The following is a 144,179-nucleotide window of genomic DNA, read 5'->3' on the forward strand; positions in this document are numbered from 1 at the left end:
GGCCGCGCGCAAGACTTAGCTAAAGGCTTTCAGCCATACCCCTGGTTCAAACAGCTCTTATTCGCTCCTCCTTCATAGTAGAAGCCGTTTTAAAGACTGTTGACATCTAGTGGAAGCCTTGGGAAGTACAATCTGACCCCATTTACACTGTATATTGGATTGGCAATCACTTTTAAAAAACTACAAACCTCAGATTTCCCACTTCCTGGTTGGATTTTTCTCAGGTTTTTGCCTGCCATATGAGTTCTGTTATACTCACAGACATGATTTGAACAGTTTTGGAGACTTTAGAGTGTTTTCTATCCAAATATACTAATTGTATGCATATTCTAGCTTCTGGGCCTGAGTAGCAGGCAGTTTACTCAGGGAAACTTATTCATCCAAGCTACTCAATACTGCCCCCCGTTCCCAAAGAACTTAACGTGTTTGAGCCAATCAGTTGTGTTGTGACAGGTAGGGGTGATATACAGAAGATAGCCCTATATGGTAAAATGGTAATACGTTAAAATACCAAGTCCATATTATGGCAAGAACAGCTCAAATAAGCAAAGAGAAACGATCATTACTTTAAGGCATGAACGTCAGTCAATACGGAACATTTTAAGAAGTGCAGTCGCAAAAAAAACATCATGCTCTATGATGAAACTGACTCTAAATGGACATTGGACCGGTGGGAATTTGTCCTTTGGTCTGGAGTCCAAATTAGAGATTTTTGGTTCCAAACACTGTGTCTTTGTGAGATGCTATTTTACCAAGAAGGAGAGTGAAGGAGTGCTGCATCAGATGACCTGGCCACCGCAATCCCCTAACCTCAACAAAATTGAAATGGTTTTCAATGACTCTGTTCTATTCTGCTCTAATATACTGTGTTCTGTTTATTCTGCTCTGCTCTACTCTGTTCTGTTCTACTCTGCTCTAATATTCTGTGTTCTGTTCTAATCTACTCTGCTCTTGTTTACCTCTACTCTGCTCTACTCTGCTCTAATATACTGTGTTCTGTTCTACACTACTCTGCTCTGCTCTGCTCTAATATTCTGTGTTCTGTTCTACTCTACTCTGCTCTGTTCTACTCTGCTCTGCTCTACTCTGCTCGAATATTCTCTGTTCTGATGCAGAAAAATTAATCCATGCTTTTGTCACTTCTAGGTTAGACTACTGCAATGCTCTATTTTCCGGCTACCCGGATAAAGCACTAAATAAACTTCAGTTAGTGCTAAATACGGCTGCTAGAATCCTGACTAGAACCAAAAAATTTGATCATATTACTCCAGTGCTAGCCTCTCTACACTGGCTTCCTGTCAAAGCAAGGGCTGATTTCAAGGTTTTACTGCTAACCTACAAAGCATTACATGGGCTTGCTCCTACCTATCTCTCTGATTTGGTCCTGCCGTACATACCTACACGTACGCTACGGTCACAAGACGCAGGCCTCCTAATTGTCCCTAGAATTTCTAAGCAAACAGCTGGAGGCAGGGCTTTCTCCTATAGAGCTCAATTTTTATGGAACGGTCTGCCTACCCATGTCAGAGACGCAAACTCGGTCTCAACCTTTAAGTCTTTACTGAAGACTCATCTCTTCAGTGGGTCATATGATTGAGTGTAGTCTGGCCCAGGAGTGGGAAGGTGAACGGAAAGGCTCTGGAGCAACGAACCGCCCTTGCTGTCTCTGCCTGGCCGGTTCCCCTCTTTCCACTGGGATTCTCTGCCTCTAACCCTATTACAGGGGCTGAGTCACTGGCTTACTGCGGCTCTCTCATGCCGTCCCTGGAGGTGGTGCGTCACCTGAGTGGGTTGATTCACTGTTGTGGTCATCCTGTCTGGGTTGGCGCCCCCCCCTTGGGTTGTGCGGTGGCGGAGATCTTTGTGGGCTATACTCAGCCTTGTCTCAGGATGGTAAATTGGTGGTTGAAGATATCCCTCTAGTGGTGTGGGGGCTGTGCTTTGGCAAAGTGGGTGGGGTTATATCCTTCCTGTTTGGCCCTGTCCGGGGGTGTCCTCGGATGGGGCCACAGTGTCTCCTGACCCCTCCTGTCTCAGCCTCCAGTATTTATGCTGCAGTAGTTTATGTGTCGGGGGGCTGGGGTCAGTTTGTTATATCTGGAGTACTTCTCCTGTCCTATTCGGTGTCCTGTGTGAATCTAAGTGTGCGTTCTCTAATTCTCTCCTTCTCTCTTTCTTTCTTTCTTTCTCTCTCTCGGAGGACCTGAGCCCTAGGACCATGCCCCAGGACTACCTGACATGATGACTCCTTGCTGTCCCCAGTCCACCTGGCCATGCTGCTGTTCCAGTTTCAACTGACCTGAGCCCTAGGACCATGCCCCAGGACTACCTGACATGATGACTCCTTGCTGTCCCCAGTCCACCTGGCCATGCTGCTGCTCCAGTTTCAACTGTTCTGCCTTATTATTATTCGACCATGCTGGTCATTTATGAACATTTGAACATCTTGGCCATGTTCTGTTATAATCTCCACCCGGCACAGCCAGAAGAGGACTGGCCACCCCACATAGCCTGGTTCCTCTCTAGGTTTCTTCCTAGGTTTTGGCCTTTCTAGGGAGTTTTTCCTAGCCACCGTGCTTCTACACCTGCATTGCTTGCTGTTTGGGGTTTTAGGCTGGGTTTCTGTACAGCACTTTGAGATATCAGCTGATGTACGAAGGGCTATATAAATAAATTTGATTTGATTTGATTTGATTTGTTCTACTCTACTCTACTCTGCTCTGCTTTACTCTGCTCTAATATTCTGGGTTCTGTTCTACTCTACTCTGCTCTATTCTGCTGTACTCTACTCTGCTCTACTCCGCTCTACTCTACTCTACTCTAATACTCTGTGTTCTGTTCAACTCTACTCTTTTCTGTTCTACTCTGCTCTAATATACGGTGTTCTGTTCTACTCTACTCTGCTCTGCTCTGCTCCACTCTGCTCTGCTCTACTCTACTCTACTCTGCTCTGTTCTGTTCTGTTCTACTCTGCTCTAATATACGGTGTTCTGTTCTACTCTACTCTGCTCCACTCTGCTCTGCTCTACTCTACTCTACTCTGCTCTGTTCTGTTCTGTTCTACTCTGCTCTAATATACTGTGTTCTGTTCTACTCTGCTCTGCTCTACTCTGCGCTGCTCTACTCTGCTCTAATATTCTGTGTTCTGTTCAACTCTACTCTGTTCTGTTCTACTCTACTCTGCTCTGCTCTACTCTGCTCTAATATACTGTGTTCTGTTCTACTCTACTCTGCTCTGTTCTACTCTGCTCTGCTATAATATTCTGTGTTCTGTTCTACTCTACTCTGCTCTGCTCTACTCTGCTCTAATATTCTGTGTTCTGTTCTACTCTACTCTGCTCTGTTCTACTCTGCTCTGCTTTACTCTGCTCTAATATTCTGTGTTCTGTTCTACTCTACTCTGCTCTACTCTGCTCTGCTCTACTCTGCTCTAATATATTGTGTTCTGTTCTACTCTACTCTGCTCTACTTGCTCTAATATTCTGTGTTCTGTTCTACTCTGCTCTGCTCTACTCTGCCCTGCCTTGCTCTGCTCTACTCTAATACTCTGTGATCTGTTCAACTCTACTCTGTTCTGTTCTACTCTGCTCTAATATACTGTGTTGTGTTCTACTCTACTCTGCTCTGCTCCACTCTGCTCTGCTCTACTCTACTCTACTCTGCTCTGCTCTGCTCTGTTCTGTTCTACTCTGCTCTAATATACTGTGTTCTGTTCTACTCTACTCTGCTCTACTCTGCTCTATTCTGCTCTGCTCTACTCTGCTCTAATATTCTGTGTTCTGTTCTACTCTACTCTACTCTGCTCTACTCTGCTCTGCTCTGCTCTACTCTGCTCTGCTCTAATATACTGTGTTCTGTTCTACTCTACTCTGCTCTACTTGCTCTAATATTCTGTGTTCTGTTCTACTCTGCTCTGCTCTATTCTGCTGTACTCTACATTTAACATTTACATTTAAGTCATTTAGCAGACGCTCTTATCCAGAGCGACTTACAAATTGGTGCATTCACCTTATGACATCCAGTGGAACAGTAGTGCATCTAAATATTTTAAGGGGGGATTACTTTATCCTATCCTAGGTATTCCTTAAAGAGGTGGGGTTTCAGGTGTCTCCGGAAGGTGGTGATTGACTCCGCTGTCCTGGCGTCGTGAGGGAGTTTGTTCCACCATTGGGGGGCCAGAGCAGCGAACAGTTTTGACTGGGCTGAGCGGGAACTGTACTTCCTCAGTGGTAGGGAGGCGAGCAGGCCAGAGGTGGATGAACGCAGTGCCCTTGTTTGGGTGTAGGGCCTGATCAGAGCCTGGAGGTACTGAGGTGCCGTTCCCCTCACAGCTCCGTAGGCAAGCACCATGGTCTTGTAGCGGATGCGAGCTTCAACTGGAAGCCAGTGGAGAGAGCGGAGGAGCGCTCTACTCTACTCTACTCTAATACTCTGTGTTCTGTTCAACTCTACTCTGTTCTGTTCTACTCTGCTCTAATATACGGTGTTCTGTTCTACTCTACTCTGCTCTGCCCACTCTGCTCTGCTCTGCTCCACTCTACTCTACTCTGCTCTGTTCTGTTCTGTTCTACTCTGCTCTAATATACTGTGTTCTGTTCTACTCTGCTCTGCTCTACTCTGCGCTGCTCTACTCTGCTCTAATATTCTGTGTTCTGTTAAACTACTCTGTTCTGTTCTACTCTACTCTGCTCTGCTCTACTCTGCTCTAATATGCTGTGTTCTGTTCTACTCTACTCTGCTCTACTTGTTCTAATATTCTGTGTTCTGTTCTACTCTGCTCTGCCCTATTCTACTGTACTCTACTCTGCTCTACTCTGCTCTAATGTATTGTGTTCTACTCTGCTCTACTCTGTTTTACTGTACTCTGCTCTACTCGGTTCTACTCTACTCGGTTCTACTCTACTCTGCTCTGCTCTACTCTGATCTAATATACTGTGTTCTGTTCTTCTCTACTCTGCTCTGTTCTACTCTGCTCTGCTATAATATTCTGTGTTCTGTTCTACTCTACTCTGCTCTGCTCTACTCTGCTCTAATATTCTGTGTTCTGTTCTACTCTACTCTGCTCTGTTCTACTCTGCTCTGCTTTACTCTGCTCTAATATTCTGTGTTCTGTTCTACTCTGCTCTACTCTGCCCTGCCCTGCTCTGCTCTGCATTGCTCTGCTCTGCTCTAATACTCTGTGATCTGTTCAACTCTGCTCTGTTCTGTTCTACTCTGCTCTAATATACTGTGTTGTGTTCTACTCTACTCTGCTCTGCTCCACTCTACTCTGCTCTGCTCTACTCTACTCTACTCTGCTCTAATCTGCTCTGTTCTGTTCTACTCTGCTCTAATATACTGTGTTCTGTTCTACTCTACTCTGCTCTATTCTGCTCTGCTCTGCTCTAATATTCTGTGTTCTGTTCTACTCTACTCTACTCTGCTCTACTCTACTCTGCTCTACTTGCTCTAATATTCTGTGTTCTGTTCTACTCTGTCTGTTCTGTTCTACTCTGCTCTAATATACGGTGTTCTGTTCTACTCTACTCTGCTCTGCTCTGCTCCACTCTGCTCTGCTCTACTCTACTCTACTCTGCTCTGTTCTGTTCTGTTCTACTCTGCTCTAATATACTGTGTTCTGTTCTACTCTGCTCTGCTCTACTCTGCGCTGCTCTACTCTGCTCTAATATTCTGTGTTCTGTTCAACTCTACTCTGTTCTGTTCTACTCTACTCTGCTCTGTTCTACTCTGCTCTGCTATAATATTCTGTGTTCTGTTCTACTCTACTCTGCTCTGCTCTACTCTGCTCTAATATTCTGTGTTCTGTTCTACTCTACTCTGCTCTGTTCTACTCTGCTCTGCTTTACTCTGCTCTAATATTCTGTGTTCTGTTCTACTCTACTCTGCTCTACTCTGCTCTGCTCTACTCTGCTCTAATATATTGTGTTGTGTTCTACTCTACTCTGCTCTGCTCCACTCTACTCTGCTCTGCTCTGCTCTACTCTACTCTACTCTGCTCTAATCTGCTCTGTTCTGTTCTACTCTGCTCTAATATTCTGTGTTCTGTTCTACTCTACTCTGCTCTGCTCTACTCTACTCTAATATTCTGTGTTCTGTTCTACTCTACTCTGCTCTGTTCTACTCTGCTCTGCTTTACTCTGCTCTAATATTCTGTGTTCTGTTCTACTCTACTCTGCTCTACTCTGCTCTGCTCTACTTGCTCTAATATTCTGTGTTCTTTTCTACTCTGCTCTGCTCTACTCTGCCCTGCCCTGCTCTGCTCTGCTCTACTCTAATACTCTGTGATCTGTTCAACTGTACTCTGTTCTGTTCTACTCTGCTCTAATATACTGTGTTCTGTTCTACTCTACTCTGCTCTATTCTGCTCTGCTCTACTCTGCTCTAATATTCTGTGTTCTGTTCTGTTCTACTCTGCTCTGCTCTGCTCTGCTCTGCTCTAATATACTGTGTTCTGTTCTACTCTACTCTGCTCTACTTGCTCTAATATTCTGTGTTCTGTTCTACTCTGCTCTGCTCTATTCTGCTGTACTCTACTCTGCTCTACTCCGCTCTACTCTACTCTACTCTAATACTCTGTGTTCTGTTCAACTCTACTCTGTTCTGTTCTACTCTGCTCTAATATACGGTGTTCTGTTCTACTCTACTCTGGTCTGCTCCACTCTGCTCTGCTCTGCTCTACTCTACTCTACTCTGCTCTGTTCTGTTCTGTTCTACTCTGCTCTAATATTCTGTGTTCTGTTAAACTCTACTCTGTTCTGTTCTACTCTACTCTGCTCTGCTCTACTCTGCTCTAATATGCTGTGTTCTGTTCTACTCTAATCTGCTCTACTTGTTATAATATTCTGTGTTCTGTTCTACTCTGCTCTGCCCTATTCTACTGTACTCTACTCTGCTCTACTCTGCTCTAATGTATTGTGTTCTACTCTGCTCTACTCTGTTTTACTGTACTCTGCTCTACTCGGTTCTACTCTACTCGGTTCTACTCTACTCTACTCTGCTCTACTCTGCTCTAATATTCTGTGTTCTGTTCTACTCTACTCTCCTCTGTTCTACTCTGCTCTGCTTTACTCTGCTCTAATATTCTGTGTTCTGTTCTACTCTACTCTACTCTACTCTACTCTGCTCTACTTGCTCTAATATTCTGTGTTCTGTTCTACTCTGCTCTGCTCTACTCTGCCCTGCCCTGCTCTGCTCTGCATTGCTCTGCTCTGCTCTACTCTACTCTAATACTCTGTGATCTGTTCAACTCTGCTCTGTTCTGTTCTACTCTGCTCTAATATACTGTGTTGTGTTCTACTCTACTCTGCTCTGCTCCACTCTACTCTGCTCTGCTCTACTCTACTCTACTCTGCTCTGCTCTGCTCTGTTCTACTCTGCTCTAATATACTGTGTTCTGTTCTACTCTACTCTGCTCTATTCTTCTCTGCTCTACTCTGCTCTAATATTCTGTGTTCTGTTCTACTCTACTCTGCTCTACTTGCTCTAATATTCTGTGTTCTGTTCTACTCTGCTCTGCTCTATTCTGCTGTACTCTACTCTGCTCTACTCCGCTCTACTCTACTCTACTCTAATACTCTGTGTTCTGTTCAACTCTACTCTGTTATGTTCTACTCTGCTCTAATATACGGTGTCCTGTTCTACTCTACTCTGCTCTGCTCCACTCTGCTCTGCTCTGCTCTGCTCTACTCTACTCTGCTCTGTTCTGTTCTACTCTGCTCTAATATACTGTGTTCTGTACTACTCTGCTCTGCTCTACTCTGCGCTGCTCTACTCTGCTCTAATATTCTGTGTTATGTTCAACTCTACTCTGTTCTGTTTAATATACTGTGTTCTGTTCTACTCTACTCTGCTCTACTTGCTCTAATATTCTGTGTTCTGTTCTACTCTACTCTACTCTGCTCTACTCTGCTCTGCTCTGCTCTGCTCTGCTCTAATATACTGTGTTCTGTTCTACTCTACTCTGCTCTACTTGCTCTAATATTCTGTGTTCTGTTCTACTCTGCTCTGCTCTATTCTGCTGTACTCTACTCTGCTCTACTCCGCTCTACTCTACTCTACTCTACTCTAATACTCTGTGTTCTGTTCAACTCTACTCTGTTATGTTCTACTCTGCTCTAATATACGGTGTCCTGTTCTACTCTACTCTGCTCTGCTCCACTCTGCTCTGCTCTGCTCTGCTCTACTCTACTCTGCTCTGTTCTGTTCTACTCTGTTCTAATATACTGTGTTCTGTACTACTCTGCTCTGCTCTACTCTGCCCTGCTCTACTCTACTCTGCTCTGCTCTGCTCTGCTCTGTTCTGTTCTACTCTGCTCTAATATACTGTGTTCTGTTCTACTCTACTCTGCTCTACTTGCTCTAATATTCTGTGTTCTGTTCTACTCTGCTCTGATCTATTCTGCTGTACTCTACTCTGCTCTACTCCGCTCTACTCTACTCTACTCTAATACTCTGTGTTCTGTTCAACTCTACTCTGTTATGTTCTACTGCTCTAATATATGGTGTCCTGTTCTACTCTACTCTGCTCTGCTCCACTCTGCTCTGCTCTGCTCTGCTCTACTCTACTCTGCTCTGTTCTGTTCTACTCTGCTCTAATATACTGTGTTCTGTACTACTCTGCTCTGCTCTACTCTGCGCTGCTCTACTCTGCTCTAATATTCTGTGTTATGTTCAACTCTACTCTGTTCTGTTCTATTCTACTCTGCTCTGCTCTATAATATACTGTGTTCTGTTCTACTCTACTCTGCTCTACTTGCTCTAATATTCTGTGTTCTGTTCTACTCTACTCTACTCTGCTCTACTCTGCTCTGCTCTGCTCTGCTCTAATATACTGTGTTCTGTTCTACTCTACTCTGCTCTACTTGCTCTAATATTCTGTGTTCTGTTCTACTCTGCTCTGCTCTATTCTGCTGTACTCTACTCTGCTCTACTCCGCTCTACTCTACTCTACTCTAATATTCTGTGTTATGTTCAACTCTACTCTGTTCTGTTCTATTCTACTCTGCTCTGCTCTACTCTGCTCTAATATACTGTGTTCTGTTCTACTCTACTCTGCTCTACTTGCTCTAATATTCTGTGTTCTGTTCTACTCTACTCTACTCTGCTCTACTCTGCTCTGCTCTGCTCTGCTCTAATATACTGTGTTCTGTTCTACTCTACTCTGCTCTACTTGCTCTAATATTCTGTGTTCTGTTCTACTCTGCTCTGCCCTATTCTGCTGTACTCTACTCTGCTCTACTCTGCTCTACTCTGCTCTAATGTATTGTGTTCTACTCTGCTCTACTCTGTTTTACTGTACTCTGCTCTACTCAGTTCTACTCTACTCGTTCTACTCTAATCTGCTCTGCTCTACTCTACTCTGCTCTGCTCTGTTCTACTCTGCTCTAATATACTGTGTTCTGTTCTACTCTACTCTGTTCTGTTCTACTCGGATCTAATATACTGTGTTCTGTTCTACTCTACTCTACTCTAACCTGCTCTGCTCTACTCAGCTCTATTCTGCTCTGTTCTACTCTGCTCTATTATACAGTGTTCTGCTCTAATATGCTCTGCTCTACTCTGCTCTACTCAGCTCTACTCAGCTCTACTCTGCTCTGTTCTACTCTGCTCTAATATACAGTGTTCTGCTCTACTCTGCTCTACTCTACTCTACTCTACCTTACCATGCTCTGCTCTGCTCTACTCTACTCTGCTCTACTCTGCTCTATTCTTCTCTGCTCTACTCTGCTCTAATATTCTGTGTTCTGTTCTACTCTACTCTGCTCTACTTGCTCTAATATTCTGTGTTCTGTTCTACTCTGCTCTGCTCTATTCTGCTGTACTCTACTCTGCTCTACTCCGCTCTACTCTACTCTACTCTAATACTCTGTGTTCTGTTCAACTCTACTCTGTTATGTTCTACTCTGCTCTAATATACGGTGTCCTGTTCTACTCTACTCTGCTCTGCTCCACTCTGCTCTGCTCTGCTCTGCTCTACTCTACTCTGCTCTGTTCTGTTCTACTCTGCTCTAATATACTGTGTTCTGTACTACTCTGCTCTGCTCTACTCTGCGCTGCTCTACTCTGCTCTAATATTCTGTGTTATGTTCAACTCTACTCTGTTCTGTTTAATATACTGTGTTCTGTTCTACTCTACTCTGCTCTACTTGCTCTAATATTCTGTGTTCTGTTCTACTCTACTCTACTCTGCTCTACTCTGCTCTGCTCTGCTCTGCTCTGCTCTAATATACTGTGTTCTGTTCTACTCTACTCTGCTCTACTTGCTCTAATATTCTGTGTTCTGTTCTACTCTGCTCTGCTCTATTCTGCTGTACTCTACTCTGCTCTACTCCGCTCTACTCTACTCTACTCTACTCTAATACTCTGTGTTCTGTTCAACTCTACTCTGTTATGTTCTACTCTGCTCTAATATACGGTGTCCTGTTCTACTCTACTCTGCTCTGCTCCACTCTGCTCTGCTCTGCTCTGCTCTACTACTCTGCTCTGTTCTGTTCTACTCTGTTCTAATATACTGTGTTCTGTACTACTCTGCTCTGCTCTACTCTGCCCTGCTCTACTCTACTCTGCTCTGCTCTGCTCTGCTCTGTTCTGTTCTACTCTGCTCTAATATACTGTGTTCTGTTCTACTCTACTCTGCTCTACTTGCTCTAATATTCTGTGTTCTGTTCTACTCTGCTCTGATCTATTCTGCTGTACTCTACTCTGCTCTACTCCGCTCTACTCTACTCTACTCTAATACTCTGTGTTCTGTTCAACTCTACTCTGTTATGTTCTACTGCTCTAATATATGGTGTCCTGTTCTACTCTACTCTGCTCTGCTCCACTCTGCTCTGCTCTGCTCTGCTCTACTCTACTCTGCTCTGTTCTGTTCTACTCTGCTCTAATATACTGTGTTCTGTACTACTCTGCTCTGCTCTACTCTGCGCTGCTCTACTCTGCTCTAATATTCTGTGTTATGTTCAACTCTACTCTGTTCTGTTCTATTCTACTCTGCTCTGCTCTACTCTGCTCTAATATACTGTGTTCTGTTCTACTCTACTCTGCTCTACTTGCTCTAATATTCTGTGTTCTGTTCTACTCTACTCTACTCTGCTCTACTCTGCTCTGCTCTGCTCTGCTCTAATATACTGTGTTCTGTTCTACTCTACTCTGCTCTACTTGCTCTAATATTCTGTGTTCTGTTCTACTCTGCTCTGCTCTATTCTGCTGTACTCTACTCTGCTCTACTCCGCTCTACTCTACTCTACTCTAATATTCTGTGTTATGTTCAACTCTACTCTGTTCTGTTCTATTCTACTCTGCTCTGCTCTACTCTGCTCTAATATACTGTGTTCTGTTCTACTCTACTCTGCTCTACTTGCTCTAATATTCTGTGTTCTGTTCTACTCTACTCTACTCTGCTCTACTCTGCTCTGCTCTGCTCTGCTCTAATATACTGTGTTCTGTTCTACTCTACTCTGCTCTACTTGCTCTAATATTCTGTGTTCTGTTCTACTCTGCTCTGCCCTATTCTGCTGTACTCTACTCTGCTCTACTCTGCTCTACTCTGCTCTAATGTATTGTGTTCTACTCTGCTCTACTCTGTTTTACTGTACTCTGCTCTACTCAGTTCTACTCTACTCGGTTCTACTCTAATCTGCTCTGCTCTACTCTACTCTGCTCTGCTCTGTTCTACTCTGCTCTAATATACTGTGTTCTGTTCTACTCTACTCTGTTCTGTTCTACTCGGATCTAATATACTGTGTTCTGTTCTACTCTACTCTACTCTAACCTGCTCTGCTCTACTCAGCTCTATTCTGCTCTGTTCTACTCTGCTCTATTATACAGTGTTCTGCTCTAATATGCTCTGCTCTACTCTGCTCTACTCAGCTCTACTCAGCTCTACTCTGCTCTGTTCTACTCTGCTCTAATATACAGTGTTCTGCTCTACTCTGCTCTACTCTACTCTACTCTACCTTACCATGCTCTGCTCTGCTCTACTCTACTCTGCTCTACTCTGCTCTGCTCTAATGTACTGTGTTCTGTTCTACTCTACTCTGCTCTGCTCTACTCTGCTCTGCTCTACTCTGCTCTAATATACTGTGTTCTGCTCTGCTCTACTCTACTCTGCTCTACTCTACTCTGCTCTACTCTGCTCTGCTCTACTTTGCTCTGCTTTACTCTGCTCTACTCTGTTCTGCTCTAATATACTGTGTCCTGTTCTACTATACTCTGCTCTGTTCTACTCTGCTCTGTTCTACTCTGCTCTAATATACTGTGTTCTGCTCTACTCTGCTCTACTCTACTCTGCTCTACTATACTCTACCATGCTCTGCTCTACTCTACTCTACCATGCTCTGCTCTACTCTACTCTGTTCTACTCTGCTCTAATATACTGTGTTCTGTTCTACTCAGCTCTGCTCTGCTTTACTCTGCTCTGCTCTAATCTACTCTGCTCTAATATACTGTGTTCTGTTCTACTCGGCTCTGCTCTGCTTTACTCTGCTCCGCTCTAATCTACTCTGCTCTAATATACTGTGTTCTGTTCTACTCTACTCTGCTCTGTTCTACTCTGCTCTGTTCTACTCTGCTCTAATATACTGTGTTCTGCTCTACTCTACTCTGCTCAACTCTGCTCTACTCTACTCTACCATGCTCTGCTCTGCTCTGCCCTACTCTACTCTACTCTACTCTACCATGCTCTGCTCTACTCTACTCTGCTCTGTTCTACTCTGCTCTACTCTACCATGCTCTGCTCTGCTCTACTATGTTCTGCTCTACTCTACTCTAATGTACTGTGTTCTGTTCTACTCTACTCTGCTCTACTCTGCTCTGCTCTACTCTGCTCTAATGTACTGTGTTCTGTTCTACTCTGCTCTGCTCTACTCTGCTCTAATATACTCTACTACTCTCTCTCTCGCTCTCTTTCTTTCTCTATCACTCTTGCTCTCACTCACTCTCACATACACACACTCTCTCTCACACACACACACACACACACGCGCGCGCACACACACACACACACACACGCACACACACACGCACACGCACGCACGCACGCACACACACACACACACACACACACACACACACACACACACACACACACACACACACACACACACACACACACACATCTTCTCAGAGGGCAAGGACCTTCTTGAGAGGTTGTAGGCCAGTAGGCATTACTCTAGTGTCAACAGGTTATTGAAATAGAGTTGGGCTGAATTATGAAGTTGCCTAGTAGATCCCGTCAGAACTAGTCAACCTGCCATGTGCCCCTGCAGGCCGGACATGATGGGAAAGACCAATTACAGCTGATCAGCCAAGCTCCTGGGTCGATGGAAACTTGAAGCATGTCTAAATTGGATTGGAGTTTCTAGTTTCCGCCAAGAGTGTGCACATCGAGCTAAGAGCGTGCACGTCGAGCTTAATAAAAGGAAACACGTGTGCCAAACATCCCAAATCAGACAAACCATGACTTGTGTTAGATTTAGAACCATAAAACAACTAGCGCCGCTTCCTGTGAACACACACACTCCGGGCCCTATCCTGTATGGTCGTCAGTCTGTTGACAGCCACATAATGTGATCAGGAGAGTTACGATCTGAACAGCGACACAGCTTTCTGCCCCGAGGACTGACATACACACACACATACACACAACTGCACACATTACAGGACAATTCACCAGTTGTTGGCTGGAAGCTAAGGAATTAAACTAGGAGTTTATTGTGTACTAAATTGATTTTTATCAACAATGGACATTATCCGTGACAGAGTGTAGACCCTGGTTGAAGCCAACAATAAACTCCTAGCTTCCAGGCCTACATAGGAGCAGACAGAATGCCACCACGTTTGTGATGCACTTTGTCACAGTAATTTATGGATTCAAATCACGTTAAATAAGAATATGAAAATGAATAAAAGAGCAAGTCTCCAAAACAGGCTGGAGCCTAGCTGTACCGACAGAGCCCCATCTGAGTCTGGGTCCAAAACAGGCTGGAGCCTAGCTGTACCGACAGAGCCCCATCTGAGTCTGGGTCCAAAACAGGCTGGAGCCTAGCTGTACCGACAGAGCCCCATCTGAGTTTGGGTCATCATCGCTAGTTCTCTGGTTCCCTCCTGTTGTCACACCAAAGTCCCGGGGCCTCCATCAGAACCAAACCAACCATTCACCACATCAGAGTCCCGGGGCCTCCATCAGGCACCAAACCAACCATTCACCACATCAAAGTCCCGGGGCCTCCATCAGGAACCAAACCAACCATTCACCACATTAGAGTTCCTGGGCCTCCATCAGGCACCAAACCAACCATTCACCACATCAGAGTCCCGGGGCCTCCATCAGGCACCAAACCAACCATTCACCACATCAAAGTCCCGGGGCCTCCATCAGGCACCAAACCAACCATTCACCACATCAGAGTCCCGGGGCCTCCATCAGGCACCAAACCAACCATTCACCACATCAAAGTCCCGGGGCCTCCATCAGGAACCAAACCAACCATTCACCACATCAGAGTCCTTGGGCCTCCATCAGGCAACAAACAACGCATTTACCAGACCATCATAAACACAGCATAATTTGTTTTGCCTTCTGACCAATTATTTTCTGTGATTAAAAAACATTCTGTGTTTGTGTTGAATGGGTCTATTTCATGTCAGAAGGTAATGTAATAATCTCCAGCTGTCATTATGGCCCCGTTTTCCCGCATGCCAAACTCCATCTGATCCCTGTTATGAGAACCAGGCAGCTCTCACATAGCACCGCAGACCCTCTCCCACACCGGTGCAGCGCAAGACACAAAACCGTTTTACTTACAGAAAGCCTGCAAATTAATAACGGAAATGTCAGCTTCAACCGAGAAGGAGAGAGAGTTTCAGGGATATATATTAAATAGGCTCTCCAGATGTTCCGAGTTTGTCTCGAGTCAAATATTTGTCCCAGGATTTCCCCCTGTCCTTTAAATAACATTCTATTACCACTCTCAACATGATGTTGCCACGCAGGCTGAAAAAGATAAAATAAATATGGAATATGAAAGACTACAATGGGTTCGCTTAAAAAAATATAGGCGAACTATCTCGTTTATTTTATTGACAAACTAAAATGGCGTTTATTTGATTGACAAACTTTACGTCTCGTTTATTTTATTGACAAACTAAAATGGCGTTTATTTGATTGACAAACTTTACGTCTCGTTTATTTTATTGACAAGCTAAAATGGCGTTTATTTGATTGACAAACTAACATTGAATTTCAGAATCTTTTTTTTATAAACCTGTTATTTCACACGTGTAAATATTCTCTAATAGGCTGTTTTATTATGTATGATCATAGTTAAAACAGAGCATGCCTTTCTATAACGGGAAAACTGTAAATACTGTTGTTCACGTTAAAACAAAATAGTAGTGTATTAAAAACATCCTTCGTTTAGCTTAAATCAATCGTATACTTGGGTGCCTTTTAGGAACGAGTTATTCAACAAATAGATGTTGAATGTATTTCACTATTTTGAATAATTGAAAACTACACATTTAAAAACTGGACGTGGAGAAGAAGTAATTAAACCAAAACACCAAACAAATGGAGCAATAAAAATTCATTATTCACTGTTTTTCACCATTAAAATAATTATTTTCATAACTCCAGATTGACGGGGATGAGCAATATCTTACTCAATGGTGTTTTAACAGTGTACCTAATATGGCTGTCTAAATGTTTGTTTCAGTCAAGAGATGAGCCTAAAAGCTGTCCAAAAACCCAGACAAAAGGAGAATGCAGGAGTATCAGATGCATTAATAAAATAGAATGATGACGCTATTATAAAAATGTAATTACCTAAGAAATACATAATGAGAACTGATAATTGCCGTCTGTCGACGTGAGTGTAATGTTTAGTGTTTATTTACGTTGTTTATTTCCCGTTTTGTTTATGTTCTATTCTATTTGCTTTGGCAATGTAAACACACGTTTCCCATGCCAATAAAACCCTTTGAATTGATTTGAGAGAGAGAGGGGGGGGGGAGAGAGGGAAAGCGAGGAGAGAAACAGAGGAGCGTGAAAAGGAGGAAAGGGAGGAGAGAGGCAAGCGGAAATCGCGGGGCCGTTAACAAGGATTTAGATGCATAGTGCGCGCGCCACGGAGCCATGGGAACTCGCCGGGTCAATTAGCTGCGTCGCATAGCCACATGAACAGAAGACAGATAGACGGACGGGGGCTCGCAGAGGCCCTGGGTGAAGCGGAAAAACGGAACAGCGCACGACAAGAGTGCAGCTTTCAGGACCCCAGAGAAAGGAGACTAACCGCCTCGCGCCAGGATGCAGGGACTGAGCTCACGAGCCCACGCTTTCTCCGTGGAAGCGTTGGTCGGTAAAACGATAAAGAGGATGAAGAAGGAGAACGGGAAGGACCCGAGCTCACCGGGAGACACAGAGACGGAGACAAGCTCTGTTCGACAGGAGACATACGAGCACGGTCGGTCAACTTTAACCCGCGCGCATCTCTCTGTTTTACACAGGCAATATTCTGCGACGAACTTGAATTAAAAAGTATTTTTTTTCATAAGACAGAAAACGTATATAATAATGTAAAAATAAAAACAGTACAGTGTATTGGAGTGATGTCTTTGCTTCTTCTGAGAAGCACTGTCCAAGTAGTAAAATAGAAAACAACAACAGGTTTTGTGGCTTTGTGTTGAGTTTGTAGGACTACACGTTTTTCACTTCAATGGTTTGTCAAATTGATGTGTTTTAATTCAAGGAAACAGCTGAAAGCTTTACACTTAAATGGAATCAAGCCAGCAGCATTCCGCATGTTTAGGATGCAACAGTTCTAATTTATCAACAACATAGAATGTCTTAAACTGTTCCTTTACACAAAAAGATTACCCAAACGACCAGAGGAGGAAGGCTGGTAACACGCCAAGAAGGCTGGGAGAGTGCGACTCTGAGCCGGGGAGAGAAGAAAGGACAAGGACGGGAGATAGTGACTCTAACCCGGGTAGAGAGGAGAGAGAGGTCCGGGTGGAGCTCCAGGGATCGGATCTGTGGACCAGGTTCCATGAGATCGGGACAGAGATGATTATTACCAAAGCCGGCAGGTAAAACTGACCCCCTCACACGCCTACCAAACTGTCAAATTTACAGACCTTTACACAAGCTAGCTAAACTAGGTAAAACTCAGACCTTTACACACTAACATACAGTAGCCAATACACTACACTATGGACTAAACACTAATCAAACTGTTAATTCATCTTATTTACAGTATGAGGATGATACACATTGGTCAGGAAAGAGGGCCGTACAATCGTATAGGCGTATAGGTGTGTTACAACAAGTCACTGATGTTGCACTTGAAAAAACATATTTTCTATACAGGCCTATTGCCTATTATACAGGCCTATAGCCTATTATACAGATTTATAGCCTATTACTCGATTGATGTGTACGAAATCTTTATATAGGCTGTATCTACAGTTAGCTAATTGTATTTCCGTTGTATAAGATGACCGCCAAATTAAATGTACAGTTTGCTGCAGCCTTTGAACTATTGAACGTTTATTTAATTTCACCAATAGAAAAAACGTTTTTACACAGTTAAAACAACAACAGCAGTTTGTGTAGGTGGGGAAAAATGCTAAAGGGCTTGTCGAGTATTTACTTTACAGGGTCAGTACTACCCCGTAAAAACTACATGGGGATGCTATATCATTTTATAAAGGCCATTGGAATTTTTTCAAGTATTTTAGGGTTGTATTTTTCCATAGTATTTTAGGGTTGTATTTTGTCATAGTATTTCTATAACTTTATATTCTTTGACTCTTATCATATAATGAACTATGTACACGCTTTATTCCTCAGGAATTAGAGCTCTGTTATTTTGTAATTACATTTTGGGGTAATTTTGTCATTTTCATTTCTTTGCATATTCTTTCACATTTTCATAACAGTTTCATAAAAGCACATGTTATTCTACATAGCCTAAACATTTCATGACTTGTTGTAAATTCTATTACTTTGTTGCTGCAAAGTTCTTTTTAAACATTTGATAGTCCTTTTTATGAGATGAGTAATGCCCTCGTGGCCTCAGAGATTCACCTTGACTGAGGCCCGCATTCTCTCTTTCACTGGTGTTACATTTCCAACGAATTTAACTGACGCATCAAAACACTGATCTCTGTTCGTTGTATTAGTTCTCCACACTAGCTGATATTTAATAACATTATGGATTGAATTAAATACGCTTATTATATGATGACCATTTTAGCTCATTTGTCCAACTTTAAACTCTTTGTGTGTGTTTTCTACAGGAGGATGTTCCCGTCCTTGCGCGTAAAGGTGCGTAACTTGGACCCGTGCCAGCAGTACTACATCGCCATGGACGTTTTGCCCGTCGACTCCAAACGATACAGGTAGACCCTAAACGTATATGTAGCCTACAATTGTAAATTGCACGAAAGGAAATGCTCTCCTATTTTAGAAACGTACTTTAAAACCAGCGCATTATTGCATCAATAGGTATTTCCTTTGTTTTAACATTTCTCTGAATGAAGCTGCAATTATACTATATTTTTATACTATAAATCAAACATTTTACCCAATATACACACATTTAACGAGCACAGGGTGACAGTAGTGGTGCTTGGGTAAAATCACCGGGGAAGTCAAGCTAGGGGAAAAAGCCATATTACAACCAATGTGTTGTGATAAATGCGTTGTTCGCTCTATAACCTGAGACAATACATTTCAAGTTTTAATGTCACGTGCACAAGTACAGTGAAATGCAAATCTTGCAAACTCAAAACCCATCAATGCAATAAAGAATAACATTATTTTTTTTATACAAAAATAAAGATAATTAAGAATTACAAATATGAAATACACAATAAAGTAAGTAAGTAAGTAAGTAAGCATACTATATCCAGGAAATTTAAAACAATTCCGTTCCAATAGCATATTTACAAGACACAGTGGCAGAATAAAGTCCACCAAACCTTTGTTTTATTACCAAACTGGAGAGCAACATCTGTTGGGTGAAGCCCACAAAGCATATAGCATGTAACAGTTACATGACCATAGCATGGTCAAGCAAGTTCAATATTTCTATCATTCTTCAACTACTGAACAACTATTGATTGAGAACACAGGAGAGTTACCACAAGTGGAAAATAAAACAGGAGCTGCCTCTATTGCAGAACCACATTAACATCATCTAATCACCTCTGCATCGTGTAATACAGCGCCAACTAAAATATTTCAAAAACCATTTAGAAATCAAAGCTCAATACTATGTGCCTGTCCATGGTGCTGCTTGCTGTGTGTGTGTTTAAGTAGAAAAAACATGTTGACCCACCCTACTTGTAGAGAAACGCCACTGCCATCCTCCTGTCTTTCATGTTAGCAAAACGGTCTATCACTCTGTCATACAGTATACCCTTTTAGTTTTTGTTGTCCTAACCTACCTGACTAAAATGCTTGCCTAACTTCCTTTCATGGGCAACGATTAGCCAACTAGTTAACATTAGCCTTCTATGGCATAGCTTTGTAAGAGGAGAACTATGTGGTCACAATTCATTATTAGTCTTTTCATCTGTTGTTAGTGAATCAACTTGTCAACACTAGGTGGACAATAAAGTTGAAGGATATTCTATTCTGATATTCTATTCTGATATTCTGTTCTGATATTCTGTTCTGATATTCTGTTCTGGTATTCTGTTCTGATATTCTGTTCTGATATTCTGTTCTGATGTTCTGGTATTCTGTTCTGATATTCTGTTCTGATCTTCTATTCTGATGTTCTGTTTTGATATTGTCTGATATTCTGTTCTAATGTTCTGTTCTGATGTTCTGATTTTCTGTTATGATGTTCTGATATTCTGTTCTGATATTCTGTTCTGATGTTCTGTTGTGATATTCTGATGTTCTGATATTCTGTTGTGATGTCCTTTTCTGATTTTCTTTTCTGATATTCTGATATTCTGTTGTATTTAGGTATGTGATGTTCTGATGTTCTGTTCTGATATTCTGTTGTATTTAGGTATGTGATGTTCTGATGTTCTGTTCTGATATTCTGTTGTATTTAGGTATGTGATGTTCTGATGTTCTGTTCTGATATTCTGTTCTGATGTTCTGTTCTGATATTCTGTTGTATTTAGGTATGTGATGTTCTGATGTTATGTTCTGATATTCTGTTGTATTTAGGTATGTGATGTTCTGATGTTCTGTTCTGATATTCTGATATTCTGATATTCTGTTCTGCTATTCTGTTTTTACCTATGTAAAAACACTATGTTTACCTACCTATTTACCTATGTGATATTCAGATTTTCTCTTCTGATATTCTGATGTTCTGTTGCATTTAGTTATGTGATATTCTGATATTCTGTTCTGATATTCTGATGTATTTAAGTATGTGATGTTCTGATGTATTTAAGTATGTGATATTCTGATGTATTTAGGTATGTGATGTTCTGATGTATTTAAGTATGTGATGTTCTGATGTATTTAGGTATGTGATATTCTGATGTATTTAAGTATGTGATATTCTGATGTATTTAAGTATGTGATGTTCTGATGTATTTAAGTATGTGATGTTCTGATGTATTTAAGTATGTGATGTTCTGATGTATTTAGGTATGTGATGTTCTGATGTATTTAGGTATGTGATGTTCTGATGTATTTAGGTATGTGATGTTCTGATGTATTTAGGTATGTGATATTCTGATATTCTGTTCTGATGTTCTGTTATTTTTAGGTATGTGATATTCTGTTGTATTTAGGTATGTGATGTTCTGATATTCTGTTCTGATGTTCTGTTATTTTTAGGTATGTGATATTCTGATGTATTTAAGTATGTAATATTCTGTTGTATTTAAGTATGTGATATTCTGATGTATTTAGGTATGTGATGTTCTGATGTTCTGTTCTGATATTCTGATGTATTTAGGTATGTGATGTTCTGATGTTCTGTTCTGATATTCTGATGTATTTACGTATGAGATATTCTGTTGTGTTCAGGTTTGTGATATTCTGATGTTCTGTTCTGATATTCTGTTGTATTTAGGTATGTGATGTTCTGATATTCTGATGTATTTAGGTATGTGATGTTCTGATGTATTTAGGTATGTGATGTTCTGATGTATTTAGGTATGTGATGTTCTGATGTATTTAGGTATGTGATGTTCTGATATTCTGATGTATTTAGGTATGTGATGTTCTGATGTATTTAGGTATGTGATGTTCTGATGTATTTAGGTATGTGATGTTCTGATGTATTTAGGTATGTGATGTTCTGATATTCTGATGTATTTAGGTATGTGATGTTCTGATGTATTTAGGTATGTGATGTTCTGATGTTCTGTTCTGATATTCTGATGTATTTAGGTATGTGATGTTCTGATGTTCTGTTCTGATATTCTGATGTATTTACGTATGAGATATTCTGTTGTGTTCAGGTTTGTGATATTCTGATGTTCTGTTCTGATATTCTGTTGTATTTAGGTATGTGATGTTCTGATATTCTGATGTATTTAGGTATGTGATGTTCTGATGTATTTAGGTATGTGATGTTCTGATGTATTTAGGTATGTGATGTTCTGATGTATTTAGGTATGTGATGTTCTGTTGTATTTAGGTATGTGATGTTCTGATGTATTTAGGTATGTGATGTTCTGATGTATTTAGGTATGTGATGTTCTGATGTATTTAGGTATGTGATGTTCTGATGTATTTAGGTATGTGATGTTGTGATGTTCTGATGTATTTAGGTATGTGATGTTGTGATATTCTGATGTATTTAAGTATGTGATATTCTGATGTATTTAAGTATGTGATATTCTGATGTATTTAAGTATGTGATGTTCTGATGTATTTAAGTATGTGATATTCTGATGTATTTAGGTATGTGATATTCTGATGTATTTAGGTATGTGATGTTCTGATGTATTTAGGTATGTGATATTCTGATGTTCTGTTGTGATGTTTTGTTGTATTTAGGTATGTGATGTTCTGATGTTCTGATGTATTTAAGTATGTGATGTTCTGATGTTCTGTTGTATTTAGATATATGTTATTCTGATGTTCTGTTCTGATATTCTGTTGTATTTATTTTTGTGATGTGATGTTCTGTTGTATTTCATTATGTGATATTCTGATGTTCTGTTCTGATGTTCTGTTCTGATGTTCTGTTTTATTTAGGTATGTGATATTCTGATGTTCTGTTCTGATGTTGTTTTTAGGTATGTGATGTTCTGTTGTGATGTTTTGTTATATTTAGGAATGTGATGTTGTGATGTTCTGTTGTATTTAGGTATGTGATGTTCTGATATTCTGTTCTGATGTTGTTTTTAGGTATGTGATGTTCTGTTGTGATGTTCTGTTATATTTAGGTATGTGTACCACAGCTCTCAGTGGATGGTGGCAGGAAATACGGACCACTCCTGCATCGCGCCGCGCTTGTATATGCACCCGGACTCCCCGTGCGTGGGCGAGACGTGGATGCGTCAGGTGATCAGCTTCGATCGGGTCAAACTGACCAACAACGAGATGGAGGACAAGGGACACGTACGTCACATGTTCTAATACTATCTGACTGCTAATCTATAGGACTTTATTAAACATGGCTGGAATGCTGTTTTAGCCAATCATCATCCAGGATCCAAACTACCAGGTTTAAAACTACTTTTATAATCCGGGTAGTGTAGGTACTGGATGCTGATTGGATGGAAGCCATGGTATATCAAACAAGTCATTCTATTATAAACTGGTTATCAACATTATCAACTGGTTTCCAACATTATTAGAACAGTAAACAAGTCATTATATTATAAACTGGTTACCAACATTATAAACTGGTTACCAACATTATAAACTGGTTACCAACATTATAAACTGGTTACCAACATTATAAACTGGTTTCCAACATTATAAACTGGTTACCAACATTACAAACTGTTACCAACATTATAAGCTGGTTACCAACATTATAAACTGGTTACCAACATTATAAACTGGTTACCAGCATTATAAACTGGTTACCAACATTATAAACTGGTTACCAACATTATAAACTGGTTACCAACATTATTAGAACAGTAAACAAGTAATTCTATTATAAACTGGTTACCAACATTATAAACTGGTTACCAACATTATTCGAACAGTAAACAAGTAATTATATTATAAACTGGTTACCAACATTATAAACTGGTTACCAACATTATAAACTGGTTACCAACATTATAAACTGGTTAACAATATTATAAACTGGTTACCAACATTATTAGAACAGTAAACAAGTCATTATATTATAAACTGGTTACCAACATTATAAACTGGTTTCCAACATTATTAGAACAGGAAACAAGTCATTATATTATAAACTGGTTACCAACATTATAAACTGGTTTCCAACATTATTAGAACAGTAAACAAGTCATTATATTATAAACTGGTTACCAACATTATAAACTGGTTACCAACATTATAAACTGGTTACCAACATTATAAACTGGTTTCCAACATTATCAGAACAGTAAACAAGTATTATATTATAAACTGGTTACCAACATTATAAACTGGTTTCCAACATTATTAGAACAGTAAACAAGTAATTCTATTATAAACTGGATACCAACATTATAAACTGGTTACCAACATTATAAACTGGTTACCAACATTATAAACTGGTTACCAACATTATTAGAACAGTAAACAAGTAATTATATTATAAACTGGTTACCAACATTATAAACTGGTTACCAACATTATTCGAACAGTAAACAAGTCATTATATTATAAACTGGTTACCAACATTATAAACTGGTTACCAACATTATAAACTGGTTACCAACATTATAAACTGGTTAACAATATTATAAACTGGTTACCAACATTATCAGAACAGTAAACAAGTCATTATATTATAAACTGGTTACCAACATTATAAACTGGTTACCAACATTATAAACTGGTTACCAACATTATAAACTGGTTAACAATATTATAAACTGGTTACCAACATTATTAGAACAGTAAACAAGTCATTATATTATAAACTGGTTACCAACATTATAAACTGGTTTCCAACATTATAAACTGGTTACCAACATTATAAACTGGTTACCAACACTATTAACTGGTTTCCAACATTATTAGAACAGTACACAAGTCATTCTATTATAAACTGGTTACCAACATTATAAACTGGTTTCCAACATTATCAGAACAGTAAACAAGTCATTCTATTATAAACTGGTTACCAACATTATAAACTGGTTTCCAACATTATCAGAACAGTAAACAAGTCATTCTATTATAAACTGGTTACCAACATTATAAACTGGTTACCAACATTATTAGAACAGTAAACAAGTCATTCTATTATAAACTGGTTACCAACATTATCAGAACAGTAAACAAGTCATTATATTATAAACTGGTTACCAACATTATAAACTGGTTACCAACATTATTAACTGGTTACCAACATTATAAACTGGTTTCCAACATTATAAACTGGTTACCAACATTATAAACTGGTTTCCAACATTATAAACTGGATACCAACATTATTAACTGGTTACCAACATTATTAACTGGTTACCAACATTATTAGAACAGGAAACAAGTCATTATATTATATACTGGTTACCAACATTATAAACTGGTTACCAACATTATAAACTGGTTACCAACATTATTAGAACAGTAAACAAGTCATTCTATTATAAACTGGTTACCAACATTATAAACTGGTTACCAACATTATTAACTGGATACCAACATTATTAACTGGTTACCAACATTATTAACTGGTTACCAACATTATAAAATTGTTACCAACATTATAAACTGGTTACCAACATTATAAACTGGTTACCAACATTATTAGAACAGTAAACAAGTCATTATATTATAAACTGGTTACCAACATTATAAACTGGTTACCAACATTATTAACTGGATACCAACATTATTAACTGGTTACCAACATTATTAACTGGTTACCAACATTATAAAATTGTTACCAACATTATAAACTGGTTACCAACATTATAAACTGGTTACCAACATTATTAGAACAGTAAACAAGTCATTCTATTATAAACTGGGTACCAACAGTATAAACTGGTTACCAACATTATAAACTGGTTACCAACATTATAAACTGGTTACCAACATTATAAACTGGTTTCCAACATTATAAACTGGTTACCAACATTATAAACTGGTTTCCAACATTATAAACTGGTTAACAACATTATCAACTGGTTACCAACATTATAAACTGGTTACCAACATTATCATAACAGTAAACAAGTAATTATATTATAAATGGTTACCAACCTTATCAGAACAGTAAACAAGTCATTCTAGTATAAACTGGTTACCAACATTATAAACTGGTTACCAACATTATAAACTGGTTACCAACATTATCAACTGGTTACCAACATTATAAACTGGTTACCAAAATTATAAACTGGTTTCCAACATTATAAACTGGTTACCAACATTATCAACTGGTTACCAACATTATAAACTGGTTAACAATATTATTAGAACAGTAAACAAGTCATTATATTATAAACTGGTTTCCAACATTATAAACTGATTACCAACATTATCAACTGGTTAACAACATTATAAACTGGTTACCAACATTATAAACTGGTTACCAGCATTATAAACTGGTTAACAACATTATAAACTGGTTACCAGCATTATAAACTGGTTAACTACATTATAAACTGGTTACCAACATTATAAACTGGTTACCAATATTATTGACTGGTTACCAACATTATAAACTGGTTACCAACATTATAAACTGGTTACCAACATTATAAACTGGTTGGTTACCAACATTATAAACTGGTTACCAACATTATAAACTGGTTACCAACATTATTGACTGGTTACCAACATTATAAACTGGTTACCAACATTATAAACTGGTTACCAACATTATAAACTGGTTACCAATATTATTGACTGGTTACCAACATTATAAACTGGTTACCAACACAACATTATAAACTGGTTACCAACATTATAAACTGGTTACCAACATTATAAACTGGTTTCCAACATTATAAACTGGTTACCAACATTATAAACGTGTTACCAACATTATAAACTGGTTACCAACATTATAAACTGGTTACCAACATTATAAACGTGTTACCAACATTATAAACTGGTTACCAACATTATTGACTGGTTATGAACATTATCAGAACAGTAAACACGTCATAATATTATAAACTGGTTACCAACATTATAAAATGGTTACCAACATTATAAACTGGTTACCAACATTATCAGAACAGTAAACAAGTCATTATATTATAAACTGGTTTCCAACATTATTGACTGGTTACCAACATTATAAACTGGTTACCAAAGTTATAAACTGGTTACCAACATTATAAACTGGTTACCAACATTATAAACTGGTTACCAAAGTTATAAACTGGTTACCAACATTATAAACTGGTTACCAACATTATAAACTGGTTACCAACATTATAAACTGGTTATCAACATTATAAACTGGTTTCCAACATTATAAACGTGTTACCAACATTATAAACTGGTTACCAACATTATAAACTGGTTATCAACATTATAAACTGGTTTCCAACATTATAAACGTGTTACCAACATTATAAACTGGTTACCAACATTATAAACTGGTTACCAGCATTATAAACTGGTTACCAACATTATAAACTGGTTACCAACATTATAAACTGGTTACCAGCATTATAAACTGGTTACCAACATTATAAACTGGTTACCAACATTATAAACTGGTTAACAATATTATAAACTGGTTACCAACATTATAAACTGGTTATCAACATTATCACAACAGAAAACAAGTCATTATATTACAAACTGGTTACCAACATTATAAACGTGTTACCAACATTATAAACTGGTTACCAACATTATAAACGTGTTACCAACATTATAAACTGGTTACCAACATTATAAACTGGTTACCAACATTATAAACTGGTTACCAACATTATAAACTGGATACCAACATTATAAAATTGTTACCAACATTATAAAATTGTTACCAACATTATAAACTGGTTACCAACATTATAAAATTGTTACCAACATTATAAACTGGTTACCAACATTATAAACTGGTTAGCAACATTATCAGAACAGTAAACAAGTCATTATAGTATATACTAGTTAGCAACATTATATACTGGTTACCAACATTATTAACTGGTTACCAACATTATCAGAACAGTAAACAAGTCATTATATTATAAACTGGTTACCAACATTATAAACTGGATACCAACATTATTAACTGGTTACCAACATTATAAACTGGTTACCAACATTATAAACTGGTTACCAACATTATAAAATTGTTACCAACATTATAAACTGGTTATCAACATTATCAGAACAGTAAACAAGTCATTATATTATAAACTGGTTACCAACATTATAAACTGGTTACCAACATTATAAACTGGTTTCCAACATTATTAGAACAGTAAGCAAGTAATTCTATTATAAACTGGTTACCAACATTATAAACTGGTTACCAACATTATAAACTGGTTAACAATATTATAAACTGGTTACCAACATTATAAACGTGTTACCAACATTATAAACTGGTTACCAACATTATAAACTGGTTATCAACATTATCAGAACAGTAAACAATTCATTATATTATAAACTGGTTAGCAACATTATAAACTGGTTACCAACATTATAAACTGGTTACCAACATTATTAACTGGTTACCAACATTATAAAATTGTTACCAACATTATAAACTGGTTATCAACATTATCAGAACAGTAAACAAGTCATTATATTATAAACTGGTTACCAACATTATAAACTGGTTACCAACATTATAAACTGGTTTCCAACATTATTAGAACAGTAAACAAGTAATTCTATTATAAACTGGTTACCAACATTATAAACTGGTTACCAACATTATAAACTGGTTAACAATATTATAAACTGGTTACCAACATTATAAACGTGTTACCAACATTATAAACTGGTTACCAACATTATAAACTGGTTACCAACATTATAAACTGGTTACCAACATTATAAACTGGTTACCAATATTATTGACTGGTTACCAACATTATAAACTGGTTACCAACACAACATTATAAACTGGTTACCAACATTATAAACTGGTTACCAACATTATAAACTGGTTTCCAACATTATAAACTGGTTACCAACATTATAAACGTGTTACCAACATTATAAACTGGTTACCAACATTATAAACTGGTTACCAACATTATAAACGTGTTACCAACATTATAAACTGGTTACCAACATTATTGACTGGTTATGAACATTATCAGAACAGTAAACACGTCATAATATTATAAACTGGTTACCAACATTATAAAATGGTTACCAACATTATAAACTGGTTACCAACATTATCAGAACAGTAAACAAGTCATTATATTATAAACTGGTTTCCAACATTATTGACTGGTTACCAACATTATAAACTGGTTACCAAAGTTATAAACTGGTTACCAACATTATAAACTGGTTACCAACATTATAAACTGGTTACCAAAGTTATAAACTGGTTACCAACATTATAAACTGGTTACCAACATTATAAACTGGTTTCCAACATTATTAGAACAGTAAGCAAGTAATTCTATTATAAACTGGTTACCAACATTATAAACTGGTTACCAACATTATAAACTGGTTAACAATATTATAAACTGGTTACCAACATTATAAACGTGTTACCAACATTATAAACTGGTTACCAACATTATAAACTGGTTATCAACATTATCAGAACAGTAAACAATTCATTATATTATAAACTGGTTAGCAACATTATAAACTGGTTACCAACATTATAAACTGGTTACCAACATTATTAACTGGTTACCAACATTATAAAATTGTTACCAACATTATAAACTGGTTATCAACATTATCAGAACAGTAAACAAGTCATTATATTATAAACTGGTTACCAACATTATAAACTGGTTACCAACATTATAAACTGGTTTCCAACATTATTAGAACAGTAAACAAGTAATTCTATTATAAACTGGTTACCAACATTATAAACTGGTTACCAACATTATAAACTGGTTAACAATATTATAAACTGGTTACCAACATTATAAACGTTGTTACCAACATTATAAAATTTTACCAACATTATAAACTGGTTACCAACATTATAAACTGGTTACCAATATTATAAACTGGTTACCAACATTATAAACTGGTTACCAACACAACATTATAAACTGGTTACCAACATTATAAACTGGTTACCAACATTATAAACTGGTTTCCAACATTATAAACTGTAAACAACATTATAATAAACGTGTTACCAACATTATAAACTGGTTACCAACATTATAAACTGGTTACCAACATTATAAACGTGTTACCAACATTATAAACTGGTTACCAACATTATTGACTGGTTATGAACATTATCAGAACAGTAAACAAACAAGTCATTATATTATAAACTGGTTACCAACATTATAAACTGGTTACCAACATTATAAACTGGTTACCAACATTATAAACTGGTTATCAACAATAAACTGGTTTCCATTATAAACTGTGTTACCAACATTATAAACTGGTTACCAACATTATAAACTGGTTATCAACATTATAAACTGGTTTCCAACATTATAAACGTGTTACCAACATTATAAACTGGTTACCAACATTATAAACTGGTTATCAACATTATAAACAGTTAAACAATATAAACTGGTTATATTATAAACTGGTTACCAACATTATAAACTGGTTACCAACATTATAAACTGGTTACCAACATTATAAACTGGTTAACAATATTATAAAATGGTTACCAACATTATAAACTGGTTATCAACATTATCAGAACAGAAAACAAGTCATTATATTATAAACTGGTTACCAACATTATAAACTGGTTACCAACATTATAAACTGGTTTCCAACATTAAACGTGTTATTATAAACTGAACAGTAAACAAGTTACCAACATTATAAACTGGTTACCAACATTATAAACTGGTTACCAACATTATAAACTGGTTAACAACATTATAAACTGGTTACCAACATTATAAACGTGTTACCAACATTATAAACTGGTTACCAACATTATAAACTGGTTATCAACATTATCAGAACAGTAAACAATTCATTCTATTATAAACTGGTTACCAACATTATAAACTGGTTATCAACATTATCAGAACAGTAAACAAGTCATTATATTATAAACTGGTTACCAACATTATAAACTGGTTTCCAACATTATTAACTGAACAGTAAACAAGTCATTATATTATAAACTGGTTACCAACATTATAAACTGGTTACCAACATTATAAACTGGTTATCAACATTATCAGAACAGTAAACAAGTCATTATATTATAAACTGGATACCAACATTATAAACTGGTTATAAACTGGTTACCAACATTATAAACTGGTTTCCAACATTATTAGAACAGTAAACAAGTCATTATATTATAAACTGGTTACCAACATTATAAACTGGTTACCAACATTATAAACTGGTTAACAATATTATAAACTGGTTTCCAACATTATTAGAACAGTAAACAAGTCATTATATTATATACTGGTTATAAACTGGTTACCAACATTATAAACTGGTTATCAACATTATTAGAACAGTAAACAAGTCATTATATTATAAACTGGTTACCAACATTATAAACTGGTTACCAACATTATAAACTGGTTACCAACATTATAAACTGGTTACCAACAATTCATTAAACAAGTATTAATTATAAACTGGTTACCAACATTATTAGAACAGTAAACAAGTCATTATATTATATACAAACATTATTAGAACAGTAAACAAGTCATTATATTATATACTGGTTACCAACATTATAAACTGGTTACCAACATTATAAACTGGTTTCCAACATTATTAGAACAGTAAACAAGTCATTATATTATAAACTGGTTACCAACATTATAAACTGTTACCAACATTATAAACTGGTTACCAACATTATAAACTGGTTTCAACATTATTAGAACAGTAAACAAGTCATTATATTATAAACTGGTTACCAACATTATAAACTGGTTACCAACATTATTCAGAACAGTAAACAAGTCATTATATTATAAACTGGTTACCAACATTATTAGAACAGTAAACAAGTCATTATATTAATACTGGTTACCAACATTATTAGAACAGTAAACAAGTCATTATATTATATACTGGTTACCAACATTATAAACTGGTTACCAACATTATAAACTGGTTACCAACATTATTAGAACAGTAAACAAGTCATTATATTATAAACTGGTTACCAACATTATAAACTGGTTTCCAACATTATTAGAACAGTACACAAGTCATTATATTATAAACTGGTTACCAACATTATTAGAACAGTAAACAAGTCATTATATTATAAACTGGTTACCAACATTATAAACTGGTTTCCAACATTATTAGAACAGTAAACAAGTCATTATATTATAAACTGGATACCAACATTATAAACTGGTTTCCAACATTATAAACTGGTTTCCAACATTATTAGAACAGTAAACAAGTCATTATATTATATACTGGTTACCAACATTATAAACTGGTTACCAACATTATAAACTGGTTACCAACATTATTAGAACAGTAAACAAGTCATTATATTATATACTGGTTACCAACATTATAAACTGGTTTCCAACATTATTAGAACAGTAAACAAGTCATTATATTATAAACTGGTTACCAACATTATAAACTGGTTACCAACATTATTCGAACAGTAAACAAGTCATTATATTATAAACTGGTTACCAACATTATTAGAACAGTAAACAAGTCATTATATTATATACTGTTACCAACATTATTAGAACAGTAAACAAGTCATTATATTATATACTGGTTACCAACATTATAAACTGGTTACCAACATTATAAACTGGTTACCAACATTATTAGAACAGTAAACAAGTCATTATATTATAAACTGGTTACCAACATTATAAACTGTTACCAACATTATAAACTGGTTACCAACATTATAAACTGGTTTCCAACATTATTAGAACAGTAAACAAGTCATTATATTATAAACTGGTTACCAACATTATAAACTGGTTACCAACATTATTCGAACAGTAAACAAGTCATTATATTATAAACTGGTTACCAACATTATTAGAACAGTAAACAAGTCATTATATTATATACTGGTTACCAACATTATTAGAACAGTAAACAAGTCATTATATTATATACTGGTTACCAACATTATAAACTGGTTACCAACATTATAAACTGGTTACCAACATTATTAGAACAGTAAACAAGTCATTATATTATAAACTGGTTACCAACATTATAAACTGGTTTCCAACATTATTAGAACAGTACACAAGTCATTATATTATAAACTGGTTACCAACATTATTAGAACAGTAAACAAGTCATTATATTATAAACTGGTTACCAACATTATAAACTGGTTTCCAACATTATTAGAACAGTAAACAAGTCATTATATTATAAACTGGTTACCAACATTATAAACTGGTTACCAACATTATAAACTGGATACCAACATTATATACTGGTTACCAACATTATTAGAACAGTAAACAAGTCATTATATTATAAACTGGTTACCAACATTATAAACTGGTTTCCAACATTATTAGAACAGTACACAAGTCATTATATTATAAACTGGTTACCAACATTATTAGAACAGTAAACAAGTCATTATATTATAAACTGGTTACCAACATTATAAACTGGTTTCCAACATTATTAGAACAGTAAACAAGTCATTATATTATAAACTGGTTACCAACATTATAAACTGGTTTCCAACATTATTAGAACAGTACACAAGTCATTATATTATAAACTGGTTACCAACATTATAAACTGGTTACCAACATTATTAGAACAGTAAACAAGTCATTATATTATAAACTGGTTACCAACATTATAAACTGGTTTCCAACATTATTAGAACAGTAAACAAGTCATTATATTATAAACTGGTTACCAACATTATTAACTGGTTAACAACATTATTAGAACAGTAAACAAGTAATTCTATTATAAACTGGTTACCAACATTATAAACTGGTTACCAACATTATAAACTGGTTACCAACATTATTCGAACAGTAAACAAGTCATTATATTATAAACTGGTTACCAACATTATAAACTGGTTACCAACATTATTCGAACAGTAAACAAGTCATTCTATTATAAACTGGTTACCAACATTATAAACTGGTTACCAACATTATAAACTGGTTACCAACATTATAAACGTGTTACCAACATTATAAACGTGTTACCAACATTATAAACTGGTTAACAATATTATAAACTGGTTACCAACATTATAAACTGGTTTCCAACATTATAAACTGGTTAACAATATTATAAACTGGTTACCAACATTATAAACTGGTTATCAACATTATCAGAACAGTAAACAAGTCATTATATTATAAACTGGTTACCAACATTATAAACTGGTTTCCAACATTATAAACTGGTTACCAACATTATCAGAACAGTAAACAAGTCATTACATTATAAACTGGTTTCCAACATTATTAGAACAGTAAACAAGTAATTCTATTATAAACTGGTTACCAACATTATAAACTGGTTACCAACATTATTCGAACAGTAAACAAGTCATTCTATTATAAACTGGTTACCAACATTATAAACTGGTTACCAACATTATAAACTGGTTACCACCATTATAAACTGGTTAACAATATTATAAACTGGTTACCAACATTATAAACGTGTTACCAACATTATAAACTGGTTACCAACATTATAAACTGGTTACCACCATTATAAACTGGTTAACAATATTATAAACTGGTTACCAACATTATAAACGTGTTACCAACATTATAAACTGGTTTCCAACATTATTAGAACAGTAAACAAGTCATTATATTATAAACTGGTTACCAACATTATAAACTGGTTTCCAACATTATAAACTGGTTACCAACATTATAAACTGGTTACCAACATTATTAGAACAGTAAACAAGTCATTATATTATAAAATTGTTACCAACATTATAAACTGGTTTCCAACATTATTAGAACAGTAAACAAGTCATTATATTATAAAATTGTTACCAACATTATAAACTGGTTACCAACATTATCAGAACAGTAAACAAGTCATTATATTATAAACTGGTTACCAACATTATAAACTGGTTTCCAACATTATAAACTGGTTACCAACATTATAAACTGGTTACCAACATTATAAACTGGTTACCAACATTATTAACTGGTTACCAACATTATAAACTGGTTACCAACATTATAAACTGGTTACCAACATTATAAACTGGTTACCAACATTATCAGAACAGTAAACAAGTCATTATATTATAAACTGGTTAGCAACATTATAAACTGGTTTCCAACATTATTAGAACAGTACACAAGTCATTCTATTATAAACTGGTTACCAACATTATAAACTGGTTTCCAACATTATTCGAACAGTAAACAAGTCATTCTATTATAAACTGGTTACCAACATTATAAACTGGTTACCAACATTATAAACTGGTTACCAACATTATAAACTGGTTAACAATATTATAAACTGGTTACCAACATTATAAACGTGTTACCAACATTATAAACTGGTTACCAACATTATAAACTGGTTTCAAACATTATTAGAACAGTAAACAAGTAATTATATTATAAACTGGTTAGCAACATTATTAGAACAGTAAACAAGTCATTATATTATAAACTGGTTACCAACATTATAAACTGGTTTCCAACATTATTAGAACAGTACACAAGTCATTCTATTATAAACTGGTTACCAACATTATAAACTGGTTTCCAACATTATTCGAACAGTAAACAAGTCATTCTATTATAAACTGGTTACCAACATTATAAACTGGTTACCAACATTATAAACTGGTTACCAACATTATAAACTGGTTACCAACATTATCAGAACAGTAAACAAGTCATTATATTATAAACTGGTTACCAACATTATAAACTGGTTACCAACATTATAAACTGGTTACCAACATTATAAACTGGTTACCAACATTATTAGAACAGTAAACAATTCATTATATTATAAACTGGTTACCAACATTATAAACTGGTTTCCAACATTATTAGAACAGTACACAAGTCATTATATTATAAACTGGTTGCCAACATTATAAACTGGTTTCCAACATTATTAGAACAGTTAACAAGTCATTCTATTATAAACTGGTTACCAACATTATAAACTGGTTACCAACATTATTAAAACTGGTTACCAACATTATAAACTGTTACCAACATTATAAACTGGTTACCAACATTATAAACTGGTTATTATCAGAACAACATTATCAGAACATTATTAGAACAGTAAACAAGTCATTATATTATAAACTGGTTACCAACATTATAAACTGGTTACCAACATTATTAGAACAGTAAACAAGTCATTATATTATAAACTGGTTACCAACATTATAAACAGTAAACAAGTCATTATATTATAAACTGGTTACCAACATTATTACCAACATAATTACAACAGTAAACAAGTCATTATATTATAAACTGGTTACCAACATTATAAACTGGTTTCCAACATTATAAACTGGTTTCCAACATTATTAGAACAGTAAACAAGTCATTATAGTATAAACTGGTTACCAACATTATAAACTGGTTTCCAACATTATTAGAACAGTACACAAGTCATTATATTATATACTGGTTACCAACATTATAAACTGGTTTCCAACATTATTAGAACAGTACACAAGTCATTATAGTATATACTAGTTAGCAACATTATAAACTGGTTACCAACATTATAAACTGGTTTCCAACATTATAAACTGGTTTCCAACATTATTAGAACAGTAAACAAGTCATTATAGTATAAACTGGTTAGCAACATTATTAGAACAGTAAACAAGTCATTATATTATATACTGGTTACCAACATTATAAACTGGTTTCCAACATTATTAGAACAGTACACAAGTCATTCTATTATAAACTGGTTACCAACATTATAAACTGGTTTCCAACATTATTCGAACAGTAAACAAGTCATTCTATTATAAACTGGTTACCAACATTATAAACTGGTTACCAACATTATAAACTGGTTAACAATATTATAAACTGGTTACCAACATTATAAACGTGTTACCAACATTATAAACTGGTTACCAACATTATAAACTGGTTACCAACATTATTAACTGGTTACCAACATTATAAACTGGTTACCAACATTATAAACTGGTTACCAACATTATTAGAACAGTAAACAAGTCATTATATTATAAACTGGTTACCAACATTATAAACTGGATACCAACATTATTAACTGGTTACCAACATTATAAACTGGTTACCAACATTATAAACTGGTTACCAACATTATTAGAACAGTAAACAAGTCATTATATTATACACTGGTTTCCAACATTATAAACTGGTTACCAACATTATTAGAACAGTAAACAAGTCATTATATTATAAACTGGTTAGCAACATTATTAGAACAGTAAACAAGTCATTATATTATAAACTGGTTACCAACATTATAAACTGGTTTCCAACATTATAAACTGGTTACCAACATTATTAGAACAGTAAACAAGTCATTATATTATAAACTGGTTACCAACATTATTAGAACAGTAAACAAGTCATTATATTATAAACTGGTTACCAACATTATAAACTGGTTTCCAACATTATTAGAACAGTACACAAGTCATTCTATTATAAACTGGTTACCAACATTATAAACTGGTTACCAACATTATTAGAACAGTAAACAAGTCATTATATTATAAACTGGTTACCAACATTATAAACTGGTTCCCAACATTATTAGAACAGTAAACAAGTCATTATATTATAAACTGGTTACCAACATTATAAACTGGTTACCAACATTATTCAAACAGTAAACAAGTCATTATATTATAAACTGGTTACCAACATTATTAGAACAGTAAACAAGTCATTATATTATAAACTGGTTACCAACATTATTAGAACAGTAAACAAGTCATTATATTATATACTGGTTACCAACATTATAAACTGGTTACCAACATTATAAACTGGTTACCAACATTATTAGAACAGTAAACAAGTCATTATATTATAAACTGGTTACCAACATTATAAACTGGTTTCCAACATTATTAAACAGTACACAAGTCATTATATTATAAACTGGTTACCAACATTATTAGAACAGTAAACAAGTCATTATATTATAAACTGGTTACCAACATTATAAACTGGTTTCCAACATTATTAGAACAGTAAACAAGTCATTATATTATAAACTGGTTACCAACATTATAAACTGGTTACCAACATTATAAACTGGATACCAACATTATATACTGGTTACCAACATTATTAGAACAGTAAACAAGTCATTATATTATAAACTGGTTACCAACATTATAAACTGGTTTCCAACATTATTAGAACAGTATCAATATTATAAACTCATTATAACATTATAAACTGGTTACCAACATTATTAGAACAGTAAACAAGTCATTATATTATAAACTGGTTACCAACATTATAAACTGGTTTCCAACATTATTAGAACAGTAAACAAGTCATTATATTATAAACTGGTTACCAACATTATAAACTGGTTTCCAACATTATTAGAACAGTAAACAAGTCATTATATTATAAACTGGTTACCAACATTATAAACTGGTTTCCAACATTATTAGAACAGTAAACAAGTCATTATATTATAAACTGGTTACCAACATTATTAACTGGTTAACAACATTATAAACAGTTAAACATTATAACTGGTTACCAACATTATAAACTGGTTACCAACATTATAAACTGGTTACCAACATTATTCGAACAGTAAACAAGTCATTCTATTATAAACTGGTTACCAACATTATAAACTGGTTACCAACATTATAAACTGGTTACCAAATAAACGTGTTACCAACATTATAAACTGTTTACCAACATTATAAACTGGTTAACAATATTATAAACTGGTTACCAACATTATAAACTGGTTTCCAACATTATAAACAGTAAACAATCATTATATTATAAACTGGTTACCAACATTATAAACTGGTTATCAACATTATCAGAACAGTAAACAACATTATATTATAAACTGGTTACCAACATTATAACATTATAAACTGGTTACCAACATTATCAGAACAGTAAACAAGTCATTATAAACTGTACATTATAAACTGGTTTCCAACATTATTAGAACAGTAAACAAGTAATTCTATTATAAACTGGTTACCAACATTATAAACTGGTTACCAACATTATTCGAACAGTAAACAAGTCATTCTATTATAAACTGGTTACCAACATTATAAACTGGTTACCAACATTATAAACTGGTTACCAACATTATAAACTGGTTAACAATATTATAAACTGGTTACCAACATTATAAACTGGTTACCAACATTATAAACTGGTTACCAACATTATAAACTGTTACCAAATTATAAACTGGTTAACAATATTATAAACTGGTTACCAACATTATAAACTGTGTTACCAACATTATAAACTGGTTTCCAACATTATTAGAACAGTAAACAAGTCATTATATTATAAACTGGTTACCAACATTATAAACTGGTTTCAACATTATAAACTGGTTACCAACATTATAAACTGGTTACCAACATTATTAGAACAGTAAACAAGTCATTATATTATAAAATTGTTACCAACATTATAAACTGGTTTCCAACATTATTAGAACAGTAAACAAGTCATTATATTATAAAATTGTTACCAACATTATAAACTGGTTACCAACATTATCAGAACAGTAAACAAGTCATTATATTATAAACTGGTTACCAACATTATAAACTGGTTTCCAACATTATAAACTGGTTACCAACATTATAAACTGGTTACCAACATTATAAACTGGTTACCAACATTATTAACTGGTTACCAACATTATAAACTGGTTACCAACATTATAAACTGGTTACCAACATTATAAACTGGTTACCAACATTATCAGAACAGTAAACAAGTCATTATATTATAAACTGGTTACCAACATTATAAACTGGTTTCCAACATTATTAGAACAGTACACAAGTCATTCTATTATAAACTGGTTACCAACATTATAAACTGGTTTCCAACATTATTAGAACAGTAAACAAGTCATTCTATTATAAACTGGTTACCAACATTATAAACTGGTTACCAACATTATAAACTGGTTACCAACATTATAAACTGGTTAACAATATTATAAACTGGTTACCAACATTATAAACGTGTTACCAACATTATAAACTGGTTACCAACATTATAAACTGGTTTCCAACATTATTAGAACAGTAAACAAGTAATTATATTATAAACTGGTTAGCAACATTATTAGAACAGTAAACAAGTCATTATATTATAAACTGGTTACCAACATTATAAACTGGTTTCCAACATTATTAGAACAGTACACAAGTCATTCTATTATAAACTGGTTACCAACATTATAAACTGGTTTCCAACATTATTCGAACAGTAAACAAGTCATTCTATTATAAACTGGTTACCAACATTATAAACTGGTTACCAACATTATAAACTGGTTACCAACATTATAAACTGGTTACCAACATTATCAGAACAGTAAACAAGTCATTATATTATAAACTGGTTACCAACATTATAAACTGGTTACCAACATTATAAACTGGTTACCAACATTATAAACTGTTACCAACATTATTAGAACAGTAAACAATTCATTATATTATAAACTGGTTACCAACATTATAAACTGGTTTCCAACATTATTAGAACAGTAACAAGTCATTATATTATAAACTGGTTACCAACATTATAAACTGGTTTCCAACATTATTAGAACAGTTAACAAGTCATTCTATTATAAACTGGTTACCAACATTATAAACTGGTTACCAACATTATAAACTGGTTACCAACATTATAAACGTGTTACCAACATTATAAACTGGTTACCAACATTATAAACTGGTTATCAACATTATCAGAACAGTAAACATCATTATATTAAAACTGGTTACCAACATTATAAACTGGTTACCAACATTATTAGAACAGTAAACAAGTCATTATATTATAAACTGGTTACCAACATTATAAACTGGTTACCAACATTATTACAACAGTAAACAAGTCATTATATTATAAACTGGTTACCAACATTATAAACTGGTTTCCAACATTATAAACTGGTTTCAACATTATTAGAACAGTAAACAAGTCATTATAGTATAAACTGGTTACCAACATTATAAACTGGTTTCCAACATTATTAGAACAGTACACAAGTCATTATATTATAAACTGGATACCAACATTATAAACTGGTTAGCAACATTATTAGAACAGTAAACAAGTCATTATAGTATATACTAGTTAGCAACATTATAAACTGGTTACCAACATTATAAACTGGTTTCCAACATTATAAACTGGTTTCCAACATTATTAGAACAGTAAACAAGTCATTATAGTATAAACTGGTTATAACATTATTAGAACAGTAAACAAGTCATTATATTATATACTGGTTACCAACATTATAAACTGGTTTCCAACATTATTAGAACAGTACACAAGTCATTCTATTATAAACTGGTTACCAACATTATAAACTGGTTTCCAACATTATTCAACAGTAAACAAGTCATTCTATTATAAACTGGTTACCAACATTATAAACTGGTTACCAACATTAACAATATAAAACTGGTTACCAACATTATAAACGTGTTACCAACATTATAAACTGGTTACAACATTATAAACTGGTTACCAACATTATTAACTGGTTACCAACATTATAAACTGGTTACCAACATTATAAACTGGTTACCAACATTATTAGAACAGTAAACAAGTCATTATATTATAAACTGGTTACCAACATTATAAACTGGATACCAACATTATTAACTGGTTACCAACATTATAAACTGGTTACCAACATTATAAACTGGTTAACAGTAAACAAGTCATTATATTATACACTGGTTACCAACATTATAAACTGGTTACCAACATTATTAGAACAGTAAACAAGTCATTATATTATAAACTGGTTAGCAACATTATTAGAACAGTAAACAAGTCATTATATATAAACTGGTTACCAACATTATAAACTGGTTTCCAACATTATAAACTGGTTACCAACATTATTAGAACAGTAAACAAGTCATTATATTATAAACTGGTTACCAACATTATTAGAACAGTAAACAAGTCATTATATTATAAACTGGTTACCAACATTATAAACTGGTTTCCAACATTATTAGAACAGTACACAAGTCATTCTATTATAAACTGGTTACCAACATTATAAACTGGTTACCAACATTATTAGAACAGTAAACAAGTCATTATATTATAAACTGGTTACCAACATTATAAACTGGTTCACAACATTATTAAACAGTAAACAAGTCATTATATTATAAACTGGTTACCAACATTATAAACTGGTTTCCAACATTATTAGACAGTAAACAAGTATTATTATAAACTGGTTACCAATTCAGTAAACAAGTAATTCTATTAAAACTGGTTCCCAACATTATTAGAACAGTAAACAAGTCATTATATTATAAACTGGTTACCAACATTATAAACTGGTTACCAACATTATAAACTGGTTACCAACATTATAAACTGGATAAACAATTAACTGGTTACCAACATTATAATATTGTTACCAACATTATAAACTGGTTACCAACATTATAAACTGGTTACCAACATTATAAACTGGTTACCAACATTATCAGAACAGTAAACAAGTCATTATATTATAAACTGGTTACCAACATTATAAACTGGTTACCAACATTATAAACTGGTTACCAACATTATAAACTGGTTACCAACATTATAAACTGGTTACCAACATTATAAAATTGTTACCAACATTATAAACTGGTTAGCAACATTATTAGAACAGTAAACAAGTCATTATATTATATACTGGTTACCAACATTATAAACTGGTTTCCAACATTATTAGAACAGTAAACAAGTCATAATATTATAAACTGGTTACCAACATTATAAACTGGTTTCCAACATTATTAGAACAGTACACAAGTCATTCTATTATAAACTGGTTACCAACATTATAAACTGGTTACCAACATTATTAGAACAGTAAACAAGTCATTATATTATAAACTGGTTACCAACATTATAAACTGGTTACCAACATTATAAACTGGTTTCCAACATTATAAACTGGTTACCAACATTACAAACTGTTACCAACATTATAAACTGGTTTCCAACATTATTAGATCAGTAAACAAGTAATTCTATTATAAACTGGTTACCAACATTATTCGAACAGTAAACAAGTCATTATATTATAAACTGGTTAGCAACATTATAAACTGGTTACCAACATTATAAACTGGATACCAACATTATTAACTGGTTACCAACATTATTAGAACAGTAAACAAGTCATTATATTATATACTGGTTACCAACATTATAAACTGGTTTCCAACATTATTAGAACAGGAAACAAGTCATTATATTATAAACTGGTTAGCAACATTATCAGAACAGTAAACAAGTCATTATATTATATACTGGTTACCAACATTATAAACTGGTTTCCAACATTATTAGAACAGTAAACAAGTCATTATATTATAAACTGGTTACCAACATTATAAACTGGTTTCCAACATTATTAGAACAGGAAACAAGTCATTATATTATAAACTGGTTACCAACATTATAAACTGGTATCCAACATTATTAGAACAGTAAACAAGTAATTCTATTATAAACTGGTTACCAACATTATAAACTGGTTTCCAACATTATTAGAACAGTAAACAAGTCATTATATTATAAACTGGTTACCAACATTATTCGAACAGTAAACAAGTAATTCTATTATAAACTGGTTACCAACATTATAAACTGGTTACCAACATTATAAACTGGTTTCCAACATTATAAACTGGTTACCAACATTATTAGAACAGTAAACAAGTCATTATATTATAAACTGGTTACCAACATTATTAGAACAGTAAACAAGTCATTATATTATAAACTGGTTACCAACATTATAAACTGGTTTCCAACATTATTAGAACAGTACACAAGTCATTCTATTATAAACTGGTTACCAACATTATAAACTGGTTACCAACATTATTAGAACAGTAAACAAGTCATTATATTATAAACTGGTTACCAACATTATAAACTGGTTCCCAACATTATTAGAACAGTAAACAAGTCATTATATTATAAACTGGTTACCAACATTATAAACTGGTTACCAACATTATTCAAACAGTAAACAAGTCATTATATTATAAACTGGTTACCAACATTATTAGAACAGTAAACTGGTTACCAACATTATTAGAACAGTAAACAAGTCATTATATTATATACTGGTTACCAACATTATAAACTGGTTACCAACATTATAAACTGGTTACCAACATTATTAGAACAGTAAACAAGTCATTATATTATAAACTGGTTACCAACATTATAAACTGGTTTCCAACATTATTAGAACAGTACACAAGTCATTATATTATAAACTGGTTACCAACATTATTAGAACAGTAAACAAGTCATTATATTATAAACTGGTTACCAACATTATAAACTGGTTTCCAACATTATTAGAACAGTAAACAAGTCATTATATTATAAACTGGTTACCAACATTATAAACTGGTTACCAACATTATAAACTGGTACCAACATTATAAACTGGTTACCAACATTATTAGAACAGTAAACAAGTCATTATATTATAAACTGGTTACCAACATTATAAACTGGTTTCCAACATTATTAGAACAGTACACAAGTCATTATATTATAAACTTTACCAACATTATTAGAACAGTAAACAAGTCATTATATTATAAACTGGTTACCAACATTATAAACTGGTTTCCAACATTATTAGAACAGTAAACAAGTCATTATATTATAAACTGGTTACCAACATTATAAACTGGTTTCCAACATTATTAGAACAGTAACAAGTCATTATATTATAAACTGGTTACCAACATTATAAACTGGTTACCAACATTATTAGAACAGTAAACAAGTCATTATATTATAAACTGGTTACCAACATTATAAACTGGTTTCCAACATTATTAGAACAGTAAACAAGTCATTACTGGTTACAACATTAACTAACTGTTAACAACATTATTAGAACAGTAAACAAGTAATTCTATTATAAACTGGTTACCAACATTATAAACTGGTTACCAACATTATTCGAACAGTAAACAAGTCATTCTATTATAAACTGGTTACCAACATTATAAACTGGTTACCAACATTATAAACTGGTTACCAACATTATAAACGTGTTACCAACATTATAAACGTGTTACCAACATTATAAACTGGTTAACAATATTATAAACTGGTTACCAACATTATAAACTGGTTTCCAACATTATAAACTGGTTAACAATATTATAAACTGGTTACCAACATTATAAACTGGTTATCAACATTATCAGAACAGTAAACAGGTCATTATATTATAAACTGGTTACCAACATTATAAACTGGTTTCCAACATTATAAACTGGTTACCAACATTATCAGAACAGTAAACAAGTCATTACATTATAAACTGGTTTCCAACATTATTAGAACAGTAAACAAGTCATTCTATTATAAACTGGTTACCAACATTATAAACTGGTTACCAACATTATTCGAACAGTAAACAAGTCATTCTATTATAAACTGGTTACCAACATTATAAACTGGTTACCAACATTATAAACTGGTTACCACCATTATAAACTGGTTAACAATATTATAAACTGGTTACCAACATTATAAACGTGTTACCAACATTATAAACTGGTTACCAACATTATAAACTGGTTACCACCATTATAAACTGGTTAACAATATTATAAACTGGTTACCAACATTATAAACGTGTTACCAACATTATAAACTGGTTTCCAACATTATTAGAACAGTAAACAAGTCATTATATTATAAACTGGTTACCAACATTATAAACTGGTTTCCAACATTATAAACTGGTTACCAACATTATAAACTGGTTACCAACATTATTAGAACAGTAAACAAGTCATTATATTATAAAATTGTTACCAACATTATAAACTGGTTTCCAACATTATTAGAACAGTAAACAAGTCATTATATTATAAAATTGTTACCAACATTATAAACTGGTTACCAACATTATCAGAACAGTAAACAAGTCATTATATTATAAACTGGTTACCAACATTATAAACTGGTTTCCAACATTATAAACTGGTTACCAACATTATAAACTGGTTACCAACATTATAAACTGGTTACCAACATTATTAACTGGTTACCAACATTATAAACTGGTTACCAACATTATAAACTGGTTACCAACATTATAAACTGGTTACCAACATTATCAGAACAGTAAACAAGTCATTATATTATAAACTGGTTAGCAACATTATAAACTGGTTTCCAACATTATTAGAACAGTACACAAGTCATTCTATTATAAACTGGTTACCAACATTATAAACTGGTTTCCAACATTATTCGAACAGTAAACAAGTCATTCTATTATAAACTGGTTACCAACATTATAAACTGGTTACCAACATTATAAACTGGTTACCAACATTATAAACTGGTTAACAATATTATAAACTGGTTACCAACATTATAAACGTACCAACATTATAAACTGGTTACCAACATTATAAACTGGTTTCCAACATTATTAGAACAACATTATATTATAAACTGGATACCAACATTATAAACTGGTTAGCAACATTATTAGAACAGTAAACAAGTCATTATAGTATATACTAGTTAGCAACATTATAAACTGTGTTACCAACATTATAAACTGGTTTCCAACATTATAAACTGGTTTCCAACATTATTAGAACAGTAAACAAGTCATTATAGTATAAACTGGTTAGCAACATTATTAGAACAGTAAACAAGTCATTATATTATAAACTGGTTACCAACATTATAAACTGGTTTCCAACATTATTAGAACAGTACACAAGTCATTCTATTATAAACTGGTTACCAACATTATAAACTGGTTTCCAACATTATTCGAACAGTAAACAAGTCATTCTATTATAAACTGGTTACCAACATTATAAACTGGTTACCAACATTATAAACTGGTTAACAATATTATAAACTGGTTACCAACATTATAAACGTGTTACCAACATTATAAACTGGTTACCAACATTATAAACTGGTTACCAACATTATTAACTGGTTACCAACATTATAAACTGGTTACCAACATTATAAACTGGTTACCAACATTATTAGAACAGTAAACAAGTCATTATATTATAAACTGGTTACCAACATTATAAACTGGATACCAACATTATTAACTGGTTACCAACATTATAAACTGGTTACCAACATTATAAACTGGTTACCAACATTATTAGAACAGTAAACAAGTCATTATATTATACACTGGTTTCCAACATTATAAACTGGTTACCAACATTATTAGAACAGTAAACAAGTCATTATATTATAAACTGGTTAGCAACATTATTAGAACAGTAAACAAGTCATTATATTATAAACTGGTTACCAACATTATAAACTGGTTTCCAACATTATAAACTGGTTACCAACATTATTAGAACAGTAAACAAGTCATTATATTATAAACTGGTTACCAACATTATTAGAACAGTAAACAAGTCATTATATTATAAACTGGTTACCAACATTATAAACTGGTTTCCAACATTATTAGAACAGTACACAAGTCATTCTATTATAAACTGGTTACCAACATTATAAACTAAACATTATTAGAACAGTAAACAAGTCATTATATTATAAACTGGTTACCAACATTATAAACTGGTTCCCAACATTATTAGAACAGTAAACAAGTCATTATATTATAAACTGGTTACCAACATTATAAACTGGTTTCCAACATTATTAGATCAGTAAACAAGTAATTCTATTATAAACTGGTTACCAACATTATTCGAACAGTAAACAAGTAATTCTATTATAAACTGGTTCCCAACATTATTAGAACAGTAAACAATTCATTATATTATAAACTGGTTACCAACATTATAAACTGGTTACCAACATTATAAACTGGTTACCAACATTATAAACTGGATACCAACATTATTAACTGGTTACCAACATTATAATATTGTTACCAACATTATAAACTGGTTACCAACATTATAAACTGGTTACCAACATTATAAACTGGTTACCAACATTATCAGAACAGTAAACAAGTCATTATATTATAAACTGGTTACCAACATTATAAACTGGTTACCAACATTATAAACAGTACCAACATTATAAACTGGTTACCAACATTATAAACTGGTTACCAACATTATAAAATGGTTACCAACATTATAAACTGGTTAAACATTATTAGAACAGTAAACAAGTCATTATATTATATACTGGTTACCAACATTATAAACTGGTTTCCAACATTATTAGAACAAAACAAGTCATATATTATAAACTGGTTACCAACATTATAAACTGGTTTCCAACATTATTAGAACAGTACACAAGTCATTCTATTATAAACTGGTTACCAACATTATAAACTGGTTACCAACATTATTAGAACAGTAAACAAGTCATTATATTATAAACTGGTTACCAACATTATAAACTGGTTACCAACATTATAAACTGGTTTCCAACATTATAAACTGGTTACCAACATTATAAACTGTTACCAACATTATAAACTGGTTTCCAACATTATTAGATCAGTAAACAAGTCATTCTATTATAAACTGGTTACCAACATTATTCAACAGTAAACAAGTCATTATATTATAAACTGGTTACCAACATTATAAACTGGTTACCAACATTATAAACTGGATACCAACATTATTAACTGGTTACCAACATTATTAGAACAGTAAACAAGTCATTATATTATAACTGGTTACCAACATTATAAACTGGTTTCCAACATTATTAGAACAGGAAACAAGTCATTATATTATAAACTGGTTAGCAACATTATCAGAACAGTAAACAAGTCATTATATTATATACTGGTTACCAACATTATAAACTGGTTTCCAACATTATTAGAACAGTAAACAAGTCATTATATTATAAACTGGTTACCAACATTATAAACTGGTTTCCAACATTATTAGAACAGGAAACAAGTCATTATATTATAAACTGGTTACCAACATTATAAACTGGTATCCAACATTATTAGAACAGTAAACAAGTAATTCTATTATAAACTGGTTACCAACATTATAAACTGGTTTCCAACATTATTAGAACAGTAAACAAGTCATTATATTATAAACTGGTTACCAACATTATTCGAACAGTAAACAAGTAATTCATTATTATAACATTATAAACTGGTTACCAACATTATAAACTGGTTTCCAACATTATAAACTGGTTACCAACATTATTAGAACAGTAAACAAGTCATTATATTATAAACTGGTTACCAACATTATTAGAACAGTAAACAAGTCATTATATTATAAACTGGTTACCAACATTATAAACTGGTTTCCAACATTATTAGAACAGTACACAAGTCATTCTATTATAAACTGGTTACCAACATTATAAACTGGTTACCAACATTATTAGAACAGTAAACAAGTCATTATATTATAAACTGGTTACCAACATTATAAACTGGTTCCCAACATTATTAGAACAGTAAACAAGTCATTATATTATAAACTGGTTACCAACATTATAAACTGGTTACCAACATTATTCAAACAGTAAACAAGTCATTATATTATAAACTGGTTACCAACATTATTAGAACAGTAAACGAGTCATTATATTATATACTGGTTACCAACATTATTAGAACAGTAAACAAGTCATTATATTATATACTGGTTACCAACATTATAAACTGGTTACCAACATTATAAACTGGTTACCAACATTATTAGAACAGTAAACAAGTCATTATATTATAAACTGGTTACCAACATTATAAACTGGTTTCCAACATTATTAGAACAGTACACAAGTCATTATATTATAAACTGGTTACCAACATTATTAGAACAGTAAACAAGTCATTATATTATAAACTGGTTACCAACATTATAAACTGGTTTCCAACATTATTAGAACAGTAAACAAGTCATTATATTATAAACTGGTTACCAACATTATAAACTGGTTACCAACATTATAAACTGGATACCAACATTATATACTGGTTACCAACATTATTAGAACAGTAAACAAGTCATTATATTATAAACTGGTTACCAACATTATAAACTGGTTTCCAACATTATTAGAACAGTACACAAGTCATTATATTATAAACTGGTTACCAACATTATTAGAACAGTAAACAAGTCATTATATTATAAACTGGTTACCAACATTATAAACTGGTTTCCAACATTATTAGAACAGTAAACAAGTCATTATATTATAAACTGGTTACCAACATTATAAACTGGTTTCCAACATTATTAGAACAGTACACAAGTCATTATATTATAAACTGGTTACCAACATTATAAACTGGTTACCAACATTATTAGAACAGTAAACAAGTCATTATATTATAAACTGGTTACCAACATTATAAACTGGTTTCCAACATTATTAGAACAGTAAACAAGTCATTATATTATAAACTGGTTACCAACATTATTAACTGGTTAACAACATTATTAGAACAGTAAACAAGTAATTCTATTATAAACTGGTTACCAACATTATAAACTGGTTACCAACATTATTCGAACAGTAAACAAGTCATTCTATTATAAACTGGTTACCAACATTATAAACTGGTTACCAACATTATAAACTGGTTACCAACATTATAAACGTGTTACCAACATTATAAACGTGTTACCAACATTATAAACTGGTTAACAATATTATAAACTGGTTACCAACATTATAAACTGGTTTCCAACATTATAAACTGGTTAACAATATTATAAACTGGTTACCAACATTATAAACTGGTTATCAACATTATCAGAACAGTAAACAGGTCATTATATTATAAACTGGTTACCAACATTATAAACTGGTTTCCAACATTATAAACTGGTTACCAACATTATCAGAACAGTAAACAAGTCATTACATTATAAACTGGTTTCCAACATTATTAGAACAGTAAACAAGTAATTCTATTATAAACTGGTTACCAACATTATAAACTGGTTACCAACATTATTCGAACAGTAAACAAGTCATTCTATTATAAACTGGTTACCAACATTATAAACTGGTTACCAACATTATAAACTGGTTACCACCATTATAAACTGGTTAACAATATTATAAACTGGTTACCAACATTATAAACGTGTTACCAACATTATAAACTGGTTACCAACATTATAAACTGGTTACCACCATTATAAACTGGTTAACAATATTATAAACTGGTTACCAACATTATAAACGTGTTACCAACATTATAAACTGGTTTCAACATTATTAGAACAGTAAACAAGTCATTATATTATAAACTGGTTACCAACATTATAAACTGGTTTCCAACATTATAAACTGGTTACCAACATTATAAACTGGTTACCAACATTATTAGAACAGTAAACAAGTCATTATATTATAAAATTGTTACCAACATTATAAACTGGTTTCAACATTATTAGAACAGTAAACAAGTCATTATATTATAAAATTGTTACCAACATTATAAACTGGTTACCAACATTATCAGAACAGTAAACAAGTCATTATATTATAAACTGGTTACCAACATTATAAACTGGTTTCCAACATTATAAACTGGTTACCAACATTATAAACTGGTTACCAACATTATAAACTGGTTACCAACATTATTAACTGGTTACCAACATTATAAACTGGTTACCAACATTATAAACTGGTTACCAACATTATAAACTGGTTACCAACATTATCAGAACAGTAAACAAGTCATTATATTATAAACTGGTTAGCAACATTATAAACTGGTTTCCAACATTATTAGAACAGTACACAAGTCATTCTATTATAAACTGGTTACCAACATTATAAACTGGTTTCCAACATTATTCGAACAGTAAACAAGTCATTCTATTATAAACTGGTTACCAACATTATAAACTGGTTACCAACATTATAAACTGGTTACCAACATTATAAACTGGTTAACAATATTATAAACTGGTTACCAACATTATAAACGTGTTACCAACATTATAAACTGGTTACCAACATTATAAACTGGTTTCCAACATTATTAGAACAGTAAACAAGTAATTATATTATAAACTGGTTAGCAACATTATTAGAACAGTAAACAAGTCATTATATTATAAACTGGTTACCAACATTATAAACTGGTTTCCAACATTATTAGAACAGTACACAAGTCATTCTATTATAAACTGGTTACCAACATTATAAACTGGTTTCCAACATTATTCGAACAGTAAACAAGTCATTCTATTATAAACTGGTTACCAACATTATAAACTGGTTACCAACATTATAAACTGGTTACCAACATTATAAACTGGTTACCAACATTATCAGAACAGTAAACAAGTCATTATATTATAAACTGGTTACCAACATTATAAACTGGTTACCAACATTATAAACTGGTTACCAACATTATAAACTGGTTACCAACATTATTAGAACAGTAAACAATTCATTATATTATAAACTGGTTACCAACATTATAAACTGGTTTCCAACATTATTAGAACAGTACACAAGTCATTATATTATAAACTGGTTACCAACATTATAAACTGGTTTCCAACATTATTAGAACAGTTAACAAGTCATTCTATTATAAACTGGTTACCAACATTATAAACTGGTTACCAACATTATAAACTGGTTACCAACATTATAAACGTGTTACCAACATTATAAACTGGTTACCAACATTATAAACTGGTTATCAACATTATCAGAACAGTAAACAAGTCATTATATTATAAACTGGTTACCAACATTATAAACTGGTTACCAACATTATTAGAACAGTAAACAAGTCATTATATTATAAACTGGTTACCAACATTATAAACTGGTTACCAACATTATTACAACAGTAAACAAGTCATTATATTATAAACTGGTTACCAACATTATAAACTGGTTTCCAACATTATAAACTGGTTTCCAACATTATTAGAACAGTAAACAAGTCATTATAGTATAAACTGGTTACCAACATTATAAACTGGTTTCCAACATTATTAGAACAGTACACAAGTCATTATATTATAAACTGGATACCAACATTATAAACTGGTTAGCAACATTATTAGAACAGTAAACAAGTCATTATAGTATATACTAGTTAGCAACATTATAAACTGGTTACCAACATTATAAACTGGTTTCCAACATTATAAACTGGTTTCCAACATTATTAGAACAGTAAACAAGTCATTATAGTATAAACTGGTTAGCAACATTATTAGAACAGTAAACAAGTCATTATATTATATACTGGTTACCAACATTATAAACTGGTTTCCAACATTATTAGAACAGTACACAAGTCATTCTATTATAAACTGGTTACCAACATTATAAACTGGTTTCCAACATTATTCGAACAGTAAACAAGTCATTCTATTATAAACTGGTTACCAACATTATAAACTGGTTACCAACATTATAAACTGGTTAACAATATTATAAACTGGTTACCAACATTATAAACGTGTTACCAACATTATAAACTGGTTACCAACATTATAAACTGGTTACCAACATTATTAACTGGTTACCAACATTATAAACTGGTTACCAACATTATAAACTGGTTACCAACATTATTAGAACAGTAAACAAGTCATTATATTATAAACTGGTTACCAACATTATAAACTGGATACCAACATTATTAACTGGTTACCAACATTATAAACTGGTTACCAACATTATAAACTGGTTACCAACATTATTAGAACAGTAAACAAGTCATTATATTATACACTGGTTTCCAACATTATAAACTGGTTACCAACATTATTAGAACAGTAAACAAGTCATTATATTATAAACTGGTTAGCAACATTATTAGAACAGTAAACAAGTCATTATATTATAAACTGGTTACCAACATTATAAACTGGTTTCCAACATTATAAACTGGTTACCAACATTATTAGAACAGTAAACAAGTCATTATATTATAAACTGGTTACCAACATTATTAGAACAGTAAACAAGTCATTATATTATAAACTGGTTACCAACATTATAAACTGGTTTCCAACATTATTAGAACAGTACACAAGTCATTCTATTATAAACTGGTTACCAACATTATAAACTGGTTACCAACATTATTAGAACAGTAAACAAGTCATTATATTATAAACTGGTTACCAACATTATAAACTGGTTCCCAACATTATTAGAACAGTAAACAAGTCATTATATTATAAACTGGTTACCAACATTATAAACTGGTTTCCAACATTATTAGATCAGTAAACAAGTAATTCTATTATAAACTGGTTACCAACATTATTCGAACAGTAAACAAGTAATTCTATTATAAACTGGTTCCCAACATTATTAGAACAGTAAACAATTCATTATATTATAAACTGGTTACCAACATTATAAACTGGTTACCAACATTATAAACTGGTTACCAACATTATAAACTGGATACCAACATTATTAACTGGTTACCAACATTATAATATTGTTACCAACATTATAAACTGGTTACCAACATTATAAACTGGTTACCAACATTATAAACTGGTTACCAACATTATCAGAACAGTAAACAAGTCATTATATTATAAACTGGTTACCAACATTATAAACTGGTTACCAACATTATAAACTGGTTACCAACATTATAAACTGGTTACCAACATTATAAACTGGTTACCAATAAACATTATAAAAATTGTTACCAACATTATAAACTGGTTAGCAACATTATTAGAACAGTAAACAAGTCATTATATTATATACTGGTTACCAACATTATAAACTGGTTTCCAACATTATTAGAACAGTAAACAAGTCATAATATTATAAACTGGTTACCAACATTATAAACTGGTTTCCAACATTATTAGAACAGTACACAAGTCATTCTATTATAAACTGGTTACCAACATTATAAACTGGTTACCAACATTATTAGAACAGTAAACAAGTCATTATATTATAAACTGGTTACCAACATTATAAACTGGTTACCAACATTATAAACTGGTTTCCAACATTATAAACTGGTTACCAACATTACAAACTGTTACCAACATTATAAACTGGTTTCCAACATTATTAGATCAGTAAACAAGTAATTCTATTATAAACTGGTTACCAACATTATTCGAACAGTAAACAAGTCATTATATTATAAACTGGTTAGCAACATTATAAACTGGTTACCAACATTATAAACTGGATACCAACATTATTAACTGGTTACCAACATTATTAGAACAGTAAACAAGTCATTATATTATATACTGGTTACCAACATTATAAACTGGTTTCCAACATTATTAGAACAGGAAACAAGTCATTATATTATAAACTGGTTAGCAACATTATCAGAACAGTAAACAAGTCATTATATTATATACTGGTTACCAACATTATAAACTGGTTTCCAACATTATTAGAACAGTAAACAAGTCATTATATTATAAACTGGTTACCAACATTATAAACTGGTTTCCAACATTATTAGAACAGGAAACAAGTCATTATATTATAAACTGGTTACCAACATTATAAACTGGTATCCAACATTATTAGAACAGTAAACAAGTAATTCTATTATAAACTGGTTACCAACATTATAAACTGGTTTCCAACATTATTAGAACAGTAAACAAGTCATTATATTATAAACTGGTTACCAACATTATTCGAACAGTAAACAAGTAATTCTATTATAAACTGGTTACCAACATTATAAACTGGTTACCAACATTATAAACTGGTTACCAACATTATAAACTGGTTACCAACATTATAAACTGGTTACCAACATTATAAACTGGTTACCAACATTATCAGAACAGTAAACAAGTCATTATAAACTGGTTAGCAACATTATAAACTGGTTTCCAACATTATTAGAACAGTAAACAAGTCATTATATTATATACTGGTTACCAACATTATAAACTGGTTTCCAACATTATTAGAACAGTAAACAAGTCATTATATTATAAACTGGTTACCAACATTATAAACTGGTTTCCAACATTATTAGAACAGTACACAAGTCATTATATTATAAACTGGTTACCAACATTATAAACTGGTTCCCAACATTATTAGAACAGTAAACAAGTCATTATATTATAAACTGGTTACCAACATTATAAACTGGTTTCCAACATTATTAGAACAGTAAACAAGTCATTCTATTATAAACTGGTTACCAACATTATTCGAACAGTAAACAAGTCATTCTATTATAAACTGGTTACCAACATTATAAACTGGTTACCAACATTATAAACTGGTTACCAACATTATAAACTGGTTAACAATATTATAAACTGGTTACCAACATTATAAACGTGTTACCAACATTACAAACTGGTTACCAACATTATAAACTGGTTACCAACATTATAAACTGGTTAACAATATTATAAACTGGTTACCAACATTATAAACGTGTTACCAACATTATAAACTGGTTACCAACATTATAAACTGGTTTCCAACATTATAAACTGGTTACCAACATTATCAGAACAGTAAACAAGTCATTATATTATAAACTGGTTAGCAACATTATAAACTGGTTTCCAACATTATAAACTGGTTTCCAACATTATTAGAACAGTAAACAAGTCATTATATTATATACTGGTTACCAACATTATAAACTGGTTTCCAACATTATTAGAACAGTAAACAAGTCATTATATTATAAACTGGTTACCAACATTATAAACTGTTTTCCAACATTATTAGAACAGTAAACAAGTCATTATATTATAAACTGGTTACCAACATTATTAACTGGTTACCAACATTATAAACTGGTTACCAACATTATAAACTGGTTACCAACATTATAAACTGGTTACCAACATTATTAACTGGTTACCAACATTATAAACTTGTTACCAACATTATAAACTGGTTACCAACATTATTAACTGGTTACCAACATTATTAGAACAGTAAACAAGTCATTATATTATAAACTGGTTACCAACATTATATACTGGTTTCCAACATTATAAACTGGTTACCAACATTATCAGCACAGTAAACAGGTCATTATATTATATACTGGTTACCAACATTATAAACTGGTTTCCAATATTATTAGAACAGTAAACAAGTCATTATATTATAAACTGGTTACCAATATTATAAACTGGATACCAACATGATTAACTGGTTACCAACATTATAAACTGGTTACCAACATTATTAACTGGTTACCAACATTATATACTGGATACCAACAGTATTAACTGGTTACCAGCATTATAAACTGGTTACCAACATTATAAACTGGTTACCAACATTATAAACTGGTTACCAACATTATAAACTGGTTTCCAACATTATAAACTGGTTACCAACATTATAAACGTGTTACCAACATTATAAACTGGTTTCCAACATTATAAACTGGTTACCAACATTATAAACTGGTTAGCAACATTATAAACTGGTTTCCAACATTATAAACTGGTTTCCAACATTATTAGAACAGTAAACAAGTCATTATATTATATACTGGTTACCAACATTATAAACTGGTTTCCAACATTATTAGAACAGTAAACAAGTCATTATATTATAAACTGGTTACCAACATTATAAACTGTTTTCCAACATTATTAGAACAGTAAACAAGTCATTATATTATAAACTGGTTACCAACATTATAAACTGGTTACCAACATTATAAACTGGTTACCAACATTATAAACTGGTTACCAACATTATAAACTGGTTACCAACATTATAAACTGGTTACCAACATTATAAACTTGTTACCAACATTATAAACTGGTTACCAACATTATAAACTGGTTACCAACATTATAAACAGTAAACAAGTCATTATATTATAAACTGGTTACCAACATTATAAACTGGTTTCCAACATTATAAACTGGTTACCAACATTATCAGCACAGTAAACAGGTCATTATATTATATACTGGTTACCAACATTATAAACTGGTTTCCAATATTATTAGAACAGTAAACAAGTCATTATATTATAAACTGGTTACCAACATTATAAACTGGTTACCAACATTATAAACTGGTTACCAACATTATAAACTGGTTACCAACATTATTAACTGGTTACCAACATTATATACTGGATACCAACAGTATTAACTGGTTACCAGCATTATAAACTGGTTACCAACATTATAAACTGGTTACCAACATTATAAACTGGTTACCAACATTATAAACTGGTTTCCAACATTATAAACTGGTTACCAACATTATAAACGTGTTACCAACATTATAAACTGGTTTCCAACATTATAAACTGGTTACCAACATTATAAACTGGTTACCAACATTATAAACTGGTTTCCAACATTATAAACTGGTTTCCAACATTATAAACTGGTTACCAACATTATAAACTGGTTTCCAACATTATAAACTGGTTACCAACATTATAAACTGGTTACCAACATTATCAGAACAGTAAACAAGTCATTATATTATAAACTGGTTACCAACATTATAAACTGGTTTCCAACATTATTAGAACCGTAAACAAGTCATTATATTATAAACTGGTTACCAACATTATAAACTGGTTACCAACATTATAAACTGGTTATCAACATTATAAACTGGTTACCAACATTATAAACTGGTTAACAATATTATAAACTGGTTACCAACATTATAAACTGGTTACCAACATTATAAACTGGTTATCAACATTATAAACTGGTTACCAACATTATAAACTGGTTATCAACATTATAAACTGGTTACCAACATTATAAACTGGTTACCAACATTATAAACTGGTTAACAATATTATAAACTGGTTACCAACATTATAAACTGGTTACCAACATTATAAACTGGTTAACAATATTATAAACTGGTTACCAACATTATAAACGTGTTACCAACATTATAAACTGGTTACCAACATTATAAACTGGTTACCAACATTATAAACTGGTTTCAAGTCATTATATTATAAACTGGTTACCAACATTATAAACTGGTTACCAACATTATAAACTGGTTACCAACATTATAAACTGGTTACCAACATTATAAACTGGTTACCAACATTATAAACTGGTTACCAACATTATTAGAACAGTAAACAAGTCATTATATTATAAACCAACATTATAAACTGGTTACCAACATTATAAACCAACATTATAAACTGGTTTCAACATTATAAACTGGTTACCAACATTATAAACTGGTTACCAACATTATCAGAACAGTAAACAAGTCATTATATTATAAACTGGTTACCAACATTATAAACTGGTTTCCAACATTATTAGAACAGTAAACAAGTCATTATATTATAAACTGGTTACCAACATTATAAACTGGTTTCCAACATTATAAACTGGTTAACAATATTATAAACTGGTTACCAACATTATAAACTGGTTACCAACATTATAAACTGGTTATCAACATTATAAACTGGTTACCAACATTATAAACTGGTTATCAACATTATAAACTGGTTACCAACATTATAAACTGGTTACCAACATTATAAACTGGTTACCAACATTATAAACTGGTTACCAACATTATAAACTGGTTACCAACATTATAAACTGGTTACCAACATTATCAGAACAGTAAACAAGTCATTATATTATAAACTGGTTACCAACATTATAAACTGGTTTCCAACATTATAAACTGGTTAGCAACATTATAAACTGGTTACCAACATTATTAGAACAGTAAACAAGTCATTATATTATATACTGGTTACCAACATTATAAACTGGTTTCCAACATTATTAGAACAGTAAACAAGTCATTATATTATAAACTGGTTACCAACATTATAAACTGGTTTCCAACATTATTAGAACAGTAAACAAGTCATTATATTATAAACTGGTTACCAACATTATAAACTGGTTACCAACATTATAAACTGGTTATCAACATTATAAACTGGTTACCAACATTATAAACTGGTTAACAATATTATAAACTGGTTACCAACATTATAAACTGGTTACCAACATTATAAACTGGTTATCAACATTATAAACTGGTTACCAACATTATAAACTGGTTATCAACATTATAAACTGGTTACCAACATTATAAACTGGTTAACAATAAACTGGTTATAATAAACTGGTTACCAACATTATAAACTGGTTACCAACATTATAAACTGGTTAACAATATTATAAACTGGTTACCAACATTATAAACGTGTTACCAACATTATAAACTGGTTACCAACATTATAAACTGGTTACCAACATTATTAACTGGTTACCAACATTATAAACTGGTTACCAACATTATTAACTGGTTACCAACATTACCAGAACAGTAAACAAGTCATTATATTATAAACTGGTTACCAACATTATAAACTGGTTACCAACATTATAAACTGGTTACCAACATTATAAACTGGTTACCAACATTATAAACTGGTTACCAACATTATAAAATTGTTACCAACATTATAAACGTGATACCAACATTATTAGAACAGTAAACAAGTCATTATATTATATACTGGTTACCAACATTATTAACTGGTTACCAACATTATAAACTGGTTTCCAACATTATAAACTGGTTACCAACATTATAAACTGGTTACCAACATTATCAGAACAGTAAACAAGTCATTATATTATAAACTGGTTACCAACATTATAAACTGGTTTCCAACATTATTAGAACAGTAAACAAGTCATTATATTATAAACTGGTTACCAACATTATAAACTGGTTTCCAACATTATAAACTGGTTAGCAACATTATAAACTGGTTACCAACATTATTAGAACAGTAAACAAGTCATTATATTATATACTGGTTACCAACATTATAAACTGGTTTCCAACATTATTAGAACAGTAAACAAGTCATTATATTATAAACTGGTTACCAACATTATAAACTGGTTTCCAACATTATTAGAACAGTAAACAAGTCATTATATTATAAACTGGTTACCAACATTATAAACTGGTTACCAACATTATAAACTGGTTATCAACATTATAAACTGGTTACCAACATTATAAACTGGTTAACAATATTATAAACTGGTTACCAACATTATAAACTGTTTACCAACATTATAAACTGGTTATCAACATTATAAACTGGTTACCAACATTATAAACTGGTTATCAACATTATAAACTGGTTACCAACATTATAAACTGGTTACCAACATTATAAACTGGTTACCAACATTATAAACTGGTTACCAACATTATAAACTGGTTACCAACATTATAAACTGGATACCAACATTATTAACTGGTTACCAACATTATAAACTGGTTACCAACATTATTAGAACAGGAAACAAGTCATTATATTATAAACTGGTTAGCAACATTATAAACTGGTTACCAGCATTATAAACTGGTTTCCAACATTATTAGAACAGGAAACAAGTCATTATATTATAAACTGGTTAGCAACATTATCAGAACAGTAAACAAGTCATTATATTATATACTGGTTACCAACATTATAAACTGGTTTCCAACATTATTAGAACAGTAAACAAGTCATTATATTATAAACTGGTTACCAACATTATAAACTGGTTTCCAACATTATTAGAACAGGAAACAAGTCATTATATTATAAACTGGTTACCAACATTATAAACTGGTATCCAACATTATTAGAACAGTAAACAAGTAATTCTATTATAAACTGGTTACCAACATTATAAACTGGTTTCCAACATTATTAGAACAGTAAACAAGTCATTATATTATAAACTGGTTACCAACATTATTCGAACAGTAAACAAGTAATTCTATTATAAACTGGTTACCAACATTATAAACTGGTTACCAACATTATAAACTGGTTACCAACATTATAAACTGGTTACCAACATTATAAACTGGTTACCAACATTATCAGAACAGTAAACAAGTCATTATAAACTGGTTAGCAACATTATAAACTGGTTTCCAACATTATTAGAACAGTAAACAAGTCATTATATTATATACTGGTTACCAACATTATAAACTGGTTTCCAACATTATTAGAACAGTAAACAAGTCATTATATTATAAACTGGTTACCAACATTATAAACTGGTTTCCAACATTATTAGAACAGTACACAAGTCATTATATTATAAACTGGTTACCAACATTATAAACTGGTTCCCAACATTATTAGAACAGTAAACAAGTCATTATATTATAAACTGGTTACCAACATTATAAACTGGTTTCCAACATTATTAGAACAGTAAACAAGTCATTCTATTATAAACTGGTTACCAACATTATTCGAACAGTAAACAAGTCATTCTATTATAAACTGGTTACCAACATTATAAACTGGTTACCAACATTATAAACTGGTTACCAACATTATAAACTGGTTAACAATATTATAAACTGGTTACCAACATTATAAACGTGTTACCAACATTATAAACTGGTTACCAACATTATAAACTGGTTACCAACATTATAAACTGGTTAACAATATTATAAACTGGTTACCAACATTATAAACGTGTTACCAACATTATAAACTGGTTACCAACATTATAAACTGGTTTCCAACATTATAAACTGGTTACCAACATTATCAGAACAGTAAACAAGTCATTATATTATAAACTGGTTAGCAACATTATAAACTGGTTTCCAACATTATAAACTGGTTTCCAACATTATTAGAACAGTAAACAAGTCATTATATTATATACTGGTTACCAACATTATAAACTGGTTTCCAACATTATTAGAACAGTAAACAAGTCATTATATTATAAACTGGTTACCAACATTATAAACTGTTTTCCAACATTATTAGAACAGTAAACAAGTCATTATATTATAAACTGGTTACCAACATTATTAACTGGTTACCAACATTATAAACTGGTTACCAACATTATTAACTGGTTACCAACATTATAAACTGGTTACCAACATTATAAACTGGTTACCAACATTATTAACTGGTTACCAACATTATTAGAACAGTAAACAAGTCATTATATTATAAACTGGTTACCAACATTATAAACTTGTTACCAACATTATAAACTGGTTACCAACATTATTAACTGGTTACCAACATTATTAGAACAGTAAACAAGTCATTATATTATAAACTGGTTACCAACATTATAAACTGGTTACCAACATTATCAGCACAGTAAACAAGTCATTATATTATATACTGGTTACCAACATTATAAACTGGTTTCCAATATTATTAGAACAGTAAACAAGTCATTATATTATAAACTGGTTACCAACATTATAAACTGGTTACCAACATTATTCGAACAGTACACAAGTCATTCTATTATAAACTGGTTACCAACATTATAAACTGGTTACCAACATTATAAACTGGTTACCAACATTATAAACTGGTTTCCAACATTATCAGAACAGTAAACAAGTCATTATATTATAAACTGGTTACCAACATTATAAACTGGTTACCAACATTATAAACTGGTTACCAACATTATAAACTGGTTAACAACATTATAAACTGGTTTCCAACATTATCAGAACAGTAAACAAGTCATTATATTATAAACTGGTTATCAACATTATAAACTGGTTACCAACATTATAAACTGGTTTCCAACATTATCAGAACAGTAAACAAGTCATTATATTATAAACTGGTTACCAACATTATTAGAACAGTAAACAAGTCATTATATTATATACTGGTTACCAACATTATAAACTGGTTTCCAATATTATTAGAACAGTAAACAAGTCATTATATTATAAACTGGTTACCAACATTATAAACTGGTTACCAACATTATTCGAACAGTACACAAGTCATTCTATTATAAACTGGTTACCAACATTATAAACTGGTTACCAACATTATAAACTGGTTACCAACATTATAAACTGGTTTCCAACATTATAAACTGGTTACCAACATTATAAACTGGTTACCAACATTATAAACTGGTTACCAACATTATAAACTGGTTACCAACATTATAAACTGGTTACCAACATTATAAACTGGTTACCAACATTATAAACTGGTTACCAACATTATAAACTGGTTTCCAACATTATAAACTGGTTACCAACATTATAAACTGGTTACCAACATTATAAACTGGTTACCAACATTATAAACTGGTTACCAACATTATAAACTGGTTACCAACATTATAAACTGGTTACCAACATTATAAACTGGTTACCAGCATTATAAACTGGTTACCAACATTATAAACTGGTTACCAACATTATAAACTGGTTACCAACATTATAAACTGGTTTCCAACATTATAAACTGGTTACCAACATTATTAACTGGTTTCCAACATTATCAGAACAGTAAACAAGTCATTATATTATAAACTGGTTACCAACATTATAAACTGGATACCAACATTATAAACTGGTTACCAACATTATAAACTGGTTTCCAACATTATTAGAACAGTAAACAAGTCATTATATTATAAACTGGTTACCAACATTATAAACTGGTTTCCAACATTATCAGAACAGTAAACAAGTCATTATATTATAAACTGGTTACCAACATTATAAACTGGTTACCAACATTATTAGAACAGTAAACAAGTCATTATATTATAAACTGGTTACCAACATTATAAACTGGTTACCAACATTATCAGCACAGTAAACAAGTCATTGTATTATATACTGGTTACCAACATTATAAACTGGTTTCCAACATTATCAGAACAGTAAACAAGTCATTATATTATAAACTGGTTACCAACATTATAAACTGGTTACCAACATTATTAGAACAGTAAACAAGTCATTATATTATAAACTGGTTACCAACATTATAAACTGGTTACCAACATTATCAGCACAGTAAACAAGTCATTATATTATATACTGGTTACCAACATTATAAACTGGTTTCCAATATTATTAGAACAGTAAACAAGTCATTATATTATAAACTGGTTACCAACATTATAAACTGGTTACCAACATTATTCGAACAGTACACAAGTCATTCTATTATAAACTGGTTTCCAATATTATTAGAACAGTAAACAAGTCATTATATTATAAACTGGTTACCAACATTATAAACTGGATACCAACATTATTAACTGGTTACCAACATTATAAACTGGTTACCAACATTATAAACTGGTTACCAACATTATAAACTGGTTACCAACATTATAAACTGGATACCAACATTATTAACTGGTTACCAACATTATTAACTGGTTACCAACATTATAAACTGGTTACCAACATTATAAACTGGTTACCAACATTATAAACTGGTTTCCAACATTATTAACTGGTTACCAACATTATAAACTGGTTACCAACATTATAAACTGGTTACCAACATTATAAACTGGTTACCAACATTATAAACTGGTTACCAACATTATTAACTGGTTACCAACATTATAAACTGGTTACCAACATTATTAACTGGTTACCAACATTATAAACTGGTTACCAACATTATAAACTGGTTACCAACAATATAAACTGGTTACCAACATTATAAACTGGTTACCAACATTATTAACTGGTTACCAACAATATAAACTGGTTACCAACATTATAAACTGGTTACCAACATTATTAGAACAGTAAACATGTCTAATAATGACAGTAACCAATTTATAATTACAATAAAGCTCCTCTTGGGTTGGTGGTACATGGACAATATACCAGGGCTAAGGGCTGTGTGCAGGCTGTACTCCGCATTGCGTTGTACATAAGATCAGCCCTTAGCCGTGGTATATCGGCCATATACCACACCTCCTTATTGCTTAATTCTATTCCATCACTGTATTTTATGGTTCAAGAATAAACAGTTTACTGAAAGAGGCTTCAAACTATCTGAGATGAGAAATGTTTTGTTAGAAAAAAGGCTAGAGTCATGATGAAAGTTAAAATGGCTACTGCATGGTGATGGTGTCCGGTAAGTCACATCACCTAACCCTAACCTCCAAAACACAACATACATGTCCAAAATGCATGTCATATCTATGTTGTGCTGATGGACATCACATTGACCTCGTTCTCTAAATTACTCTCTTGGTTCAGATCATTCTACAGTCAATGCATAAGTACAAGCCTCGCGTCCATGTGATCCGCCACAACCCCCGGCTGGACCTATCAAAAATCCCCTCGCTGCCCACTGAGGGTATGGCCAGCTTCTCCTTCCCAGAGACAGAGTTCACCACCGTGACAGCCTATCAGAACCAACAGGTACTTTCTCTCAGCCAGTCAGAATCAATAGGTACTGCCTTACCAATCAGAACTAACAAGCACTTACTGCGTCAGCCAATCAGAACAGCGAATCAGAACAGTCTATCAGAACCAAAAGTTAGTTAACTCAGTTATTGACAATATGATTTTTGTATTAATGCTAACACAGTATAATGGAACAGGGACTGTGGCTTCACTGTGGTCTGAACTAGAAAATCAGTATAATGGATCAGGAGGACTGGCTTCACTGTGGTGTAAACTAGATACTCAGTAGAATTAATATGGAGGACTGGCTTCACTGTGGTCTAAACTAGATACTCAGTAGAATTAATATGGAGGACTGGCTTCACTGTGGTCTAAACTAGAAACTCAGTAGAATTATTAATGAGGATTGGCTTCACTGTGGTGTAAACTAGATACTCAGTAGAATTAATATGGAGGACTGGCTTCACTGTGGTGTAAACTAGATACTCAGTAGAATTATTAATGAGGATTAGCTTCAATGTGGTCTAAACTAGAAACTCAGTAGAATTAATATGGAGGACTGGCTTCAATGTGGTGTAAACTAGATACTCAGTAGAATTAATATGGAGGACTGGCTTCAATGTGGTCTAAACTAGATACTCAGTAGAATTAATATGGAGGACTGGCTTCAATGTGGTCTAAAGTAGATACTCAGTAGAATTAATATGGAGAACTGGCTGTGTGTGTGTGTGTGTGTGTGTGTGTGTGTGTGTGTGTGTGTGTGTGTGTGTGTGTGTGTGTGTGTGTGTGTGTGTGTGTGTGTGTGTGTGTGTGTGTGTGTGTGTGTGTGTGCATGTGACCGTGGTGTTGCCTGTGGTCCCTGCAGTAACAGAAGACTCTCGTGGCAGCAGCTCTCTTCATCAGGGTCCACTTCACTTCTGCTGGATGCATAATAATATATAAAGACACACACCATCTGTTCAGGACAGAAACACACACACCATCTGTTCAGGACAGAAACACACACACCATCTGTTCAGGACAGAAACACACGCACCATCTGTTCAGGACAGAAACACACACACCATCTGTTCAGGACAGGAACACACACACCATCTGTTCAGGACAGAAACACACACACCATCTGTTCAGGACAGAAACACACACACCATCTGTTCAGGACAGAAACACACACACCATCTGTTCAGGACAGAAACACACACACCATCTGTTCAGGACAGAAACACACACACCATCTGTTCAGGACAGAAACACACGCACCATCTGTTCAGGACAGAAACACACGCACCATCCTTTCAGGACAGAAACACACACACCATCTGTTCAGGACAGAAACACACACACCATCTGTTCAGGACAGAAACACACACACCATCTGTTCAGGACAGAAACACACACACCATCTGTTCAGGACAGAAACACACACACCATCTGTTCAGGACAGAAACACACACACCATCTGTTCAGGACAGAAACACACACACCATCTGTTCAGGACAGAAACACACGCACCATCTGTTCAGGACAGAAACACACGCACCATCTGTTCAGGACAGAAACACACGCACCATCTGTTCAGGACAGAAACACACACACCATCTGTTCAGGACAGAAACACACACACCATCTGTTCAGGACAGAAACACACACACCATCTGTTCAGGACAGAAACACACACACCATCTGTTCAGGACAGAAACACGCACACCATCTGTTCAGGACAGAAACACACACACCAGAATGTCTATTTTTCATGTATGATGAGAGAGAAGTGAAAAATGTCCTAAATGACCAGGGGATTGGATGCTCCCTACCCAGCCGTGGACCCCTTGCACCCTCCTAAAGGCATTCAAAACCATTTCAAAAATGTTTTCCTGGTAACCCGTTCCAATCACCAGGCGCACGGCTGTCCATTTGCAATATGTTTCATTGGGCATTTACCATCACGAATTTGACATGCTCAAAAATACTGCAGAAATGCGAAATTGACTGGCCCGATGAACTCGGGATGGCCGGGCATTGATGGTGGTTCCTCTCCATCGCTCGTTGTGTTGATTTTATCATGTCCATTTGGAGATGTTTTTTCACTGTTTAAACATATTGCAAATGGACAAATGTCAGCCAGCAAGTCAGCGTCCATCATTCAATTAAATATCATTCTGACACCAAACTGATACAGACCGACACCAAACCCACTTTTTCCATCTCGTTTAGAAGCCAACTACCACATATTTCAGAGCAGGCCCAAAATTCAGAGCGCCTTCTGTTTAACTTGCTTCTGCTGGAAGTGGTTTTGGAGGGCCGGTAGGAGGCACTCTTTCCTCTGGTCTAAAAAATTGGGGACATTGCCCTGTGTAGGGTGCCGTCTTTCAGATGGGATGTTAAAACGGGTGTCCTGATTGTCTGAGGCCATTAAAGATCCAATGCACCCCGATGTCCTGGCTAAATTCCCAATCTGGCCCTCAAATCATCATGGTCACCTAATAATCCCCAGTTTACAATTGGCTCATTCAACCCCCTCCTCTCCCCTGTAACTATTCCCCAGGTCGTTGCTGTAAATGAGAACGTGTTCTCAGTCAAAAAATAATGAAAAAAAATATGTATATTTTTTAAAACTTCTTATGGGCAGGTGGAACGGTAGCGTCCCACCTGGGCAACATCTGGTGAAAGACGGAGACGGAGAATCGTAATTGTCTTTACCGGAGAAAAATACCAAAGAACACATTCTCATTCACGCCATTGGAATACCTACAGCCAAAATGGGAGCCACCTAGAAAAACTACAATTTCTGGCTAATTTTTCCAAAAACCAGCCTGAAACTCTTTCTAAAGACTGTTGACATCTAGTGGAAGCCCGGGAACTGCAATCTGGGAGGACTTCGCCTTATAATAAAAGTGACAGCCATTGAAAATAGTGGTAAGCTGAATCTTTTTTTGGGGGGGGATGGTTTGTCCTCGGGGTTTTGCCTGCCATATCAGTTATGTTATACTCACAGACATTATTGTAACAGTTGTAGAAACTGTAGAGGGTTTTCTATCCAAATCTACCAATTATATGCATATCCTAGTTTCTGGGCCTGAGTAACAGGCAGTTTACTTTGGGCACGCTTTTCATCCGGACGTGAAAATACTGCCCCCTACCCAAGAGAGGTTAAACCATAATAAGAACTTAAAGTAGTTACGTTTTAGCTGTGCGTCCAGTTCTGACATTATTTGTTCACCTATATGAGGCGATCCCGAATCCCGAGTTTCGGCTCAATAGGTCATTCGGTGCCTGAGCAGCGACCTTAATTGGTGCTGAAAATCCACTTTTTCCGGGCGTTGCTATGGGGTCCTTGGATGAGCTATCGGACAGAAATGTTAGGGTCTGTCTCCATGGGCTGAGGCGGTTTCAATGCACCTAGTCTTGCAAATCTGGGACTTTTCTAAATATCGTCATTTTCGTGATGGTCAAAATGAATTGAAGTTATTGCAAATGTACGAGGCTGTTTCTCGGTCTGAGAACCTTCTAGAGCCACATAACTCACCACGAACTATCGAGCACTAGAACAGGTTTCTAAAGTTTCAGAGCTCTAGATCTGATGGTTCTTTGATAGTTCGAATGACGGTAACTATTGCAGGCTCTGTGTGTCTCTAAGCCCCACACTGTGTCATTCCGTACTTGCTGTGTGTGTGTGTGTGAGGTTTTCTTGGAAATCTGATGGGAGAAATGACTGATTTACAGTTCATGAGGCTTGCCTAATCACACATATGAAGTTTTGGAAAGATGTGACCTTTTTAACCCTATGAAACAACCCCTACAGAATATTGAGTTTTAAGTCTTTACGTAAAGAATTTAATTATTTACAGAAGGTTGAATGAGTGTGTGTTATTACAGAAAATCACAGAAATCTCGCAGAGCTCCGAAACCCACCTTAACGGATTCTTCTGAACACGCTGCAACTGGATCTGTTGCAAAAAAACAAAAACATTTCTTTGAACATCACCAATTCTACGTTGTACGATTTCTCGTAAATTACGATAGATAAATGGCAGGTTCTTTTTTTCCGAACCCTGTAGGTTCATGTACTTTGATGTGAAGCGGTCAAATTATCGCTCTATTTTCGTTTTTGACCTTTAAACCCAGAAAAATAGCTTTAACTCAAAAAGCGTTGAGGCCTTGACGCAATCTTGTCTTTTCCATTTAGGAGAAATGGCCATGTCATGATTGGTGATGTTTTGTACATTTGCAATAATAAGCCATTCGCCATCTGGTGAAATTTAGCGGGACAGCAGAAAAATGACAAAAATTTGAAAATGTTATAAAACGGAAACCGAATGTCCGAGAGACTTAATTCGATGACATCCCTGAAGATCTGGCCCTGGTACACGGCCAGAGGCCATCTGCGAATTTTAAAAACATTTGCGGATGTCTAAATGGAGTTTCTCATCGATCATACAGCAAATGCCAAAAAGTGCCCTTCATGTATGAAAGGCCGGGTTGCCCAGCAGGGATCTCTTGTCCTCTGAAGAATGTCTGCTGGTAGAGTGGATACTTTGTATTACCGTCATCGTGTGGTAGAAGAGATACTTTTTCCGTCGTTTACAGCTGCTGCTGCTAACTCAACGGCTAGGAGGTATCACTTCTTTAGTGAATAAGAGTTCAAAGTTCATACCAAGTTGCCATACTTTGCGCTCACGCTGAGGTTGGCTTAGTTCTGTAGTTGATATTAGCCCTTTTAACGTCTGGACAGCAGTCCTCACGTCCTTGGGAACACAAGTTGAATTTGACGTCAACAGGCTTTTGTAGTGGTGGGAGAAAAGGGCGTGTTTCATAGTTCGCAACCAATGTCTTTTCATTTGGGCGGGGCCACTGAGTGAGCGGAGTTTTACTTTATGAAAACCATTCTCTCATTTAGAAGCTAAAATACATTTAATCTTTATACAAATAGTTTTATATTTAAACATTTAATAAATTGCACAACAATTCCATGTGAATCTGATAACTAGAATGTGTAGACTTTCCAAAATACAGTTTATGTCATCCTGTCATTAGTTGTAATGTCTCGACAACAACTGATCTGAGATAATATTCTTTAAGTACCAACTGGTTGGATTACCGAAATATGGTTCCTTTACCCACCCTTTTGATGTTAGCATACTTAACAAAGGGCTTTCCAAAGAGTCAATTCTATAGAGTAGAGAGAGGAAAGGGAGGAAGGTATTTATGGGGGTCATAAACCTCACCAACAGGCCAATGTCGCTGTAACTACATTACTACTATCATCACATCACTATAGTGACATGACTACTATCATCACATCACTGTAGCTACATTAACAATATAATTGCACTATTACAACTACATTACTACTATCATCTATCATCAAGCTGAAGATGACGCCGATAGCCATGGCCACTCTGTTTCTGTCTCCTGAGCAACTTTGCAGTATTTTATTCTCACATTATTAGCCCAGAACGTTTTTTATTATTACATTAAGCCAAGCCGGGAAGAACTTTTGGATAATAGAGCAGCGGTAACTGACTGTTAAGCCAAATAGGGATATCTTCTGTATATCACCCCTGCCTTGTCACAACACAACTGATTGGCTCAAACGCATTAATTAAGAAGGAAAGAAATTCCACAAATGTACTTTTACAAAATTCACCTGTTAATTGAAATGCATTCCAGGTGACAACCTCATGAACCTGGTTGAGAGAATGCCAAGAGTGTGCAAAGCTGTCATCAAGGCAAAGGGTGGCTACTTTGAAGAATCTCAAATATAAAATACATTTGGATTTGTTTAATCCTTTTTTGGTTACTACATGGTTCCAAATGTATTACTTCATAGTTCTGATGTCTTCACAATTATTACAGAATGTAGAAAATAGTACAAATAAAGAAAAACCCTTGAATGAGTAGGTGTGTCCAAACGTTTGACTGGTACTGTAGGTCATATTGTTTCTGGCCCTGACCCCTGCTACAGGGGTCACTATGACAAGCTGTGACTTGGGAAACTATAGCTCCTACTAAACCGGCTTTTCCCAAACTGGGGTCCAGGTACGATGCCGTCGGGGGTATGCCAAATAATTTGTATTTGTATTTATTATGGATCCCCGTTAGCTGCTGCCAAAGCATCAGCTACTCTTCCTGGGGTTGAGCAAAATTAAGGCAGTTCATACCATTTTAAAACATTACAATACATTCACAGATTTCTCAACACTCTGTGTGCCTAGTCAAATAATTAACATCCAATCACATTAACCGTTACTCTCTCGCGGGAATTCCACTAACGGTCCATATGTAGCCAAACGTAGCTGCTACTCATTCCCTTTGCTCGAAAATGTATAAATGGTTACAAAAAGTAAAGCCCGCATCCATAGAGACACTTACAAGCTCTACTGGTAGTACTGCTACTACCAGCAGTACTACACCTGCAAACTGTCAATAACACACGCTGTTCTGCTTCCACGAGCACATCCAATGCTAGCCTCAGTAATTCTACATGTTGTTAGCCCAGCTAGCATGAACACTGACAGTTGTGAATCTGATGCAGCTGAAGAGCTACTGCCCCCTTACCCAGGAAAGCACCAAGCTACTGTCCCCTTACCCGGGAAAGCACCAAGCTACTGGCCCCTTACCCGGGAAAGCACCGAACAACAGACAGGGACGTTGGACCATCGAAGAAGCGCAAAAATGATGAGGACTACATTGATTTGGGGTTGACTTACCGTTCAAAAGTTTGGGGTCACTTAGAAATGTACTTGTTATTGAACAAAAGCTTTTTTTTTTGTCCATTAAAATAACATCGAATTGATCAGAAATACAGTGTAGACATTGTTAATGTTGTAAATGACTATTGTAGCTGGAAACAGCTGATTTTTAATGGAATATCTACAAAGATGTACAGAGGCCCATTATCAGCAACCATCACTCTTGTGTTCCAATGGCACATTGTGTTACCTAATCCAAGTCTAGCACTTTAAATGGCAAATTGATCATTAGAAAAAAACTTTTGCAATTATGTTAGCACAGCTGAAAACTGTTGTTCTGATTAAAGAATCAATAAAACTGATCTGACCTTTAGACTAGTTGAGTATTTGGAGCTTCAGCATTTGTGAGTTTGATTACAGGCTCAAAATGGCCAGAAACAAAACACTTTCTTCTGAAACTCGTCAGTCTATTCTTGTTCTGAGAAAATGGAGGCTACTGTGTACTACTCCCTTCACAGAACAGTGCAAACTGGCCCTAACCAAAATAAAAATAGGAGTGGGAGGCCCTGGTGTACAACTGAGCAAGAGGAGAAGTACATTAGAGTGTCTAGTTTGAGAAGCAGGCACCTCACAAGTCCTCAACTGGCAGCTTCATTAAATAGTACCCGCAAGACACCAGTCTCAACTTAAACAGTGAAGAGGCGACTCCGGGATGCTGGCCTTGTAGGCAGAGTTCACAAAGCTGTGACTTTGGAAACCATAGCTCCTACTAAACCATGTAGGTTATATTCCTAACCCTCTGTCTGTCCTGATTTGTTGTTTGTGCTGTCAGATCACCAAATTGAAGATTGACAGGAACCCATTCGCTAAGGGCTTCAGAGACCCAGGACGGAACAGGTAAACAAACACAGCTATAACGTGTCTACATCACACCATATTCTCCATGTAGTTCACTATTTTAACACTTCTGAATGCTCCCTCTGTGTAGGGGCGTGTTGGACGGCCTCATGGAGTCCTATCCCTGGAGTCTGGAGTTCAAACCATTTACTCTACAGCTACAAGGTGAATGGCTACTGAAAGACAAACACAGACCTATTCCGACACTCACTTATAAAAGTAAAACTAAGAACAATTCGTCTTCGAAGTCTCAATCACAGACATTTACATTATCTTGTTGTTAATCTAACTCTAGTTATGGTCGTTAATCTAACTCTAGGTATAGTTGTTAATCTAACTCTAGGTATGGTTGTTAATCTAACTCTAGGTATAGTTGTTAATCTACCTCTAGATATTGTTGTTAATCTAACTCTAGGTATGGTTGTTAATCTAACTCTAGATATTGTTGTTAATCTAACTCTAGGTATGGTTGTTAATCTAACTCTAGGTATAGTTGTTAATCTACCTCTAGATATTGTTGTTAATCTAACTCTAGGTATAGTTGTTAATCTAACTCTAGTTATGGTCGTTAATCTAACTCTAGGTATAGTTGTTAATCTAACTCTAGATATTGTTGTTAATCTAACTCTAGGTATGGTTGTTAATCTAACTCTAGTTATGGTCGTTAATCTAACTCTAGGTATGGTTGTTAATCTAACTCTAGGTATGGTCGTTAATCTAACTCTAGGTATAGTTGTTAATCTACCTCTAGTTATGGTCGTTAATCTAACTCTAGGTATGGTTGTTAATCTATCTATAGTTATGGTTGTTAATCTATCTATAGTTATGGTTGTTAGTATAACTCTTATTATAGTTGTTAATCTAGGTGTGTTTTGGTTATTAATCTAACAATAGGTACGGTTATTCATCTTGTTTTTAAACCCCTTCTGTTGTCTTGTTGTCTTGTCTCATCAGGAGGTAGCTGTGGGTCTCCAAGCAACTGCACTTCTCCTCTGAAGAGCCTTGTCCCTCTCTCCTGTCCTCTGACCTCTCACCCCTTCACCCTCTCCTCCTTCTCCTGCCCCAACACCAGCCTGCACTCCTTTTGTCTTCCCCTCTGCTGCAAGACCTCCCCCTTCTCCCCCATTTCCCCCCTGCCGGCCAGACCCTCCCCTTCCCCGCGACGCTACTCCCCCCTGCCACCCCTCCTTTCGGCCCTGCCGGGGAAGAAGGCTCCAGGCTTCAGTGCTCTGTGTCTTCAGGGGGGCATTCCCGGACATCCACCCAGCCTGCAGCCACACCCCCTACAGGCCCCTCCCTCTCACAGCTCCCCGCGGGGACCCGGCCCTCACTACCCTCACCGCTCCCACTCAGACCCAGCTCCCCCGTACTGTCTGTACCGCTCTAGTCTACCCAGAAACGCTCACCTCGCTGCTTTCTCATGCCACGCCAAACTGGCTGACAGCACCACAGACTGTCTGCTACGCCAGACACCCTGGAACACCACCATCAACCACTGCCTCTGACCTCTAACCCCTGACCCTTCCTTACCCTTACCCTAACCTAGCAATAACAAGTAGCCCTTATCCTAGAAACCATAGCGCCAGGTAGATGTATCAGACCATCATCTACTAGAGCTGTATCAGACCAGCATCTACTAGATCTGTATCAGACCATCATCTACTAGCGCTGTATCAGACCATCATCTACTAGAGCTGTATCAGACCATCATCTGCTAGAGCTGTATCAGACCATCATCTGCTAGAGCTGTATCAGACCATCATCATCTACTAGAGCTGTATCAGACCATCATCTACTAGAGCTGTATCAGACCATCATCTACTAGAGCTGTATCAGACCATCATCTGCTAGAGCTGTATCAGACCATCATCTGCTAGAGCTGTATCAGACCATCATCATCTACTAGAGCTGTATCAGACCACCATCATCTACTAGAGCTGTATCAGACCATCATCTACTAGAGCTGTATCAGACCACCGTCATCTACTAGAGGTGTATCAGACCATCATCATCTACTAAAGCTGTGTCAGACCACCATCATCTACTAGAGCTGTATCAGACCATCATCTACTAGAGCTGTATCAGACCATCATCTACTAGAGCTGTATCAGACCATCATCATCTACTAAATCTGTATCAGACCACCATCATCTACTAGAGCTGTATCAGACCATCATCTACTAGAGCTGTATCAGACCATCATCTACTAGAGCTGTATCAGACCATCATCATCTACTAGAGCTGTATCAGACCATCATCTACTAGAGCTGTATCAGACCATCATCTGCTAGAGCTGCATCAGACAACCATCATCTACTAGATCTGTATCAGACCACCATCTACTAGAGCTGTATCAGACATCATCTACTAGAGCTGTATCAGACCATCATCTACTAGCGCTGTATCAGACCATCATCTGCTAGAGCTGTATCAGACCATCATCTACTAGAGCTGTATCAGACCATCATCATCTACTAAAGCTGTATCAGACCACCGTCATCTACTAGAGGTGTATCAGACCATCATCATCTACTAAAGCTGTGTCAGACCACCATCATCTACTAGAGCTGTATCAGACCATCATCTACTAGAGCTGTATCAGACCATCATCTACTAGAGCTGTATCTGACCACCATCTACTAGAGCTGTATCAGACCATCATCTACTAGAGCTGTATCAGACCACCATCATCTACTAAAGCTGTGTCAGACCACCATCATCTACTAGAGCTGTATCAGACCATCATCTACTAGAGCTGTATCAGACCATCATCTACTAGAGCTGTATCAGACCATCATCATCTACTAAATCTGTATCAGACCACCATCATCTACTAGAGCTGTATCAGACCATCATCTACTAGAGCTGTATCAGACCATCATCTACTAGAGCTGTATCAGACCATCATCTACTAGAGCTGTATCAGACCACCATCATCTACTAGAGCTGTATCAGACCATCATCTACTAGAGCTGTATCAGACCATCATCTGCTAGAGCTGCATCAGACCACCATCATCTACTAGATCTGTATCAGACCACCATCTACTAGAGCTGTATCAGACATCATCTACTAGAGCTGTATCAGACCATCATCTACTAGCGCTGTATCAGACCATCATCTGCTAGAGCTGTATCAGACCATCATCTACTAGAGCTGTATCAGACCATCATCATCTACTAAAGCTGTATCAGACCACCGTCATCTACTAGAGGTGTATCAGACCATCATCATCTACTAAAGCTGTGTCAGACCACCATCATCTACTAGAGCTGTATCAGACCATCATCTACTAGAGCTGTATCAGACCATCATCTACTAGAGCTGTATCTGACCACCATCTACTAGAGCTGTATCAGACCATCATCTACTAGAGCTGTATCAGACCACCATCATCTACTAGATCTGTATCAGACCACCATCTACTAGAGCTGTATCTGACCACCATCTACTAGAGCTGTGTCAGACCACCATCATCTACTAGAGCTGTATCAGACCATCATCTACTAGAGCTGTATCAGACCACCATCATCTACTAGATCTGTATCAGACCATCATCTACTAGAGCTGTATCTGACCACCATCTACTAGAGCTGTATCAGCCCATCATCTACTAGAGCTGTATCTGACCACCATCTACTAGAGCTGTATCAGACCATCATCTACTAGAGCTGTATCAGACCACCATCTACTAGAGCTGTATCAGACCACCGTTATCTACTGTTTTATATTTTCTCCCTTTTTCTACCCTGACCCTGACCCTAACCCTGACCCTAACCCTAACCCAGACCCTAACACTGACCCTGACCCTAACCCCAACCTGACCCTAACCTTAACACTGACCCTAACTCTAACCCTAAACCTTCTACTTTACCTCTGACTGATTTTTTTCAGCTGCAGTCCAAATGTTGTTTTCTACAAGCAAGCATTCAGGTTCCCTCCAAGCTGTGTATAAATGTACTCTGTGTGTGTGTGTGTGTGTGTGTGTGTGTGTGTGTGTGTGTGTGTGTGTGTGTGTGTGTGTGTGTGTGTGTGTGTGTGTGTGTGTGTGTGTGTGTGTGTGTGTGTGTGTGTGTGTGTGTATATCTCAGACCTAACAAACACCAAATTATATAAGTGTGATTATTATGCCACTTCATAAAATGCTTTAAAAATACTTTCTGTTGAATTATGGAATCAAATATTATTTTACAGCACTGTTTAGTTGAGCTGTTGGACTCAGTTACACACACACACACACACACACACACACACACACACACACACACACACACACACACACACACACACACACACACACACACACACACACACACACACACACACACACACACACACACACACACACACACACACACACACACACACACACACACACACACACACACACACACACACACTGTTCATAAAGTTCATAAAGAAGATTGTTCTCCAGAAAGTAAGTTGATTAAAAACTCATCTCTCAACAACTTTGGATGAGGTTCTGAGGATTGACCCGGGCTTGTAGTTTCCTACATTTGTTTTACTTCTCTTCTTGTGGAGTGGAACCATCCGGGCTGTTTTGAGATACTTGGGAAACGTACCACTAGTAATAGAAAGGTTTACAATATGAGTTATAATTTTAGCAGTGACACCACCATTATCCTTTATGAATCTTGCAGGAAGGTTATCCAGCCCAGTTGCTTTGTTGGTGCTCATTAAGCATAGTATATTGGAAATGTTGTCCTCTGTTACCATGCACATCTCAAACAAATCACTAGTGATCCTTTGCTGTGGTAAAAGTTGATAATAAAGACTGACCATAGTGTCCAGAGCATGTGGGTTACTTCTTAACTAGAGATGAGGCTATAGTGGTTAAAAATGGGTTAAAGTAATTAGCAACCTTCGCCTGGTCATAACATGAAACATCATCAATATCCAGGCCAATACTACAGGATTTTACCGTTTGGGGAGCTTTCATCAATATCCAGGCCAATACTACAGGATTTTACCGTTTGGGGAGCTTTCATCAATATCCAGGCCAATACTACAGGATTTTACCGTTTGGGGAGCTTTTGAGCCAATGTCTTTGAAAATGTTCCACATTTTACGAGGCTGATGTAAGGTGTAATTCACAGTGTCTATGTAATGTTAGGATTTGGCCATATCCATTTTGTATCTTGCCTGGTTTCTACAGTTACTTTAACCATCATAATCTTGAAGTAGATTTGTCCTTCTGAATCTGGCCAGGTGGTTATTCCCTTTTCCTTATGAGGTCTAAGATCTTCCAAGTGATCCATTTCCCTGACCGCTGTTTGATTCTAATTTGTTTCATTGGAGTCAGAGAGTTGAGTGCAGACAGAAACAGAACTTTAAAAAAGATACCAAGCTTGATCAACATCAAAATTTAATTTGTCACATGCGCCGAATACAACAACCGTGAAATACTTACTTCCAAGCCCTTAACAGTGCAGTTCAAGAAATATTTACCCAATAGATTAAAGTAAAAAATCATAAAAAGTGACACAGTAACATAACAATAATGAGTGTATATACAGGGGGCACTAGTACCGAGTCAGTGTGTGGGGGTACAGGTTAGTTGAGGTACGTGACATCACAGTACATGAGACCAATCCAAATTTCCAAGTCCTTCTACAAAACGTTCCATTGAGTATTGTGTCATGAACCGTACCTTCATGTAGTTATTACCTGGCTCAAGTAGCATGTTGGATGTCTTACGGGTACAGCAGGATACCATATAATCACTAAAACCAATAGGAACAGAGGAGGAGTAGGATGAGGGTACGGCTAAAGGGTATAAAAACTGTTCGTCTAGTGCGTTGGGGGCAGAGAATAGAAGGAGCAGATTTCTGGGTGTGGTAGAATAGATCCAGGGCATAATGTACAGACAGGGGTATGGTAGGATGTGAGTACAGTGGAGGTAAAACTGGGCATTGAGTGACGATAAGAGAGGCACTAGTTACGCTGGGTGAGGTCACCGCATGTGTGGGAGGTGGGACAAAGGGGGTATCTGAGGCATGTTGAGTGGGACTAGGGGCTCCGCAGTAAAATAAAACAATGATTACTACCCTAAACAACAGTATACAAGGCATATTGACATTAGAGAGACATGAAGCGAGGAATAACACAATCACAGGTGTTGATTGGGAGAGCTAGCTAAGACAACAACGGGTAAGACAACCCACGGTTAATCAGCTAAGACAACAACAACAACAGGTAAAATGGAGATGAATGGGCAGAGAGGGTCAGTTAACTACTAAGAACAGTCCAGCAGGCATCAGCTATGTAGCCAAGTGATCATAGGGTCCAGTGAACAGCAATAGATGAAACAGGGAAGCCGCTGGCTAGTCGTTGCTACGCTAGGCAAGCGGGAGACACAGCTTTTTTTTTAAAGTTAGCAAGCCGGGGCTAGTTGAGGGCACAATGGATGGAATTACGTTGGGAGACCCATCGTGATGGAACGGCGGGGCTCCGTGTCGACAAAAGGTCCAGGCCAGTTGGCAAAAGAGGTATTGTACCTGGAGAAATTGGCTAACTGGCTAATTGGCTAACTGGTGCTAGCCACTATAGCCACTCGGTAGCAGCTAGCCAGCAGCGATGATTTGATGCAAAGGTCCAGAGCATACTGGCAGAAATCCGGTGGTGTAGCGGATTCTAGTCGTGTTCCTGAAGAGTCCGGAAGGCATCAGCTGTGTAGCCGAGTGATCATAGGGTCCACTGAGCAGGCCGGCGAGATGGGCCTGGCTCAAGGCTAGCTTCGGGCCTGGGCCACTCGGTAGCAGCTAGCTAGCTGCGATGATCTGGAGTAATGGTCCAGGGCTTACGACAGGAATCCGGTGTTGTAGTGGAGAAAAACAGTCCGATATGCCGACTGGCAGGCTGGCAAGTATTATCTAGGCTAAAAGCGGCTGGTGTCTGTGCTAAAGGTAAAGGCTGCTAGCAGTGGCTAACAATGACTAAATAGCTAATAGCTAATTAGCTGGATAGCTTCTGATGGAGGTTCTGGCTATAAGGTCTAGAAATAGCAGATCCGTATCACATTGGGTGAGGCGGGTTGCTTGAAGTTTCATTTAAAAAATGGAAAAAGAGATTGAAAATATATTGAAATATATACAAAAAAGACAAAAATACTACATTTACATGGGAGAACAACAAACAGCATCTGCACTGCTACGCCATCTTGGTCAACAAATGACAAATGTTGGATATCTCCACACTTTAAGTGATCAAACAAATCACAAATATTGCAGGCCACCACTTTTTATTTCTTCCTCAATAAGGTCTTATCTCAGTGATGAAGCAGCCAGACCTTTATTCTGTCAGTTTCCACCCCTGCCCGGTGATGTGAGCTCATTCAGGTCTGAGTGGTGAAGCTGCCAGTCCTCTAGCCAGGCTGGGATGAGGCGCAGGGAGGAGGCACAGGGAGAAAGTACGCAGGAGGCACGCAGAAGGAACACGGAGGAGGCGAAGGGAGGAAGTGCAGGGAGGAAGCGCAGGGAGGAGGTGCGCAGGAGTCAAAATGAGGAGGCACAGGGAGGAGGTACGCAGGAGGCACAGGGAGGAGACGAAGGGAGGAGGTGCACAGGAGGCACAGGGGTGTGGTTTAAGGAAGAGGCTCAGGGAAGAGGCACAGGAAACAGGCACGGGGAGGAGGCGCAGGGAGGAGGCACAGGGAGGTGGCACAGGGAGGTGGCACGCAGGAGGCACAGGGAGGAGGCGCAGGGAGGAGGCACGCAGGAAGGAGGTGCAAGGAGGTGGCACAGTGAGGAGGCGCAGGGAGGAGGCACGCAGGAGGCACGGGGAGGAGGCGCAGGGAGGAGGCACAGGGAGGAGGCACGCAGGAGGTGCAGGGAGGAGGCACGCAGGAGGCACGCAGGAGGAGGTGAAGGGAGGAGGTGCATGGAGGAGACACGCAGGAGGAGGTGCAGGGAGGAGGCACGCAGGAGGCACATGGGGGAGGCGCAGGGAGGAGGCGCAGGGAGGAGGCGTGCAGGAGGTGCAGGGAGGAGGCACGCAGGAGGCAGGCAGGAGACGCTGGGAGGAGGCACAGGAAGGAACCACGGGGAGGAGGCATTCAGGAGGACCAGTGGGGTGGCACGCAGGAGACGTAGGGAGAAGGCACAGTGAGGAGGCACAGTGAGGAGGCACAGTGAGGAGGTACAGTGAGGAGGTGAAGGGAGGAGGCGCAGGAAGGAGGTGCCGGGAGGAGGCGCAGGGAGGAGGCGTAGGGAGGAGGCGCGCAGGAGGTGCAGGGAGGAAGTGAATGGAGGATGCACATGGAGGAGTTGCAGGAGGCGCAGGGAGGAGGTGCAGGTAGGAACCACGGGGAGGAGACATTCAGGAGGACCAGTGAGGTGGCACGCAGGAGGCACGCAGGAGACGCAGGGAGGAGGCACAGTGAGGAGGCACAGGGAGGAGGCACAGGGAGGAGTCAAGCACAGGGAGGAGGCACAGGGAGGAGTCAAGCAGGAGGCACAGGGAGGAGGCGCAGGCAGGAGGCACATCAGGAGGCACAGGAGGAAGCACGCAGGAGGGCGAATGGGGGTTTAGCCAAGCTGTGGAAATGGCCAGTTTCCCTCCAAACCAACATCCAAAACCAAACAGTGATTTAGCTGTCACAGAGGGGCTGTCATGCCAGTGAACTAACGTTCTACTGCTGCTGCCTGGGGTAGGGAAATAGCAGGAAGGAGTTAATTGATGGGAGGCCCCAGTGCGTGCGTGTGTCTCATAGGTCAGGTGTTTGAGTATCCAACAGGCCCGTCTTTGTCCAGTAATCTGACACAGTCAACTCTAAGAATCGATTCTAACCTCCTTGAAGGCTCATTTCATGATTCTCCTATTAGACTAATTGCTTTCATACCGTGCTAAACCGTGCAGGGCTGTGCACCTGTCTAGTCATGTCTCACAGTAGAACTTGCCCAGAGCGTTAGTGTGATCAATCATGGCTCCTCTCTGAGTGTCTACCTGTCATGGCTCCTCTCTGAGTGTCTACCTGTCATGGCGTCTCTCTGAGTGTCTACCTGTCATGGCTCCTCTCTGGGTGTCTACCTGTCATGGCTCCTCTCTGAGTGGCTACCTGTCATGGCTCCTCTCTGGGTGGCTACCTGTCATGGCTCCTCTCTGGGTGTCTACCTGTCATGGCTCCTCTCTGAGTGGCTACCTGTCATGGCTCCTCTCTGGGTGTCTACCTGTCATGGCTCCTCTCTGGGTGTCTACCTGTCATGGCTCCTCTCTGGGTGTCTACCTGTCATGGCTCCTCTCTGGGTGTCTACCTGTCATGGCTCCTCTCTGAGTGTCTACCTGTCATGTCTCCTCTCTGAGTGTCTACCTGTCATGGCTCCTCTCTGAGTGTCTACCTGTCATGGCTCCTCTCTGAGTGGCTACCTGTCATGGCTCCTCTCTGGGTGTCTACCTGTCATGGCTCCTCTCTGGGTGTCTACCTGTCATGGCTCCTCTCTGAGTGTCTACCTGTCATGGCTCCTCTCTGGGTGTCTACCTGTCATGGCTCCTATCTGGGTGTCTACCTGTCATGGCTCCTCTGAGTGTCTACCTGTGATGGCTCCTCTCTGAGTGTCTACCTGTCATGGCTCCTCTCTGAGTGGCTACCTGTCATGGCTCCTCTCTGGGTGTCTACCTGTCATGGCTCCTCTCTGGGTGTCTACCTGTCATGGCTCCTCTCTGGGTGTCTACCTGTCATGGCTCCTCTCTGAGTGTCTACCTGTCATGGCTCCTCTCTGAGTGTCTACCTGTCATGGCTCCTCTCTGGGTGTCTACCTGTCATGGCTCCTCTCTGAGTGTCTACCTGTCATGGCTCCTCTCTGGGTGTCTACCTGTCATGGCTCCTCTGAGTGTCTACCTGTGATGGCTCCTCTCTGAGTGTCTACCTGTCATGGCTCCTCTCTGAGTGGCTACCTGTCATGGCTCCTCTCTGGGTGTCTACCTGTCATGGCTCCTCTGAGTGTCTACCTGTGATGGCTCCTCTCTGGGTGTCTACCTGTCATGGCTCCTCTCTGAGTGTCTACCTGTCATGGCTCCTCTCTGGGTGTCTACCTGTCATGGCTCCTCTCTGGGTGTCTACCTGTCATGGCTCCTCTCTGAGTGTCTACCTGTCATGGCTCCTCTCTGAGTGTCTACCTGTCATGGCTCCTCTCTGGGCGTCTACCTGTCATGGCTCCTCTCTGAGTGTCTACCTGTCATGGCTCCTCTCTGGGTGTCTACCTGTCATGGCTCCTCTCTGGGTGTCTACCTGTCATGGCTCCTCTCTGAGTGGCTACCTGTCATGGCTCCTCTCTGGGTGTCTACCTGTCATGGCTCCTCTCTGGGTGTCTACCTGTCATGGCTCCTCTCTGAGTGTCTACCTGTCATGGCTCCTCTCTGAGTGTCTACCTGTCATGGCTCCTCTCTGGGTGTCTACCTGTCATGGCTCCTCTCTGAGTGTCTACCTGTGATGGCTCCTCTCTGAGTGTCTACCTGTCATGGCTCCTCTCTGGGTGGCTACCTGTCATGGCTCCTCTCTGGGTGTCTACCTGTCATGGCTCCTCTCTGGGTGTCTACCTGTCATGGCTCCTATCTGGGTGTCTACCTGTCATGGCTCCTCTCTGGGTGTCTACCTGTCATGGCTCCTCTCTGAGTGTCTACCTGTCATGGCTCCTCTCTGAGTGTCTACCTGTCATGGCTCCTCTCTGGGTGTCTACCTGTCATGGCTCCTCTCTGAGTGTCTACCTGTCATGGCTCCTCTCTGGGTGTCTACCTGTCATGGCTCCTCTCTGAGTGTCTACCTGTGATGGCTCCTCTCTGAGTGTCTACCTGTCATGGCTCCTCTCTGAGTGGCTACCTGTCATGGCTCCTCTCTGGGTGTCTACCTGTCATGGCTCCTCTCTGGGTGTCTACCTGTCATGGCTCCTCTCTGGGTGTCTACCTGTCATGGCTCCTCTCTGAGTGTCTACCTGTCATGGCTCCTCTCTGAGTGTCTACCTGTCATGGCTCCTCTCTGGGCGTCTACCTGTCATGGCTCCTCTCTGAGTGTCTACCTGTCATGGCTCCTCTCTGGGTGTCTACCTGTCATGGCTCCTCTGAGTGTCTACCTGTGATGGCTCCTCTCTGAGTGTCTACCTGTCATGGCTCCTCTCTGAGTGGCTACCTGTCATGGCTCCTCTCTGGGTGTCTACCTGTCATGGCTCCTCTGAGTGTCTACCTGTGACGGCTCCTCTCTGGGTGTCTACCTGTCATGGCTCCTCTCTGAGTGGCTACCTGTCATGGCTCCTCTCTGGGTGTCTACCTGTCATGGCTCCTCTGAGTGTCTACCTGTGACGGCTCCTCTCTGGGTGTCTACCTGTCATGGCTCCTCTCTGAGTGGCTACCTGTCATGGCTCCTCTCTGGGTGTCTACCTGTCATGGCTCCTCTCTGGGTGTCTACCTGTCATGGCTCCTCTCTGGGTGTCTACCTGTCATGGCTCCTCTCTGAGTGTCTACCTGTCATGGCTCCTCTCTGAGTGTCTACCTGTCATGGCTCCTCTCTGGGTGTCTACCTGTCATGGCTCCTCTCTGAGTGTCTACCTGTCATGGCTCCTCTCTGGGTGTCTACCTGTCATGGCTCCTCTGAGTGTCTACCTGTGATGGCTCCTCTCTGAGTGTCTACCTGTCATGGCTCCTCTCTGAGTGTCTACCTGTCATGGCTCCTCTGAGTGTCTACCTGTGATGGCTCCTCTCTGAGTGTCTACCTGTCATGGCTCCTCTCTGAGTGGCTACCTGTCATGGCTCCTCTCTGGGTGTCTACCTGTCATGGCTCCTCTGAGTGTCTACCTGTGATGGCTCCTCTCTGGGTGTCTACCTGTCATGGCTCCTCTCTGAGTGGCTACCTGTCATGGCTCCTCTCTGGGTGTCTACCTGTCATGGCTCCTCTCTGGGTGTCTACCTGTCATGGCTCCTCTCTGGGTGTCTACCTGGCATGGCTCCTCTGAGTGTCTACCTGTGATGGCTCCTCTCTGAGTGTCTACCTGTCATGGCTCCTCTCTGAGTGTCTACCTGTCATGGCTCCTCTCTGGGTGTCTACCTGTCATGGCTCCTCTCTGAGTGTCTACCTGTCATGGCTCCTCTCTGTGTGTCTACCTGTCATGGCTCCTCTCTCTCTCTCTCTCTCTGTCTGTCTGTCTCTCTCTCTTCCCCCTGGCAGTAAATAACACAGATTAACAGATCTGTTTTTCATTACGAGTTCACTTCCCCTGTTACACACACACACACACACACACACACACACACACACACACACACACACACACTTTAAGTTGGGGATTTCTTACACATCCAAAATGGTATTTAACCTTGTTAACATTGTTGGTCATTTCTTACAAGGGCGGAGACCTCCGTCCTTTTTCACGAAAAGAAGCCAGAGTGGTTGACAGATTTTTTATTTATTTTATTTTTATTTCACCTTTATTTAACCAGGTAGGCTAGTTGAGAACAAGTTCTCATTTACAACTGCGACCTGGCCAAGATAAAGCGTAGCAATTCGACACATACAACAACACAGAGTTACACATGGAATAAACAAAACATACAGTCAATAATACAGTAGAACAAAAGAAAACTAAAAGTCTATATACAGTGAGTGCAAATGAGGTAAGTTAAGGAAATAAATAGGCCATGGTGGCGAAGTAATTACAATATAGCAATTAAACACTGGAATGGTAGATCGGCAGAAGATGAATGTGCAGGTAGAGATACTGGGGTGCAAAGGAGCAAAATAAATAAATAAATACCAGTATGGGGATGAGGTAGGTAGATGGGCTGTTTACAGATGGGCTATGTACAGGTGCAGTGATCTGTAAGCTGCTCTGACAGCTGGTGCTTAAAGCTAGTGAGGGAGATGCAAGTCTCCAGCTTCAGAGTTTTTTGCAATTTGTTCCAGTCATGGGCAGCAGAGAACTGGAAGGAAAGACGACCAAAGGAGGAATTGGCTTTGGGGGTGACCAGTGAGATATACCTGCTGGAGCACGTGCTACGAGTGGGTGCTGCTATGGTGACCAGTGAGCTGAGATAAGGCGGGGTGGATCGGTAGGATGGTCAGTTTTACGAGGGTATGTTTGGAAGCATGAGTGAAGGATGCTTTGTTGCGATATAGGAATCCTTGGGATCCTTGGGTCTCTGCATGTGAGAGAGGGTAGATGTGCCCCTGCAGGAGGGTAGAACCAGGCATTAGGTCGATAGTGCAGTCCCATGGCCAATGAGGGGGCAGGCACGTGGCACGAGTCTTTGATAAAGCCACCTGTAGGTCCCGGTATTATAGATAGAGACGTGGGTGGCCTGGTCCGGATCTTCCACAGAGGAGGCACAGATAGACACAGAGAGACAGCTCCCCTGACACTCCTCCAACCAACCCAACAACCTCCTCTCTGTCCACAATATTCTGGGGTAAAAGAGTGTAACCAGGGGAAACCTAAAACTGCGGGTGTGCAGGAGAGTTTAAGATGAGGAAAGTTCATGGTGGTTGTGAACAACTGTGAGGGAAATGGGAATCGTGGTCTGGCATAACAGTCCTGTTCCTAGGGGACAGTTGTTTAGGACATGGACTGGGATAGGGGGTTGTAAAGGGACTAGAGGAATGGGTAATGATAAGGCCACTGGCCGGTCTAGGAAATTACCTGCAGAACCAGACTCCACTAGGGCAGGACTCAGTGGAGGGGCCAGGATAGTCCAGCAGGTGACAGGGAGGACAACGGGCTGGGTGGACAGAGAGGAGCAAGGCACATCCATGCCTACCTGGGAAGGTGCAGGAGTGCTCCTCGGCCTGTCGCTTCCTCGCCTGTTTCTCCTTCTCGGACTGGTGTTCAAGGAGTGGTCCTACTCCCCGCAGTAGGAGCAGAGACCCTGTTGATGTCGGTGTTTTTCTGGGGGATGGTGTGTCGTGCCCACCTCCATGGGCTCAGTCTCGCTGGATGTTCCTGGGAATGACCCGAAACCCCCAGGATGGATGACGACGGGCAGGAGATTATCCAGGTGGATGACCAGGGCGATGAGCTGATCCAGCATGCAGTCCTCATCGCAATAGGCCAGCTCGGTCTGGACATCCACCTGTAGCCTGCTGCGGAAATCCGTCAACATGGCCTGGTCGTTCCAGCCAGTGGACCATAGCCACCGTCCGGAAAATCCAGAGTGTACTCAGACTCTGTCCAGAACCCCTGGCGTAGACAGGGGAGACGCTCACCTCCCTCCCGGCCCTCTGTAGGGTGGTCAAAAATGAAACGGAAGAGTTGGGTGAAGCTTTCATAGGACTGCACTTTTGGACCATCCCTCTCCCAGATGGCGTGCACCCACTCCAGAGCCCGGCCTGTCAGCACCAAGATCACCAAGGCCACCTTGTCCCTCTTAGAGGCCGTCCCGGCGTGATGGGGAAGGTGGAGGTCACACTGAAGGAGAAACCCCCTACAGTGAGATGGGAGGGGCAGGTGGACGTTGCTGATCGGATCGGGTGATGTAGATGGTGGTGGGGTGGCTGGAACGACCGTGGGGAGCTGGGAAGGTGGTGATGTAGCCTGCGGTGTATGGCCCGGAGCATCTCGTCCATGGCAATCCTGAGGTGCTCTAGGCACGAGTTGCGGTATTGGAGCTTTGCTCCTATAGCGGAGAGGTTGGGATGTCCTGCTGCTTCCTGTTCCCTTGGGTCGGTCATTCTGGCACAAGTGTAGAGAGGAGTAGGCAGGAGGCAGTCGCAGCTTTAGAACTACTGAATTTATTAAAGCACTATATATACACTGTATAAAAGCTGCAAAATAAGTGCAAAATAATAAAGTACTCAGGAAATAGTAGGAGAGTTTCCTCTCAGGAAAATAAACAACATTTACAATTACCGACAAAGACAAATGACAGAGGGAGTATATATACAGTGATTAGTGGGGATTGGAACCTAGGTGTGCGTAATGATGATGAGACAAGTGATAAGTGAAGGGTGATTGCCAGCAGCAGGTTCGGCAGCAGCGAGAAGGCCGGCGACACCAAACACCTGAGCTGGACAGGAGGGGGAGCCAAAGCCAAGGCTGGTGTGACACCTGTAGGCTGTCTCATTGCCGTCTGTGATCAGGCCTACCACTGTCATGTTGTCAGCAAACTGGATAATGGTGTTGGAGTTGTGGGTGAACAGGGAGTACAGAAGTGGACTAATCACACACCCCTGAGGGGCCCTCGTATTGAGGGTCAGTGTGGCAGAAGTATTGTTGCCTACCCTCACCACCTGCGGGCGGCCTGTCGGGAAGTCAAGGATCCAGTTGCACAGGGAGGGGTTCAATCCCAGGGTCCCTAGCTTGGTGATGAGTTTGGAGGGGACTATGGTGTTGAACGCTGAGCTGTATTCTGTGAACAGCATTCTCTCATAGTTATTTCCCCTCTTGTCCAGGTGGGAAAGGGCAGCTTGAAGTGCAATTTAGATTACATCATCTGTGGATCTGTTGGGGTAGTATGCTAATTGGAGTGGTTCTAGGGTTTCTGAGATAATGGTGTTGATGTGAGCCATGACCAGCCTTTCAAAGCACTTCATGGCTACAGACGTGAGTGCTACGGGTCGGTAGTCATTTAGTCAGCTTACCTTGGAGCTCTTGTGAACAGGGACAATGGTGGTTTGCTTGAAACATGTTGGGATTACAGACTGGGACAAGGAGAGATTGAAAATGTTATCTGGTCTGTACATGCTTTGAGAACACACCCCTGATATTCCTCTCTGGCCCGTCGGCCTTGAGATTGTTAACCTGTTTAAATGTTTTGCTCACATTGACCATGGAGAGTGAGATCACACAGTCATCTGGAGAAACCGGCTTAAAAGGCATTTAGCTCGTTTGGGAGGTCTGCATTGCTGGGCAGCTCACGGCTGGGTTTCCCTTTGTAATCCGTTATCATCTGCATGTCCTGCCACATACGACGAGCGTCGTAGCCGGTGGATTCCACCTTCCTCCTATATTGTCCTTTTGCGTGTTTGATGCCTAGTCGGAGGTCGTTGCAGGCTTTCTTGTATACGTCCATGCTTATGTCTTGTTCCTTCTAAGAGGTAGCTCTAGCCTTTAGCTCAGTGCAAATATTGCCTGTAATCCATGGTTTTTGGTTTTAGATACGTTCTTATAGTCACTGTCGGGATGACATCGTCTATGCACTAATTGATGAACATATCCCAGTCTGTACTAGCAAAACAGTCTTGTAGCCTCGCGTTTGCTTCATCTGACCACTTCCGTATTGAGTGCATCACTGGTACTTCCTGTTTGAACTTTTGTTTGTAAACAGGAAGCAGGAGAATGGAGTCATGGTCAGATTTGCCAAAGGGAGGATGAGGGAGGGCTTGTGCTGTGTATGTTTCTGTGGGTAGAATTACAGTGATCAAAACAGAAAGAAGGTGCTCTCCCAAGGAGAAGGAGAAGAAGGTGCTCTCCCAGAAGCCTGGTGCGTATAACCTGCCAATTCAGACAAACAAAAATGTTTAATGGGTACACTGAAAAATATCTCATAAAGCGTACTTCATTATTCCATGTTTTAAATGTTTTATTGCATCAGGGATTCTGTACACAGACATTTTGGCTTTACAGTATGTAGGTATAATATTATTTCATTCAAAACAGCATTTGTTAAGAAAAACCTATGAGAAGCAGGTGCTTCTACTCAGTGTTGCCAATCAGTGACTCTGCCCCTCTGGTCTACCTGTATACAAATTAGGCACATTATTATTTAACCTTCATTTAACTAGGCAGTTAAGAACAAATTCTTATTTACAATGACAGCCTACCGGGGAACAGTGGGTTAACTGCCATGTTCAGAGGCAGAACAACAGATTTTTGCCTTGTCAGCTCAGGGATTTGATCCAGCAACCTTTCAGTTACTGGTCCAACGCTCTAACCACTAGGCTACCTGCCACCCCAAGGCAGGGTATGGGAGCGAACACGAAGGGCAACTCACAAATCAATCATCCCAGGTGTCCGCTCACCTAAATACATAAATTCATGAAATAGCCCACCACAAAGGACATCAGGCACAGCCGTCATAAATATGTTGGGCCATAAACTAGATGAGAAATCTGATATGGACAGTGTTCTTGTTTAACAGTCCAAATGTGGCTGGTAGAAAGGAGGTGAAATCTAAATCTTCATTTAAACCGTGTGGAGATACAGAATTTATTTATATATCCACAGGGAATTAAAGTGGTCTATTCGCTCTGGGCAATAGGCTAAAGTAGTGCACTATATAGGGAATAGGGTTCCATAGGGTTCTGGTCTAAAGTAGTGCACTATATAGGGAATAGGGTTCTAAAGGGCTCTGGTCTAAAGTAGTGCACTATATAGGGAATAGGGTTCTAAAGGGCTCTGGTCTAAAGTAGTGCACTATATAGGGAATAGGGTTCCATAGGGCCCTGGTCTAAAGTAGTGCACTATATAGGGAATAGGGTTCTAAAGGGCTCTGGTCTAAAGTAGTGCACTATATAGGGAATAGGGTTCTAAAGGGCTCTGGTCTATAGTAGTGCACTATATAGGGAATAGGGTTCTAAAGGGCTCTGGTCTATAGTAGTGCACTATATAGGGAATAGGGTTCTAAAGGGCTCTGGTCTATAGTAGTGCACTATATAGGGAATAGGGTTCTAAAGGGCTCTGGTCTATAGTAGTGCACTATATAGGGAATAGGGTTCTAAAGGGCTCTGGTCTATAGTAGTGCACTATATAGGGAATAGGGTTCTAAAGGGCTCTGGTCTATAGTAGTGCACTATATAGGGAATAGGGTTCTATATGGCTCTGGTCTAAAGTAGTGCACTATATAGGGAAAGGGTTCTATATGGCTCTGGTCTAAAGTAGTGCACTATATAGGGAATAGGGTTCCACTGACTACATGCTGGAGCAGAGACCTGCAGCAGACTGACAGAGTGTAAATATACATGTTCCTCATTAGATTAACATACACACACACTGGTCCATGCCCCATGGGCATGTCTGTGTACAGGCGGTGTTAAGATTAGGGTGGAATTGGACACTTTCCTTTGTAACGGTTTATTTATCAGGTCAGCTTAAGGGAGGTAACTGAGGAGAGCTGGAAAGATAGGTTATTAAGAAGGCTTCAACTGGTTGATCAGCATGATACTCTCTACGGCTCTCTACTGTTCTCTACTCTACGGCTCTCTACTGTTCTCTACTCTACTGTTCTCTACTCTACAGATCTCTACTGTTCTCTACTCTACAGATCTCTACTGTTCTCTACTCTACAGATCTCTACTGTTCTCTACTCTACAGATCTCTACTGTTCTCTACTCTACTGTTCTCTACTCTACGGCTCTCTACTGTTCTCTACTCTACAGATCTCTACTGTTCTCTACTCTACTGTTCTCTACTCTACAGATCTCTACTGTTCTCTACTCTACTGTTCTCTACTCTACTGTTCTCTACTCTACAGATCTCTACTGTTCTCTACTCTACGGCTCTACTAATAGTGTTCTCCACTCTACTGTTCTCTACTATAGTGTTCTCTACTCTACTGTTCTCTACTAATAGTGTTCTCCACTCTACTGTTCTCTACTATAGTGTTCTCTACTATAGTGTTCTCTACTATAGTGTTCTCTACTCTACTGTTCTCTACTCTACAGATATCTACTGTTCTCTACTCTACTGTTCTCTACTCTACGGCTCTCTACTGTTCTCTACTCTACAGATCTCTACTGTTCTCTACTCTACTGTTCTCTACTCTACGGCTCTCTACTGTTCTCTACTAATAGTGTTCTCCACTCTACTGTTCTCTACTATAGTGTTCTCTACTCTACTGTTCTCTACTATAGTGTTCTCTACTATAGTGTTCTCCACTCTCCTGTTCTCTACTATAGTGTTCTCCACTCTACTGTTCTCTACTATAGTGTTCTCTACTATAGTGTTCTCTACTCTACTGTTCTCTACTATAGTGTTCTCTACTCTACTGTTCTCTACTCTACTGTTCTCTACTATAGTGTTCTCCACTCTACTGTTCTCTACTATAGTGTTCTCTACTATAGTGTTCTCTACTCTACTGTTCTCCACTCTACTGTTCTCTACTATAGTGTTCTCCACTCTACTGTTCTCTACTATAGTGTTCTCCACTCTACTGTTCTCTACTGTTTTCTACTCTACTGTTCTCTACTGTCATCTACTATTCTCTAACGTTCTCTACTGTACTGGTCTCTACTCTACTGTTCTCTACTCTACTGGTCTCTACTCTATTGGTCTCTACTCTACTGGTCTCTACTCTATTGGTCTCTACTCTACTGGTCTCTACTGTTCTCTACTCTACAGTTCTCTAGTGTACAGTTCTCTACTGTTCTCTACTCTACAATTCTCTACTGTTCTCTACTCTAATGTTCTCTTCTACAGACCTGATGTGGATAGTGTTTCATCGTGTTGATGAGACAGTAACTTGTTGATCAGAGCGTTTTTAACCCCGTGTTCCATCTGAGACTGGGTGTTCCGTCTAGGGTCAAGGGTTTTGTTCCGTTTAGGGTCAGAGGTGAGGGGTCAGGCAGGTGTCAGTCAGGCATGTGTCCAGGGAGCAGGGGTCACGTGAGAAGGGGGGGCAGGTGAGTCTGGAGGAAAGTACTTTACCAGGTGGAGGTTGGTCGGTTGGGAGGAGGGAGGGAGAGGGGAGGATAGTGTGGCCTAGTTCCCTCCATCCTCTGTTGGGGCCTCACGCTGATGGCACGTCCTCCCAGTCAGGTCACTAGTGATACAAGCTGGTATTCAAAGTCCATCCATGTCTGAGAACGTCGAGACGTGGAAACCGGCTGCTAGGGGCAAAAGTGAGTGCTGTTACCGTCAAGTAAGTTTCGGATTTGCTAGGATGTTGTGGACGGAGGCATCTGCCTCTGAAGCCAAAGGTTGCATGTTTCAATCCAGCGATAGAAAGTTGTTCATTATATTTTTGCTTCAAGAATAAAAATTAATGCCTAAACTTAACTTTAATGAAGCAAGCAGCCTTCACACACACATACACAAAGTGGGTCGATAAGCCTGTCAGCACTCAGTTCTGGACCAACAAACACCCTGACCCCAGCTGTCAATCACTGCAGGGTGTTCTCTAACGCACGGTTTATCATATATAGACATACTATTCAACTGGGTAGGGAGATGAAAAAGACCAGAGAATTCTCTTTCTCTGTCTCTCCTTCTTTCACTCTCTCTCCTTTTCTCTCTTTTTGTCTCTCTCCTCTCTCTTTCTCTCAGGAATGATAACCTGTCAAACACAGGAAGCTGGCAGAGGAGAGGAGAATCCATCCATCTGTCAGAAACAGAGAGAGATAGGAGGCTCCTAAACCTGGTATATCGGGTGTTGGATGAAGGGTGTGTGAGAGAAGGAAAAGAGAACGTGATTTAGTAGTGGCCTGTGCTCTCCTGTCCTGTCCTGGATGCCCTGCTTCATTCAACTCCGGGGCCAGGGTCGCCCGGCGCATGCCCCAGATGGTGTTGTCTGTCTGGGCTGCTGGCGCAGGATGTGCCCCTCTCACCCCCACCTCCACACACACTCTCACACAGCTAATTGATTACAGGGGGTAGGCCTTCTCACTTCCATACACACACACCGCGGACTGCTGGTCACAGAGACACACACACAAACGTGGCCGGAGCTGGTCTGTCATCGCTAATTCTATTAGAGACGCAGGAGTGTGACTGACTGCAGAGCACTTTACCATCTGCAACACACACACACACACACACACACACACACACACATATCTTCTCAGAGGGCAAGGACCTTCAGGTCAGAGAATTTAACATGTAGAGACACAACAACTGTCCAGTTTTGCAAACTGGTTGTGTATTCGTTAAAAACCTCTTGAAGCTAGGGGGCACTATTTTTACGTTTGGAAAAATAACGTTCCCAAAGTAAACGGCTTATTTCTCAAGACCAGATGCTAGAATATGCATATAATTGACAGATTAGGATAGAAAACACTCTAACGTTTCCAAAACTGTCAAAATATTGTCTGTGAGTATAACAGAACTGATTTTGCAGGCGAAACCCTGAGAAAATTCTAACCAGGAAGTGGCTTCTATTTTGAAAACTCCATGTTCCATAGCCTCCCATTGCTCCATTTAAAGGGATATCAACCAGATTCCTTTTCCTATCGCTACCTCAAGGTGTCGACAGTCTTCAGACATAGGCTTTTATTTTGAAAAATGAGCCAGAAAGATAGGTTTGTCACATGAGTTTTGCTCTCGCAACAGAGTTCAGACAGCCATTTCCTTTCCCTTTCCTACTGAACAAGACCGTTGCATCCTATTCACTATTGGTTGTGTCCCAAACAGCACCTTATTACTTACAGTGGGGCAAAAAAAACATGGGGGTGGAAACATCATGCTTTGGGGCTGTTTTTCTGCAAAGGGACCAGGACGACTGATCCGTGTAAAGGAGAGAATGAATGGGGCCATGTATCGTGAGATTTTGAGTGAAAACCTCCTTCCATCAGCAAGGGCATTGAAGATGAAACGTGGCTGGGTCTTTCAGCATGACAATGATCCCAAACACACTGCCCGGGCAACGATGGAGTGGCTTCGTAAGAAGCATTTCAAGGTCCTGGAGTGGTCTAGCCAGTCTCCAGATCACAACCCCATAGAAAATCTTTGGATGGAGTTGAAAGTCCGTGTTGCCCAGCAACAGCCCCAAAACATCACTGCTCTAGAGGAGATCTGCATGGAGGAATGGGCCAAAATACCAGCAACAGTGTATGAAAACCTTGTGAAGATTTACGGAAAACGTTTGACCTCTGTCATTGCCAACAAAGGGTATATAACAAAGTATTGAGATAAACTTTTGTTATTGACCAAATACTTATTTTCCACCATAATTTGCAAATAAATTCCATTTTTCCCCCTCATTTTGTCTGTCATAGTTGAAGTGTACCAATGATGAAAAAATTACAGGCCTCTCTCTAACCCTATTTTTAAGTGGGAGAACTTGCACAATTGGTGGCTGACTAAATACTTTTTGCCCCACTGTATAACTACTAACGGTTGATATATTATCGATTATATATTTTAAAAACAACCTGAGGATTGATTATAAAAAAAGTTTTACATGTTTCTGTGGACATTATGGATATTATTTTGAATTTACGTCTGCGTTGTCGCTCTATCCTGTGGATTTCTAAACATAACGCGCCAAAAAAACAGAGGTATTTTGGATATAAAAATAGTCTTTATAGAACAAAAGGAACATTTCATGTGTAACTGAGAGCCTCGTGAGAGAAAACATTAGAAAGATCATCAAAGGTAAACTAATAATTTGATTGCTTTTCTGATTTTCGTGACCAAGCTACCTGATACTAAGTGTACTTAATGTTTTGTCATGCGATCGATAAACTTACACAAACGCTTGGATTGCTTTCGCTGTAAAGCATAATTTCAAAATCTGAGACGACAGGTGGATTAACAAAAGGCTAAACTGTGTTTTGCAATATTGCACTTGTAATTTCATGAATATAAATATTTTTAGTAATATTAATTGACTATTCAGCGGTTGCTGATGACAATTATCCCGCTTAAGGGATGGGCAGTGTCAAAGTGTTTTAAGAACAGTCCATTAAATGAAGGAATCTCTAAATTAACTTTATTTAAAACTAAACAGCAGTAGACAAATCAGACTTGCCTGTGCTCATGGTTCTCACAGGTGAGGTCCTCTGCTATCAACCCACTGAGGTGAGGTGCTCTGCTATCAACCCACTGAGGTGCTCTGCTATCAACCCACTGAGGTGAGGTCCTCTGCTATCAACCCACTGAGGTGAGGTGCTCTGCTATCAACCCACTGAGGTGAGGTGCTCTGTTATCAACCCACTGAGGTGAGGTGCTCTGTTATCAACCCACTGAGGTGAGGTGCTCTGCTATCAACCCACTGAGGTGAGGTGCTCTGCTATCAACCCACTGAGGTGCTCTGCTATCAACCCACTGAGGTGAGGTGCTCTGCTATCTACCCACTGAGGTCCTCTGCTATCAACCCACTGAGGTGAGGTGCTCTGCTATCAACCCACTGAGGTGAGGTGCTCTGCTATCAACCACCTGAGGTGAGGTGCTCTGTTATCAACCCACTGAGGTGAGGTGCTCTGCTATCTACCCACTGAGGTGAGGTGCTCTGCTATCAACCCACTGAGGTGAGGTGCTCTGCTATCAACCCACTGAGGTGAGGTGCTCTGCTATCAACCCACTGAGGTGAGGTGCTCTGCTATCAACCCACTGAGGTGAGGTGCTCTGCTATCTACCCACTGAGGTGAGGTGCTCTGTTATCAACCCACTGAGGTGAGGTGCTCTAATATCAACCCACTGAGGTGAGGTGCTCTGCTATCAACCCACTGAGGTGCTCTGCTATCAACCCACTGAGGTGAGGTGCTCTGCTATCAACCCACTGAGGTGAGGTGCTCTGCTATCAACCCACTGAGGTGCTCTGCTATCAACCCACTGAGGTGAGGTCCTCTGCTATCAACCCACTGAGGTGAGGTGCTCTGCTATCAACCCACTGAGGTGAGGTGCTCTGTTATCAACCCACTGAGGTGAGGTGCTCTGCTATCAACCCACTGAGGTGAGGTGCTCTGCTATCAACCCACTGAGGTGCTCTGCTATCAACCCACTGAGGTGAGGTGCTCTGCTATCAACCCACTGAGGTGAGGTGCTCTGCTATCAACCCACTGAGGTGCTCTGCTATCAACCCACTGAGGTGAGGTCCTCTGCTATCAACCCACTGAGGTGAGGTGCTCTGCTATCAACCCACTGAGGTGAGGTGCTCTGTTATCAACCCACTGAGGTGAGGTGCTCTGTTATCAACCCACTGAGGTGAGGTGCTCTGCTATCAACCCACTGAGGTGAGGTGCTCTGCTATCAACCCACTGAGGTGCTCTGCTATCAACCCACTGAGGTGAGGTGCTCTGCTATCTACCCACTGAGGTCCTCTGCTATCAACCCACTGAGGTGAGGTGCTCTGCTATCAACCCACTGAGGTGAGGTGCTCTGCTATCAACCAACTGAGGTGAGGTGCTCTGTTATCAACCCACTGAGGTAAGGTGCTCTGCTATCTACCCACTGAGGTGAGGTGCTCTGCTATCAACCCACTGAGGTGAGGTGCTCTGCTATCAACCCACTGAGGTGAGGTGCTCTGCTATCAACCCACTAAGGTGAGGTGCTCTGCTATCTACCCACTGAGGTGAGGTGCTCTGTTATCAACCCACTGAGGTGAGGTGCTCTGCTATCAACCCACTGAGGTGAGGTGCTCTGCTATCAACCCACTGAGGTGCTCTGCTATCAACCCACTGAGGTACTCTGTTATCAACCCACTGAGGTGAGGTGCTCTGCTATCAACCCACTGAGGTGAGGTGCTCTGCTATCAACCCACTGAGGTGAGGTGCTCTCCTATAAACCAACTGAGGTGAGGTGCTCTGCTATCAACCCACTGAGGTGCTCTGCTATCAACCCACTGAGGTGCTCTGCTATCAACCCACTGAGGTGAGGTGCTCTGCTATCAACCCACTGAGGTGCTCTGCTATCAACCCACTGAGGTGCTCTGCTATCAACCCACTGAGGTGAGGTGCTCTGGTATCAACCCACTGAGGTGAGGTGCTCTGCTATCAACCCACTGAGGTGCTCTGCTATCAACCCACTGAGGTGCTCTGCTATCAACCCACTGGGGTGCTCTGCTATCAACCCACTGAGGTGAGGTGCTCTGCTATCAACCCACTGAGGTGAGGTGCTCTGCTATCAACCCACTGAGGTGCTCTGCTATCAACCCACTGAGGTGCTCTGCTATCAACCCACTGAGGTGCTCTGCTATCAACCCACTGAGGTGCTCTGCTATCAACCCACTGAGGTGCTCTGCTATCAACCCACTGAGGTGCAATGCTATCAACCTACTGAGGTGATCTGCTATCAACCCACTGAGGTTATCTGTTATCAACCCACTGAGGTGATCTGTTATCAACCCACTGAGGTGAGGTGATCTGTTATCAACCCACTGAGGTGAGGTGATCTGCTATCAACCCACTGAGGTGAGGTGCTCTGTTATCAACCCACTGAGGTGAGGTGCTCTGCTATCAACCCATTGAGGTGAGGTGATCTGCTATCAACCCACTGAGGTGAGGTGCTCTGCTATCAACCCACTGAGGTGCTCTGCTATCAACCCACTGAGGTGAGGTGCTCTGCTATCAACCCACTGAGGTGAGGTGCTCTGCTATCAACCCACTGAGGTGAGGTGCTCTGTTATCTACCCACTGAGGTGAGGTGCTCTGCTATCAACCCACTGAGGTGAGGTGCTCTGTTATCAACCCACTGAGGTGAGGTGCTCTGCTATCAACCCACTGAGGTGAGGTGCTCTGCTATCAACCCACTGAGGTGAGGTGCTCTGTTATCAACCCACTGAGGTGAGGTGCTCTGCTATCAACCCACTGAGGTGAGGTGCTCTGCTATCAACCCACTGAGGTGCTCTGCTATCAACCCACTGAGGTGAGGTGCTCTGCTATCAACCCACTGAGGTGAGGTCCTCTGCTATCAACCCACTGAGGTGAGGTGCTCTGCTATCAACCCACTGAGGTGAGGTGCTCTGTTATCAACCCACTGAGGTGAGGTGCTCTGTTATCAACCCACTGAGGTGAAGTGCTCTGCTATCAACCCACTGAGGTGAGGTGCTCTGCTATCAACCCACTGAGGTGAGGTGCTCTGCTATCTACCCACTGAGGTCCTCTACTATCAAACCACTGAGGTGAGGTGCTCTGCTATCAACCCACTGAGGTGAGGTGCTCTGTTATCAACCCACTGAGGTGAGGTGCTCTGCTATCTACCCACTGAGGTGAGGTGCTCTGCTATCAACCCACTGAGGTGAGGTGCTCTGCTATCAACCCACTGAGGTGAGGTGCTCTGCTATCAACCCACTGAGGTGAGGTGCTCTGCTATCAACCCACTGAGGTGAGGTGCTCTGCTATCTACCCACTGAGGTGAGGTGCTCTGTTATCAACCCACTGAGGTGAGGTGCTCTGCTATCAACCCACTGAGGTGAGGTGCTCTGCTATCAACCCACTGAGGTGCTCTGCTATCAACCCACTGAGGTGAGGTGCTCTGCTATCAACCCACTGAGGTGCTCTGCTATCAGCCCACTGAGGTACTCTGTTATCAACCCACTGAGGTGAGGTGCTCTGCTATCAACCCACTGATGTGAAGTGCTCTGCTGTCAAGACACTGAGGTGCTCTGCTGTCTACCCATTGAGGTGAGGTGTTCTGCTATCAACCCACTGAGGTGAGGTGCTCTGCTATCAACCCACTGAGGTGCTCTGCTATCAACCCACTGATCTACCCACTGAGGTGCTCTGCTATCAACCCACTGAGGTGAGGTGCTCTGCTATCAACCCACTGAGGTGAGGTGCTCTGCTATCAACCCACTGAGGTGAGGTCCTCTGCTATCAACCCACTGAGGTGAGGTGCTCTGCTATCAACCCACTGAGGTGAGGTGCTCTGCTATCAACCCACTGAGGTGAGGTGCTCTGCTATCAACCCACTGAGGTGAGGTGCTCTGCTATCAACCCACTGAGGTGAGGTGCTCTGCTATCTACCCACTGAGGTGAGGTGCTCTGTTATCAACCCACTGAGGTGAGGTGCTCTGCTATCAACCCACTGAGGTGAGGTGCTCTGCTATCAACCCACTGAGGTGCTCTGCTATCAACCCACTGAGGTGAGGTGCTCTGCTATCAACCCACTGAGGTGCTCTGCTATCAACCCACTGAGGTACTCTGTTATCAACCCACTGAGGTGAGGTGCTCTGCTATCAACCCACTGAGGTGAAGTGCTCTGCTGTCAAGACACTGAGGTGCTCTGCTGTCTACCCATTGAGGTGAGGTGTTCTGCTATCAACCCACTGAGGTGAGGTGCTCTGCTATTAACCAACTCTGCTATCAACCGACTGAGGTGCTCTGCTATCAACCGACTGAGGTGCTCTACTATCTACCCACTGAGGTGAGTTGCTCTGTTATCAACCCACTGAGGTTAGGTGCTCTAATATCAACCCACTGAGGTGAGAGGCTCTGCTATCAACCCACTGAGGTGCTCTGCTATCAACCCACTGAGGTGCGCTACTGTCTACCCACTGAGGTGAGGAGCTCTGCTATCAACCCACAGAGGTGAGGTGATCTGCTATCAACCCACTGAGGTGAGGTGCTCTGTTATCAACCCACTAAGGTTCTCTGCTATCAACCCACTGAGGTGCTCTGCTATCATTCCACTGAGGTGCTGATCTGCTATCAACGCACTGAGGTGAGAGTGCTATGCTATCAACCCACTGACCCTGCTACTGAGGTGAGGTGCTCTGCTATCAACCCACTGAGGTGCTCTGCGAGGTGCTCTGCTATCAACCCACTGAGGTGAGGTGCTCTGCTATCAACCCACTGAGGTGCTCTGCTATCAACCGACTGAGGTGAGGTGCTCTGCTATCAACCCACTGAGGTGCTCTGCTATCAACCCACTGAGGTGAGGTGCTCTGCTATCTACCCACTGAGGTGCTCTGCTATCAACCCACTGAGGTGAGGTGCTCTGCTATCAACCCACTGAGGTGCTAGGCTCTGCTATCAACCCACTGAGGTGAGGTGCTCTGCTATCAACCCACTGAGGTGAGGTGCTCTGTTATCTACCCACTGAGGTGAGGTGCTCTGCTATCAACCCACTGAGGTGAGGTGCTCTGTTATCAACCCACTGAGGTGAGGTGCTCTGCTATCAACCCACTGAGGTGAGGTGCTCTGCTATCTACCCACTGAGGTGAGGTGCTCTGCTATCAACCCACTGAGGTGAGGTGCTCTGTTATCAACCCACTGAGGTGAGGTGCTCTGCTATCAACCCACTGAGGTGAGGTGCTCTGCTATCAACCCACTGAGGTGAGGTGCTCTGCTATCAACCCACTGAGGTGCTCTGAGGTGCTCTGCTATCAACCCACTGAGGTGCTCTCTGGTGCTCTGCTATCAACCCACTGAGGTGAGGTGCTCTGCTATCAACCCACTGAGGTGAGGTGCTCTGCTATCAACCCACTGAGGTGAGGTGCTCTGCTATCAACCCACTGAGGTGAGGTGCTCTGCTATCAACCCACTGAGGTGAGGTGCTCTGTTATCTACCCACTGAGGTGAGGTGCTCTGCTATCAACCCACTGAGGTGAGGTGCTCTGCTATCAACCCACTGAGGTGAGGTGCTCTGCTATCAACCCACTGAGGTGAGGTGCTCTGCTATCAACCCACTGAGGTGAGGTGCTCTGCTATCAACCCACTGAGGTGAGGTGCTCTGCTATCAACCCACTGAGGTGAGGTGCTCTGCTATCAACCCACTGAGGTGCTCTGCTAGGTGCTCTGCTATCAACCCACTGAGGTGAGGTGCTCTGCTATCAACCCACTGAGGTGAGGTGCTCTGCTATCAACCCACTGAGGTGAGGTGCTCTGCTATCAACCCACTGAGGTGAGGTGCTCTGTTATCAACCCACTGAGGTGAGGTGCTCTGTTATCAACCCACTGAGGTGAGGTGCTCTGCTATCAACCCACTGAGGTGAGGTGCTCTGCTATCAACCCACTGAGGTGCTCTGCTATCAACCCACTGAGGTGAGGTGCTCTCTACCCACTGAGGTCCTCTACTATCAACCCACTGAGGTGAGGTGCTCTGCTATCAACCCACTGAGGTGAGGTGCTCTGTTATCAACCCACTGAGGTGAGGTGCTCTCTGCTACCCACTCTCTGCTACCCCACTGAGGTGAGGTGCTCTGCTATCAACCCACTGAGGTGAGGTGCTCTGCTATCAACCCACTGAGGTGAGGTGCTCTGCTATCAACCCACTGAGGTGAGGTGCTCTGCTATCTACCCACTGAGGTGAGGTGCTCTGTTATCAACCCACTGAGGTGAGGTGCTCTGCTATCAACCCACTGAGGTGAGGTGCTCTGCTATCAACCCACTGAGGTGCTCTGCTATCAACCCACTGAGGTGAGGTGCTCTGCTATCAACCCACTGAGGTGCTCTGCTATCAGCCCACTGAGGTACTCTGTTATCAACCCACTGAGGTGAGGTGCTCTGCTATCAACCCACTGATGTGAAGTGCTCTGCTGTCAAGACACTGAGGTGCTCTGCTGTCTACCCATTGAGGTGAGGTGTTCTGCTATCAACCCACTGAGGTGAGGTGCTCTGCTATCAACCCACTGAGGTGCTCTGCTATCAACCCACTGAGGTGAGGTGCTCTGCTATCTACCCACTGAGGTCCTCTACTATCAACCCACTGAGGTGAGGTGCTCTGCTATCAACCCACTGAGGTGAGGTGCTCTGCTATCAACCCACTGAGGTGAGGTGCTCTGTTATCAACCCACTGAGGTGAGGTGCTCTGCTATCTACCCACTGAGGTGAGGTGCTCTGCTATCAACCCACTGAGGTGAGGTGCTCTGCTATCAACCCACTGAGGTGAGGTGCTCTGCTATCAACCCACTGAGGTGAGGTGCTCTGCTATCTACCCACTGAGGTGAGGTGCTCTGTTATCAACCCACTGAGGTGAGGTGCTCTGCTATCAACCCACTGAGGTGAGGTGCTCTGCTATCAACCCACTGAGGTGCTCTGCTATCAACCCACTGAGGTGAGGTGCTCTGCTATCAACCCACTGAGGTGCTCTGCTATCAACCCACTGAGGTACTCTGTTATCAACCCACTGAGGTGAGGTGCTCTGCTATCAACCCACTGAGGTGAAGTGCTCTGCTGTCAAGACACTGAGGTGCTCTGCTGTCTACCCATTGAGGTGAGGTGTTCTGCTATCAACCCACTGAGGTGAGGTGCTCTGCTATTAACCAATTGCGGTGCTCTGCTATCAACCGACTGAGGTGCTCTGCTATCAACCGACTGAGGTGCTCTACTATCTACCCACTGAGGTGAGTTGCTCTGTTATCAACCCACTGAGGTTAGGTGCTCTAATATCAACCCACTGAGGTGAGAGGCTCTGCTATCAACCCACTGAGGTGCTCTGCTATCAACCGACTGAGGTGCGCTACTGTCTACCCACTGAGGTGAGGAGCTCTGCTATCAACCCACAGAGGTGAGGTGATCTGCTATCAACGCACTGAGGTGAGGTGCTCTGTTATCAACCCACTAAGGTTCTCTGCTATCAACCCACTGAGGTGCTCTGCTATCATTCCACTGAGGTGAGGTGATCTGCTATCAACGCACTGAGGTGAGGTGCTCTGCTATCAACCCAATGAGGTGCTATGCTATCAACCCACTGAGGTGATCTGCTATCAAACCACTGAGGTGATCTGCTATCAACCCACTGAGGTGAGGTGCTCTGCTATCAACCCACTGAGGTGCTCTGCGATCAACCAATTGCGGTGCTCTGCTATCAACCGACTGAGGTGAGGTGCTCTGCTATCAACCCACTGAGGTGCTCTGCTATCAACCCACTGAGGTGAGGTGCTCTGCTATCAACCCATTGAGGTGAGGTGCTCTGCTATCAACCCACTGAGGCGCTCTGCTATCAACCCACTGAGGTGAGGTGCTCTGCTATCAACCCACAGAGGTGGTCTACTATTAACTCACTGAGGTGCACTGCTATCATCCCACTGAGGTGAGGTGCTCTGCTATCAACCCACTGAGTTGATGTGCTCTGCTATCAACCCACTGAGGTTCTCTGCTATCAACCCACTGAGGTGCTCTGCTATCAACCCACTGAGGTGCTCTGCTATCAACCCACTGAGGTGAGGTGCTCTGCTATCTACCCACTGAGGTACTCTGCTATCAACCCACTGAGGTGAGGTGCTCTGCTATCAACCTACTGAGGTGAGGTGCTCTGCTATCTACCCACTGAGGTGAGGTGCTCTGTTATCAACCCACTGAGGTGAGGTGCTCTGCTATCAACCCAATGAGGTGGTCTGCTATCAACTCACTGAGGTGCACTGCTATCAACCTACTGAGGTGCTCTGCTATCATCCCACTGAGGTGCTCTGCTATCAACCGACTGAGGTGCTCTGCTATCTACCCACTGAGGTGAGGAGCTCTGCTATCAACCCGCAGAGATGGTCTGCTATCAACTCACTGAGGTGCACTGCTATCAACCTACTGAGGTGCTCTGCTATCATCCCACTGAGGTGAGGTGCTCTGCTGTCTACCCATTTAGGGGAGGTGCTCTGCTATCTACCCACTGAGGTGAGGTGCTCTGTTATCAACTCACTGAGGTGAGGTGCTCTGCTATCAACCCACAGAGGTGGTCTGCTATCAACTCACTGAGGTGCACTGCTATCAACCTACTGAGGTGCTCTGCTATCATCCCACTGAGGTGAGGTGCTCTGCTGTCTACCCATTGAGGGGAGGTGCTCTGCTATCAACCCACTGAGGTGCTCTGCTATCAACACATTGAGGTGAGGTGCTCTGCTATCAACCCACTGAGATTCTCTGCTATCAACCCACCACAGAGCTCTGCTATGAAGCCACTGAGGTGAAGTGCTCTGCTGTCAACCCACTGAGGTGCTCTGCTATCATCCCACTGAGGTGAGGTGCTCTGCTATCATCCCACTGAGGTGAGGTGCTCTGCTATCATCCCACTGAGGTGAGGTGCTCTGCTATCTACCCACTGAGGTGAGGTGCTCTGCTATCAACCCACTGAGGTGAGGTGCTCTGCTATCATTCCACTGAGGTGCTCTGCGATCAACCAATTGCGGTGCTCTGCTATCAACCGACTGAGGTGCTCTGCTATCAACCGACTGAGGTGCTCTACTATCTACCCACTGAGGTGAGGAGCTCTGCTATCAACCCACTGAGGTGCTCTACTATCTACCCACTGAGGAGAGTTGCTCTGTTATCAACCCACTGAGGTTAGGTGCTCTAATATCAACACACTGAGGTGAGAGGCTCTGCTATCATCCCACTGAGGTGAGGTGCTCTGCTATCAACCCACTGAGGTGAGGTGCTCTGCTATCATCCCACTGAGGTGAGGTGCTCTGCTATCAACCCACTGAGGTGGTCTGCTATCGACCCACTGGGGTGATCTGCTATCAACCCACTGAGGTGCTCTGCTATCAACCCACTGAGGTGAGTTGCTCTGTTATCAACCCACTGAGGTGAGAGGCGCTGCTATCAACCCACTGAGGTGCTCTGCTATCAACCTACTGAGGTGCTCTGCTATCATCCCACTGAGGTGAGGTGCTCTGCTGTCTACCCATTGAGGGGAGGTGCTCTGCTATCAACCCACTGAGGTGCTCTGCTATCAACACATTGAGGTGAGGTGCTCTGCTATCAACCCACTGAGATTCTCTGCTATCAACCCACCACAGAGCTCTGCTATGAAGCCACTGAGGTGAAGTGCTCTGCTGTCAACCCACTGAGGTGCTCTGCTATCATCCCACTGAGGTGAGGTGCTCTGCTATCATCCCACTGAGGTGAGGTGCTCTGCTATCATCCCACTGAGGTGAGGTGCTCTGCTATCTACCCACTGAGGTGAGGTGCTCTGCTATCAACCCACTGAGGTGAGGTGCTCTGCTATCATTCCACTGAGGTGAGGTGCTCTGCTATCAACCCAATGAGATGCTCTGCTATCTACCCACTGAGGTGAGGTGCTCTGCTATCAACCCACTGAGGTGCTCTGCGATCAACCAATTGCGGTGCTCTGCTATCAACCGACTGAGGTGCTCTGCTATCAACCGACTGAGGTGCTCTACTATCTACCCACTGAGGTGAGGAGCTCTGCTATCAACCCACTGAGGTGCTCTGCTATCATCCCACTGAGGTGAGGTGCTCTGCTATCAACCCACTGAGGTGAGGTGCTCTGCTATCATCCCACTGAGGTGAGGTGCTCTGCTATCAACCCACTGAGGTGGTCTGCTATCGACCCACTGGGGTGATCTGCTATCAACCCACTGAGGTGCTCTGCTATCAACCCACTGAGGTGAGTTGCTCTGTTATCAACCCACTGAGGTGAGAGGCTCTGCTATCAACCCACTGAGGTGCTCTGCTATCAACCCACTGAGGTGCTCTGCTATGAAGCCACTGAGGTGAAGTGCTCTGCTGTCAAGACACAGAGGTGAGGTGCTCTGCTATCAACCCACTGAGGTGCTCTGCTATCATCCCACTGAGGTGAGGTGCTCTGCTGTCAACCCACTGAGGTTCTCTGCTATCTACCCACTACAGAGCTCTGCTATGAAGCCACTGAGGTGAAGTGCTCTGCTGTCAAGCCACTGAGGTCCTCTGGTATCAACCCACTGAGGTGCTCTGCTATCAACCCACTGAGGTGCTCTGTTGTCAACCCACTGAGGTGAGGTGCTCTGCTATCATTCCACTGAGGTAAAGTGCTCTGCTATCATTCCACTGAGGTGAGGTGCTCTGCTATCTACCCACTGAGGTGAGGTGCTCTGCTATCAACCCAATGCGATGATCTGCGATCTACCCACTGAGGTGAGACGCTCTGCTATCAACCCACTGAGGTGAGGTGCTCTGCTATCAACCCACTGAGGTGAGGTGCTCTGCTATCAACCCATTGAGGTGGGGTGCTCTGCTATCAACCCACAGAGGTGGTCTGCTATCAACTCACTGAGGTGCACTGCTATCAACTCACTGAGATGAGGTGCACTGCTATCAACCTACTGAGGTGCTCTGCTATCATCCCACTGAGGTGAGGTGCTCTGCTGTCTACCCACTGAGGTGAGGTGCTCTGCTATCAACCCACTGAGGTGAGGTGCTCTGCTATCAACCCACTGAGGTGCTCTGCTATCTACCCACTGAGGTGAGGTGCTCTGCTATCTACCCATTGAGGTCCTCTGCTATCAACCCACTGAGGTGAGGTGCTCTGCTATCAACCCACTGAGGTGAGGTGCTCTGCTATCAACCCACTGAGGTGAGGTGCTCTGCTATCTACCCACTGAGGTGAAGTGCTCTGCTATCAACCCACTGAGGTGAGGTGCTCTGCTATCAACCCACTGAGGTGAGGTGCTCTGCTATCTACCCACTGAGGTGAGGTGCTCTGCTATCAACCCACTGAGGTGAGGTGCTCTGCTATCAACCCACTGAGGTGAGGTGCTCTGCTATCTACCCACTGAGGTGCTCTGCTATCTACCCACTGAGGTGAGGTGCTCTGCTATCTACCCACTGAGGTCCTCTGCTATCAACCCACTGAGGTGAGGTGCTCTGCTATCAACCCACTGAGGTGAGGTGCTCTGCTATCAACCCACTGAGGTGAGGTGCTCTGCTATCTACCCACTGAGGTGAGGTGCTCTGCTATCTACCCACTGAGGTCCTCTGCTATCAACCCACTGAGGTGAGGTGCTCTGCTATCAACCCACTGAGGTGAGGTGCTCTGCTATCAACCCACTGAGGTGAGGTGCTCTGCTATCAACCCACTGAGTTGATGTGCTCTGCTATCAACCCACTGAGGTTCTCTGCTATCAACCCACTGAGGTGCTCTGCTATCAACCCACTGAGGTGCTCTGCTATCAACCCACTGAGGTGAGGTGCTCTGCTATCTACCCACTGAGGTACTCTGCTATCAACCCACTGAGGTGAGGTGCTCTGCTATCAACCTACTGAGGTGAGGTGCTCTGCTATCTACCCACTGAGGTGAGGTGCTCTGTTATCAACCCACTGAGGTGAGGTGCTCTGCTATCAACCCAATGAGGTGGTCTGCTATCAACTCACTGAGGTGCACTGCTATCAACCTACTGAGGTGCTCTGTAATCATCCCACTGAGGTGAGGTGCTCTGCTGTCTACCCATTGAGGGGAGGTGCTCTGCTATCAACCCACTGAGGTGCTCTGCTATCAACACATTGAGGTGAGGTGCTCTGCTATCAACCCACTGAGATTCTCTGCTATCAACCCACCACAGAGCTCTGCTATGAAGCCACTGAGGTGAAGTGCTCTGCTGTCAACCCACTGAGGTGCTCTGCTATCATCCCACTGAGGTGAGGTGCTCTGCTATCATCCCACTGAGGTGAGGTGCTCTGCTATCATCCCACTGAGGTGAGATGCTCTGCTATCTACCCACTGAGGTGAGGTGCTCTGCTATCAACCCACTGAGGTGAGGTGCTCTGCTATCATTCCACTGAGGTGAGGTGCTCTGCTATCAACCCAATGAGATGCTCTGCTATCTACCCACTGAGGTGAGGTGCTCTGCTATCAACCCACTGAGGTGCTCTGCGATCAACCAATTGCGGTGCTCTGCTATCAACCGACTGAGGTGCTCTGCTATCAACCGACTGAGGTGCTCTACTATCTACCCACTGAGGTGAGGAGCTCTGCTATCAACCCACTGAGGTGCTCTGCTATCATCCCACTGAGGTGAGGTGCTCTGCTATCAACCCACTGAGGTGAGGTGCTCTGCTATCATCCCACTGAGGTGAGGTGCTCTGCTATCAACCCACTGAGGTGGTCTGCTATCGACCCACTGGGGTGATCTGCTATCAACCCACTGAGGTGCTCTGCTATCAACCCACTGAGGTGAGTTGCTCTGTTATCAACCCACTGAGGTGAGAGGCTCTGCTATCAACCCACTGAGGTGCTCTGCTATCAACCCACTGAGGTGCTCTGCTATGAAGCCACTGAGGTGAAGTGCTCTGCTGTCAAGACACAGAGGTGAGGTGCTCTGCTATCAACCCACTGAGGTGCTCTGCTATCATCCCACTGAGGTGAGGTGCTCTGCTGTCAACCCACTGAGGTTCTCTGCTATCTACCCACTACAGAGCTCTGCTATGAAGCCACTGAGGTGACGTGCTCTGCTGTCAAGCCACTGAGGTCCTCTGGTATCAACCCACTGAGGTGCTCTGCTATCAACCCACTGAGGTGCTCTGTTGTCAACCCACTGAGGTGAGGTGCTCTGCTATCATTCCACTGAGGTAAAGTGCTCTGCTATCATTCCACTGAGGTGAGGTGCTCTGCTATCAACCCATTGAGGTGGGGTGCTCTGCTATCAACCCACAGAGGTGGTCTGCTATCAACTCACTGAGGTGCACTGCTATCAACTCACTGAGATGAGGTGCACTGCTATCAACCTACTGAGGTGCTCTGCTATCATCCCACTGAGGTGAGGTGCTCTGCTGTCTACCCATTGAGGTGAGGTGCTCTGCTATCAACCCACTGAGGTGAGGTGCTCTGCTACCAACCCACTGAGGTGCTCTGCTATCTACCCACTGAGGTGAGGTGCTCTGCTATCTACCCATTGAGGTCCTCTGCTATCAACCCACTGAGGTGAGGTGCTCTGCTATCAACCCACTGAGGTGAGGTGCTCTGCTATCAACCCACTGAGGTGAGGTGCTCTGCTATCTACCCACTGAGGTGAAGTGCTCTGCTATCAACCCACTGAGGTGAGGTGCTCTGCTATCAACCCACTGAGGTGAGGTGCTCTGCTATCTACCCACTGAGGTGAGGTGCTCTGCTATCAACCCACTGAGGTGAGGTGCTCTGCTATCAACCCACTGAGGTGAGGTGCTCTGCTATCTACCCACTGAGGTGCTCTGCTATCAACCCACTGAGGTGAGGTGCTCTGCTATCTACCCACTGAGGTGAGGTGCTCTGCTATCAACCCACTGAGGTGAGGTGCTCTGCTATCAACCCACTGAGGTGAGGTGCTCTGCTATCAACCCACTGAGGTGAGGTGCTCTGCTATCTACCCACTGAGGTGAGGTGCTCTGCTATCTACCCACTGAGGTCCTCTGCTATCAACCCACTGAGGTGAGGTGCTCTGCTATCAATCTACTGAGGTGAGGTGCTCTGCTATCAACCCACTGAGGTGAGGTGCTCTGCTATCAACCCACTGAGTTGATGTGCTCTGCTATCAACCCACTGAGGTTCTCTGCTATCAACCCACTGAGGTGCTCTGCTATCAACCCACTGAGGTGCTCTGCTATCAACCCACTGAGGTGAGGTGCTCTGCTATCTACCCACTGAGGTACTCTGCTATCAACCCACTGAGGTGAGGTGCTCTGCTATCAACCTACTGAGGTGAGGTGCTCTGCTATCTACCCACTGAGGTGAGGTGCTCTGTTATCAACCCACTGAGGTGAGGTGCTCTGCTATCAACCCAATGAGGTGGTCTGCTATCAACTCACTGAGGTGCACTGCTATCAACCTACTGAGGTGCTCTGTAATCATCCCACTGAGGTGAGGTGCTCTGCTGTCTACCCATTGAGGGGAGGTGCTCTGCTATCAACCCACTGAGGTGCTCTGCTATCAACACATTGAGGTGAGGTGCTCTGCTATCAACCCACTGAGATTCTCTGCTAGAGCTCTGCTATGAAGCCACTGAGGTGAAGTGCTCTGCTGTCAACCCACTGAGGTGCTCTGCTATCATCCCACTGAGGTGAGGTGCTCTGCTATCATCCCACTGAGGTGAGGTGCTCTGCTATCATCCCACTGAGGTGAGATGCTCTGCTATCACCCACTGAGGTGAGGTGCTCTGCTATCAACCCACTGAGGTGAGGTGCTCTGCTATCATTCCACTGAGGTGAGGTGCTCTGCTATCAACCCAATGAGATGCTCTGCTATCTACCCACTGAGGTGAGGTGCTCTGCTATCAACCCACTGAGGTGCTCTGCGATCAACCAATTGCATCAACCGACTGAGGTGCTCTGCTATCAACCGACTGAGGTGCTCTGAGGTGAGGAGCTCTGCTATCAACCCTGAGGTGCTCTGCTATCATCCCACTGAGGTGAGGTGCTCTGCTATCAACCCACTGAGGTGAGGTGCTCTGCTATCATCCCACTGAGGTGAGGTGCTCTGCTATCAACCCACTGAGGTGGTCTGCTATCTGGGGTGATCTGCTATCAACCCACTGAGGTGCTCTGCTATCAACCCACTGAGGTGAGTTGCTCTGTTATCAACCCACTGAGGTGAGGGCTCTGCTATCAACCCACTGAGGTGCTCTGCTATCAACCCACTGAGGTGCTCTGCTAAAGCCACTGAGGTGAAGTGCTCTGCTGTCAAGACACAGAGGTGAGGTGCTCTGCTATCAACCCACTGAGGTGCTCTGCTATCATCCCACTGAGGTGAGGTGCTCTGCTGTCAACCCACTGAGGTTCTCTGCTATCTACCCACTACAGAGCTCTGCTATGAAGCCACTGAGGTGAAGTGCTCTGCTGTCAAGCCACTGAGGTCCTCTGGTATCAACCCACTGAGGTGCTCTGCTATCAACCCACTGAGGTGCTCTGTTGTCAACCCACTGAGGTGAGGTGCTCTGCTATCATTCCACTGAGGTAAAGTGCTCTGCTATCATTCCACTGAGGTGAGGTGCTCTGCTATCAACCCATTGAGGTGGGGTGCTCTGCTATCAACCCACAGAGGTGGTCTGCTATCAACTCACTGAGGTGCACTGCTATCAACTCACTGAGATGAGGTGCACTGCTATCAACCTACTGAGGTGCTCTGCTATCATCCCACTGAGGTGAGGTGCTCTGCTGTCTACCCATTGAGGTGAGGTGCTCTGCTATCAACCCACTGAGGTGAGGTGCTCTGCTACCAACCCACTGAGGTGAGGTGCTCTGCTATCAACCCACTGAGGTGAGGTGCTCTGCTATCAACCCACTGAGGTGAGGTGCTCTGCTATCAACCCACTGAGGTGAGGTGCTCTGCTATCAACCCACTGAGGTGCTCTGCTATCAACACATTGAGGTGAGGTGCTCTGCTATCAACCCACTGAGATTCTCTGCTATCAACCCACCACAGAGCTCTGAAGCCACTGAGGTGAAGTGCTCTGCTGTCAACCCACTGAGGTGCTCTGCTATCATCCCACTGAGGTGAGGTTCTCTGCTATCAACCCACTGAGCTCTGTGAAGCCACTGAGGTGAAGTGCTCTGCTATCAACCCACTGAGGTGAGGTGCTCTGCTATCAACCCACTGAGGTGAGGTGCTCTGCTATCTACCCACTGAGGTGAGGTGCTCTGCTATCAACCCACTGAGGTGAGGTGCTCTGCTATCAACCCACTGAGGTGAGGTGCTCTGCTATCTACCCACTGAGGTGCTCTGCTATCTACCCACTGAGGTGAGGTGCTCTGCTATCTACCCACTGAGGTCCTCTGCTATCAACCCACTGAGGTGAGGTGCTCTGCTATCAACCCACTGAGGTGAGGTGCTCTGCTATCAACCCACTGAGGTGAGGTGCTCTGCTATCTACCCACTGAGGTGAGGTGCTCTGCTATCAACCCACTGAGGTGAGGTGCTCTACTATCTACCCACTGAGGTCCTCTGCTATAAACCCACTGAGGTGAGGTGCTCTGCTATCAACCCACTGAGGTCCTCTGCTATCAACCCACTGAGGTGAGGTGCTCTGCTATCAACCCACTGAGGTGCTCTGCTATCAACACATTGAGGTGAGGTGCTCTGCTATCAACCCACTGAGATTCTCTGCTATCAACCCACCACAGAGCTCTGCTATGAAGCCACTGAGGTGAAGTGCTCTGCTGTCAACCCACTGAGGTGCTCTGCTATCATCCCACTGAGGTGAGGTGCTCTGTTATCAACCCACTGAGGTGAGGTGCTCTGCTATCAACCCAATGAGGTGGTCTGCTATCAACTCACTGAGGTGCACTGCTATCAACCTACTGAGGTGCTCTGTAATCATCCCACTGAGGTGAGGTGCTCTGCTGTCTACCCATTGAGGGGAGGTGCTCTGCTATCAACCCACTGAGGTGCTCTGCTATCAACACATTGAGGTGAGGTGCTCTGCTATCAACCCACTGAGATTCTCTGCTATCAACCCACCACAGAGCTCTGCTATGAAGCCACTGAGGTGAAATGCTCTGCTGTCAACCCACTGAGGTGCTCTGCTATCATCCCACTGAGGTGAGGTGCTCTGCTATCATCCCACTGAGGTGAGGTGCTCTGCTATCATCCCACTGAGGTGAGATGCTCTGCTATCTACCCACTGAGGTGAGGTGCTCTGCTATCAACCCACTGAGGTGAGGTGCTCTGCTATCATTCCACTGAGGTGAGGTGCTCTGCTATCTACCCACTGAGGTGCTCTGCTATCTACCCACTGAGGTGAGGTGCTCTGCTATCTACCCACTGAGGTCCTCTGCTATCAACCCACTGAGGTGAGGTGCTCTGCTATCAACCCACTGAGGTGAGGTGCTCTGCTATCAACCCACTGAGGTGAGGTGCTCTGCTATCTACCCACTGAGGTGAGGTGCTCTGCTATCTACCCACTGAGGTCCACTGCTATCAACCCACTGGGTGAGGTGCTCTGCTATCAACCCACTGAGGTGAGGTGCTCTGCTATCAACCCACTGAGGTGAGGTGCTCTGCTATCAACCCACTGAGTTGATGTGCTCTGCTATCAACCCACTGAGGTTCTCTGCTATCAACCCACTGAGGTGCTCTGCTATCAACCCACTGAGGTGCTCTGCTATCAACCCACTGAGGTGAGGTGCTCTGCTATCTACCCACTGAGGTACTCTGCTATCAACCCACTGAGGTGAGGTGCTCTGCTATCAACCTACTGAGGTGAGGTGCTCTGCTATCTACCCACTGAGGTGAGGTGCTCTGTTATCAACCCACTGAGGTGAGGTGCTCTGCTATCAACCCAATGAGGTGGTCTGCTATCAACTCACTGAGGTGCACTGCTATCAACCTACTGAGGTGCTCTGTAATCATCCCACTGAGGTGAGGTGCTCTGCTGTCTACCCATTGAGGGGAGGTGCTCTGCTATCAACCCACTGAGGTGCTCTGCTATCAACACATTGACACTGAGGTGTCCGGGGGTGTCCTCGGGTTGGGGCCACAGTGTCTCCTGACCCCTCCTGTCTCAGCCTCCAGTATTTATGCTGCATTAGTTTATGTGTCGGGGGGCTAGGGTCAGTTTGTTATATCTGGAGTACTTCTCCTGTGGTGTCCTGTGTGAATCTAAGTGTGCGTTCTCTAACCCAGGACCTGAGCCCTAGGACCATGCCCCAGGACTACCTGACATGATGACTCCTTGCTGTCCCCAGTCCACCTGGCCATGCTGCTGCTCCAGTTTCAACTGGCCTGGGCCCCTGGACCATGTCCCAGGACTACCTGACATGATGACTCCTTGCTGTCCCCAGTCCACCTGGCCATGCTGCTGCTGCTCTTCAACCATGCTGGTCATTTATGAACATTTGAACATCTTGGCCACGTTCTGTTATAATCTCCACCCACAGCCAGAAGAGGACTGGCCACCCCACATATGCTCTCTCAAATTCTCTCTTTCTTTCTCTCTCTGAGGACCTGAGCCCTGCCGTGCCCCAGGACTACCTGACATGATGACTCCTTGCTGTCCCCAGTCCACCTGACTGTGCTGCTGCTCCAGTTTCAACTGTTCTGCCTTATTATTATTCGACCATGCTGGTCATTTATGAACATTTGAACATCTTGGTCATGTTCTGTTATAATCTCTACCCGGCACAGCCAGAAGAGGACTGGCCACCCCACATAGCCTGGTTCCTCTCTAGGTTTCTTCCTAGGTTTTGGCCTTTCTAGGGAGTTTTCCTAGCCACCGTGCTTTTACCCACATTGTTTGCTGTTTGGGGTTTTAGGCTGGGTTTCTGTACAGCACTTTGAGATATCAGCTGATGTACGAAGGGCTATATAAATAAATTTGATTTGATTTTGATTTGAGGTGCTCTGCTATCAACCCACTGAGATTCTCTGCTATCAACCCACCACAGAGCTCTGCTATGAAGCCACTGAGGTGAAGTGCTCTGCTGTCAACCCACTGAGGTGCTCTGCTATCATCCCACTGAGGTGAGGTGCTCTGCTATCATCCCACTGAGGTGAGGTGCTCTGCTATCATCCCACTGAGGTGAGATGCTCTGCTATCTACCCACTGAGGTGAGGTGCTCTGCTATCAACCCACTGAGGTGAGGTGCTCTGCTATCATTCCACTGAGGTGAGGTGCTCTGCTATCAACCCAATGAGATGCTCTGCTATCTACCCACTGAGGTGAGGTGCTCTGCTATCAACCCACTGAGGTGCTCTGCGATCAACCAATTGCGGTGCTCTGCTATCAACCCACTGAGGTGCTCTGCTATCAACCGACTGAGGTGCTCTACTATCTACCCACTGAGGTGAGGAGCTCTGCTATCAACCCACTGAGGTGCTCTGCTATCATCCCACTGAGGTGAGGTGCTCTGCTATCAACCCACTGAGGTGAGGTGCTCTGCTATCATCCCACTGAGGTGAGGTGCTCTGCTATCAACCCACTGAGGTGGTCTGCCATCGACCCACTGGGGTGATCTGCTATCAACCCACTGAGGTGCTCTGCTATCAACCCACTGAGGTGAGTTGCTCTGTTATCAACCCACTGAGGTGAGGGCTCTGCTATCAACCCACTGAGGTGCTCTGCTATCAACCCACTGAGGTGCTCTGCTAGGTGAGGTGAAGTGCTCTGCTGTCAAGACACAGAGGTGAGGTGCTCTGCTATCAACCCACTGAGGTGCTCTGCTATCATCCCACTGAGGTGAGGTGCTCTGCTGTCAACCCACTGAGGTTCTCTGCTATCTACCCACTACAGAGCTCTGCTATGAAGCCACTGAGGTGAAGTGCTCTGCTGTCAAGCCACTGAGGTCCTCTGATCAACCCACTGGTGCTCTGCTATCAACCCACTGAGGTGCTCTGTTGTCAACCCACTGAGGTGAGGTGCTCTGCTATCATTCCACTGAGGTAAAGTGCTCTGCTATCATTCCACTGAGGTGAGGTGCTCTGCTATCAACCCATTGAGGTGGGGTGCTCTGCTATCAACCCACAGAGGTGGTCTGCTATCAACTCACTGAGGTGCACTGCTATCAACTCACTGAGATGAGGTGCACTGCTATCAACCTACTGAGGTGCTCTGCTATCATCCCACTGAGGTGAGGTGCTCTGCTGTCTACCCATTGAGGTGAGGTGCTCTGCTATCAACCCACTGAGGTGAGGTGCTCTGCTACCAACCCACTGAGGTGAGGTGCTCTGCTATCAACCCACTGAGGTGAGGTGCTCTGCTATCAACCCACTGAGGTGAGGTGCTCTGCTATCAACCCACTGAGGTGAGGTGCTCTGCTATCAACCCACTGAGGTGCTCTGCTATCAACACATTGAGGTGAGGTGCTCTGCTATCAACCCACTGAGATTCTCTGCTATCAACCCACCACAGAGCTCTGTTTTGAAGCCACTGAGGTGAAGTGCTCTGCTGTCAACCCACTGAGGTGCTCTGCTATCATCCCACTGAGGTGAGGTGCTCTGCTATCAACCCACTACTGCTAGGTGAGGTGAAGTGCTCTGCTATCAACCCACTGAGGTGAGGTGCTCTGCTATCAACCCACTGAGGTGAGGTGCTCTGCTATCTACCCACTGAGGTGAGGTGCTCTGCTATCAACCCACTGAGGTGAGGTGCTCTGCTATCAACCCACTGAGGTGAGGTGCTCTGCTATCTACCCACTGAGGTGCTCTGCTATCTACCCACTGAGGTGAGGTGCTCTGCTATCTACCCACTGAGGTCCTCTGCTATCAACCCACTGAGGTGAGGTGCTCTGCTATCATCCCACTGAGGTGAGGTGCTCTGCTATCATCCCACTGAGGTGAGGTGCTCTGCTATCTACCCACTGAGGTGAGGTGCTCTGCTATCAACCCACTGAGGTGAGGTGCTCTGCTATCTACCCACTGAGGTCCTCTGCTATCAACCCACTGAGGTGAGGTGCTCTGCTATCAACCCACTGAGGTCCTCTGCTATCAACCCACTGAGGTGAGGTGCTCTGCTATCAACCCACTGAGGTGCTCTGCTATCAACACATTGAGGTGAGGTGCTCTGCTATCAACCCACTGAGATTCTCTGCTATCAACCCACCACAGAGCTCTGCTATGAAGCCACTGAGGTGAAGTGCTCTGCTGTCAACCCACTGAGGTGCTCTGCTATCATCCCACTGAGGTGAGGTGCTCTGTTATCAACCCACTGAGGTGAGGTGCTCTGCTATCAACCCAATGAGGTGGTCTGCTATCAACTCACTGAGGTGCACTGCTATCAACCTACTGAGGTGCTCTGTAATCATCCCACTGAGGTGAGGTGCTCTGCTGTCTACCCATTGAGGGGAGGTGCTCTGCTATCAACCCACTGAGGTGCTCTGCTATCAACACATTGAGGTGAGGTGCTCTGCTATCAACCCACTGAGATTCTCTGCTATCAACCCACCACAGAGCTCTGCTATGAAGCCACTGAGGTGAAATGCTCTGCTGTCAACCCACTGAGGTGCTCTGCTATCATCCCACTGAGGTGAGGTGCTCTGCTATCATCCCACTGAGGTGAGGTGCTCTGCTATCATCCCACTGAGGTGAGATGCTCTGCTATCTACCCACTGAGGTGAGGTGCTCTGCTATCAACCCACTGAGGTGAGGTGCTCTGCTATCATTCCACTGAGGTGAGGTGCTCTGCTATCAACCCAATGAGATGCTCTGCTATCTACCCACTGAGGTGAGGTGCTCTGCTATCAACCCACTGAGGTGCTCTGCGATCAACCAATTGCGGTGCTCTGCTATCAACCGACTGAGGTGCTCTGCTATCAACCGACTGAGGTGCTCTACTATCTACCCACTGAGGTGAGGAGCTCTGCTATCAACCCACTGAGGTGCTCTGCTATCATCCCACTGAGGTGAGGTGCTCTGCTATCAACCCACTGAGGTGAGGTGCTCTGCTATCATCCCACTGAGGTGAGGTGCTCTGCTATCAACCCACTGAGGTGGTCTGCTATCGACCCACTGGGGTGATCTGCTATCAACCCACTGAGGTGCTCTGCTATCAACCCACTGAGGTGAGTTGCTCTGTTATCAACCCACTGAGGTGAGAGGCTCTGCTATCAACCCACTGAGGTGCTCTGCTATCAACCCACTGAGGTGCTCTGCTAAAGCCACTGAGGTGAAGTGCTCTGCTGTCAAGACACAGAGGTGAGGTGCTCTGCTATCAACCCACTGAGGTGCTCTGCTATCATCCCACTGAGGTGAGGTGCTCTGCTGTCAACCCACTGAGGTTCTCTGCTATCTACCCACTACAGAGCTCTGCTATGAAGCCACTGAGGTGAAGTGCTCTGCTGTCAAGCCACTGAGGTCCTCTGGTATCAACCCACTGAGGTGCTCTGCTATCAACCCACTGAGGTGCTCTGTTGTCAACCCACTGAGGTGAGGTGCTCTGCTATCATTCCACTGAGGTAAAGTGCTCTGCTATCATTCCACTGAGGTGAGGTGCTCTGCTATCTACCCACTGAGGTGAGGTGCTCTGCTATCAACCCAATGCGATGATCTGCGATCTACCCACTGAGGTGAGACGCTCTGCTATCAACCCACTGAGGTGAGGTGCTCTGCTATCAACCCACTGAGGTGAGGTGCTCTGCTATCAACCCATTGAGGTGGGGTGCTCTGCTATCAACCCACAGAGGTGGTCTGCTATCAACTCACTGAACTGCTATCAACTGAGATGAGGTGCACTGCTATCAACCTACTGAGGTGCTCTGCTATCATCCCACTGAGGTGAGGTGCTCTGCTGTCTACCCATTGAGGTGAGGTGCTCTGCTATCAACCCACTGAGGTGAGGTGCTCTGCTACCAACCCACTGAGGTGAGGTGCTCTGCTATCAACCCACTGAGGTGAGGTGCTCTGCTATCAACCCACTGAGGTGAGGTGCTCTGCTATCAACCCACTGAGGTGAGGTGCTCTGCTATCAACCCACTGAGGTGCTCTGCTATCAACACATTGAGGTGAGGTGCTCTGCTATCAACCCACTGAGATTCTCTGCTATCAACCCACCACAGAGCTCTGTTTTGAAGCCACTGAGGTGAAGTGCTCTGCTGTCAACCCACTGAGGTGCTCTGCTATCATCCCACTGAGGTGAGGTTCTCTGCTATCAACCCACTACAGAGCTCTGCTATGAAGCCACTGAGGTGAAGTGCTCTGCTATCAACCCACTGAGGTGAGGTGCTCTGCTATCAACCCACTGAGGTGAGGTGCTCTGCTATCTACCCACTGAGGTGAGGTGCTCTGCTATCAACCCACTGAGGTGAGGTGCTCTGCTATCAACCCACTGAGGTGAGGTGCTCTGCTATCTACCCACTGAGGTGCTCTGCTATCTACCCACTGAGGTGAGGTGCTCTGCTATCTACCCACTGAGGTCCTCTGCTATCAACCCACTGAGGTGAGGTGCTCTGCTATCAACCCACTGAGGTGAGGTGCTCTGCTATCAACCCACTGAGGTGAGGTGCTCTGCTATCTACCCACTGAGGTGAGGTGCTCTGCTATCAACCCACTGAGGTGAGGTGCTCTACTATCTACCCACTGAGGTCCTCTGCTATAAACCCACTGAGGTGAGGTGCTCTGCTATCAACCCACTGAGGTCCTCTGCTATCAACCCACTGAGGTGAGGTGCTCTGCTATCAACCCACTGAGGTGCTCTGCTATCAACACATTGAGGTGAGGTGCTCTGCTATCAACCCACTGAGATTCTCTGCTATCAACCCACCACAGAGCTCTGCTATGAAGCCACTGAGGTGAAGTGCTCTGCTGTCAACCCACTGAGGTGCTCTGCTATCATCCCACTGAGGTGAGGTGCTCTGCTATCATCCCACTGAGGTGAGGTGCTCTGCTATCTACCCACTGAGGTGAGGTGCTCTGCTATCAACCCACTGAGGTGCGCTGCTATCATCCCACTGAGGTGAGGTGCTATGCTATCAACCCACTGAGGTGAGGTGCTCTGCTATCATTCCACTGAGGTGAGGTGCTCTGCTATCTACCCACTGAGGTGAGGTGCTCTGCTATCAACCCAATGAGATGAGGTGCTCTGCTATCTACCCACTGAGGTGAGGTGCTCTGCTATCAACCGACTGAGGTGAGGTGCTCTGCTATCAACCCACTGAGGAGCTCTGCTATTAACCCACTGAGGTGAGGTGCTCTGCTATCAACCCATTGAGGTGAGGTGCTCTGCTATCAACCCACTGAGGCGCTCTGCTATCAACCCACTGAGGTGAGGTGCTCTGCTATCAACCCACAGAGGTGAGGTGCTCTGCTATCAATCCACTGAGGTGAGGTGCTCTGCTATCAACCCACTGAGGTGAGGTGCTCTGCTATCAACCCACAGAGGTGGTCTGCTATTAACTCACTGAGGTGCACTGCTATCAACCTACTGAGGTGCTCTGCTATCATCCCACTGAGGTGAGGTGCTCTGCTGTCTACCCATTGAGGTGAGGTGCTCTGCTATCAACCCACTGAGGTGCTCTGCTATCAACCCATTGAGGTGAGGTGCTCTGCTATCAACCCACTGAGGTTCTCTGCTATCAACCCACTACAGAGCTCTGCTATGAAGCCACTGAGGTGAAGTGCTCTGCTATCAACCCACTGAGGTGAGGTGCTCTGCTATCAACCCACTGAGGTGAGGTGCTCTGCTATCTACCCACTGAGGTGAGGTGCTCTGCTATCTACCCACTGAGGTGAGGTGCTCTGCTATCTACCCACTGAGGTGCGCTGCTATCATCCCACTGAGGTGAGGTGCTATGCTATCAACCCACTGAGGTGAGGTGCTCTGCTATCATTCCACTGAGGTGAGGTGCTCTGCTATCTACCCACTGAGGTGAGGTGCTCTGCTATCAACCCAATGAGATGAGGTGCTCTGCTATCTACCCACTGAGGTGAGGTGCTCTGCTATCAACCGACTGAGGTGAGGTGCTCTGCTATCAACCCACTGAGGAGCTCTGCTATTAACCCACTGAGGTGAGGTGCTCTGCTATCAACCCATTGAGGTGAGGTGCTCTGCTATCAACCCACTGAGGCGCTCTGCTATCAACCCACTGAGGTGAGGTGCTCTGCTATCAACCCACAGAGGTGAGGTGCTCTGCTATCAATCCACTGAGGTGAGGTGCTCTGCTATCAACCCACTGAGGTGAGGTGCTCTGCTATCAACCCACAGAGGTGGTCTGCTATTAACTCACTGAGGTGCACTGCTATCAACCTACTGAGGTGCTCTGCTATCATCCCACTGAGGTGAGGTGCTCTGCTGTCTACCCATTGAGGTGAGGTGCTCTGCTATCAACCCACTGAGGTGCTCTGCTATCAACCCATTGAGGTGAGGTGCTCTGCTATCAACCCACTGAGGTTCTCTGCTATCAACCCACTACAGAGCTCTGCTATGAAGCCACTGAGGTGAAGTGCTCTGCTATCAACCCACTGAGGTGAGGTGCTCTGCTATCAACCCACTGAGGTGAGGTGCTCTGCTATCTACCCACTGAGGTGAGGTGCTCTGCTATCTACCCACTGAGGTGAGGTGCTCTGCTATCTACCCACTGAGGTGCTCTGCTATCAACCCACTGAGGTGCTCTGCTATCAACCCACTGAGGTGCTCTGCTATCTACCCACTGAGGTGCTCTGCTATCTACCCACTGAGGTGCTCTGCTATCAACCCACTGAGGTGAGGTGCTCTGCTATCAACCCACTGAGGTGAGGTGCTCTGCTATCAACCCACTGAGGTGAGGTGCTCTGCTATCTACCCACTGAGGTCCTCTGCTATCAACCCACTGAGGTGAGGTGCTCTGCTATCAACCCACTGAGGTGAGGTGCTCTGCTATCAACCCACTGAGGTGAGGTGCTCTGCTATCAACCCACTGAGGTGCTCTGCTATCAACACATTGAGGTGAGGTGCTCTGCTATCAACCCACTGAGATTCTCTGCTATCAACCCACCACAGAGCTCTGCTATGAAGCCACTGAGGTGAAGTGCTCTGCTGTCAACCCACTGAGGTGCTCTGCTATCATCCCACTGAGGTGAGGTGCTCTGCTATCATCCCACTGAGGTGAGGTGCTCTGCTATCTACCCACTGAGGTGAGGTGCTCTGCTATCAACCCACTGAGGTGCGCTGCTATCATCCCACTGAGGTGAGGTGCTATGCTATCAACCCACTGAGGTGAGGTGCTCTGCTATCATTCCACTGAGGTGAGGTGCTCTGCTATCTACCCACTGAGGTGAGGTGCTCTGCTATCAACCCAATGAGATGAGGTGCTCTGCTATCTACCCACTGAGGTGAGGTGCTCTGCTATCAACCGACTGAGGTGAGGTGCTCTGCTATCAACCCACTGAGGAGCTCTGCTATTAACCCACTGAGGTGAGGTGCTCTGCTATCAACCCATTGAGGTGAGGTGCTCTGCTATCAACCCACTGAGGCGCTCTGCTATCAACCCACTGAGGTGAGGTGCTCTGCTATCAACCCACAGAGGTGAGGTGCTCTGCTATCAATCCACTGAGGTGAGGTGCTCTGCTATCAACCCACTGAGGTGAGGTGCTCTGCTATCAACCCACAGAGGTGGTCTGCTATTAACTCACTGAGGTGCACTGCTATCAACCTACTGAGGTGCTCTGCTATCATCCCACTGAGGTGAGGTGCTCTGCTGTCTACCCATTGAGGTGAGGTGCTCTGCTATCAACCCACTGAGGTGCTCTGCTATCAACCCATTGAGGTGAGGTGCTCTGCTATCAACCCACTGAGGTTCTCTGCTATCAACCCACTACAGAGCTCTGCTATGAAGCCACTGAGGTGAAGTGCTCTGCTATCAACCCACTGAGGTGAGGTGCTCTGCTATCAACCCACTGAGGTGAGGTGCTCTGCTATCTACCCACTGAGGTGAGGTGCTCTGCTATCTACCCACTGAGGTGAGGTGCTCTGCTATCTACCCACTGAGGTGCTCTGCTATCAACCCACTGAGGTGCTCTGCTATCAACCCACTGAGGTGCTCTGCTATCTACCCACTGAGGTGCTCTGCTATCTACCCACTGAGGTGCTCTGCTATCAACCCACTGAGGTGCTCTGCTATCAACCCACTGAGGTGAGGTGCTCTGCTATCAACCCACTGAGGTGAGGTGCTCTGCTATCAACCCACTGAGGTGAGGTGCTCTGCTATCTACCCACTGAGGTCCTCTGCTATCAACCCACTGAGGTGAGGTGCTCTGCTATCAACCCACTGAGGTGAGGTGCTCTGCTATCAACCCACTGAGGTGAGGTGCTCTGCTATCAACCCACTGAGGTGCGCTGCTATCATCCCACTGAGGTGAGGTGCTCTGCTATCAACCCACTGAGGTGAGGTGCTCTGCAATCATTCCACTGAGGTGAGGTGCTCTGCTATCTACCCACTGAGGTGAGGTGCTCTGCTATCAACCCAATGAGATGAGGTGCTCTGCTATCTACCCACTGAGGTGAGGTGATCTGCTATCAACCCACTGAGGTGCTCTGCTATCAACCGACTGAGGTGCTCTGCTATCAACCCACTGAGGTGCTCTGCTATCAACCGACTGAGGTGCTCTGCTATCTACCCACTGAGGTGAGGAGCTCTGCTATCAACCCGCTGAGGTGAGGTGCTCTGACTTCATTCCACTGAGGTGAGGTGCTCTGCTATCAACCGACTGAGGTGCTCTGCTATCTACCCACTGAGGTGCTCTGCTATCTACCCACTGAGGTGAGGTGCTCTGCTATCAACCCACAGAGGTGGTCTGCTATCAACCCACTGAGGTGAGGTGATCTGCTATCATTCCACTGAGGTGAGTGATCTGCTATCAACGCACTGAGGTGAGGTGCTCTGCTATCAACCCACTGAGGTGAGGTGCTCTGCTATCAACCCACTGAGGTGCGCTGCTATCATCCCACTGAGGTGAGGTGCTCTGCTATCAACCCACTGAGGTGAGGTGCTCTGCTATCATTCCACTGAGGTGAGGTGCTCTGCTATCTACCCAATGAGGTGAGGTGCTCTGCTATCAACCCAATGAGATGAGGTGCTCTGCTATCTACCCACTGAGGTGAGGTGATCTGCTATCAACCCAATGAGGTGCTCTGCTATCTACCCACTGAGGTGAGGTGATCTGCTATCAACCCACTGAGGTGCTCTGCTATCAACCGACTGAGGTGCTCTGCTATCAACCGACTGAGGTGCTCTGCTATCTACCCACTGAGGTGAGATGCTCTGCTATCATTCCACTGAGGTGAGGTGATCTGCTATCAACGCACTGAGGTGAGGTGCTCTGCTATCAACCCAATGAGGTGCTCTGCTATCAAACCACTGAGGTGATCTGCTATCAACCCACTGAGGTACTCTGCTATCAACCCACTGAGGTGAGGTGCTCTGCTATCAACCCATTGAGGTGAGGTGCTCTGCTATCAACCCACTGAGGCGCTCTGCTATCAACCCACTGAGGTGAGGTGCTCTGCTATCAACACACAGAGGTGGTCTGCTATCATCCCACTGAGGTGAGGTGCTCTGCTGTCTACCCATTGAGGTGAGGTGCTCTGCTATCAACCCACTGAGGTTCTCTGCTATCAACCCACTACAGAGCTCTGCTATGAAGCCACTGAGGTGAAGTGCTCTGCTATCAACCCACTGAGGTGAGGTGCTCTGCTATCAACCCAATGAGGTGAGGTGCTCTGCTATCAACCCACTGAGGTGCTCTGCTATCAACACATTGAGGTGAGGTGCTCTGCTATCAACCCACTGAGATTCTCTGCTATCAACCCACCACAGAGCTCTGTTTTGAAGCCACTGAGGTGAAGTGCTCTGCTGTCAACCCACTGAGGTGCTCTGCTATCATCCCACTGAGGTGAGGTGCTCTGCTATCATCCCACTGAGGTGCGCTGCTATCATCCCACTGAGGTGAGGTGCTCTGCTATCTACCCACTGAGGTGAGGTGCTCTGCTATCAACCCACTGAGGTGCGCTGCTATCATCCCACTGAGGTGAGGTGCTCTGCTATCAACCCACTGAGGTGAGGTGCTCTGCTATCATTCCACTGAGGTGAGGTGCTCTGCTATCTACCCAATGAGGTGAGGTGCTCTGCTATCAACCCAATGAGATGAGGTGCTCTGCTATCTACCCACTGAGGTGAGGTGATCTGCTATCAACCCAATGAGGTGCTCTGCTATCTACCCACTGAGGTGAGGTGATCTGCTATCAACCCACTGAGGTGCTCTGCTATCAACCGACTGAGGTGCTCTGCTATCAACCGACTGAGGTGCTCTGCTATCTACCCACTGAGGTGAGATGCTCTGCTATCATTCCACTGAGGTGAGGTGATCTGCTATCAACGCACTGAGGTGAGGTGCTCTGCTATCAACCCAATGAGGTGCTCTGCTATCAAACCACTGAGGTGATCTGCTATCAACCCACTGAGGTACTCTGCTATCAACCCACTGAGGTGAGGTGCTCTGCTATCAACCCATTGAGGTGAGGTGCTCTGCTATCAACCCACTGAGGCGCTCTGCTATCAACCCACTGAGGTGAGGTGCTCTGCTATCAACCCACAGAGGTGGTCTGCTATTAACTCACTGAGGTGCACTGCTATCAACCTACTGAGGTGCTCTGCTATCATCCCACTGAGGTGAGGTGCTCTGCTGTCTACCCATTGAGGTGAGGTGCTCTGCTATCAACCCACTGAGGTTCTCTGCTATCAACCCACTACAGAGCTCTGCTATGAAGCCACTGAGGTGAAGTGCTCTGCTATCAACCCACTGAGGTGAGGTGCTCTGCTATCAACCCACTGAGGTGAGGTGCTCTGCTATCTACCCACTGAGGTGAGGTGCTCTGCTATCAACCCACTGAGGTGAGGTGCTCTGCTATCAACCCACTGAGGTGAGGTGCTCTGCTATCTACCCACTGAGGTGCTCTGCTATCTACCCACTGAGGTGAGGTGCTCTGCTATCAACCCACTGAGGTGAGGTGCTCTGCTATCTACCCACTGAGGTGAGGTGCTCTGCTATCATTCCACTGAGGTGAGGTGCTCTGCTATCTACCCACTGAGGTGAGGTGCTCTGCTATCAACCGACTGAGGTGAGGTGCTCTGCTATCAACCCACTGAGGTGAGGTGCTCTGCTATCTACCCACTGAGGTGAGGTGCTCTGCTATCAACCCAATGAGATGAGGTGCTCTGCTATCTACCCACTGAGGTGAGGTGCTCTGCTATCAACCGACTGAGGTGAGGTGCTCTGCTATCAACCCACTGAGGAGCTCTGCTATCAACCCACTGAGGTGAGGTGCTCTGCTATCAACCCACAGAGGTGGTCTGCTATCAACTCACTGAGGTGCACTGCTATCAACCTACTGAGGTGCTCTGCTATCATTCCACTGAGGTGAGGTGCTCTGTTATCAACCCACTGAGGTGAGACGCTCTGCTATCAACCCACTGAGGTGAGACGCTCTGCTATCAACCCACTGAGGTGAGGTGCTCTGCTATCAACCCATTGAGGTGGGGTGCTCTGCTATCAACCCACAGAGGTGGTCTGCTATCAACTCACTGAGGTGCACTGCTATCAACCTACTGAGGTGCTCTGCTATCATCCCACTGAGGTGAGGTGCTCTGCTGTCTACCCATTGAGGTGAGGTGCTCTGCTATCAACCCACTGAGGTGAGGTGCTCTGCTATCAACCCACTGAGGTGAGGTGCTCTGCTATCAACCCATTGAGGTGAGGTGCTCTGCTATCAACCCACTGAGGCGCTCTGCTATCAACCCACTGAGGTGAGGTGCTCTGCTATCAACCCACAGAGGTGGTCTGCTATTAACTCACTGAGGTGCACTGCTATCAACCTACTGAGGTGCTCTGCTATCATCCCACTGAGGTGAGGTGCTCTGCTGTCTACCCATTGAGGTGAGGTGCTCTGCTATCAACCCACTGAGGTTCTCTGCTATCAACCCACTACAGAGCTCTGCTATGAAGCCACTGAGGTGAAGTGCTCTGCTATCAACCCACTGAGGTGAGGTGCTCTGCTATCAACCCACTGAGGTGAGGTGCTCTGCTATCTACCCACTGAGGTGAGGTGCTCTGCTATCAACCCACTGAGGTGAGGTGCTCTGCTATCAACCCACTGAGGTGAGGTGCTCTGCTATCTACCCACTGAGGTGCTCTGCTATCTACCCACTGAGGTGAGGTGCTCTGCTATCAACCCACTGAGGTGAGGTGCTCTGCTATCTACCCACTGAGGTGAGATGCTCTGCTATCATTCCACTGAGGTGAGGTGATCTGCTATCAACGCACTGAGGTGAGGTGCTCTGCTATCAACCCAATGAGGTGCTCTGCTATCAAACCACTGAGGTGATCTGCTATCAACCCACTGAGGTACTCTGCTATCAACCCACTGAGGTGAGGTGCTCTGCTATCAACCCATTGAGGTGAGGTGCTCTGCTATCAACCCACTGAGGCGCTCTGCTATCAACCCACTGAGGTGAGGTGCTCTGCTATCAACCCACAGAGGTGGTCTGCTATTAACTCACTGAGGTGCACTGCTATCAACCTACTGAGGTGCTCTGCTATCATCCCACTGAGGTGAGGTGCTCTGCTGTCTACCCATTGAGGTGAGGTGCTCTGCTATCAACCCACTGAGGTTCTCTGCTATCAACCCACTACAGAGCTCTGCTATGAAGCCACTGAGGTGAAGTGCTCTGCTATCAACCCACTGAGGTGAGGTGCTCTGCTATCAACCCACTGAGGTGAGGTGCTCTGCTATCTACCCACTGAGGTGAGGTGCTCTGCTATCAACCCACTGAGGTGAGGTGCTCTGCTATCAACCCACTGAGGTGAGGTGCTCTGCTATCTACCCACTGAGGTGCTCTGCTATCTACCCACTGAGGTGAGGTGCTCTGCTATCAACCCACTGAGGTGAGGTGCTCTGCTATCTACCCACTGAGGTGAGGTGCTCTGCTATCATTCCACTGAGGTGAGGTGCTCTGCCATCTGAGGTGAGGTGCTCTGCTATCAACCCACTGAGGTGAGGTGCTCTGCTATCAACCCACTGAGGTGAGGTGCTCTGCTATCAACCCACTGAGGTGAGGTGCTCTGCTATCAACCCAATGAGATGAGGTGCTCTGCTATCACCCACTGAGGTGAGGTGCTCTGCTATCAACCGACTGAGGTGAGGTGCTCTGCTATCAACCCACTGAGGAGCTCTGCTATCAACCCACTGAGGTGAGGTGCTCTGCTATCAACCCACAGAGGTGGTCTGCTATCAACTCACTGAGGTGCACTGCTATCAACCTACTGAGGTGCTCTGCTATCATTCCACTGAGGTGAGGTGCTCTGTTATCAACCCACTGAGGTGAGACGCTCTGCTATCAACCCACTGAGGTGAGACGCTCTGCTATCAACCCACTGAGGTGAGGTGCTCTGCTATCAACCCATTGAGGTGGGGTGCTCTGCTATCAACCCACAGAGGTGGTCTGCTCAACTCACTGAGGTGCACTGCTATCAACCTACTGAGGTGCTCTGCTATCATCCCACTGAGGTGAGGTGCTCTGCTATCAACCCATTGAGGTGAGGTGCTCTGCTATCAACCCACTGAGGTGAGGTGCTCTGCTATCAACCCACTGAGGTGAGGTGCTCTGCTATCAACCCACTGAGGTGAGGTGCTCTGCTATCAACCCACTGAGGTGAGGTGCTCTGCTATCAACCCACTGAGGTGAGGTGCTCTGCTATCAACCCACTGAGGTGAGGTGCTCTGCTATCAACCCACTGAGGTGAGGTGCTCTGCTATCATCCCACTGAGGTGAGGTGCTCTGCTATCAACCCACTGAGGTGAGGTGCTCTGCTATCAACCCACTGAGGTGAGGTGCTCTGCTATCAACCCACTGAGGTGAGAGGTGCTCTGCTATCAACCCACTGAGGTGAGGTGCTCTGCTATCACCCACTGAGGTGAGGTGCTCTGCTATCAACCCACTGAGGTGCGCTGCTAGAGGTGAGGTGCTCTGCTATCAACCCACTGAGGTGAGGTGCTCTGCTATCATTCCACTGAGGTGAGGTGCTCTGCTATCTACCCAATGAGGTGAGGTGCTCTGCTATCATCCCACTGAGGTGAGGTGCTCTGCTATCATCCCACTGAGGTGAGGTGCTCTGCTATCTACCCACTGAGGTGAGGTGCTCTGCTATCAACCCACTGAGGTGCGCTGCTATCATCCCACTGAGGTGAGGTGCTCTGCTATCAACCCACTGAGGTGAGGTGCTCTGCTATCATTCCACTGAGGTGAGGTGCTCTGCTATCTACCCAATGAGGTGAGGTGCTCTGCTATCAACCCAATGAGATGAGGTGCTCTGCTATCTACCCACTGAGGTGAGGTGATCTGCTATCAACCCACTGAGGTGCTCTGCTATCAACCGACTGAGGTGCTCTGCTGTCAACCGACTGAGGTGCTCTGCTATCTACCCACTGAGGTGAGATGCTCTGCTATCATTCCACTGAGGTGAGGTGATCTGCTATCAACGCACTGAGGTGAGGTGCTCTGCTATCAACCCAATGAGGTGCTCTGCTATCAAACCACTGAGGTGATCTGCTATCAACCCACTGAGGTACTCTGCTATCAACCCACTGAGGTGAGGTGCTCTGCTATCAACCCATTGAGGTGAGGTGCTCTGCTATCAACCCACTGAGGCGCTCTGCTATCAACCCACTGAGGTGAGGTGCTCTGCTATCAACCCACAGAGGTGGTCTGCTATTAACTCACTGAGGTGCACTGCTATCAACCTACTGAGGTGCTCTGCTATCATCCCACTGAGGTGAGGTGCTCTGCTGTCTACCCATTGAGGTGAGGTGCTCTGCTATCAACCCACTGAGGTTCTCTGCTATCAACCCACTACAGAGCTCTGCTATGAAGCCACTGAGGTGAAGTGCTCTGCTATCAACCCACTGAGGTGAGGTGCTCTGCTATCAACCCACTGAGGTGAGGTGCTCTGCTATCTACCCACTGAGGTGAGGTGCTCTGCTATCAACCCACTGAGGTGAGGTGCTCTGCTATCAACCCACTGAGGTGAGGTGCTCTGCTATCTACCCACTGAGGTGCTCTGCTATCTACCCACTGAGGTGAGGTGCTCTGCTATCAACCCACTGAGGTGAGGTGCTCTGCTATCTACCCACTGAGGTGAGGTGCTCTGCTATCATTCCACTGAGGTGAGGTGCTCTGCTATCTACCCACTGAGGTGAGGTGCTCTGCTATCAACCGACTGAGGTGAGGTGCTCTGCTATCAACCCACTGAGGTGAGGTGCTCTGCTATCTACCCACTGAGGTGAGGTGCTCTGCTATCAACCCAATGAGATGAGGTGCTCTGCTATCTACCCACTGAGGTGAGGTGCTCTGCTATCAACCGACTGAGGTGAGGTGCTCTGCTATCAACCCACTGAGGAGCTCTGCTATCAACCCACTGAGGTGAGGTGCTCTGCTATCAACCCACAGAGGTGGTCTGCTATCAACTCACTGAGGTGCACTGCTATCAACCCATAGGTGAGGTGCTCTGCTATCATTCCACTGAGGTGAGGTGCTCTGTTATCAACCCACTGAGGTGAGACGCTCTGCTATCAACCCACTGAGGTGAGACGCTCTGCTATCAACCCACTGAGGTGAGGTGCTCTGCTATCAACCCATTGAGGTGGGGTGCTCTGCTATCAACCCACAGAGGTGGTCTGCTATCAACTCACTGAGGTGCACTGCTATCAACCTACTGAGGTGCTCTGCTATCATCCCACTGAGGTGAGGTGCTCTGCTGTCTACCCATTGAGGTGAGGTGCTCTGCTATCAACCCACTGAGGTGAGGTGCTCTGCTATCAACCCACTGAGGTGAGGTGCTCTGCTATCAACCCACTGAGGTGAGGTGCTCTGCTATCAACCCACTGAGGTGAGGTGCTCTGCTATCAACCCACTGAGGTGAGGTGCTCTGCTATCAACCCACTGAGGTGAGGTGCTCTGCTATCAACCCACTGAGGTGAGGTGCTCTGCTATCAACCCACTGAGGTGCTCTGCTATCAACCATTGAGGTGAGGTGCTCTGCTATCAACCCACTGAGATTCTCTGCTATCAACCACTGAGGTGAGGTGAAGTGCTCTGCTATCAACCCACTGAGGTGCTCTGCTATCATCCCACTGAGGTGAGGTGCTCTGCTATCATCCCACTGAGGTGAGGTGCTCTGCTATCATCCCACTGAGGTGAGGTGCTCTGCTATCATCCCACTGAGGTGAGGTGCTCTGCTATCTACCCACTGAGGTGAGGTGCTCTGCTATCAACCCACTGAGGTGCGCTGCTATCATCCCACTGAGGTGAGGTGCTCTGCTATCAACCCACTGAGGTGAGGTGCTCTGCTATCATTCCACTGAGGTGAGGTGCTCTGCTATCTACCCACTGAGGTGAGGTGCTCTGCTATCAACCCAATGAGATGAGGTGCTCTGCTATCTACCCACTGAGGTGCGTGTGCTATCATCCCACTGAGGTGAGGTGCTCTGCTATCAACCCAATGAGGTGAGGTGCTCTGCTATCAACCCACTGAGGTGCGCTGCTATCATCCCACTGAGGTGAGGTGCTCTGCTATCAACCCACTGAGGTGAGGTGCTCTGCTATCATTCCACTGAGGTGAGGTGCTCTGCTATCTACCCACTGAGGTGAGGTGATCTGCTATCAACCCAATGAGGTGCTCTGCTATCTACCCACTGAGGTGAGGTGATCTGCTATCAACCCACTGAGGTGCTCTGCTAGGTGCTCTGCTATCAACCGACTGAGGTGCTCTGCTATCACCCACTGAGGTGAGGAGCTCTGCTATCAACCCACTGAGGTGAGGTGCTCTGCTATCATTCCACTGAGGTGAGGTGATCTGCTATCAACGCACTGAGGTGAGGTGCTCTGCTATCAACCCAATGAGGTGCTCTGCTATCAAACCACTGAGGTGAGGTGCTTTGCTATCAACTCATTGAGGTGAGGTGCTCTGCTATCAACCCACTGAGGCGCTCTGCTATCAACCCACTGAGGTGAGGTGCTCTGCTATCAACCCACAGAGGTGGTCTGCTATTAACTCACTGAGGTGCACTGCTATCAACCTACTGAGGTGCTCTGCTATCATCCCACTGAGGTGAGGTGCTCTGCTGTCTACCCATTGAGGTGAGGTGCTCTGCTATCAACCCACTGAGGTTCTCTGCTATCAACCCACTACAGAGCTCTGCTATGAAGCCACTGAGGTGAAGTGCTCTGCTATCAACCCACTGAGGTGAGGTGCTCTGCTATCAACCCACTGAGGTGAGGTGCTCTGCTATCTACCCACTGAGGTGAGGTGCTCTGCTATCAACCCACTGAGGTGAGGTGCTCTGCTATCAAACCACTGAGGTGAGGTGCTCTGCTATCTACCCACTGAGGTGCTCTGCTATCTACCCACTGAGGTGAGGTGCTCTGCTATCAACCCACTGAGGTGAGGTGCTCTGCTATCTACCCACTGAGGTCCTCTGCTATCAACCCACTGAGGTGAGGTCCTCTGCTATCAACCCACTGAGGTGAGGTGCTCTGCTATCAACCCATTGAGGTGGGGTGCTCTGCTATCAACCCACAGAGGTGCTCTGCTATCAACCCACTGAGGTCCTCTGCTATCAACCCACTGAGGTGAGGTGCTCTGCTGTCTACCCATTGAGGTGAGGTGCTCTGCTATCAACCCACTGAGGTGAGGTGCTCTGCTATCAACCCACTGAGGTGAGGTGCTCTGCTATCAACCCACTGAGGTGAGGTGCTCTGCTATCAACCCACTGAGGTGAGGTGCTCTGCTATCAACCCACTGAGGTGGGGTGCTCTGCTATCAACCCACTGAGGTGAGTGCTGCTATCAACTCACTGAGGTGCACTGCTATCAACCTACTGAGGTGCTCTGCTATCAACCCACTGAGGTGAGGTGCTCTGCTATCAACCCACTGAGGTGAGGTGCTCTGCTATCAACCCACTGAGGTGAGGTGCTCTGCTATCAACCCACTGAGGTGAGGTGCTCTGCTATCAACCCACTGAGGTGGGGTGCTCTGCTATCAACCCACAGAGGTGCTCTGCTATCAACCACTGAGGTGAGCTGCCTACTGATCTCTGCCCATCCCACTGAGGTGAGGTGCTCTGCTGTCTACCCATTGAGGTGAGGTGCTCTGCTATCAACCCACTGAGGTGAGGTGCTCTGCTATCAACCCACTGAGGTGAGGTGCTCTGCTATCAACCCACTGAGGTGAGGTGCTCTGCTATCAACCCACTGAGGTGAGGTGCTCTGCTATCAACCCACTGAGGTGAGGTGCTCTGCTATCAACCCACTGAGGTGAGGTGCTCTGCTATCAACCCACTGAGGTGCTCTGCTATCAACCCACTGAGGTGAGGTGCTCTGCTATCAACCCACTGAGATTCTGCTATCAACCCACCCACTGAGGTGAAGTGCTCTGCTATCAACCCACTGAGGTGAGGTGCTCTGCTATCATCCCACTGAGGTGAGGTGCTCTGCTATCATCCCACTGAGGTGAGGTGCTCTGCTATCATCCCACTGAGGTGAGGTGCTCTGCTATCATCCCACTGAGGTGAGGTGCTCTGCTATCTACCCACTGAGGTGAGGTGCTCTGCTATCAACCCACTGAGGTGAGGTGCTCTGCTATCACCCACTGAGGTCCCTGCTACAACCCACTGAGGTGAGGTGCTCTGCTATCAACCCACTGAGGTGAGGTGCTCTGCTATCAACCCACTGAGGTCCTCTGCTAGAGGTGAGGTGCTCTGCTATCAACCCACTGAGGTGGGGTGCTCTGCTATCAACCCACAGAGGTGGTCTGCTATCAACCCACTGAGGTGCACTGCTATCAACCTACTGAGGTGCTCTGCTATCATCCCACTGAGGTGAGGTGCTCTGCTATCTACCCACTGAGGTGAGGTGCTCTGCTATCAACCCACTGAGGTGAGGTGCTCTGCTATCAACCTACTGAGGTGAGGTGCTCTGCTATCAACCCACTGAGGTGAGGTGCTGCTATCAACCCACTGAGGTGAGGTGCTCTGCTATCAACCCACTGAGGTGGGGTGCTCTGCTATCAACCCACAGAGGTGGTCTGCTATCAACCACTGAGGTGCACTGCTATCAACCTACTGAGGTGCTCTGCTATCATCCCACTGAGGTGAGGTGCTCTGCTATCAACCCACTGAGGTGAGGTGCTCTGCTATCAACCCACTGAGGTGAGACGCTCTGCTATCAACCCACTGAGGTGAGGTGCTCTGCTATCAACCCACTGAGGTGGGGTGCTCTGCTATCAACCCACAGAGGTGGTCTGCTACAACTCACTGAGGTGCACTGCTATCAACCTACTGAGGTGCTCTGCTATCATCCCACTGAGGTGAGGTGCTCTGCTGTCTACCCATTGAGGTGAGGTGCTCTGCTATCAACCCACTGAGGTGAGGTGCTCTGCTATCAACCCACTGAGGTGAGGTGCTCTGCTATCAACCCACTGAGGTGAGGTGCTCTGCTATCAACCCACTGAGGTGAGGTGCTCTGCTATCAACCCACTGAGGTGAGGTGCTCTGCTATCAACCCACTGAGGTGAGGTGCTCTGCTATCAACCCACTGAGGTGCTCTGCTATCAACACATTGAGGTGAGGTGCTCTGCTATCAACCCACTGAGATTCTCTGCTATCAACCCACCACAGAGCTCTGTTTTGAAGCCACTGAGGTGAAGTGCTCTGCTGTCAACCCACTGAGGTGCTCTGCTATCATCCCACTGAGGTGAGGTGCTCTGCTATCATCCCACTGAGGTGAGGTGCTCTGCTATCATCCCACTGAGGTGAGGTGCTCTGCTATCATCCCACTGAGGTGAGGTGCTCTGCTATCTACCCACTGAGGTGAGGTGCTCTGCTATCAACCCACTGAGGTGAGGTGCTCTGCTATCTACCCACTGAGGTCCTCTGCTATCAACCCACTGAGGTGAGGTCCTCTGCTATCAACCCACTGAGGTGAGGTGCTCTGCTATCAACCCACTGAGGTCCTCTGCTATCAACCCACTGAGGTGAGGTGCTCTGCTATCAACCCATTGAGGTGGGGTGCTCTGCTATCAACCCACAGAGGTGGTCTGCTATCAACTCACTGAGGTGCACTGCTATCAACCTACTGAGGTGCTCTGCTATCATCCCACTGAGGTGAGGTGCTCTGCTGTCTACCCATTGAGGTGAGGTGCTCTGCTATCAACCCACTGAGGTGAGGTGCTCTGCTATCAACCTACTGAGGTGAGACGCTCTGCTATCAACCCACTGAGGTGAGACGCTCTGCTATCAACCCACTGAGGTGAGGTGCTCTGCTATCAACCCATTGAGGTGGGGTGCTCTGCTATCAACCCACAGAGGTGGTCTGCTATCAACTCACTGAGGTGCACTGCTATCAACCTACTGAGGTGCTCTGCTATCATCCCACTGAGGTGAGGTGCTCTGCTATCAACCTACTGAGGTGAGACGCTCTGCTATCAACCCACTGAGGTGAGACGCTCTGCTATCAACCCACTGAGGTGAGGTGCTCTGCTATCAACCCATTGAGGTGGGGTGCTCTGCTATCAACCCACAGAGGTGGTCTGCTATCAACTCACTGAGGTGCACTGCTATCAACCTACTGAGGTGCTCTGCTATCATCCCACTGAGGTGAGGTGCTCTGCTGTCTACCCATTGAGGTGAGGTGCTCTGCTATCAACCCACTGAGGTGAGGTGCTCTGCTATCAACCCACTGAGGTGAGGTGCTCTGCTATCAACCCACTGAGGTGAGGTGCTCTGCTATCAACCCACTGAGGTGAGGTGCTCTGCTATCAACCCACTGAGGTGAGGTGCTCTGCTATCAACCCACTGAGGTGAGGTGCTCTGCTATCAACCCACTGAGGTGCTCTGCTATCAACACATTGAGGTGAGGTGCTCTGCTATCAACCCACTGAGATTCTCTGCTATCAACCCACCACAGAGCTCTGTTTTGAAGCCACTGAGGTGAAGTGCTCTGCTGTCAACCCACTGAGGTGCTCTGCTATCATCCCACTGAGGTGAGGTGCTCTGCTATCATCCCACTGAGGTGAGGTGCTCTGCTATCATCCCACTGAGGTGAGGTGCTCTGCTATCATCCCACTGAGGTGAGGTGCTCTGCTATCTACCCACTGAGGTGAGGTGCTCTGCTATCAACCCACTGAGGTGCGCTGCTATCATCCCACTGAGGTGAGGTGCTCTGCTATCAACCCACTGAGGTGAGGTGCTCTGCTATCATTCCACTGAGGTGAGGTGCTCTGCTATCTACCCACTGAGGTGAGGTGCTCTGCTATCAACCCAATGAGATGAGGTGCTCTGCTATCTACCCACTGAGGTGCGCTGCTATCATCCCACTGAGGTGAGGTGCTCTGCTATCAACCCAATGAGGTGAGGTGCTCTGCTATCAACCCACTGAGGTGCGCTGCTATCATCCCACTGAGGTGAGGTGCTCTGCTATCAACCCACTGAGGTGAGGTGCTCTGCTATCATTCCACTGAGGTGAGGTGCTCTGCTATCTACCCACTGAGGTGAGGTGATCTGCTATCAACCCAATGAGGTGCTCTGCTATCTACCCACTGAGGTGAGGTGATCTGCTATCAACCCACTGAGGTGCTCTGCTATCAACCGACTGGGGTGCTCTGCTATCAACCGACTGAGGTGCTCTGCTATCTACCCACTGAGGTGAGGAGCTCTGCTATCAACCCACTGAGGTGAGGTGCTCTGCTATCATTCCACTGAGGTGAGGTGATCTGCTATCAACGCACTGAGGTGAGGTGCTCTGCTATCAACCCAATGAGGTGCTCTGCTATCAAACCACTGAGGTGATCTGCTATCAACCTACTGAGGTGATCTGCTATCAACCCACTGAGGTACTCTGCTATCAACCCACTGAGGTGAGGTGCTTTGCTATCAACTCATTGAGGTGAGGTGCTCTGCTATCAACCCACTGAGGCGCTCTGCTATCAACCCACTGAGGTGAGGTGCTCTGCTATCAACCCACAGAGGTGGTCTGCTATTAACTCACTGAGGTGCACTGCTATCAACCTACTGAGGTGCTCTGCTATCATCCCACTGAGGTGAGGTGCTCTGCTGTCTACCCATTGAGGTGAGGTGCTCTGCTATCAACCCACTGAGGTTCTCTGCTATCAACCCACTACAGAGCTCTGCTGAAGCCAGAGGTGAAGTGCTCTGCTATCAACCCACTGAGGTGAGGTGCTCTGCTATCAACCCACTGAGGTGAGGTGCTCTGCTATCAACCCACAGAGGTGGTCTGCTATCAACTCACTGAGGTGCACTGCTATCAACCTACTGAGGTGCTCTGCTATCTACCCACTGAGGTGCTCTGCTATCTACCCACTGAGGTGAGGTGCTCTGCTATCAACACACTGAGGTGAGGTGCTCTGCTATCTACCCACTGAGGTCCTCTGCTATCAACCCACTGAGGTGAGGTCCTCTGCTATCAACCCACTGAGGTGAGGTGCTCTGCTATCAACCCACTGAGGTCCTCTGCTATCAACCCACTGAGGTGAGGTGCTCTGCGATCAACCCACTGAGGTGCTCTGCTATCAACACATTGAGGTGCTCTGCTATCAACACATTGAGGTGAGGTGCTCTGCTATCAACCCACTGGGGTGAGGTGCTCTGCTATCAACCCAATGAGATGAGGTGCTCTGCTATCTACCCACTGAGGTGAGGTGCTCTGCTATCAACCCACTGAGATTCTCTGCTATCAACCCACCACAGAGCTCTGCTATGAAGCCACTGAGGTGAAGTGCTCTGCTGTCAACCCACTGAGGTGCTCTGCTATCATCCCACTGAGGTGAGGTGCTCTGCTATCATCCCACTGAGGTGAGGTGCTCTGCTATCATCCCACTGAGGTGAGGTGCTCTGCTATCATCCCACTGAGGTGAGGTGCTCTGCTATCTACCCACTGAGGTGAGGTGCTCTGCTATCAACCCACTGAGGTGCGCTGCTATCATCCCACTGAGGTGAGGTGCTCTGCTATCAACCCACTGAGGTGAGGTGCTCTGCTATCATTCCACTGAGGTGAGGTGCTCTGCTATCTACCCACTGAGGTGAGGTGCTCTGCTATCAACCCAATGAGATGAGGTGCTCTGCTATCTACCCACTGAGGTGAGGTGCTCTGCTATCAACCGACTGAGGTGAGGTGCTCTGCTATCAACCCACTGAGGAGCTCTGCTATCAACCCACTGAGGTGAGGTGCTCTGCTATCAACCCACTGAGGCGCTCTGCTATCAACCCACTGAGGTGAGGTGCTCTGCTATCAACCCACTGAGGTGAGGTGCTCTGCTATCAACCCACTGAGGTGAGGTGCTCTGCTATCAACCCACTGAGGTGAGGTGCTCTGCTATCAACCCACAGAGGTGGTCTGCTATTAACTCACTGAGGTGCACTGCTATCAACCTACTGAGGTGCTCTGCTATCATCCCACTGAGGTGAGGTGCTCTGCTGTCTACCCATTGAGGTGAGGTGCTCTGCTATCAACCCACTGAGGTGCTCTGCTATCAACCCATTGAGGTGAGGTGCTCTGCTATCAACCCACTGAGGTTCTCTGCTATCAACCCACTACAGAGCTCTGCTATGAAGCCACTGAGGTGAAGTGCTCTGCTATCAACCCACTGAGGTGAGGTGCTCTGCTATCAACCCACTGAGGTGAGGTGCTCTGCTATCTACCCACTGAGGTGCTCTGCTATCAACCCACTGAGGTGCTCTGCTATCTACCCACTGAGGTGCTCTGCTATCTACCCACTGAGGTGCTCTGCTATCAACCCACTGAGGTGCTCTGCTATCAACCCACTGAGGTGAGGTGCTCTGCTATCAACCCACTGAGGTGAGGTGCTCTGCTATCAACCCACTGAGGTGAGGTGCTCTGCTATCTACCCACTGAGGTCCTCTGCTATCAACCCACTGAGGTGAGGTGCTCTGCTATCAACCCACTGAGGTGAGGTGCTCTGCTGTCAACCCACTGAGGTTCTCTGCTATCAACCCACTGAGGTGCTCTGTTATCAACCCACTGAGGTGCGAGGCTCTGCTATCAACCCACTGAGGTGCTCTGCTATCAACCCACTGAGGTGCTCTGCTATCAACCCACTGAGGTGAGGTGCTCTGCTATCAACCCACTGAGGTGCTCTGCGATCAACCAATTGCGGTGCTCTGCTATCAACCGACTGAGGTGCTCTGCTATCAACCGACTGAGGTGCTCTACTATCTACCCACTGAGGTGAGGAGCTCTGCTATCAACCCACAGAGGTGAGGTGCTCTGCTATCAACCCACTGAGGTGAGGTGCTCTGCTATCAACCCACTGAGGTGAGGTGCTCTGCTATCAACCCACAGAGGTGGTCTGCTATTAACTCACTGAGGTGCACTGCTATCAACCTACTGAGGTGCTCTGCTATCATCCCACTGAGGTGAGGTGCTCTGCTGTCTACCCATTGAGGTGAGGTGCTCTGCTATCAACCCACTGAGGTTCTCTGCTATCAACCCACTACAGAGCTCTGCTATGAAGCCACTGAGGTGAAGTGCTCTGCTATCAACCCACTGAGGTGAGGTGCTCTGCTATCAACCCACTGAGGTGAGGTGCTCTGCTATCTACCCACTGAGGTGAGGTGCTCTGCTATCAACCCACTGAGGTGAGGTGCTCTGCTATCAAACCACTGAGGTGAGGTGCTCTGCTATCTACCCACTGAGGTGCTCTGCTATCTACCCACTGAGGTGAGGTGCTCTGCTATCAACCCACTGAGGTGAGGTGCTCTGCTATCTACCCACTGAGGTCCTCTGCTATCAACCCACTGAGGTGAGGTCCTCTGCTATCAACCCACTGAGGTGAGGTGCTCTGCTATCAACCCACTGAGGTCCTCTGCTATCAACCCACTGAGGTGAGGTGCTCTGCTATCAACCCATTGAGGTGGGGTGCTCTGCTATCAACCCACAGAGGTGGTCTGCTATCAACTCACTGAGGTGCACTGCTATCAACCTACTGAGGTGCTCTGCTATCATCCCACTGAGGTGAGGTGCTCTGCTGTCTACCCATTGAGGTGAGGTGCTCTGCTATCAACCCACTGAGGTGAGGTGCTCTGCTATCAACCTACTGAGGTGAGACGCTCTGCTATCAACCCACTGAGGTGAGACGCTCTGCTATCAACCCACTGAGGTGAGGTGCTCTGCTATCAACCCATTGAGGTGGGGTGCTCTGCTATCAACCCACAGAGGTGGTCTGCTATCAACTCACTGAGGTGCACTGCTATCAACCTACTGAGGTGCTCTGCTATCATCCCACTGAGGTGAGGTGCTCTGCTGTCTACCCATTGAGGTGAGGTGCTCTGCTATCAACCCACTGAGGTGAGGTGCTCTGCTATCAACCCACTGAGGTGAGGTGCTCTGCTATCAACCCACTGAGGTGAGGTGCTCTGCTATCAACCCACTGAGGTGAGGTGCTCTGCTATCAACCCACTGAGGTGAGGTGCTCTGCTATCAACCCACTGAGGTGAGGTGCTCTGCTATCAACCCACTGAGGTGAGGTGCTCTGCTATCAACCCACTGAGGTGCTCTGCTATCAACACATTGAGGTGAGGTGCTCTGCTATCAACCCACTGAGATTCTCTGCTATCAACCCACCACAGAGCTCTGTTTTGAAGCCACTGAGGTGAAGTGCTCTGCTGTCAACCCACTGAGGTGCTCTGCTATCATCCCACTGAGGTGAGGTGCTCTGCTATCATCCCACTGAGGTGAGGTGCTCTGCTATCATCCCACTGAGGTGAGGTGCTCTGCTATCATCCCACTGAGGTGAGGTGCTCTGCTATCTACCCACTGAGGTGAGGTGCTCTGCTATCAACCCACTGAGGTGCGCTGCTATCATCCCACTGAGGTGAGGTGCTCTGCTATCAACCCACTGAGGTGAGGTGCTCTGCTATCATTCCACTGAGGTGAGGTGCTCTGCTATCTACCCACTGAGGTGAGGTGCTCTGCTATCAACCCAATGAGATGAGGTGCTCTGCTATCTACCCACTGAGGTGCGCTGCTATCATCCCACTGAGGTGAGGTGCTCTGCTATCAACCCAATGAGGTGAGGTGCTCTGCTATCAACCCACTGAGGTGCGCTGCTATCATCCCACTGAGGTGAGGTGCTCTGCTATCAACCCACTGAGGTGAGGTGCTCTGCTATCATTCCACTGAGGTGAGGTGCTCTGCTATCTACCCACTGAGGTGAGGTGATCTGCTATCAACCCAATGAGGTGCTCTGCTATCTACCCACTGAGGTGAGGTGATCTGCTATCAACCCACTGAGGTGCTCTGCTATCAACCGACTGGGGTGCTCTGCTATCAACCCACTGAGGTGCTCTGCTATCTACCCACTGAGGTGAGGAGCTCTGCTATCAACCCACTGAGGTGAGGTGCTCTGCTATCATTCCACTGAGGTGAGGTGATCTGCTATCAACGCACTGAGGTGAGGTGCTCTGCTATCAACCCAATGAGGTGCTCTGCTATCAAACCACTGAGGTGATCTGCTATCAACCTACTGAGGTGATCTGCTATCAACCCACTGAGGTACTCTGCTATCAACCCACTGAGGTGAGGTGCTTTGCTATCAACTCATTGAGGTGAGGTGCTCTGCTATCAACCCACTGAGGCGCTCTGCTATCAACCCACTGAGGTGAGGTGCTCTGCTATCAACCCACAGAGGTGGTCTGCTATTAACTCACTGAGGTGCACTGCTATCAACCTACTGAGGTGCTCTGCTATCATCCCACTGAGGTGAGGTGCTCTGCTGTCTACCCATTGAGGTGAGGTGCTCTGCTATCAACCCACTGAGGTTCTCTGCTATCAACCCACTACAGAGCTCTGCTATGAAGCCACTGAGGTGAAGTGCTCTGCTATCAACCCACTGAGGTGAGGTGCTCTGCTATCAACCCACTGAGGTGAGGTGCTCTGCTATCTACCCACTGAGGTGAGGTGCTCTGCTATCAACCCACTGAGGTGAGGTGCTCTGCTATCAACCCACTGAGGTGAGGTGCTCTGCTATCTACCCACTGAGGTGCTCTGCTATCTACCCACTGAGGTGAGGTGCTCTGCTATCAACCCACTGAGGTGAGGTGCTCTGCTATCTACCCACTGAGGTCCTCTGCTATCAACCCACTGAGGTGAGGTCCTCTGCTATCAACCCACTGAGGTGAGGTGCTCTGCTATCAACCCACTGAGGTCCTCTGCTATCAACCCACTGAGGTGAGGTGCTCTGCTATCAACCCACTGAGGTGCTCTGCTATCAACACATTGAGGTGCTCTGCTATCAACACATTGAGGTGAGGTGCTCTGCTATCAACCCACTGGGGTGAGGTGCTCTGCTATCAACCCAATGAGATGAGGTGCTCTGCTATCTACCCACTGAGGTGAGGTGCTCTGCTATCAACCCACTGAGATTCTCTGCTATCAACCCACCACAGAGCTCTGCTATGAAGCCACTGAGGTGAAGTGCTCTGCTGTCAACCCACTGAGGTGCTCTGCTATCATCCCACTGAGGTGAGGTGCTCTGCTATCATCCCACTGAGGTGAGGTGCTCTGCTATCATCCCACTGAGGTGAGGTGCTCTGCTATCATCCCACTGAGGTGAGGTGCTCTGCTATCTACCCACTGAGGTGAGGTGCTCTGCTATCAACCCACTGAGGTGCGCTGCTATCATCCCACTGAGGTGAGGTGCTCTGCTATCAACCCACTGAGGTGAGGTGCTCTGCTATCATTCCACTGAGGTGAGGTGCTCTGCTATCTACCCACTGAGGTGAGGTGCTCTGCTATCAACCCAATGAGATGAGGTGCTCTGCTATCTACCCACTGAGGTGAGGTGCTCTGCTATCAACCGACTGAGGTGAGGTGCTCTGCTATCAACCCACTGAGGAGCTCTGCTATCAACCCACTGAGGTGAGGTGCTCTGCTATCAACCCACTGAGGCGCTCTGCTATCAACCGACTGAGGTGAGGTGCTCTGCTATCAACCCACAGAGGTGAGGTGCTCTGCTATCAACCCACTGAGGTGAGGTGCTCTGCTATCAACCCACTGAGGTGAGGTGCTCTGCTATCAACCCACAGAGGTGGTCTGCTATTAACTCACTGAGGTGCACTGCTATCAACCTGGTGAGGTGCTCTGCTGTCTACCCATTGAGGTGAGGTGCTCTGCTATCAACCCACTGAGGTGCTCTGCTATCAACCCATTGAGGTGAGGTGCTCTGCTATCAACCCACTGAGGTTCTCTGCTATCAACCCACTACAGAGCTCTGCTATGAAGCCACTGAGGTGAAGTGCTCTGCTATCAACCCACTGAGGTGAGGTGCTCTGCTATCAACCCACTGAGGTGAGGTGCTCTGCTATCTACCCACTGAGGTGCTCTGCTATCAACCCACTGAGGTGCTCTGCTATCTACCCACTGAGGTGCTCTGCTATCTACCCACTGAGGTGCTCTGCTATCAACCCACTGAGGTGCTCTGCTATCAACCCACTGAGGTGAGGTGCTCTGCTATCAACCCACTGAGGTGAGGTGCTCTGCTATCAACCCACTGAGGTGAGGTGCTCTGCTATCTACCCACTGAGGTCCTCTGCTATCAACCCACTGAGGTGAGGTGCTCTGCTATCAACCCACTGAGGTGAGGTGCTCTGCTATCAACCCACTGAGGTTCTCTGCTATCAACGCACTGAGGTGCTCTGTTATCAACCCACTGAGGTGCGAGGCTCTGCTATCAACCCACTGAGGTGCTCTGCTATCAACCCACTGAGGTGCTCTGCTATCAACCCACTGAGGTGAGGTGCTCTGCTATCAACCCACTGAGGTGCTCTGCGATCAACCAATTGCGGTGCTCTGCTATCAACCGACTGAGGTGCTCTGCTATCAACCGACTGAGGTGCTCTACTATCTACCCACTGAGGTGAGGAGCTCTGCTATCAACCCACAGAGGTGAGGTGCTCTGCTATCAACCCACTGAGGTGAGGTGCTCTGCTATCAACCCACTGAGGTGAGGTGCTCTGCTATCAACCCACAGAGGTGGTCTGCTATTAACTCACTGAGGTGCACTGCTATCAACCTACTGAGGTGCTCTGCTATCATCCCACTGAGGTGAGGTGCTCTGCTGTCTACCCATTGAGGTGAGGTGCTCTGCTATCAACCCACTGAGGTTCTCTGCTATCAACCCACTACAGAGCTCTGCTATGAAG

The 144,179-nt window shown here is 42.5% G+C and overlaps 1 protein-coding gene across 1 annotated transcript; it reads left to right on the forward strand.

Annotated features, from left to right (window-relative positions):
• The first annotated feature begins 16,077 nt into the window (after positions 1-16,077).
• Positions 16,078-75,424, forward strand: tbx22 (T-box transcription factor 22). The gene is made up of 8 exons (XM_065018250.1): positions 16,078-16,460; positions 16,869-17,085; positions 18,298-18,399; positions 22,375-22,549; positions 65,539-65,703; positions 73,213-73,277; positions 73,369-73,442; positions 74,232-75,424. Exons 1-8 carry the CDS (start codon positions 16,304-16,306, stop codon positions 74,780-74,782), a joined length of 1,506 nt encoding a protein of 501 aa, XP_064874322.1. The 5' UTR covers positions 16,078-16,303; the 3' UTR covers positions 74,783-75,424.
• Positions 75,425-144,179: the final 68,755 nt, after the last annotated feature.

Source organism: Oncorhynchus nerka, linkage group LG5 (assembly GCF_034236695.1).
Source record: "Oncorhynchus nerka isolate Pitt River linkage group LG5, Oner_Uvic_2.0, whole genome shotgun sequence".
Classification (NCBI taxonomy): domain Eukaryota; kingdom Metazoa; phylum Chordata; class Actinopteri; order Salmoniformes; family Salmonidae; genus Oncorhynchus; species Oncorhynchus nerka.

Bases quoted from the DNA above. Each gene is read 5' to 3' on its own strand.
- tbx22 (XM_065018250.1), top strand. From the start codon at position 16,304: ATGCAGGGACTGAGCTCACGAGCCCACGCTTTCTCCGTGGAAGCGTTG. The intron at 17,086-18,297 runs GTAAAACTGACC...TGTTTTCTACAG, and splicing joins ATTATTACCAAAGCCGGCAG to GAGGATGTTCCCGTCCTTGC. The intron at 18,400-22,374 runs GTAGACCCTAAA...TGTTATATTTAG, and splicing joins GTCGACTCCAAACGATACAG to GTATGTGTACCACAGCTCTC.